At 39.8% G+C, this 121,896-nt stretch overlaps 2 protein-coding genes and 1 pseudogene across 9 annotated transcripts; 1 reads left to right on the top strand and 2 right to left on the bottom strand.

Moving 5' to 3' along the window:
• Window positions 1-17,911: 17,911 nt before the first annotated feature.
• Window positions 17,912-31,103, bottom strand: LOC784637 (bicaudal D homolog 1 (Drosophila) pseudogene; annotated as a pseudogene). 3 transcript variants are annotated; one of them, XR_009491946.1, is made up of 3 exons: window positions 31,027-31,103; window positions 30,466-30,781; window positions 26,079-26,279 (listed from the first exon to the last, which is right to left on the bottom strand). The product of XR_009491946.1 is annotated as a bicaudal D homolog 1 (Drosophila) pseudogene, transcript variant X1 (transcript). The 3 variants fall into 3 exon arrangements; XR_009491954.1 differs by lacking the exons at window positions 26,079-26,279; window positions 31,027-31,103 and adding an exon at window positions 17,912-18,116 and having other exon boundaries at window positions 30,483-30,983; XR_009491957.1 differs by lacking the exon at window positions 31,027-31,103 and having other exon boundaries at window positions 30,483-30,980.
• A 46-nt stretch (window positions 31,104-31,149) lies between these two features.
• On the top strand, window positions 31,150-113,017 carry METTL21A (methyltransferase 21A, HSPA lysine). Of its 5 annotated transcripts, none has more exons than XR_009491156.1 (5): window positions 31,150-31,231; window positions 32,083-32,261; window positions 33,704-33,815; window positions 79,744-79,897; window positions 82,342-113,017. XR_009491156.1 is itself a non-coding variant. In XM_024977957.2 (5 exons), exons 3-5 carry the CDS (start codon window positions 32,115-32,117, stop codon window positions 39,815-39,817), a joined length of 657 nt encoding a protein of 218 aa, XP_024833725.1. In that variant the 5' UTR covers window positions 31,161-31,424; window positions 31,576-31,666; window positions 32,083-32,114; the 3' UTR covers window positions 39,818-41,122.
• Window positions 52,859-85,211, bottom strand: CREB1 (cAMP responsive element binding protein 1; the record flags this gene model as incomplete). The annotated part of the gene is given in 7 exon segments (NM_174285.1): window positions 52,859-53,094; window positions 60,795-60,945; window positions 62,842-63,024; window positions 67,713-67,855; window positions 70,923-71,023; window positions 78,598-78,744; window positions 85,100-85,211. Coding segments are annotated over 7 exon segments (978 nt in total). The 5' UTR covers window positions 85,208-85,211.
• Window positions 113,018-121,896: the final 8,879 nt, after the last annotated feature.

Here is a 121,896-nt window from a genome sequence, read left to right as displayed (position 1 = left end):
TGTTTAGTCACTAAGTCATGTCTGACTCTGCGACCCCATGGACTGTAGCCAACCAGGCTCCTCTATCCATGGAATTTTTCAGGCAAGAATACTGAAATGGGTTGCCATTTCCTTCTCCAGGGGATCTTCCTGACCTGAGGATCAAATTTGCATCTCCTTTGTCTTCTGCATCTTCTGCATTGGCAGCTGGATTCTTTACTACTGAGCCACCTGGGATGATATAATCATGCTCTGTAAAGATTTTTTTTTTCCATTTGATTTTAAGGTTTTTTTTTTTTTTAATATGAAATCAATACAAGCTCAGGAAAATTAAAAATTAAATAAATTAAAAATAATCCATAATTCATATTCCAGTAATCCTAACACATTAATAAACATGGTTTTAGACTTAGTTCATTTGTACCCCGTTTTAGGCCTTAGAAAACAGATGAATTTATTCAGTGAATGGTTGTGTCACATGAGTGTATGTTCCTCGGTTCTTTGTTTCGTCACAACAAAGATTTGGAGTGATGGACATTAAAGCCCCCTCAGCATGTCACAGCTCTCAGGTCTTGGATAGACCGTGTTATAGCTCTCAGGTCTCGAATGGACCATGTTATAGCTCTTAGACAAATCAGTGTTACAGCTCAGTGTTACAGCTCTATTTTATTTAGGAGATAGCAGGGAAGTCCATCTTCGAGGCGTGAGAGCACGTGGATCCAAAGACAAGAGGAGAAGAGCGCCCCAGCGCGTGGGCGAGAGAAAGAGAGAGAGAGCGCGCACACGCACTAGCTTTGGCTCCTCTTTTTATATGTTTTCCTCTCCCTGGGCCTGTCCTATGTAAATTGGGCCAGCCAGGAGTGTTGTTTGTTTTACCTGAGGTCCTCACTCTGGTCCTCGGACCTTCTTTTGTTCTATTTTTGCGGGTTTTTCCCTTCCTTGTCTTTTAGCTATCGCCATTTTGGACTCCTTTTCCCTATTCTATCTACCTAACAGTTGTATATTTGTACATAAGCACACAAGTACATATAGAATTAGTTTATATTATATTCTTTATAAAATATGGTATTCTTGCTGACTACTATGAATAACTTATTTCATTAAAAATCTTTATAAATATTCTGTAATATGGAAAGGATTTTCACCACAATCATAAAAATAATACTTTTTCACTGGGGAGACATTTTTTTAAAATATGTAACTCCAAAGGAAAACTACCTATTATCACCAAGAGAAAACCTCCATTAAGACTTCGGGTTGTGTTTTTTTTTTTTTGAGAGGAGAATATATTTTTGCTGTTTATGAATGCGTATTTAACAGAAACAAATGGAATAGACATTTTCAACCCTTGATATATTTTTGCCAAATTACTTTCCAGAAAATTTGTTTTTATTAAAATGAACAGCATTGGTGAATGAAACTGCTCATCTCACAGTATCTTTTCCAACTTCAAATACTATCTTTTAAATTCTGGGGTTAATTTTATAGTGGGGAAAAATGGTTATGAATGTGGACTTTAAAAATACTGATGGTTATGAAAATAATTGTTCATAATTGTCTCATTTTATGACACAAAACAGATTAGGTATATACAACTAAACATATTTGAGAGCTTTGTACAGCTAAACTCTAGTTTATATCATACCTATTTAGACTGTTTTAAACCAAGATAACATTGGCTTTAAAACTGTTTTGAAAACTGCATTATATTAAATGAGAATGAAAGAGTAAGAAAGTACCTGGCAAGGCAGGTACAACGGCCTCAAATAAGACTTCTGTGGAAGAGACAAAGGCATCATCTCTCTTTAATCTGTTTGTCTCTTTCTTTCCTGCCTTAATCCCCAAAGGATAGACAACTAATACACTGATATACACAGCACAATTCAAACAGTCAGATCCTACCTGCAATCAGAATTTTTAAAATGTTCTACTTGGGTATATTTTAAAGTCACTGTTGTATTTGAAGGGCTGTACATCAAAGCCACAATTCAGAGAACACTAGGATCGGAAACCTAAGTACTTTCAGAAGAAGTTTAATTTCTAGTCCACTTCCTAAGGCTCCCCAATGCTGTTGTATGTCCCCCCTTGTCTCTTTGCCCCTGAATTTTTAAAAACAAATATTTATGCCCATTAAATGTTCAACAGATCCCTGGGTCAGGAAGATCCCCTGGAGAAGGAAATGGCAACCCACTCCAGTAGTCTTGCCTGAGAAATCCCATGGACGGAGGAGCCTGGCAAGCTACAGTCCACAGAGTTGCAGAGTCAGATATGACTTAGTGACTTCCATAGCAACAACAATAAATTAAACGCCATCGCTGACCTTAATATTGTGACTGCGTCATCGGTCAAAGGGGAAGGGAAATCATATTTTCGGAATGTGCAGTGTTTGGTGTTGGCATTCAGAGTTCACAGCCCCAGGAGGGTCCTCTGTGGTACCTGAGAGAAGGCACGCCTGCCATGTGCCATCTGTGTGTAAGGCTACTCCCTGCATCTCTAGACAACTATGTGAGATAATCCTGGGAGAAGGAGCAAGAGTGAGGTGTAAACGTTTGGGTTGTACTTCGTAAACACCGAGACACGTGGGAACAAAGGCAAAATGTTGGACTCTGTTACAGCCTGTGAATGCAATACGATGCTGTCCTTAGTGTTACTATCTGAAGAGATGAAATCCCTTCATACAGAATGTATTGTCTGGTCTGTGACTGTTATTCATCAGGGATTAATGCTCTCATTGTTCTGGGGCCCTGGTGTTAAAAATGCATGATAATCGTGATAATGGAAGCACAGGATTCAAACTCCCAACATTCAAGGCCTTAATGTTGACCTAAACAACCTTTTAATCTTGATCGCTCTCCTATGCAAAGCCTTGTTTCAGGAAAACTAGTTTCTCAACATTCTCTCCCCACCTCCACGCGGTGTTAGTGCCAGTCACTCCATCTGGAACACCTCTCTTACCAACACCGTCTGGCAGTTCTGTTTGTTAATCAAGAACCATCTTCTCAAAGTCACCTCCACAACGGCTCCCTTGTTGACCTTTCTCTCTACTCTGAGGAAGGTTCTAGAGACCTTTAGTTCGTTCTCATCCTTCCTGAGTATGAACTTGTTGCAGGAAGTGGCTACTCAGCCAGTGACTACATTGGTCAGTATTGTACAGCCAGGTGTGCCTGAATGGCTTGTTCTTACTAGTTGAATATAAGTGGACACTTACAGGTGTCACTTCTGGGCTGGGTGTTTTAAGAAATATGTCTGCATGAAAAGATGTTCAACATTGCTAATTATTAGAGAAATGCAAATCAAAGCTACCATCTCACACTAGTCAGAATGGCCATCGTTTAAAAATCTACAAATGACAAACGCTAGGGAGTGTGTGGAGGAAAGGGAACCTCCCTACACTGTTGGTGGGAATGTAAGCTGGTGCAGTCACTATGAAAACAACACAATGGGAGGGGCCTAGGAAAATGAAAAATGGGCCCACTGGGTGATTCAGCAATCCCACTCCTGGGGCTATGTCTGTAAAAAACTGTAATTCAAAATGATACATACACCCCTGTGTTCATAGCAGCACTATTCACAATAGTTAAGACAAACACCCATGAAATGAAACTGTTCCTCTCACAGATGAATGGATAAAGAAAATGTGGTATGTACATACAATGAAATACTACTTAGCCATTAAAAGTACAAAATAATGCCATTTGCAGCAACATGGATGCAACTAGAGATGATCATACTAGCAAGTGTGATAGAAGTAAGTCAGAAAGAGAAAGACAAATGCTGTCTGATATCACTTACATGTGGAATCTAAAATACTGCATAAATGAACCTATTATGAAAGAGAAACAGAATCACAGGACAGAGAACAGATTGGTAGTTGCCGAGAGGTTGGGGTTGGAGAAGGCAATGGCAACCCACTCCAGTACTCTTGCCTGGAAAATCCCATGGATGGAGGAGCCTGGTAGGCTGCAGTCCATGGGGTTTCGAAGAGTCGGACACAACTGAGCAACTTCACTTTCACTTTCCATTTTCATGCATTGGAGAAGGAAATGGCAACCCACTCCAGTGTTCTTGCCTGGAGAATCCCAGGGACAGCGGGGCCTGGTGGGCTGCCATCTATGGGGTCGCACAGAGTCGGACACAACTGAAGTGACTTAGCAGCAGCAGAGAGGTTGGGGTTGGCAGATGTAAGCTTTTATATACATATTTGTAATGGATAAACAACAAAGTCCTGCTGTATAGCACAGAGAACTGTATTCAATATCCTATAATAAACCATAATGAGAAAGAATCATTTATTTATTTATAGCTGTGCTGGGTCTTTGTTGCTGTGCATGGGCAGACTTTCTCTAGCTGCGTGGCGCTGGGGCTACTCTCTAGTTGCAGTGCACGGGCCTCTCACTGTGGCTGCTTCTCTTGCAGCAGAGCACGCAGGCTTCAGTCGTTGAGAAGTTCACTGGGCTTGGTTGCACTGAGGCATGTGGGATCTTCCCAGACTGGGGATGGAACCCGTGTCTCCAGCACTGGCAGGCAGATTTTTAACCACTGGACCACAAGTCCCAGTGGAAAATAATTTTTTAAGAATTGCAGAAAAAAAAAAAAAAAAAAGAAATGTGCCTGCCTTCTTCACTCTTCCTCCTCTTAGGCAGTTTGAAGCCAAAAATTCTGGAACCCTAGAGCATGGCACCCCACTCCAGTACTCTTGCCTGGAAAATTCCATGGATGGAGGAGCCTGGTGGGCTGCAGTCCATGGGGTCGCTAAGAGTCGGACACGACTGAGCGACTTCACTTTCACTTATCACTTCCCTGCATTGGAGAAGGAAATGGCAACCCACTCCACTATTCTTGCCTGGAGAATCCTAGGGACAGCGGAGCCTGGTGGGCTGCTGTCTATGGGGTCGCGCAGAGTCGGACACGACTGAAGTGGCTTAGCAGTAGCAGTAGAGCATGGCAGGGACTCAAGAGGTACAGCCTACGCCCCTGGATCATCAGCTGAAAGACAGTTGCCTGGAATACCATCGCTGAGTTATCAAGTGAGGGTAACATTAACTTTCAGGGGGTTAAGCCACTGAAACCCAGTGTTTTCTTTCTTACAGAGCTACAGCCATTTCCCTGACTAATACAACTTGGTATATTCATTTGTGCTTGGCTCATTTCATTTCATATAGCAGGTGCTCAAAAAGTATTTGTTAAGTTGAACTGAAAATTCAGACACAAACACAAAGAGATATAAATTAGATTATACTGTTAGAAGATAGTATGAGATATCCATTGACACCAAAATGCTCTTCCAGCCCTATTTTCTGAAAAAACAAAACAAAAATCCCTCACCCAAGTCTCTTGTTTTACATGATAAGTACTCATACTTTGAGATCAGTTGTCACTTATTCTCAGCAAAGAGAAAATAAGATGTTTTGAGAATTGACAGTCACTCTCATCAGATGAAAGTGCCAAGTTTTCTTCTGGTTATAAGAACCAGATGGAATAACTGTGAACAATAATGGCAAGATGTCATTTGATTGTCATCTTTTTGATTGTCAGATACTTGGGTCAGATTTTCAAATAAGATGTAATTAGTGGAAAAGGGCCCTTGGCCAGTAGCACTTTCATTCACATTCCAATTCAACTTTCATTGTAAAATGATACTGTTATTATTGCTGGTATAATTTTTTAGGCTGAGCTAAGTTAGACAAAAAAGAGTTCTCTATTAGCTCCAAGTTCAAAATGTCATCAAAACAAGACTGGATTATCAGTCCTCCAAATCAAGCTTCAGGCTAATGCAGTGTGATTGAATTATTGCATTAGAACATCAGCATATAAAGTTTGAAGAGTAAGAGGAAGGTGATAAGGTAATCAGAAACTTGGCATAGAGAATCAGAAACTGGCTTATGGCTCTTCCTGGAATTACTCTTTAACCTCTTCTCAGAGTGCTTCCCCCCAAACCTCTCCACACCCCTGCCCCGCACCTGGCTGTGTGGCTTGTGGGATGTGATTTCCCAGACCAGGGATCCAGGAACCACACACTTACACCCCCTGCAGTGAAAGCTTGGAGTCTCAACCACTGGGCCACCAGGAAATACTCCTCAAAGTGCTTCCTCCTTTTTAAACCTCCTTCAACAATTTTGGGTTTTCCTGGTGGCTCAGATAGTAAAGAATCTGCCTGCAATGCGGATTTGATCCCTGGGTTGGGAAGATCCCCTGGAGAAGTAAATGGCAACCCACTCCAGTATTGCCTGGAGAATCCCACGGACAAAGGAGCCTGGCAGGCTACGGTCCATGGGGTCTGAGCGACTAACACTTTCACTTTCACATTTTCCACCCATTTTATTTCTCATCTATCTCAGTAAGCAAGCATCCACATGGAGCCCTAATCCTGCCTCTGTGTTCAGATACATTTTTTTAAGACCCATCTGTATTCCTGGGCTTCCCTGGTGGGTCAGCAGTAAAGAATCCACATGCAATGCAGGAAAGGCAGGGGATATAGGTTTGATCCTTGGGTCGGAAAGATCCCCTGGAGGAGGGCATGGCAACCCACTCTAGTATTCTTGCCTGGAGAACCCCATAGGGTTGCAAAGAGTCAGACATGACTGAAGTGACTTCGAATGCATCTATATTCCTAGATCATTTAATTTGCCTGGCTGGCCTATTGTATCATCAGATTATTTTCCATGAAAACATTCATGAACATGTATACATTTGTTTTTGATAATTTTTTTCCAAATATTTTTTTTGCTTTTTCCTAAAACAAAAAGCTGAACCCATACTTTCTGATAGCAAGGGGACTAACTGACTCAGACCCACTTTCAGGGACCCATTGTGCTCAATTGTGTCTGACTCTTTGTGACCCCCTGGTCTGTAGCCTGCCAGGTTCCTCTGTCCACAAGATTCTACAGGCAAAAGTACTGGAGTGGGTTGCCATTTCCTACTCCAGGGAACCCATTTGTGGTTCATAAAAATAAATGTACTGTCATGACCAGCACTTCCAAAAATGAAATAGAACAGGAAAAATATTAGAGGGTGTTATACATCAGGGCTTCCTTCATAGCTCAGTCAGTAAAGAATCTGCCTGCAATGCAGAGACCTAGCTTCCATCCCTGGGTCAGGAAGGTCCTCTGGAGAAGGAAATGGCAATCCACTCCAGTATTCTTGCCTGGAAAATCCCATAGACAAAGGAGCCTGGTGGGCTACAATCCATGGGGCCGAAAGAGTTGGACACAACTTAGTGACTAAACCACCAAACCACACATCAGTTCAATTCAGTCACTCAGTCATGTCCCACTCTTTGCAATCCCATGGACTGCAGCATGCCAGGCCATCCTGTCCATCACCAACTCCTGGAGTTTACTCAAACTCATGTCCATCAAATCGGTGATACCATCCAACCATCTCATCCTCTGTCGTCCCCTTCTCCTCTCGCCTTCAATCTTTCCCTTGAATCACATCAGGTGGCCAAAGTATTGGAGTTTCAGCTTTAACATCAGTCTGTCCAATGAATATTCAGGACTGATTTCCTTTAGGATGGACTGGTTAGATCTCCTTGCAGTCCAAGGGACTCTCAAGAGTCTTCAACATCATAGTTCAAAAGCATCAATTATTCGGCACTCAGCTTTCTTTATAGTCTAACTCTCACATCCATACATGACTACTGGAAAAACCATAGTCTTGACTAGACAGATCTCTGTTGGAAAAGTAATTTCTCTACTTTTTAATACACTGTCTAGGTTGGTCATAACTTTCCTTCCAAGGAGTAAGCATCTTTTAATTTCGTGGCTGCAATCACCATCTGCAGTGATTTTGGAGCTCAAAAAATAAAGTCTGACACTGTTTCCCCATCTATTTGCCATGAAATGATGAGACCGGATGCCATGATCTTAGTTTTCTGAATGTTGAGCTTTCAGCCAACTTTTTCAATCTCTTCTTTCACTGTCATCAAGAGGCTCTTTAGTTCTTCTTCATCTTCTGCCATAAAGGTGGTGTCATCTGCATATCTGAGGTTATTGATATTTCTCCCGGCAATCTTGATTCCAGCTTGAGCTTCTTCCAGCCCAGCGTTTCTCATGATATACTCTGCATATAAGTTAAATAAGCAGGGTGACAATATACAGTCTTGACGTACTCCTTTTCCTATTTGGAACCAGTCTGTTGTTCCATGTCCAGTTCTACCTGTTGCTTCCTGACCTGCATACAGATTTCTCAAGAGGTAGGTCAAGTGGTCTGGTATTCCCATCTCTTGAAGAATTTTCCACAGTTTGGTGTGATCCACACAGTCAAAGGCTTTGGCATAGTTTATAAAGCAGAAATAGATGTTTTTCTGGAACTCTTTTACTTTTTTGATGATCCAGTGGATGTTGGCAATTTGATCTCTGGTTCTTCTGCCTTTTCTAAAACCAGCTTGAACATCTGGAAGTTCACGGTTCATGTATTGTTGAAGCCTGGCTTGGAGAATTTTGAGTATTACTTTACTAGTGTGTGAGATGAGTGCAATTGTGCGGTAGTTTGAGCATTCTTTGGCATTGCCTTTCTTTGGGTTTGAAATGAAAACCAACCTTTTCCAGTCCTGTGGCCACTGCTGAATTTTCCAAATTTGCTGGCATGTTGAGTGCAGCACTTTCACAGCATCATCTTTTAGGATTTGAAATAGCTCAACTGGAATTCCATCACCTCCACTAGCTTTGTTCATAGTGATGCTTTCTAAGGCCCACTTGACTTCACATTCCAGGATGTCTGGCTCTAGGTGAGTGATCTCACCATCATGATTGTCTGGGTCGTGAAGATCTTTTTTGTACAGTTCTTCTGTGTATTCTTGCCACCTCTTCTTAATATCTTCTGCTTCTGTTAGATTCATACATATATGTCCTTTATTGAGCCCATCTTTGCATGAAATGTTCCCTTGGTATCTCTAATTTTCTTGAAGAGATCTCTGCTGCTGCTGCTAAGTCGCTTCAGTCGTGTCCGACTCTTAGCGACCCCATGGACTGCAGCCTACCAGGCTCCTCCACCCATGGGATTTTCCAGGCAAGAGTACTGGAGTGGGGTGCCACTGCCTTCTTTCCTATTCTATTATTCTCCTCTATTTCTTTGCACTGATCACTGAGGAAGGCTTTCTTATCTCTCCTTACTATTCTTTGGGGAATATTGATTCATGAAAATTCTATTTAATTTGCTTATATATTAGTATGGGCTTTCCAGGTGGCACTAGTGGTAAAGAACTAGCCTGCCAATGCAGGAGATGTAAGAAATTCGGATTCAATCCCTAGGGCAGGAAGATCTCCTAGAGGAGGGCTTGACAACCCACTCCAGTATTCTTGCTTGGAGAATCCAATGGACAGAGTTGCCTGGCAGGCTAGTCCACGGGGTCACAAAGAATTGGACATGACTGAAGTGAGTTTAGCAAGCATGCATATGTTGGCATGTTCTAGTAGGCAAAAGAAAATATTTCTAGTGTGAGCTGAAGTAAAAAAGTCTGAATCCCACTGATCTAGCAGATATGTTTCTGGTTATTATTGCCTTAAAATTTTAGCTACCTATTATTAGGGCTTCTTAGTGTGGAGGGAATAGGGGAAAGATCAAGATTTTAATAATTACTATTGTTCCTTAAGGTAACAATGAAAGAGAGAAAATTCCTCAATGAAGAAACAGAATCCAAACTTCAGCAAATCTTTTTACAATGAAAAACTTGAGGCTTATTTCCTAAAATATCCATCAAATTCATAAGAAAATTATCACCTTGTCCTAAAATTATAGTAAAACATTAATTTGCTTAATTATTAGCTTTAAAGGCTAATTCACTTTTTAAAAACAGCTTCATTGAGATATAATTCACATACTATAAAATTTATTCAGTTAAAGTGTATAACCCAGTAGTTTTTAGTACATTCAAAGAATTGTGCAATCATTACGACAAACTAATTTTAGAATATTTTTATCTTCACTCAAAGAAGGCTCACACCCATAGCGCTGACTCCCAGTTCCCCACCTTCCCCAGCTCTAAGAAGACACTATTCTATTTTCTGTCTCTACAGATTTGCCCATTCTGGTCATTTCATATACAATTGACTCTTGAACCATGTGGAGGTTGGAGGCACCTATGTTCCTTGCAGCAGAAAATCTATATAACTTTGCAGTCAGCCCTCCCTATATCCAAGTTTCTTCAATATTGAATTCAATCAACTGCTAATTAGGTATTACTGTAGTATGGATTTATCCAAAAAAATTCATGTGTAAGTGGACCCACACAGTTTAACTCCCTCTTGTTCAAAGGTCCACTGTAGATAGTATCATATAATACATGGAGTCACATATACACAGATTCTTACTGTCTTTCATGTTTGGCTTCTTTCACCAAGCATGTTTTCAAGGCTCATCCATGTTGTAACATGTATAAATATTGCATTCCTTTTAATGGGTGAACAATATTCCAGGTGGGATATACACATTTTCTTTATTTATCAGCTGATGGACATTTGAATTGTTTCTACATTTTGGCCATTATTGATAATGCTACTACAAATATTTTTGTACAAATTTCTGTGTAGATATATATGTTTTCACTTCTCTTGAGCATATACCTAGGAGTGGAATGATAAGTCATATAGAAACTCTATCCTTAATATTTTAGGAACTGTCAAACTGTTTTCCAAAGTCCTGCACCATTTTACATTCGTACAGTAACTTATGAGGATTCCAGTTTCTCCACATCCTCTCCAACACTTGTCATTGTGTGTATTTTTATTATAGCCATCCTAGTAGGTATGAAGTGGCATCGTATTATGGTTTTGATTTGCAATTCTCTAATGACCAGTTATATTGAGCATAGTTTCTTCTACTTATCGGCCATTTGTAATTCTTTGAATAAACCTTTATTTAAAGACTTTGCATATTTTAAACTGGGGTATCTTTTTCATTGCTAAATTGTAAGTGCTCTTGATATATTTTGAATACAATTTTCTTATCACAAATGATTTGCAAATATTTTCTCCTATGATTGTCTTTTCGCTTCTTGATGGTGTCATTAGTACAAACATTTTTAATTTTGATGAAGTCCAATTTTCTATTTTTTCTTTTATTACTTGTGCTTTTGATGGTGTATCTAAAAAAGCCACTGCCTAACCCAAGTTTAAAAAGATGTATCCCTATGTTTTCTTCTAAAATTTTTATAGTTTTAGCTCCTAAATTTTGGTCTAGGATCTATTTTGAGCTAATTTTTGTATATGCTGTAAGATAAAGATACAACTTCATTCTTTGGCATGTGAATATCCAATGGTTCTGGCACCCTTTATTGAAAGATGCCAGAACCATTGATTTGGCCCTCGAATTATGTTGGCACCCTCGCCAACAGTCTGCTTACCATAATCACAAGTGTTCATTTCTGGAATTTCAGTTCTGTTCCACTGGTCTATATGTCTCTCTTCTTGTCAGTATGACAAAGTCTTGATTACTTTAGCTTTGTTGTAAGTTTTGATATTGAGGACTGTGAGTGCTCCAAAACTGTTCTTTTTCAAGGTTGTTTCATCTATTACGGGTATCTTTGATTTTCATTTAAGTTTAGAATCAACTTGCCAATTTCTCCAGAAAGCCCAGCTGGGACTTTTGATGCGTATTGCATTGACTCTGTAGATCAGTTTGAGGACCACTGTCATCTTAATAATATTTTCTAGGTCCATCTATGTCATACAGAGTGAAGTCAGAAAGAAAACAAATATTGCATTTTAATGCCTATGTGTGGAATTTAGGGACTTCCGTCTATGGGGTCTCACAGAGTCGGACACGACTAAAGCGGCTAAAGCGACTTAGCAGCAGCAGCAGCAGCTAGTAGCGCAGAGGTAAAGAATTTGCCTGCAAAGCAGAAAATAGTATAGATGATCTTACCTGCAAAGGAGAAGTAGAGACACAGATGCAAAGAACAAATGTATGGATAGCAAGCGGGAAGAAGGGGGTTGGAGGAGTTGGGAGATTGGGATTGACCCATACACACTATTGATACCATGTATAAAATAGATGACTAATGAGAACATAGTGTATAGCACAGGGAACTCTGCTTAATTCTCTGGGTGGTGACCTGAATGGGAAAAAAGTCAAGAGGGAGGGGGCATATGTATATGTATGGCTGATTCATTTTTCCTTGCAATAGAAGCTGACACAACATGGTAAAGCAACTATACTTCAATAAAAATTAATTAAAAAATAATATTGTCTTGTGAGCCTCAAAATGGGATGTCTTTCCGTTTATTAAAGTTTCAAATTTCTTTTTTTGGCTGCGTCCTGCAGTGCGTGGAATCTTAGTTCCCCAACCAGGGATTGAAACCACACCCCCTGTGGTGGAAGCCCGGAGTCTTAACCACTGGACTGCCAGGGAAGTCCACCAGGGGAGTCCTTGTTCTTTCCTCACCTTTTTTAGACCATGGGAATTTCTTTCATGCCTGCTTATGCCCTAACTTCAACGTTTGCCTTTTTTTATTTCAGCATTAATGATGTAGAATAATTTTCCTAGAGCTGCTTCAAGAACTTAAAAAAAATCTTAAATTTGAAACTTCTATTTTAAAAAATCTCTGTTCTATTTGACCACTTCTAAGTCTGTAAAATGCAGACACATGGATTTATTCTGATGGAAGTTAGTGCATCTGCCCTCAGCTACTTCCATAATGTGACTGGCATCAGAATTATTTTTGGCCTCATAAACTGTTTTTTTTTCCTTTCTTTTTTTAATTATAGGTAACTCTAATGCTCTAGAAATTCACATATACAGCAAAACACACACCCACATCCACTGAAAAAAACCTATTTTAGCAAAGAGCTTCTCCATCCAGCTCATTCTGTTCAGCTTCTCTTTGCTCCTTCTTCAGTTCTGCAAATTCAGGTTTATATTTAGCTCCCTTTTGATTCTCCATATGCTCCTTCTAAAAACATTTCCTATTAAGGACGTTTCAACGGCTGATTTCTTGGAGAAATACTGAGTGAATGTGACCCGGAATAGGTGTGACTGAGGTTTGTCTGCTGGGGGCTTCCGGATCAAACTGTAGTCAAGGAAGCCCCTCAGGGAGAGGTCTGGCCTGCACCTCTCCCGTTTTTCCAGAACACTTACTCCTGATGACCTGAGAGGGTTAAACAGTGTGTGCAGGGTTGGTGGGGCGGTGGTCAAAGTCACCTCTGTTTGCCCATGTTTTTCACTTCATGGGGAGGGGGAGTGGGCAGAAGATGGGAAAGGTGGGGTCCCAGCACCACAGACAAGAGCAAACAATCTCCTGGCAGGGAGAGGCCAGCATGCCTACCTGCCCAGGGTCAGGTCAGACGGGGGCTTCCCAACCCAGCCAGCTCCCTGACTCCTGATGGTGGTTCTCTGACGGAGCTGACCCTGGCCCCCTGCTTTCAGAGCAACTGCTTATGCTTGGCCTGAAGGACAGGAAGGAAGAGAGGAAGGATTTAGAAGCCAGTGAGACTAGCCTTGGAGTCCCTCCATTGGCCCTTTAAAACCACTCTGGGCCTTGGTTTCCTCATCTTTAAAGACTATATAGTGCATTATTCATATCTGCTTTACTGCGTTGGTCTGGAACTGAACCTATGATATCTCTGAGGTATGTGGGTACTGCAACAAAGCAACTCACATGAATTTTTTGGTTTCCTAGTGCATATAAAAGTTATGTTTACATGACACTGGAGTCTATTAATGTGCATTAACATCGTGTCTAAAAAAATACGTACCTTAATTTTAAAATACTTTATTGCTAAAAATGATAACCATGATCAGCCTTTAGTACATTATAATATTTTGCCGGTGGAAGGTCTTGGCTCATACTGATGGCTGCTGACTGATCAGGGTGGTGGTTGCTGAAGGCTGGGGTGGCTGTGGCAATTTCTTAAAATAAGACAATGATGACAGCTGCCTCATTGATTGACCCCTCCTCTCAGGAACAATTTCTCTGTATCCTGCAGTGATGTTTGATGGCATTTTAGCCACAGTAGAGCGTCTTCCAAAATTTGAATCAATCCTCTCAAGCCCTACCACTGCTTTATCAGTCAAGTTCATGTTATGTTCTATTTTTTGTTCTTGTTGCCATTTCGACACTCTTCACAGCATCTTCACAAGGAGTTGACTTCATGTCAAGAAATCACTTTCTTTGCTCATCTGTCAGAAGCAATGCCTCATCCATTAAAGTTTTATCATGAGATTTTATTGGGTCTTCCTGGTAGTCCAGTTGGTAAAGAATCTGCCTGCAATGCAGGAGACCAGGGTTCAATTCCTGGGTGGGGAAGATCCCCTGGAGAAGGAAATGGCAGCCCACTCCAGTATTCTCTGGAAAATCCCATGGACAGAGGAGCCTGGCAGGCTACAGTCCATGGGGTCACCAAGAGTTGGACACAACTTAGCGACTACACCACCACCATGAGATTCCAGCAACTCAGTCTCATCCTCAGGCTCCACGTTTAATTCTAGTTCTCTTGCTATTTCCACCATATCTGCAGCTACTTCCTCCAGTGAAGTCTTGAACCCCTCAAAGTCATCTAGGAGGGCTGGAGTCAACTTCTTCCAAACTCATGTTCATGTTGATATCTTGACCGCTTTCTATGAATCACTAATGTCCTTCATGACATCCTTCAGAGGAATCATTATCTCTGGCCACTATAGCCTTATGAAATGTATTTCTTAAGTAAGACTTGAAAGTTGAAATGACTCCTAGATCCATGGGCTGTGGAATGAATGCTGTGTTAGCTAGCATGAAAACATCAGTAATCCCACTGTACATCCCCATCAGAGCTCTTGGGTGACCAGGTACATAATCAATGCCAGTAATATTTTGAAAGGAATCTTTTTTACTGAACAATAGACCTCAACAGTGGTCTTAAAATATTTAGTAAACCATATTGTAGACAGATGTGCCGTCGTGCAGGCTTTATTGTTCCATTTATAGAGCACAGGCAGAGTAGATTTAGTATCATTCTTATAGACCCTAGGATTTTAGAAATGGTAAATGAGCATTGGCTTCAACTTCAAGTCATCAGCTGCATTAGTCCCTAATAGAGTGTTGTTGCTGTTGAGTTGTTAAGTTGTGTCTGTCTCTTTGTGACCCCATGAACAGTAGCATGCCAGGCTTCCCTGTCCTTCACTATCCCCAGAGTTTGTTCAAACTCATGTGTATTGTGTCAATGATGCCACCCAACCATCTCATCCTCTGTTATCCCCTTCTCCCTCTGCCTTCGATTTTCTCAGCATCAGGGTCTTTTCTAATGAGTCAGCTCTTCCCATCAGGTGGTCAAAGTATTGGAGCTTTAGCTTCAGCATCAGTCCTTTCAATGAATAGTCAGGGCTGATTTCCTTTAGGATTGACTTGATATCCTTGCTGTCCAAGGGACTCTCAAGAGTCTTATCCAGCACCACAGTTCAAAAGCATCAGTTCTTCAGTGCTCAGCCTTCTTTATGGTCCAACTCTCATATCCATACATGACTACTGGAAAAACCCTAGCTTTGACTCTACCAACATTTGTCGGCAAAGCATTGTCTCTGCTTTTTAATACGCTGTCTAGGTTTATCATAGCTTTTCTTCCAAGGAGCAAGCAACCTTTAATTTTGTGGCTATGGTCACCATCTACAGTGATTTTGGAGCCCAAGAAAATAAATGAGTGTTAGCCTGTTGTTCGAAGCTCTGAAGCCAGATACTGACTTCTCTCTAGAAATGAAACATCCAGATGGCGTCTTCTTCCAATATAAGACTGTTTCATGTACACTGAAGATGTTGTGTAGCACAGCCACCTTTATTAATTGTCTAAGCTAGGTCTTTCTGGATAACTTCGACACCAGCACTTGCTGCTTCACCTTCCACTTTCATGTTCTGGCGGTGGCTTCTTTCTTAAACCTCATGAACCAACCTCTGCTAGCTTCACACTTCTCTTCTGCAGCTTCCTCACTTCTCTCAGCCTTCATAGAACTGAAGGCCAGTTAGGGTCTCGTTCTGGATCAGGCTTTGGTTTAAGGCAATGTTGTGGCTGGTTTGATCCTCTAACCAGATCACTCAAACTCTCTCACATCAGCAATAAGACTGTTTTCCTTTCTTACCACCAACGTGCTCACTGAAGTAGCACTTTTCATTTCCTTCAAGAACTTTCCCTTCACACGCACAACTTGGCTAACTGGTGCAAGGTGCCTAGCTTTTTGTCCTCTCTCGGCTTTCGACATGTTTTTCTCACCAAGCTTGATGATTTCTAGCTTTTGGTTTAAGGTGACAGATGGTGACTCTTCTTTCACATGGACTCTTAGAGCCATTGTAGGATTTTTAACTGGCTTAATTTCAATATGGTTGTGTCTCAGGGAATAAGGAGGCCCCAGGAAAGGCAGAGAGATGGGGGAACAACTGGTCCGAGGAGCAGCGACACAATACTCATGAATTAAGTTCACTGTCTTGTATGATCAAGGTTCATGGTGCCCCAAAACAGTTATGATAGTAACATCAAAGATCACTGATCACAGATCACCCTAACAAATACAATAATAATGGAAAAATATGAAATATTGAAAGAATTACCAAAAACTGACACAGAAACACAAAGTGAGCAAATGCTGTCAGAAAAATGGTGCCTATAGACTTGCTCGAAGCAGGACTGCCACAAACCATCAATCTGTAAAAAACACAATTATCTGTGAAGTGCAGTAAAGTGGAGAGCAGTAAGGCGAGGCACGCCTGGGCTTTGTAGGGTCGTGAATGTGCTCGGCACCTGCTGCCCTCAATAAATATGATGATACTCCCTCAGCTGCTGCCCCTCCATCTCTGCTGGTTGCTGGTCTGTTCTCCTTCCCTCTCTGTCTCTCTCTCCCTTATTTTCCTAAATTTAGCCCCCATGTCCTCAGCACATCTTGGATTCCCTTTCAGCTCTTCATCTTTATTCCTTGGCCTTCATTTTCAGTGCTTTTCATTCCACTTGAATGGATGCCAGCTTGATCCTGTTGATTCATTCCAGTTTATCAGTGGGTTCGGCTTCTTTCTTTCTAGACTCTTTGTTTTCACTGTTGCTGAATGTTACCATATTTATTTGCCTTGAGCTAAAAGCCACTTGAAGAACTCACCACCACCATGGGAGGAGATGGTTTTTATCAGCCTGGCACATTCTGGAATCCTTTCTCCAGCCGTCCTCAGCCCAGTGCTCCCAGGGGCCAGGCCAGCAACCTGGGCTCCTTCCCTTTTCTGGGATCTTCAAGACCATCACTCCAGGCCTCTCTGCCTTTTGACACCTTTGGGGAAGGGTAAACTTCTGAGATGTGGCTCGGTTCTGTCCCTTTTCCTCCTGGAAGCAGGTCCATGCACAGAGCCCACACTCCCTGTACTGTGAGAGTCACTGCATGTCCTGCCCTCACCCAGCATCAGCTTGCTTTTGCCTGCAGATATAATCCACGCCTCCAGCCTCTTCTCTCTCAATAAGTAAAAAGGATATTTTTGTTTTCAGCTTTATTCACTGTTTTCTTTCTCCAGCTTCTTTAGAACCCAAAGAAGAAAGAGAGAGATGCCGTTTATTGAGGGCCCCTCAAAGACTCCCATGGTGTTGGCAATGCATGAAACTGGCTAAGGAGAAGACACTAAGGAATGGAGGGGACTGTGGCAAACTGGAGAGAAAGTGTACCATCCAGGGAGGAGAGTGCCAGCTCAGCTCTAACTCGTTGCTATCTTCTGGGCTTTTAGGCTCATTTTAGCCAGATACTTACAAAAATTTCAAAGAAAGCCAGAGACCTTGATTTTTACCTGACATTTCCTCTTTTTTTTCTTATAGTTTAATTTTTAAATCAAAAACATTTTTGGGGGCCACATGTGGGATTTTAGTTCCCTGACCAGGGATCAAACCCATGTCTTCTGCATTGGAAGCTCAGAGACTTAACCACTGGACTGCCAGGGAAGTCTCTATCTCCCCACTTCAAAATGTTGACAACAAAATTAAAATTAAAACCATGAGAGCCAAGTTGGTGTGGAATGAACAAAACTTATCTGTAAGTCAAGGCTGTCCAAAGGCTGTCAGTCAGGGACAGCTGCCCGCATCCTGTCCTGGACCCTCAGCACCGCATCCTCCCTGCTCACATTTGCATGTAATTCCACTTCCATCATCCCATCTGGAAAACTTCCTTACAGTCCATCAGCAAGACTTGAATTCCAAATACCATGTGACACCTGAAGAGGGACATTGCTGTAAGTGAATGAGTTCTTTTGGAACTACAAGCTAATCATTTTCATTTGATAACATTTGATTCTCCTTTTGATCTGACTTACTTAAAATGTATACACTTTTATACTAGTTACATATCAATTAACATGCCCAGTATGAAAAGCAAATGGCTCCATCCCTTTTCTTGGAATCAGGTTGATAAAACACTGCTAACTCTTCAGCATCATTGACTCCAAGGTGCCTAATAAGTGGAATTTGAACTTAAAAAACTCTTGCAGTGAGGTGGGCCATAATTTTGTGTGATGGTTCTGAATTGTAACATTGATTCAACAAATATTTACTTGGTGTATGCATGTGTGTGCGTGCTCAGTTGCGTCCGACTCTTTGTGAACCCATGGACTGTAGCCCACTGGGCTCCTCCATCCATGGGATTTCCCAAGCAAGAATATTTGAGTGGGTTGCCATTTCCTTCTCCAGGTGATCTTCCTGACCCAGGGACTGAACCTGAGTCTCTTGCATCTCCTGCCTCTGCAGGTGGATTCATTACCACTGCACCACCTGGGAAGCTGTGTTTACTCAGCAGTTCTCTAAAAACCACAGCTGTGATGGCAAAACCCACCAGAACACAAGCCTGGAAACTTCTCCTGAAGCTGCCTCTTGTGCTGTTAAACAAGAATGTCAGGCTCAGCTGCAGCTGCTATGCAGCTGTGAACCAGGGCAACCTCACCGGCAACATGAAATGTCCGAATGCGGCTACTGATGCTGCCCATCCCCTTGGGGTAGAGCTCCTGGCAGTCCTCCTTTTCTCTCTCGGTGAGGTCTTACAGAAACTTTGACATTCAGAAGCTGCAGAATAACTTCAGGAAGATGGTAATGAACATGGTCATGCCAGGGCTCTGAATGTGATTAACTTTCTGTAGCACCAACGTGAGCCTTGTTCCTTAGGCTTCTCGAATATCCTCGAGACTGCCTCTCTGGCTGTGTTCACGTCATCCAGGGCAGTCAGCCTCACCCCGGAGCCACCCAGGGCTCTGTGACTCACCCAGAGGAGCTGGGTGGTGGTGCCCCAGAACCACCTCTCCTGTGGGGTGAAAGCCCAGGGAGTCGGGTCCTTCAGTGGTTCAGTGCCAGGTCTGACTGCTCTTCAGGCTTATCTACTGCCCACCTCCTACCGCCCCCTCAGGCTCATCTCCTGGCGCCCCCCCCTCCTACCGCCCCCCTCAAGTTCAGCTCCTGCTGGCCCCCCTCAGGCTCATCTCCTATTGCCCCCCTCCTACCGACCCCCTCAGGCTCATCTTCTGGCGCCTCCCTCAGGCTCATCTCCTGCTGCCCCTCTCTGGCTCACAGCTGGTCTTCCTTCCCTCTAGGGGCTTTTGTATTTTCTACTCCCTTGCTTGGAAAGCCTCCCAGCCTTTTTAAGTAGTGGTTTCTCTTTAATCTTTAAAAATTTCCATTTAAATATCACCCCCTTAGAGTCCTCTCCTTCCAGTGAGTTCCCTTACGGATTAGTGAAGATGGGCCAGGCTATTCTGCATTTGTGAATAAGCTCCAAATCTCCGTGGCTTAATAAGATGAAGATTTACTTCTTGTTCCTGTCACAATCCAGCAGCTCAGGGCTCCAGCTCCTCCTCACGCCTCCAAGGGCGGGAGGATGGGCGAGAAAAGGCTTTCAGGCAGGGACGCTATGGCCCTCACCCTCATGGCCAAGCCTACCTTACCTGAAAGGTGACTGGGAAAGCAGTCTTCCTTTATAGGCATTATTTCAGTTAAACCCCACAGCAGGCCTCTGAGGTAATGGGGAATAGAGTGCTCATTTTCCAGGTAGGACACTGAGGCTGAGAGAGGCTATGTGACTCCTCACCCCTGACCCAAGGCCATGCAGCTAAGTGGTGGAGCCAGAATTCTACCCAGGGCATCAACCTCCTGAGTCCACTCAGAACCCAAACTCTGTATTGCCTATGTTGCTTCCCTGTTAAAGATAACAAGCAAATTGATAACCTATAACTATTTTCACAATAATGCTGAGATGTTATTCACCTTTTTCACTCTCATTCTCTCATGAATAGATTATGGGGCTTTCCAGAGGCTCCCTACATATGATGATGTCATTGCTGTAACAGTGACATATAATGGCGATGTGGATATAATATTAAAATGAATTAACAAATAGTTTGTTTTACTTTCTTAAAACGTATCCTTTCTAATATAACATTAATAGATCTTACCCACACAAAGGGCTTCCCCAGTGGCTCAGACAGTAAAGAATATGCCAGATCTGCAAGGCAGGAAACCCAGGGTTTCCTGGGTTCGATCTCTGGGTCAGGAAGATCCCCTGGAGAAGAGAATGGCTACCCACTCCAGTATTTTTGCCTGGAGAATTCCATGGATAGAGGAGCCTGGTGACCTACAATCCATGGGGTTGCATAGAGTTGGACATGACTGAACAACTAACATTTTCACTTTCAACCCACACAAAAGTTCTCTGGGGGTTCTTCAATGATTTCAGAAAGTGTAAAGGATCTTGAGACCAAAAAGTTTGAGAACTGCTGCTGGGTTAGAAGTTCAGGGCAATGTGTTTTCTAGTCACAGTTCAAACGCTAGCGTACAGCAATTAAGAGTCTCAATTTAAACTTTGCACTCAATTAAGAGTGCAAAGTTTAAAAAATACCTTTTAAAAATGCCCACATCTTGGGGGTTCCCTGGTGGTCCAGTGGTTAAGACTCTGTGCTTCCACTGCAGGAGTCTTGGGTTCAATCCCTGGTTGGGGAACTAAGAGCCTGCATGCTGCAAGGCATGGCCAAAAGGGGAGGAAAATGCCCACACATCTCAATTTCTATACCTTTAAAAAGAGGTTATGGTACAACTATATTACATGCTTCCCTGGTGGCCATTCCTTTCAAGAGTAGTGGGGAAGTGTGGCCAATTTGGTCTTACTATAATATTCAATCAGTGAGGCTTCGACTTTCCAGAGATTGATAGCCTAATCAGTTTACCTTGGCCCATATTAATGAAAAGTCACTACAGGTAAAATTTATAGTAGCAAAACCCATTTTACCTATGTACTGTGTAAATAGCTCTTGAACTTGGCTAATGGGTGGTTATGTTGTCCCAGGCTGCTGTCATTATGGGAAATTTCAGTTTAAATAAAATCAAGTAGGCACTGTCTTCCAGTTCACTGCAGTGGCTATATGATGTCACAATGGCTCAATTTTATAATCTGATTTACCTTCCCATAGAAGGTAGGCCATGCGAGCAGAATGTTCACCGTAATGGAATACAGTGTCTGAATAACTTGATATTTATAATCCCTGTTACTTAATAGAAGGTGAACTGTATGAGCATAGAGTAGCCCATTTACAAACGACAGCTAAGGATTGCACAAGTGCAAATAATGCTTGATTTAAGGTGCAATAACAATGGCTTTAAGATGTTCTACCTTTTTGAAAAATTAAGATTCTAAATGATAAATTAAAAAGGAGTAAATCAGAATAAGTGGTTAAATAGGTCGGTGTTATATATGGTAATTGACATGTTTATCATGTTAAATTGACATGCTCACCACCTCCCAACAGTTCAATGACATAGGCATTACTATTTTGTTGTTATTCAGTCACTAAGTCATGCCCAACTCTTTGCGATCCCATGGACTGCAGCACCCCGGGCCTCCCTGTCTCTCACTATCTCCTGCAGTTCGCTCAAGTTCATGTCCATTGAGTTTGTGATGCCATCCAACCATCTCACTACTATTAACCTATTTCTGAAAAAGGGAAGAAGTTTATCTTTTTAGAATTTAAACTCAGATGCTATGATTCATTGGGCCAAGCTCTCAACCACTGTCCATTACTGGTTTGTACTATAAAATTATGAATTTTAAGCAAATTTGGAGTATTTTAAAAAGCTATTTTTCATTAAAATTTTGTTCTCATTTGTTGTCCTCGATGCTTTGTTGTGGATTGAGTTGTGTCCCCATAAAAGAGATGTTAAGCTCGAACACCTGGCACCCGAGAATGTGACCTTATTTGGAAAGAGGGACTTTGCTAAGATGCCATTAAGAAGACATGCTAGATTAGAATGGGCCCTAAGTCCAATGACTGGTGACCTTATAAAGAGCGGGAAATCTGGACATATAGGGAGAAGACTGCCGTGTGAAGATGGAGGCAGAAATTAGGGTTGCGTTGTCACAGACCAGGGAACACTGAGGGCCCCCAGAAACTGCAAGAGGCAGGGAAGGAGTCTTCCCTGGGATCTTTGGAGGGAGTATAGCCCTGCCTGCCTACACCTTGATTTCGGACTCCCAGCCTCCAGCTCTGTGAGGAAGTATCAATACATTTCTGTTTTTATAAGCTACCCAGTTTTTGTACTTTGTTATGGCCGCTCCAGGAAATGGATACACTGACGCCATGGGCTGGAGCCCCAGCTGAACTCACGCTCCTGAGAGCGAGGCCTTGACTACTGATGCACAGCTGTGCCAGACACAGAGTAGATGGCCCCAGAGACAATGTCAGCAAATGAACGGATGATCTGAACAAATTAAGCTAATAATTTGGTCTGGATTCTGAGACTGTTGGAAGGTCTAGTTTTGCAGTGAGATCACTAAGAATCTCAAAAAAGTAAATAAGATACTATCCTAAATATCTTTTGGAACAGAGGAGGATACAAAAAAAAACTTAGGTTTTTTAATTTGATGCAATGAATTGATAGGCAATAGGAAGCTACTGAAATGCATGGCTAGAAAGATTGTGTGCAGGCAGAGTGGTCTCTTTAGAAGTGGGCTTTGAGAAGGGGACCAGAAAAGTGAAAGTATTAGTTGCTCAGTTGTGTCCAGCTCTTTGCGACTCCATAGACTGTAGTCCACCAGACTCCTCTGTCCATGGAAATTCCCAGGCAAGAATACTGGGGCTCCCCTGGTGGCTGCAATGCAGGAGATCTGGGTTCGATCCCTAGGTTGGGAAGATCCCCTTGAGAAGGGAATAACAATCCACTTCAGTATTCTTGCCTGGAGAATCCCATGGACAGAGGAGCCTGGCAGGCTACAGTCCACGGGGTCACAAAGAGTTAAACATGACTGAGCAACTAACACTTCACTTTGAGAATGGGAGGATGGTAGAGTGACAACCTGGCAGGACACTGACCCACAGGCATGGCAGCAGGTCAGCCAGCCAGGAGACCACTCTCAGGCAGCTCACTCTCAGCAGCTTAGGTTCAGCCAAGGCTCCAGCCCATGAAGTCAGTGTAACCATTTCCTAGAGCTGCCATAACAAAGTACACCAACTGGAATGTGGTACAGACAATCTTATTTTACAAAGCAGAACTAGAGACACAGAGGTAGAGAATAGATATATGGATACAAAGGAAACAAGGGCAAAACAGGGCTGGGATAAACTGGGAGACTGGGGTTGACACATACATACTTGCAGCCAGTATTGGAATGTTTCAACCACCAGCAGGGCTGCCCAGTGTGTTCTGATGTTGGTGGCAGACAGGAGACCAGGAGGCCAGTCTACAGACAAGGGGGTTTGTCTCAGAGAAGGAAAGTGTTTAGGAAGAAACAGTAAGAGCCTGTTACACATTAGACAAATAAACTGAAGGATGGCAAATCATGTAAAGACTTCACGGTGCCCTCAGGTCAGAGACAGACCCCAAGCAAGCAGCCTGGTTGGAGGAGGATGTCAGGATGAGATGAGGGAGACAGAAACCACAGGCTTCTTCCCTGGATGTGCACCACCAGGGCCAGTGCCTTGAACACACCTCGGTCACCGAAGCCACCTGGGATCACATGAGTACTGATGAAACAGACTGAAGGCGTGGGCACTGGAAGGCGGGAAGGTTACAGATCCTGTGAACTAGGGAAAAGTCGGGGTAGCAGATGAGGGTGATGAAATAAGTTACAGCAGATGTTTAATAAATACTTCCTGTGTGCAAGGTACTGGTCGAAGAACTGAGCGTGTGGTCACCACCTTCCTCTTCCTATCAAGCTGTCAGGGTCATGATAAGACGTCCCTTTTGCGGATGAGGAAAATTCACAAAATGCTAATTCATGAGTCAAGGTCCTACAGTTAGGAAAGGATATGACCAGCAGTAAAGTCCAGGCTTTGACTCTAAGTCTGTTTTCTTAATTTTTCACTCTAAAGATACTCAATGCTGCTGCTGCTGCTGCTAAGTTGCTTCAGTCGTGTCTGACTCTGTGCGACCCCGTAGATGGCAGCCCACCAGGCTCTGCCGTCCCTGGGATTCTCCAGGCAAGAACAATACCATGCATTAAAGTGTTCAATGAGCTCTTCCATACAGCATCCCTCTTGGTGCCTGTAGCAATCCTGTGAGGTGAGTATTATTATCAACCCCATCTACAGATGAGGAAACTGAAGCTCAAGGTGTGGTAGTAACTTGCCCAAGGTCGTGAGATTCGGGACCAGTGGAAGTGGGATTCAAGTCCGCATCCTGCAGTCCCAGCCCCCAACTCTTCCACTGCTCGGCCGAGCTGCTGAGCAGACCACTGTTTGTGCAGAAGTGGTGATTTTGAATACACTGAACCCTGAAATTGCAGTAAAGAGGCTAAGTAGGCAAGAGCATAAGAAGAAAGGCCAGCATTCTGAGAAGCTGCAGAGGCCTGGAGGACCCTGGTGGCAGAAGGGCTACACCAGAGACAGGTGCCCTGATGTCCTAGAGGAAAGAACCTTTTAAGGTTCAGAGGACCAATGTCCAGAGAAGGCTGGTGCCAGGACAGAGCCAAGACCTGGCGCTGGCCAGAGGCGCTCTGAGAGAACAGAACATGCCAGTTGGGCGCCAAGAAGAGTAGGCAGGTTACAGGCAGAGGCAAGCCTATAGCACTCTTAAAATCCTGAATTTTTAGATAATAGGGGACTCTTAGACTTGTTTGATGGAGAAGGCAATGGCATCCCATTCCAGTACTCTTGCCTGGAAAATCCCATGGATGGAGGAGCCTGGTAGGCTGCAATCCATGGGGTCGCTAAGAGTCGGACATGACTGAGCGGCTTCACTTTCACTTTCCACTTTCATGCATTGGAGAAGGCAATGGCAACCCACTCCAGTGTTCTTGCCTGGAGAATCCCAGGGATGGGGGAGCCTGGTGGGCTGCTGTCTATGGGGTTGCACAGGGTCGGACACGACTGAAGCGACTTAGCAGCAGCAGACTTGTTTGAAGGCAAAAAGGAGAAGCCATTGGTGGAAAAAGTTGGGGAGCAATCCTCTCCAGTTCTGGAGAGAAGACAGAAGACTTAGGGCTGTGTGAGGTGGGGGTGGGGGTGCCTTTTCATCCTAGAATGGACAAGAAAGATGCAACCAGAGATCACACTTCTGTTTTGTCAACATATTTATCAAGGTGGGAGGGGAGGCTTCCCAGGTGGTGCTAGTGGTAAAGAACCTGCATGCCAATGCAGGAGATGTAAGAGACATGGGTTCAATCCCTGAGTTGGGAAAACTCCTGGAGAAGGGCATGGCAACCTACTCCAGTATTCTTGCCTGGAGAATCCTATGGACAGAGGAGCCTGGCAGACTATAGTCCATGGGGTCACAAAAGGTTGGACATGACTGAAGCGACTTAGCACGCACATGTGGACTCCAGTCATCTGCTGACAGTGAGTGTAGAGAGGAGATTTTTTTGTCTTTCAAACACAAGTCCATCTATTAGGATCATATTTGTTGTTTGGAAAATACAATAGCAAGTTATTATACAGGTGAAAGTTGCTCAGTAGTGTCCGACTCGTTGTGACCCCATGGACTATACAGTCTATGGAATTCTCTAGGCCAGAATACTGGAGTGGGTAGCTGTTCCCTTCTCCAGGGGATCTTCCCAACTCAGGGATCGAACCCAGGTCTCCCACATTGCAGGCGGATTCTTTACCAGCTGAGCCAAAAGTGAAGCCCTATTATATACATGAGGACCTTATAGAATGTTCATTTTCTGTTTATGTTACTTCCTAAAAAAACACATCAGAAAATACAATAGCTAAAGCAAAAAAGGGAGCTTTATTATCAGGTTACACTGGCATCCTGTAGACCCTGGGAGCCCAGCTGCAGCAGGACCTGGAGGACCATCTGGAGGCCTGGCTTCTCCACACACAGCACACCGGGTGGCCCTGATGGGCATGGCTTTTTCTCCTTTGTTCAAGGAACCAGCCCAGACTGAAAATATCAGGATTGTTTTTCTTCTGCAGGGGACACAAAAGGGAAAAAGCAGCTCAAACTCGTTTAAGCTAATTAGGGAATTTAACAGCTCAAATAACCCAGCACTCTGGCCCACTGGATCCAGGTGGTCACTTGGCACCTCGGGAGGTACTTCTCCTTCCACAGGCACCTGCAGGGGCTCCAGTCGCTCCTGGTTCAGTCCTCTTGGGACCAGATGACTAACAGGACTCGGATTTCTCGTCCTCCTCAACCCTCTGGTTCTCTGAGAGTCCCAGCAAGTCTCACGATTGGCCACAGGAAAGCCCAGCTTTGGTCACATGCCTACTTCTGACCCACCAGATAGAAGGAAATACTCTTTGGCCAGGCTGGGGCCATGTGTCTGGTCCTGGAGTCAAGGCTGAGGTTAGTCCCATCCCAAACATAGACGAGTAAGAGCAAATGCTACATGAAGTTCACTGTTTGCTGGGCATGGTTTTAAGTACTTTAGATAACTCATTTGAACCTCACCTTGCGTGCTAAAATAGTTTCAGTCAGGTCTGACTCTTGCGACCCTGTGCACTGTAGCTTGCGAGGCTCCTCTGTCCACGGGGATTTTCCAGGCAAGAATACTGAGTGGGTTGCTGTGCCCTCCTCAAGGGGATCTTGCTGACCCAGGGATTGAACCTGCGTCTTTTATGTCTCCTGCATTGGCAGGCAGGTTCTTTACCGCTAGCATCACCTGGAAGCCCTTGTTTAGTAGTTTAATCAGCACATTACCCCCTCTTTATACTGGGGAACAGAGTGAACAGTTTATAGCTGGGGAACAGAGTGAGGCACAGGTGAACGCATCCTAGCTAAGGTCTCACAACTAATTGAAACTAAGTTGCAGAGCTGGGAGTTTCTTATAAAACAAAACATACTCTTCCATGTGACTCAGAAGTGAAGCTCCTTGGTCTCTACCCAAAGGAGGTGGAAACTTATGACCATAGAGAAGCCTGTACAGGAATGTTTATAGCTGTGAAATGAAGAGAAGCAGAAAGCAAAGGAGAAAAGGAAAGATATACCCATTTGAATGCAGAGTTCTAAAAGATAGCAAGGAGAGATAAGAAAGCCTTCCTCAGTGATCAGTGCAAAGAAATAGAGGAAAACAATAGAATGGGAAAGACTAGAGATCTCTTCAAGAAAATTAGAGATACCAAGGGAACATTTCATACAAAGATGGGCTTAATAAAGGACAGAAATGGTATGGACTTAATAGAAGCAGAAGATATTAAGAAGAGATGGCAAGAATACACAGAAGAACTGTACAAAAAAGATCTTCACGACCCAGATAATCATGATGGTGTGATCACTCACCTAGAGCCAGACATCCTGGAATGTGAAGTCAAGTGGGCCTTAGGAAGCATCATTACAAACAAAGCTAGTGGAGGTGATGGAATTCCAGTTGAGCTATTTCAAATCCTAAAAGATGCTGTACTCAATATGCCAGCACATTTGGAAAACCCAGCCACAGGACTGGAAAAGGTCGGTTTTCATTCTAATCCCAATGAAAGGCAATGCCAAAGAATGCTCAAACTACCGCACAATTGCACCCATCTCACATGCTAGTAAAGTAATGCTCAAAATTCTCCAAGCCAGGATTCAACAATACGTGAACCATGAACTTCCAGATGTTCAAGCTGGTTTTAGAAAAGGCAGAGGAACCAGAGATCAAATTGCCAACAACCGCTGGATCATTGAAAAAGCAAGAGAGTTCCAGAAAAAAACATCTATTTCTGCTTTATTGACTATGCCAAAGCCTTGACTGTGTGGATCACAATGAACTGTGGAAAATTCTAGAAGAGATGGGAGTACCAGATCACCTGACCTGCCTCTTGAGAAATCTGTAGGCAGGTCAGGAAGTAACAGTTAGAACTGGACATGGAACAACAGACTGGTTCCAAATGAGGACAGGAATACATCAAGGATGTATATTGTCACCCTGCTTATTTAACTTCTATGCAGAGTACATCATGAGAAACGCTGGGCTGATGAAGCACAAGCTGGAATCAAGATTGCCAGGAGAAATATCAATAACCTCAGATATGCAGATGACACCACCCTTATGGCAGAAAGTGAAGAACTAAAGAGTCTCTTGATGAAAGTGAAAGAGGAGAGTGAAAAAGTTGGCTTAAAACTCAACATTCAGAAAACAAAGATCATGGCATCCAGTCCCATCACTTCATTGCAAATAGATGGGGAAACAGTGTCAGACTTTATTTTTTTGGGCTCCGAAATCACTGCAGATGGTGATTGCAGCCATGCAATTAAAAGATGCTTACTCTTTGGAAGAAAAGTTATGACCTAGACACCACATTAAAAAGTAGAGACATTACTTTGCCAACAAAGGTCCATCTAGTTAAGGCTATTGTTTTTCTAGTAGTCAAGTATGGATGTGAGAGTTTTACTAAAAAGAAAGCTTAGTGCCAAACAATTGGTGCTTTTGAATTGCAGTATTGGAGAAGACTCTTGAGAGTCCCTTGGACTGCAAGGAGATCCAACCAGTCCATCCTAAAGGAAATCAATCCTGAATATTCATTGGACGGACTGATGTTGAAGCTGAAACTCCAATACTTTGGCCACCTGATGTGAAGAGCTGACTCATTTGAAAAGACCCTGATGCTGGGAAAGATTGAGGGCAGGAGGAGAAGGGGACGACAGAGGATGAGATGGTTGGGCGGCATCACCGACTCAATGGACATGAGTTTGAGTAAACTCCAGGAGTTGGTGATGGACAGGAAGGCCTGGCATGTTGCAGTCCATGGGGTCACAAAGAGTCAGACACGACTGAGCAACAAAACTGAACTGAACTGATACCAACAGTGAAGTCTAATGTGTAAACTCTGGTCTTGGGGTGATAATGATGTGTTACCGTAGGTTCATCAGTTGTAATAAATGTACCATTCTGGTGGGAGATGATAAACGGGGAGGCTAGGCACCGGGCAGGGAGTGTTTGGGGAATCGTTGCACTTTCTTGCCAGTTTTATGCCACTAACATAAAAAAGTTAATGATGAATAACTGAGCAAAGCAAAGAAAGGAAGGAAAAATGGAAAAGATTTTCACTGGTGGCTTTCAAAGTTCTTCAAGTCACTTTTGCAGCCGAGGGTCCCAGCTTTCTAAGGAAATCTGGACAGAGAGCAGAGCACGCCCCCTGCGGGATGCGAGAGGAATAGGAAGCGGGGACGCGGGGGTCGTGGGGAGGGGCATGGTCCAGTCTGCCGGCCGGAATCACCCGGGAAGCTCTGAAAAATAGGATTGCTCTGGCCCCACCGCTAACCAGCTGAGACTTTGCAGTGGCAGCATCCAGCTCTGCAGGGTTGAAAAGCGCTCCAGTTTATTCCAAAGTGCAGGCGGAGCTGAGACTCGCTGCGAGAGAGCGGCGGCGGGTGGGTTGCAGGGTCTGGGGGTCAAGATCCAAGAGGAAAAAGAAACCTTCCAGGGAGAAGGAGGGTAGCTCTCATCTCGTCATTTTTGCCCCCCTCCCTCCAGCCCCCAGCGCAGTCACATTCCTGGATGCTCTCTCCAACCGCGTCCCTCCCATGGGCCTGCGGCCAGACACCACACTCTGAGCAGTTTCGTCTCGAGAACGGGTGCCCCCAGGGCAGGTGCGCTGACCTTTTGGCCGGGGGAGGAAGGAGACAGGATCCCGGCTGACCGCGCTAGCAACAACCCCGCATTTTCCACTCCGCAGCCACGAGCGCGCGAATTCACTAATTCGGACTTCACTTTGGTGAGATGGTGAATGGGTGATGGGTGGTGGATGGGTGACCACGTATTCTTAGGGGCGAATTTTCTCCTACACCCGCTAACTGACCCGCAAGCGCACAAATTTTAAAACCACACACACACAAAAGCGCGAGCGCGAGAACTAGCACAGAGACTGGCAGGTGGACCCACCGCCTGTCCAGCGCCAGGCGGGTGGTTTCGCGGTCCCCGGCCGCGGTGGCACCCACGCCCTCCGCGCCCCCGCATCTCCAGCGGTGTATATCCAGTAGTGTAGTAGTGTTAGTTGTTCAGTCATGTCCGACTCTTTGTGACCCCATGGACTAATAGCCCGCCAGGCTCCTCTGTCCATGGAATTCTCCAGGCAAGAATACTGGAGTGGGTTGGCATTTCCTTCTCCCATCCTGATGGTAGTGGACAGTGAAAACATTTAGGCATAAACTAAAGTGTTGGCTAGCATAGCTCACCAGTAGAATGAGATCACCTGTTTGTTGGCTTTCAGCACCGCCCTCAGTGTGGCGGATCTGCTCCCGTTTGGTGCTCAGTAGCGACTTGAGGATCTTTTTCATTAGGGCTTCCTTGTCTTTATCGACCACGGGGGCCAGCTCCCGTGCTGCAGCTCCTTGACGAGACAGTTGCAAGGACCGGTCCACGGCTTTCTGCAGATGTTTGATTTGGTCCCGGATTATGGCATTAAGGTTGTAGATATTCATTGGTTCTTTGCGAATGTCACTTGTATCTAATACTGGAGATGACGGTGGGGCAGTAATAACAGAGGGTATCCTAAAGCGGGATAATCATACTGTTAATGCCGTTTAAGTTCAGGATCGAGTCCGCCCAGTTTAAGTTCAGGATCGAGTCTGCGGTGGTCGTTATAAAACGCCCCGATTTAGAGAGCGTGGATCCCCCACGAGCTCCACCCTCGGTGGCCAGAGAAACTGACTTGCGGACACACACAGCGGGAACCCCGCCCCGCCCCCGCCCCCGCCCCCGCCCCGCCATCCCCGCTCTGGGTCCCCACACTACACCCGCCGCTCCGCGTCGCTGAGGCTCGGGGATCGCTTGTTCTGGGAAGGCGGGGGACCGGAAACGGGTGGCCCAGCGCCGGCCGCCCGCCCCCGCCCGGCCCGGCGGTCTACCCGCTCTCTGGCCCTTTAAAGCCGGTCATTTCCGTCGGCGACCTTGGGGGCGGGGAAAGCGACGCGCGCGCCACGCGAGGCCGTCTCCGGAGCCGTAAGTAGAGGCAAGGCCGTGCCGCGGGCCCCAGTGTGTGGCCCGCCGGGCTCCCGGGGTGCTGGCTGTGCCATCGGCGGGGAGGTTCCGGCGCTCCCGGGGCGGGGTGAGGCCGCGCCGAGTGGGCGGCCCCTCTCCAGGCTCCAGCCCCTACCCCGCTGCTTCCCGTAGCCTCAGGGCCCGGCGGAAAGACGTGCGTCCCTGTCCGCTGCCCCTCTTTGGGGTTGGCGGGGCGGGCGACTCCGGGGAGGGCTCCCAGCCGCGGTGGGGGGCCACTCCATGCCGGACCCATGGTCCCGCTCCCCGCGAGTGATTCAGAATCCCCGAGGGTCTTTCACTTTCAGTCTCCAGGAAATGGATCTGCGTAGACCGTGTATATCCAACTGGTACCATAAAGCAGGATAATCACAACGTTAACCCCGGGTTGAAGTTCAGGTTCGAGTCCGTGGTGGTCCCCATTGAACTCACCGAGGGAGAGGGAGCGAGGGGAGACCAACACAAAACAATAGATGCCCCGCCGACCGCGGCGGGTTGCAAGCCGCAGTCCACGCGGGCCCAGGCGGTTTAGAAAGCGCTACTTTGTCCGCGCCCTGAGCTGACATCTCCACTTCGCTCACTCTTACCGAATTCACTGAGTGGTTACAGCTGAATGTATAGGGCATCCAGCACCTTTGGCGTGAATTCAGAGCGAAATCTCACTTCCCAGGAGGGCCGTGCAAAAGGGATTAGAGACTTCGCCTCAACTCTTTCTTCTTTTGAACTTGTAACAACTGGCTTTGAGCACTTGGAGCTACTAAAGAGGTCATGCATTTTCTGGCTAGAGCCTCACTCAGGATTCTTTTTCCCTACAGCTTGGAGGGAACAGAGAGTTGGCGGGGGCGAGATGGCCCTGGTGCCCTATACGGAGACCGCGGAGATGGGGCTGCAGAGATTCCACAAGCCTCTGGCCACCTTCTCTTTTGCAAACCACACGATACAGATCCGGCAGGACTGGAAGCAACTGGGAGTCGCAGCGGTGGTTTGGGACGCGGTAAGTGAGCCCCGGACGCCTCTGAAAATATCAGCAATTGATGATAAGACTGCTCTTATTTTTGAAAAGTTAACAGCTTTGTTGGCTTGTAATTCATATACTGTACCTTTCACTTCAAGTTTTTTTTTTTTTTTTTTTTTAAGTAAATTCACAAAGTGGTGCAAGTACCTCTATGCTGAGTTTTAAAACATTGCATCACCACACCCCATCCCCAGAAAACCTCTACCCACTAGAATCATTTTCCTGCCCGCCCCCCACCCCACTAAATAGATTGCATTTTAAGGGTGAGTAAAGAAAGCTGAGAGAAATTAAATGACTTGCCACTGGAGCCCCTAGCTGCTTTGGAGACTAAGTTTAACATTGCACAAAGAAAATGTAACTGACAAAGCCCCACAGGAGGATCATGTGTTTTCTTTAAGTTTTCCATAGTTGTCATGATCAAAAAAGGACACTGTAATTGCTACTTTTCCCTCTCCCCAGCCCTGTTCTTTCAACTGCTTGTGGCAGACTTGCCCTCAGCCTCTAGCCACACCTGGGATTCAGTGGGAAACTCAGGATTCAGTGAATGCTGGATAAATGATTGGCATAGATACAGTTTTACCATCTTAACATTGTATTAGGGGTGTCAGAAACATTCAGGGATACAAAATATTGATATATCTGTAACCCAGTGGTACTACTAGGAATCTAGTCCAAGGTAACTACAAGAAAAGTTTTCTCAGAGAGTAGTAAAGATACAGAATAGTGAGGAATGGGTGAGTCTCCTTCATTCTCCCCTAGAAGAGGAATTGCTCAGTATACTATGTGGCCATGAAAAATTAAAATTATGTTAAGAGCATACATTGATTTTTAGAGTTGTTTGCAAATGCTAACTCACATATCAAGTCCAACCCTTCATCTGAAACTTACCCCTTGATGTCGGGTCGCTGAGGGGTGATGAGTGTTAGGGGCTCAGGAGAGCAGGAGAGAGGGGTGCAGCTCCGAGAGGCTTAGTGGGGCTCTGCTTGTCCCCTTTGGTTTTGGCTTTGCTGATTTGAACTCGGTTTAGGAACTGGACTTTCCTTAAGCCAAATCACAGAGACCGTTCATGTCAGCTCTGCCAGAATGGGTTTGTAAACCTTGAGTGTCAGAGTGCTGTGACACAGAAGTTAACCACCTTCCCAGATTCAGCAGGACCCGGTCTTGGGTGGACAGAATCACTGACTGCTGCTGTCCCCCCAAGGGCCTCCGGTGGGGCTGGGGGCAGCTGGGCTGTGGGACTTGGTATCCATGTTTGCTCTAGGTGACCCTACCAGCAGCAGCTGAGTTCCCACGGGTGCTGTTAACCTGGGAGATGAGCCTCGCAGTGGGAGGGGGTGTGTGGTAACTTCCTGGAGCATGGAGCCTGCTGGAAATCCTGAAGCGCTTGTTGACCTTAACTGTCATACTGTGTTTTGACTCAGGCTGTCGTTCTTGCCACGTATCTGGAGATGGGCACTGTGGAGCTCAGGGGCTGCTCTGCTGTGGAGCTGGGTGCTGGCACAGGGCTGGTGGGCATAGTGGCTGCCCTGCTGGGTGAGTGTGACGCAGGGCTCCCTCCCGTGTGAGTGGAAGGGTCGCCTTTTCATGACGCAAACCCATTGTTAGTTTCCCTCTTACTGGGTTACTGTCCTTCTCCTTGTACTTATTATGAGTCACGGGCCACAACTGCTATGTTCACAACTTCAGGAAGGCTCATTCCTTCTCTTTCTGTCTCATCCTGTTATTTATATTCTCACTGGAGATGCTTTGCCCCCTTCAATTCTGTGATGATCTTAAGGAGACTGAATTCAAAGAGAATTATCCAATTCGTGTATTTTTTAATTTTTATTTTTATTTTACAGTTTTAGGTACCGACCTCCTGCAGTACAGGGGAAGCAGGTTTGATCTCTGGGTTGGGAAGTTCCCCTGGAGAAGGAAATGGCAACCCACTCCAGTATTCTTGCCTGGGAAATCCCATGGAGCCTGGCGGGCTACAGTCATGGGGTCTCAAGAGCTGGACATGACTTAGCAACTAAACCACTATCCCTGTCTCTATGTTTGGATTTACCCCAAGGAAGTAAGGAGAGCAGAAAATCTTTTACCTTTGTTGCTGAGGAATCTTTGGTGGTTTGTTCCTTTTAGGAAGGGCTGGGCCCCCTGCAGTTTGAACTGACATCTTCTATTAAACAGTACATAGTTCTGACTTGATGTCAAGGTTTATGTATGTGTGTTTTTTGCATACAGACATTAATTTAGGCCTCGAGCATTTTTAACCTTCATTTCTATTTCATAATTCATTGACTCTTTTTTGACAAAGAGTTGACTGTTGCAAAGAGTTGACTGTTGACAAATTTTTTGATTCTTTTCTACAACTTCTGGCTTGTGCAGTTCAAGCTATTTGATGATTGGGTAGACCTGCCTCTAAGATATAATATATACTATTCCTCACTTCAGTATTGTCAGCTGGGGCTCTTGTTTGTTCTTCCCTGGGTCTAGAGTGGGGCCCAAGAGCCTGCATTTCTTATGAGCTCCCAAGTGATGACAGTGATGCCCAAACTGCTGGTCCTCAGACCACACTGGGGTGGTCAGGATCTAGAATTCCATCTTGTGCGTACAAATACTTGAGGACCCACTAAAGCCCCACTTTTGTCCTGTTCTTTTTCTGGCAACATATCTTTTTCAGTATTACTTTCTCTGTTTAGATTTTGCCTTCCCATGGGGAGCATAGGCGGGGCGGTGGGTGGAATTACGTACCTAGAAGCTGATTTAGGTCCATCTGTCTGACATCACAGGTGGCACTAGTGGTAAAGAACCCACCGGCCAATGCAGGAGACGCAGGAGATGTGGGTTTCATCCCTTGGTTGGGAAGATCCCTTGGAGAAGGGAATGGCAACCCATTCCAGTACTCTTGCCCGGAGAACCCCGTGGACAGAGAGGCCTGGTAGGCTTCAGTTCCACGGGGTGGCAAAGAGTCGGACATGACTGAATCGACTTAGCCCACACGCGTATCTGGTGTCACAGCACTCTCAGTCACCAGGGAGGCCCTCAGTGATACCACCTTTTGTTCTCCTCACATTAACCTTGTATCATCCCTGTGTATGTTAGGTATGTTTTAAAATTTTCATTTTGCCAGTGAAGCTGGAAGTTCTGGGAAACTAACCCACTTTTTGAAGTCCTGATTAGTGTTGAGCTGAGACTCAAACCGGGCTTGTCGGATACAGCAGCCTGAGTTTTTTTCTTTCTGCAACACTAACCCTCGTCTTGGTGGCGTGAGAGGAGTTAACTGGATGGAAAGATGAGGTTTCTTCTGTCTCTTCCTGAGAACAAGGGCGTCCTCACTGCTGTCAAGACAGACTGTGGTGATGTGCACAGGGTTAGAGGCCCACTAGGCGCTGACCTCTTTTTTTTTTTTCAATTTAATTTTACTGAAGCATAGTTGATTCCCAATGTCATGCCAACTTCTGCTGCACAGCAACCCGACCCAGACATATATATACATACATACATTTCCCATTTTGCTCCGTCACAGCATACTGAATACAGTTCCCTGTGCTACACAGTAGGACTTTGCTGCCATTCATCCCACATACAATAGTTTGCACCTGCTGATCCCAAACTCCCAATATGCCCTCCTGCCCACTCCCTCACCACCCCCCAGCCGCAAGTAAGCACTCCACCACCTCTGACTTCTTTTACCTCTTACTAGCTGTGTTACTGGAGAAGGCAATGGCAACCCACTCCAGTACTCTTGCCTGGAAAATCCCATGGACAGAGGAGCCTGGTAGGCTGCAGTCCGTGGGGTCGCAAAGAGTTGAACACGACTGAGCGACTTGACTTTCACTTTTCACTTTCATGCAGTGGAGAAGGAAATGGCAACCCACTCCAGTGTTCTTGCCTGGAGAATCCCAGGGACGGGGGAGCCTGGTGGGCTGCCATCTATGGGGTCGCACAGAGTCGGACACGACTGAAGCGACTTAGCAGCAGCTGTGTTACCTTGGGCAAGTTGCTGAATCTCTAAACCTCAGTTTCCCAATAAAATGGGGATAATGACCGTATTCACTGCCCAGCGAGGATCAAATGAGATTACCTGTAGACATCTGTAGGTCATTGACTGGCACAAAGTAAATGCTCAGCAAGTGTTCATAGCCCCTCTGCGTGTTTGTTTCCGATCTGGAAATCTGCATTTGTGGGCTTGGGAAAGCCAGGTAAGGTTCTTCAAAGACCATCCCAGAGCGAGGGACTAGTTAGTTGTTGCCACAAAAGATGGGGTCTCTGGTAGGGGCCAGAATGCAGAAGGGCAGACGGCGTGCCTGTGGCTGCCCCGGCAGTAGCTGTGGCCTCGTTTCTCTGCCGCCCCAGGGCTCGGTGCCCGCTCTGCCCCTGGCTCTGCCACGTCTGACTCCAGGCGGTTGTTTCAGGTGTCCGTCTCTCCTGGCCGGCTGAGGCTCCCGAGGAGGGGGATGGTGTCTCATTCTGCGTGTCCTTGGCGCGAATACAGCAGCTGGCACACAGTGGATGCCCAAAGAGCTTTGGAATGAAGGATGAGCTAGAAAATCAGGAAAATTACTGTTTGTTATAAAAATGATATAACTCTATTACAAAAATAGCCCTAGAAGCAGTCTGAAAAAAAGGAAAAACCCACCAAAGATTCTGGTTGTTCATGACTTTACAACATAATTACCATTAGAATCTTGGTGTGTTTCCTTCTTTTCCTTTTCTCCATCCATATTTTTAAAAATTTATTTTTAATTGAAGAGTAATTTTATAATGTGTTGGTTTCTGGCGTACAACAATGTGAATCAGCCATAAATATACACATGTCCCTTCCTTCTTGAACCTCTCTCCCACCACCCACCCCATCCAACCCCTCTAGGTTGAGACACAGCAGTGGGTTGAGCTCCCTCTGTTTTCCGCAGCTTCCCACTGGCAGTACATATGGTAATGTGTATGTTTCAGGACAACTCTCTCTATTTAATCCCACCCCGTCCTTCCCCAGCTATGACCACAAGTCTGTTCTGCATGTCTGAGTCTCTATTCCTACCCTGCAAATAGGTTCATCAGTCCCATTTTTCTAGATTCCATTTATTTGTTAATATATGATATATTTTTCTCTTTCTGACTTACTTCACTCTTATAACAGGCTCTAGATTCATCCACCTTACTAGAACTAACTCAGATTTGCTCCTTTTTGTGGCTGAATAATATTCCATTGTATTTATGTACCACCACTTCTTTACCCATTCGTCTGTGGATGGATGTCTAGATTGCTTCTGTGTCCTAAGCTATTGTAGACAGTGCTACTATGAACACTGGGTACACGTGTCTTTTTCAGTTGTGGTTCCCTCAGGGTGTATGCCCAGTGGTGGGATTGCTGGGTCATATGGTAGTTTTACTACTAGTTTTTTAAAGGAATCTCCACTCATATTTTAATCATAGTTATAATCGTGATTCCATACATGTGTCTATGCATTTGGTTATTCCCCTACCTAAGTTACCTTCTCAGTGAGGCCCTTCCTTTCAAACCAACTCTTCTTACTTCCTGATGTTTTATCTCTCTTTCCTGCTTTATTTTTTTCCTTAGTGTGTACCTCCGACTAACATACTGGATACCCTACTTTTAAAAACACCCCTTGCTGCCTCTCTCCTCACTTGAATGTAGATTCTGTGAAGGTAGGGGTCTTTGTCCCATGGCTGATGGCAGCCACTTGGATATTTATGGAGCTGGTGGATGTTTTGGGGAATGGTCAACTGACAGTAAGATTCTACTGAAACTTGTGGCACACTTGGCAGGTCAGAGGTAGCCTCAGAAACCTCTGAGGCAGGCGTTCGAGGAGGTCTACATCTAAGAGCTATTAACGTGAACACTGCGGTGGCATATGGAAAACCACATCACTCCAGTGCTGACAGCAGAGTGCTCTGTAGACTGTTAGGAAGTCCAGAGGTAAAGTTCTAGGTCAAAGCAGGAAAGGCTTGTTACCAGGAGAGATGGAAAGTATCACTGAATTCTACTCACCAGGCAGCATTCTGTCTAGCAACAGTGATAGGTGCATGCATCTGTCAACTTGCACATTTTCACAGTATCACACTCAGGACTGAGTCACATGTCCAACGGAATTATATACTCTAATACGCTATATGTCAAGATAAGAAACCTTCAGTATAAACTGTACGGAAATGGTGCTGCCAGCAGCTGTGCTGGGATCCTCTGGGGGATTGCCCATGAAGACTGCAGACTGGAGGGTACAGATGAAAAGTAATTTATGAAAGAATGAAGTGTAATGTTTATGTTTTAGAAGTTACAGGGTTAAAACCAAGCAGGATTATGTGTATAATAGTGTTAATGCAGTGTAGATGAGGTGTTTCAGGGCTGACCTTATGTAGTTGCTTCACCTGAAGGCTAACTACCAGTTCAGACTTCTCTCCGCCATACTGGTTCAAAAAGTTGAATCTCTTAGTTCATTGTAAACAACCCACAAGAAACAGATTAATACAATACTGCCTCCTTTATTTTACACATTGCTTGTAGAAACTTAGCACACAGAGAACATTATTTCACCTACAGGACTGTGATACAATCTTGTGATTTTTAATGTTATCATTTTTCCGTAATTATATGTAAATTGAATGATTGCATATAGATTGGCTGCTTCCTGACAGCATAAGTAGAGGTAGATTGAAATTTCTTAGCAGCCAGTTAATCTTTTCCATGCTTCTTTTTAAAGCTTTAGCCCCAGAAAGGAGCCTTTCTGTGTTTAAAAGTATCTTGCTGTCTTCATAATCAATTGCGCCCAGATTTTTCATCTTTGGCTTCCATTCTGCCCTGAAGCCTACTGACTTGAAGATGGTACCCTAAGGAATGAAGTGTAATGGTAGACACCTATGGAGGGTGGGCCACTTCTGCCTGCAGAATTCAGAAGCATCAGCTAGCTTATCACTTGGGGACTTTGTATGTAATAGGCGTAACTTCTGCAAACAGTGAGAAGTCATAGAGGCGAACAGAAGGTTCATGTTTACCCGCAGGCACTAGAGGAGGAGCTTCTGGCCACTGTTCTGATGTATTAGGTGAAATGTGTAGAGTCGCTCACCCTGCTTTTTAACTTGACCCCTCTCCTTGTTAATGGTACTGATGTGCGCATTACTTTCTGTCCCACATTCTAGGTGCTCATGTGACTATCACGGATCGAAAAGTAGCATTAGAGTTTCTTAAATCAAACGTTCAAGCCAATTTACCACCCCATATCCAGCCTAAAGCTGTTGTTAAGGAGCTGACTTGGGGACAAAATTTGGGGCGTTTTTCACCTGGAGAATTTGACCTGATACTTGGAGCTGATATCATATATTTAGAAGAAACATTCACAGATCTTCTTCAAACATTGGAGCATCTCTGTAGCAACCACTCTGTGGTTCTTTTAGCTTGCCGAATTCGCTATGAACGGGATTACAACTTTTTAGCAATGCTGGAGAGGCAATTTACTGTGAGTAAGGTTCACTATGATTCTGAAAAAGACGTACATATTTACAAAGCACAGAGGAGATGCCTGAGAGAGGACTTATAATTGGTTCTAATTTATAAGAATGTTGTCACTGAGTGTATCAATTAAGGTCTTATATGGGGAATATAATCATATGTAATAAAGTAGCCCGCGGTACAAGTTTAACCAAAGGTTCTCAAAAGACAAAGCAAATGTGCAGTTGTAAAACAAAGCAGCACTTCGTCCCATAGCTGTGACTTCTTTAGTTATATATTACTAACTCTGAAATTCAGTTAACATGAAAGCAAAGTGTGAGATTTTGGTTTGTGTTTTTTCTGTATCCCATATACTGCCTCTCAATAAACAATTTTCATCGATGCTCTGATGAAGGGTTGGTATAAAGAACTTGTTTTGGTGAGGCTAGGTGATGCAAATCATTTAAAACACATTGTAAGACATATGTTTATCCCAGTTGTCTAATTTTATAAGACAAGAAGTTTAATGTACGTTCCTTGATCTGTTAATACTGTTGAAATCTTTTGTCTGATGTATTTAGGCCTTAAGTACTTTTGGTTACTAAAGATTAGGATGTGAGTTTTCTGAGGTCTCATATGCATTTTTGGTATAATTTCACATTTAGGTATATAAACAAAAGAGTAAATAAAAATAAAATTTTAGTTACTTTTTGGTAAGCTCCTAAAATCTTAGACCTCTATGTGCTGGGAATAGATTATCTTCTTCAAATCAAAAGCTGTAGTATCTCCCTTCAGCTTTACCCTTTCTCGAATGTTTTTGTATTTCTCAAATGTTGTTTTGTAGGCTTTCCCTGCCTCCTCATGATGCACAGGATGACAGTAAAAGAAAAAGTTTTAGACCTCATCCCTCCATGGGAGGTTAACTCCCCGTCTCAGCTCCTTCCACATTGCACTTATAATTGTTTATTCAATGTTTGTGTGCCCCAGAAGATTGTATGGTTCTTGGGGGGCCAGGAATGCCTCTGCCTCTTTCATTATGGTCTCCCCAGTATCTAGTATATTATAACCAAATATTTGTTGAATGAATTACAGTTAGAGGGTATTGATCTTTGGATTGATTGATTGCTACATTGTTTTATGATTACCTTTGATAGACGTTATGAAGTCACACACATACCCTGGCCTTTTGTTTTTTACCCCCACAATGTAAAAGCTTAAACAACAGCTTAAACATTTAGACCACAAGAATATTATAATTTCAGTATGATGTTTCGTACTAGAGATAGATTTCTTTGTAAAACATTACAAACAAGACCTCCTCCCTCTTAACTTTTAATGACTATTTTGGATGTGTCATATTTTAAATAGAGGTTTAGATAGAGGTTTTACTTTAATAAAGATGAATTTAAAGTTCTGAGGATTGTGATGTGCCAGTTCAACACAGTTCTGATAAATGCACATGAAATGGAAATGTCCACAGATAACCGAATCCATAAAATGCCAGTACTGTACCATGGGCCTGGAACATCTTTAAAAAGTAAAATAAAAGCCCTGCAATATTAACACTATAATGAAAGGCCAACCCCATCTAGGTTTGTTACTAGAAATGAATGTATTGATTGGAGTTCAGCTCCTTTGCTTGAACATCCCTGACTCTGGAGAGAGCTCTGAGAATGTCTGGGTATGGGTGGGGGGGGCACTAGAGTGCTTGGGTGCACCACCAAGTGAGGCTGTTATTGGGTTCTTTTATGTTTCTGTAAAACATTAAGAATCAGAAAAAGTGGAAGGTAATTTTTTCCCCTTGTCCTACAAATAGAAGAAAAGGTGAGAAAAATTCACCAGCAATAGCTCGGCTGTCTAAGTGAAAATCAAGTCATTTTTTTTTTTTTTTTTGGCTTTTGGTTCAAAATGGCACAGGTCCAGTTCCCTAGGGAAATAGACTCAGGGTTGAAGGTTAAGGTTTGGAAAGTTTAAATGAGAATGCTTTCAAGAACAACACCTCTGAGGGAATAAAAGTAGCAGGATTGGGAAAGAGGGAGAAATTGGGTTGGGATGCAGGTGGGAAAGCCCTCAGCAGAATTCAGAGCTGGGGTGGCCAGAAAATGGGTGTTGAGGTAAGGGGGTGGGACTTACATCCTTGTGTAGTCAGTCATTGGATCCAAGGGGCTTAACTTTGGGGTGGAGACAGTTCCTGAGAGACTCAGCTGAGCGCCATCAGCCACCGATGTTACCAGAAGCTGGGAAATGAGTGCTTCAGGGGTGTGTACAGAGGGAGGGGGTGTAAGAATATATCTGGTCCACTATAAATGTCAACAGAGTTGCGACTTTTTATTTCTGAGAAAAGGATTAATTTATTCTATAAATATGCATTTTAAAGTGTGCTTATTTTGTCCTCAAGGATAGAAATCTAGTCTCCTCTAGACCTACTGGCCGAAGCCTTGATTCTCACATTGCTCGGTTTCTTAAACTGTTATGTGGTTAACAGCCAAGTGGGTATCAGTAACTTTTTTTTTCCCAGTTAAAATCAAATGCCAATTCTAGTGAGGTGGATGAAACTGGAGCCTATTATACAGAGTGAAGTAAGCCACCAATACAGTATACTAATGCATATATATGGAATTTAGAATGATGGTAACGATAACCCTGTATGCGAGACAGCCAGAGACACAGATGTATAAAACAGTCTTTTGGACTCTGTGGGAGAGGGCGAGGGTGGGATGATATGGGAGAATGGCATTGAAACATGTATATTATCATATGTGAAACGAATCGCCAGTCCAGGTTCGATGCATGAGACAGGGTGCTCAGGGCTGGTGCACTGGGATGACCCAGAGGGATGGTATGGGGAGGGAGGTGGGAGGGAGGGTTCAGGATGGGGAACACGTGTACACCCGTGGCGGATTCATGTCGATGTATGGCAAAACCAATGCACTATTACAAAGTAATTAGCCTCCAATTAAAATAAATTTATATTAAAAAAAGAAAAAGAATCAAATGCCAAGATGCTCAGTTAAAATATACATCAGGTTTTTAGAACTAAAACTCTAAAGTCCACTTGATTTCTAAGATCCCTCTTAAGGATATCTTGCTTTAGTTCATGACAGAACCATCTGAAGCCATGGTTTCTAACAGCTTCTAATAGTACATTTATTCTTTGTACTCAAGGATCACAATTATAATTGATCAAAAAACTTTATCTAAGTGAACTGAACACTAGATTGAAAACCGAGGGCAGAGTAACGTTGTCTGAAATGTTTCATCATCTCTCCAAGTACAGTTTATGCTCCAGCAAGGCAAGGACTGTACCTCATATTTTATATTTCAAGTGTTAACAGTGTCCTCTTCATAAAAGTTGTTCAATAAATATATACTCATGAAAAATAAATATTCCTTTACGTATCAGTTACCTTACTAAATTACCTATTCTCAGCGATATCAAAATGTAAAGTGTATTCTCAGTAACAAAATTGTTATGCACTTATATAAAAGATTCAGTTCCAACATCATTTCTGGTTAATCTATGCCTTTAGTTTATGGTGGTTGATGGAAGCAAATGATTTTCAGTCATTTTTAAAATCAAGAAACAAAAATAACAATTTAAGATACTGTTCTTAAAATTCAAGCACTTTTTTAAATTTCTTATTTGACTGCACTATGTAGCTTGTGGGATCTTAGTTCCCTGACAAGGGACGGAACCCACACCTTTGACAATGAATGGGCAGAATCTTAACCACTGGACTTGCCAGGGAATTGAAACAATTTATTAATAAGATTCCTTTAAAAATCACTTTTAGTGCACTATTGGTAAGAGTCCCTTGGACTGCAAGGAGATCCAACCAGTCCATCCTAAAGGAAATCAGTCCTGAATATTCATTGGAAGGACTGATGTTGAAGCTGAAACTCCAATACCTTGGCCACCTGATGCAAAGAGCTGACTCACTGAAAAGACCCTGATGCTGGGAAAGATTGAGGGCAGGAGAAGGGGAGGACAGAGGATGAGATGGTTGGATGGCATCGCTGACTCAATGGACAGGAGTTTGAGTAAACTCTGGGAGTTGGTGATGGACAGGAAGGCCTGGCGTGCTGCAGTCAATGGGGTCGCAAAGAGTCAGACACGACTGAGGGACTGAACTGAGCTGATAAGAGGTCCTGGGTATAGTTGGTGAAATACACACGTGATTTAGTGTTAGAAAAAGTCATGTTATGGCTCCCACAACCTCTGCTGAGACAGGAGCAGCATTTTCAAGTGCTTTACAAGAATAAGGTGAGACGCTATAGTGAGTATATTTCCATGTTGTTCGAAACTGGAGATTTGGTTTCTCTCACCACTGACGTGAGCTGCCAGGAAAAAAGCAGGGCAGTCCTCAGGGCTCTCTCACTTCAAAAATCGAGGACTTCTTAGCTCAGAAGTTTCTGCTTTAAAATCACGTTATGCTCTTCTTCCAACCAGAGAAGGGTTAAAATCTAACACTAAAAAGATGGCATCACCACATGCTCCCTAGCTGAGGACAACTGTTGCTCAGGAAGATTAGAAGGGAAAACAGTAAAACAGAAATGAGGACTACTAACCTTAAGCTAGTCTGCTACTTTTAATTTTTCTCTGAATATTTATGAGAAGAGAGACTGTGAAGTTTGACATAAAAAATACTAATGAATACGACATTTTAAAATTAACTTAGCAGTTTCTTAATACTGCTTGGCAAACCACCTCGAAATATGAAGAAAACTATACTTAATAAGTTTCCACTTTTTGGTATCTATCCTGGAGATACACTAACTTGTATATACATCTATACTAACTTGTGTATATCTTAACAGTCAGCAGTTTCAAACAAACTAAATGTCCAGAAAGAGAGTACTAGTTCAATAAGCTGTGTTGTATCTATACAATGGGATACTTCACACCTGTTAGACTGAGGTAGATAGACATGTGGTGAAATACAACTATTGCCAAGACACATTCAGAGGAATAAAGCACCATCTATAAAAAAGAGGCAAGGAGAGAAAAGATTTACATGTGTGTGTACATTTAGTGACAGACTGTCACTAAAAGGATAAACTCACCCATTTGTACTGTTTTTTTCCAAATATACTATTACTTTAAAAAACTAAGTTAAAAAATTAGAATGAGGACATTATCAAGAAAATGAGAAGAAAAGTTACAGGAGAAAATATTTGCAAAATCCTATTATTTGATAAGGATGTAGTATCCAGAATATATAAAGAACTCGAAACTCAAGAAAAAGCCAAGCAATGAAATTGGACACTTCTCCAAAGATATACAAATGGCCAAGAAACACATGAATAGACGTTCAGTGTCATTAATCATTAAGGAATTACAAGTCAAAACCCCAGTAAGATACCACTTCCCCATCCATAAGAACGGCTTTACTATTTTTTTTTTTCCAAAAAGTAAACAAGTGTTGGCCAGGATGTAGAGAAACTGGAACACTTCTGCATCGCTGGTGGGAATGGAAAATGGTGCAGCCACTGAGGCAGTTCCTCAGAATTTAACTCACAGAATTATGTGACCCAGCAATTCCACTCCTAGATGTATATACCCTTCAAAAGTTGACAACAAGCACTCAAACACCAAACTTGCACACGAATGTTCACAGAAGCATCATTTACAATGGCTCCAAAGTGGGAACAAAACAGGCACAACAGATGAACAAACTGTGGCATATATATACATTGGAATATTACTGGGCCATAAAGAAATGAAGTACTGATAAATGCTACAATGTGGAGGAACTGCAAAAACAGCAGGCTAACTGAAAGCAGCCAGACATAAAATGTCACATATTGTATGATAATGTGAAATATCCAGAACAGGTAAATCTACAGAGATTGGTGGTTGTCAAGGGCTGAAGGGAGGGGAAAACTGAATGATTCTTATTTGAGTACAGCATTTCTTTGGAGTGATCAAAGTTTTGGAACTAGATATAGGTGGTGGTAATACATTATGAATGCACACTTCAAAATGATGTTTTATGAATTTGCACCTCAAGAACAAAAGTCACATTCAAACTCAAATTACCTTCTCTCTTGTTAGGCCCTCACTAGCATTCTAAGCCCTAGTATGGTCAATGTGCTTAAGTTGTGGAGAAATTAAAATGAAGAGGGAAGGACAACCCTGATTCAAGGCAGCTTAGTGGATAATGGTGTCACCTTCCAGATGGAGAAGAACCAGCTTAAGGGACAATAGATTTAGAGGAGAAATTAAAAGTTCAGTTTGGACCTCTATTTTGCAGTCGGAGTACAGATGACAAATATGAGTCTAGAGTTCAGGACTCAAATTGTATTAATGTGTTACAATTGTTTCCTTGGCTGTGTGTCTTAGTTTCTTGAAGACAGGAACTTTTCAGTGCCCTGAACTGTGTTCTCAACAAGTACGTGTTTGTGAAATAAGCAAGTGACAGCAAGTTGTGGATGGAGAGGATAGGCACTCTTCGTTTTTACTGGAGATCCAAGCACCTAAGCTCAGCTGACAAGGAAGGTCACCGTAAATCCCAGTTAGCTCATCATAGTCCTGGCTTACACCTCACCCTTTCCCTCGCAAAAATGTCTGTCTGTACATTATGTGGTCACTCTTTGTAGAAGAAGAAAGGAATAAAACTCATGTATTTCTTTCAATACAATGGCAGATATAACAGGCTTAAACAACATGGCAATTTTTAAAGGCCCTGTAGACTGCAACTGCTAATTTTCAGAAATTGAATCAATAGTACAGGAGAGAATCTTTTATTCTTGAGCTTTAAGTAAAGAGCAGATTAACCACATCTCCTCCCCTTTCCTTCCATTTTATGCAATCACAGAACTTTAGAATTACAAGCAGACCCAATAGATCCATCTGTTCTTATCCTTCCAATGCAAACATGCATTTTGAGACATTAAACACAGCTGGCCGTATGTCTCCCATCGGTTGTCTCAACAGGGCAGTAACATCTCTAAATCCTAAAAAAGGCACTGTTCATTAATTTTGCTGAAAAAAGAAATATTGTGCTAAAAACCAGGAATACAGTAAAATTAAGTAAAGATATGTTGTTTGAGTTAGTTTTCTGCTGCTGTGCAACATAAGCTTGTGATATATTCTAGCATAACTTTTGCCATTTAACAAAATAAACCAAGTCCACAAAATATTGCTTAACACACCTAGGAAAACCACAATGTAGATGATCCCATCCCAAAAAGAGAGACTTAGAGAGTTTTTAAAAGCATGTTTATGTGACAGCACATAAATGTTTGTGTAAAAAGGGCATTATGACAGTTGATACCACAAAGATTACAGTAAGAAAAAGCACTTTATGACAATATTTCACAAATTCACAAGGATTACTTTAATATACAAAGCAATTGCTACCATTCTGAACACAAAGCAGCTAATATGTACATAGTGTTAATAAAATGCATTATAACTCAGTACATTTTTTCTTTTTACACAAAGCACAAAAAGATTTAGGTAAAAAAAAAAAAAAATTAAAACAGGGATGCTTCTAGAATGTAGGGAATTTTATTAGAAATGTATTTTCCTCACTATAGTTACTTATTTAGTATTCAACTCCAATAGCAACATCAGAGTTAAAAGTCAATACCCTGTTTTGTGCTGACAGTTTTGGGGGGAGGTATTCTTGACCCCAATCCTCAAGGAAAAACAAAACAAAACCAAAAACCTGACACCTTTCTCTCTAGAAACTTCCCTGATTACTTTGTTTCTAAAGTTTCAAGTGATACAGCTAGGTTAGAAATAATTCCTTTTTTGGGTGGGGATGACAACTGACATGACAAACTAGTCAGGGACTTTACATGGAAAACTGCGAACGAGCACTCTTCTCTGCCATCCTCATCTATACTCACGGATTATTTCCCAATTTTAATATAAATAATTTTATTACATACACAGATTGGAGTGGCACCTGGATAAAAATACAATGTCTATAAAGCATATACCAATTCAATTTTAAAAACGTAAGAAAATAAAACCTCCCAAACACAATGACAGATCGTTTCACTTGGCCAGCTGACTAAGGTCATCATCTGCAGGGATTTTCTTCCTCCCTTACCAATTTTTGAACTATGTTAGATTTACTCTCACATCTGAGATGCTCCTCAGACACCAGCTTAGAAATGCCATACTTCTATAGGCAAGTATTAAATAATGCCTGTATAAAGCAGGTAAAATTTGCATTTCCTATAGTTTGACCCTTTCAAAAGACACTTACTGAAGAATATTCACTTTACTTTTACTTGCTGGTGAGAATAACTCAAAATGTATCGTGTTTTACCCAACTAGGACCTGTATGTACAGTACCAGAATGCAGACAGGTCAATATTTTCTCTCTGTGCTAAACAACTCAGCCTGTTTATAGTATCAAATTGCTTCACAGGCTTTGTTCTTTCTTTTTTTTTTTTCTATTTTTATTTTTTTAAAAAATAAATTTCAAGCTAAAACACCTGAAATATAATTCCTCCATTCAAATGTTATCTGGTCCCTCTTAAAGTTTGTCTGCCCCCTGAGGACACATACAAAGGCTTAAGCTACATTCACTCATCAATAAGAACTTATCATCAGCAGATGAGACAGATGGAACTGCAGCACCCTGTTTGATTGATTTGAAATTCTTCCATACTGACTCAGCTCCATGATATGTTCAACCCCTCAGGGATTAGTGCCTCTCTCAGCCGTTGATTCTAGACAGTCAAGGAAACCAGTTCCTAGTACAAACAGTGACTGTGCAGTCAACTTAAAAAAAGTCAACACATCAACATTAAAAGTATTCAAGATGTATGTAAGCCATCCAACAAAAAGTTCTAGTTGTGCTTTGTACAACTGAGTGAACAAATTTATCCCACAATTCTTCACCTATAGGCTTACTATAAGCACACCTCACTTTTCCTCTCATCTGAAACCAGTCAAATTTAGACAGTTATTTTTTATGTTAACAAAGACAATTTAAAGTGAAAAAGTTAATCAAATTATTACGTGTTCTCCATGACAACAATAATTAATTACCTTGAAGTCTTTCACTGTTCTGCACAAATTCAAGGATATCTTAGGATCCTATAGATAGTATTGTTGGGGTGAGGACAGAATCTCATTTAAAATTGGAAATAAGTATTTATTCACTTGAGTTGTATTTCCTACTATCTTTATTCATGATGAAAGAGAATTAGATAGGGTTTGAACCCATTTTTAAATTAATTGAGCTAGTCTAATTTCCTTATTTTCCTCTTTTTACAGCTATTTATAAGGCTAGCATTTAGGTGTTAAATAAAATATTTTAATCAATGAAAAGCTTCCATAAAAAAGACACATGATTTGAAGAGAGGAGAAAGACATAAAAAGTCAGATGACAATTGATGAGGGAATTTCTCAAGTTTGCTAATACCCCAAACAGGGTCGTTTTAAAAGTGCAAGTTACACCAAACATTTACAAAGAATATAACGTAAATATAATCCAAATAAATATACAACTTTTGTATTAAGTCAATGGGAAACAATATACCCACAGTTTTCAGGGTTACAAAGGCAACAAATAGAGCCTCTTGAAAAAAATGAAATGGTGTGTAACAAGTGTCTTTGGAACCTACTTTAATTCAAAATTTTAACTTTAAGATGTCAGCCTTATTTAATCCTGAAAAATGAAGCAGCCAACCTTCTGATCTTCAAAATAAAGAGACCAATTTATGCTGACAGCTGACTAAAGCTGATCACAGAATTAAAAATATTAGAAATGAAAATAAGAAATCTAGATTGAAGTCACTTAAAGTAAGTAAAAGCATCCTGGTTTAAACAAACTTGTATCTTCCTAATAAGCCTTTGTATGATTCCACATGTCACCCTAAATGGTCAAAAGGATCAGGGATTAGGCCTGAGAGACAGAGATAAACCTCAGCCAGATGACTTCTGATCGGACAGCCTGCCTGACTGGTATTGTGCTTTCAGATACTAGCACTGCTGCTGACTTACCATCTAAGTGTATTTTCTGACAAAAATCCCTGCTCAAATGAAAACACCAAAAATTTTCCCCCAGGATGATTTTTGAAAAAATCAGTGGTACCTTTTAGAAGCTATCTTCAAAATGTTCTCACCACTGTTATAGCTGCCAGAGACAAAGCATAAAAACCAAATACTTTTGGGGGTGGTGGTGGTTGTGGTGGTGGTTCAAGTGACTAGTAACATGTTTAAAAGTATCAAGTCAAATAAAATTAACAATTAAAAAAAAAGGAAATTAGCAGATAAAAAAATCCATCATGAGTGCTGGAGTAATGCAGTCCAAGAAACTACCAAAAGGGATGCAATAGATCACGCAAAAATGTAAAATTTCATCTGACCTCAATATACTATAATACTTAGCATTCCTGACTTAAGAGCTCTCAGAGCCTCAGATATATACTGTATGTATATATATATGTACACATGTATTATACAAATGCCATCCCCCCAAGAATATCTAAATGAATAGAGCACCTATGACAATATTATGGTTGCCAATATGGTACTTGAGTTTGAAAAAGAATGAACTTAAAAATTACACCTGGTATCAATTCTGTTTAATAATGTGAACACATTGGATCTAGCCCTTTCTAAACCACTTTTCAGTTAAACACTATCAAAGCCTAAAAACTCATAAGAGCAATATATCAAAAATAAACCCCTCCCACTTCATTTTTATTAGAATTAATCTGTCCTATAGATAAAAGTGCCACATGGCCCTATATTTGCAAAGTGAGCAATACCAAACTTGCTATTTTCTAGGCAAATCAGTAGCATATGTACAGATTCCTATGATGACAGTTTTATTCCCTTTTGGCCAATATGAAGACAAAAAACATTTATAATGTGGCCACATATATTCTTGGCTGTAAGATTTTTAAAAATTACGTTGTTAACAAAGATTCTCAAAGTTGCATGCTTAAAAACAAACACATTTTTCCCAATTCTCTTAAAAAAAAAAAAGTCTTCACAAAAGATGCTTAATTTCTATCTGTATAAACGAAAATCTTCAAGTCTCTCCAAGGTCTAAACAGATTTAGCAACAGAATATACTTCTTACCTCACCATTAACTGACTTCAAACCAGAGCAGTCATCCTCAAAGTAACTTATAAATCCAACCAGCTAATATGGATGTGATTGCCTTGATTTATCAGGGACTAAGAGACCACCAACTTGCTAATTAAACAGCCTTGATTTCTGAAAACATTTAATTTGCTAAATATTAAGCAATTTTCATTTCTAAAGCTTATGACTTTTAAAATGTTCAGTTTTGACATTCTGACTCATTTAAAAATTCTGGTTTGCAAACAGATTTGTGATTTTGCTTGGTTTCTATCAAACCAGTTTTGGAAAATGGTATATCTATGCTGGCATACAAATAATTTTTATGCTACAACTTTCACCGTTAGCTCAGCAGGATAAACAACAAAATTTACAGTCGTTTGAAAGCCTTCTTGAGAATCTGGTGAACTGTCCAAAGATAAGACTACATCACTCAATTCTTAGAATGATGCTGGCTTCATAAACTCTGTTCATCCTTAAAAAAAGACAATGGTTTGTTACAAACAAAAAATAATACCATTTACAAATATTAATTAAAAGTCTTACTTTTCAAAATGGACTCAATAATTAACACCCACATCTGCATATTTTGTTAACACATTAACAAACTTAAAAACAACCCATGACATAACTAAATATAAAACATTAAATCCTAGACTCTTAAAAAAAAGAACACCTTTTCAAATGAGAAATTATAATTTAACATTATGTCAATTTCAAATTTTTCAGATCTATCTCAGTCTTATTTTTTTAAAGGGCAACTTTTAAATTTATCAACTTAGTGAATAAAATGAGTATTAGTAATTAAAAGTCATATTGGAAACAATGTGTGATACATACAGACGGTTCTAGTCAGGTAAAACAGGTAGCTCCTTCACAGAATAACAAAGGATATACAGCATACTGGAAAGCTAAGCATCCCTATCCCTTTTGGAAGAAAACAACAAAAAAAGGTCTTGCAAGAATGACAATTCAAATATCGTAGTACAGCAGTCATTCAAATAAGTCTGAAGAAAATATTTTCCTTGTGTATATCTAATATTGTACTTTTAAACTATATCCTTATAACTTTTTTCATTAAAAAATTCACTAAACTGTTAAAGTATGTTAATATGGAAACAATTTAAAATCAGCATTTTTCTACAACACATAACATTTTATAAACAAATATATCACTTTGCTTCAACATCTTGAAGGCTTTCCTGTTGGTGGTATAAGTGCAAAGAGGAGCAGTTTAATTAGAAAAACCTTTTAAAGTAAATGTGTGACAATATAAATATTTTTGAAGGTGATGACAAAAACATTTATTTAAAAACCTTGTTATATAACTCAAGGAACTGGTTTACTAATGAGCATCTTTGTACTAAAAATTTAGTACTAAACTAAATGAAGCTTTGTAATTTTACTTACTTTGATTTAATTTAAAATCAAATACCATGCTTTTTCATTCAGTTGGTTACTTCTTTTAATGTATTCAAAAATGTTGAACACATACAGAACTGAATTAAGAAGCAACAACTGCCCTATTGAAGAGCTATAGTTAATACAGAATATTTTTAAGAACCAAGGACAAGTGTTCAGTATTGAAGAGAATATACATAGAAAGCACTCTGAATTCATTCTTAATTTCTTCAACACCATCCTAAAATTCTTTTCTCACAGGGTATGTCTCTTCAACGATTTTACATAATTCACAATGGAAATGTGAAAACATGTCAATTTGGCAATCAACACTTCTTCATTGCACCTTACTTACTTTAAGCATGCGGCCCAAACATTACGTCAACTCAAGGAGCTGGGGTAATTCTGTCCCTAAGGCAATCAAGGAGCTCAGCACAAACCTTGACATCATTTAAAAAAAGATTTTCTTTTCCTCATTTCCCCCATCAATTTACAAGTAAACAAATTATTACTTCTTGAAGAGGGCAGGGGATACAAAGCAGAAGTCTCTTCATGATTCCTGGTGCTGAAAATTTCTTGAGGGGAGAAGTGGAGGCAGGTGTTGGAGCATTCACAGTTTAATGCAAAAGCACAAATGAATGAAATTCTGTAGTTGCTTTCAGGCAGTTTTGCGCATAGAAAAAAAGAAATGTTTAGAAAATAAAATGTTTATTTTGTCTTTCTGGTTGTGGCCAAGCCAGTCCTTTTCCCACCATCATAGGTGAAAATTGAAATCCCAAATTAATCTGATTTGTGGCAGTAAAGGTCCTTAAGTGCTTTTAGCTCCTCAATCAGTGTCTTGTTTTGATTTTCAAGCACTGCCACTCTGTTTTCTAGACATTTCACATATTCTTTCTTCTTTCTACGACACTCTCGTGCTGCTTCCCTATAAGCAAAAGACAGGAAAGATTAGGCAACATTTCTGCAGCCTTTATTTTGGGTTAGATAGAATACATTAAAAAAAGAGATCTGGCTCAAAGCAACAAACATTTTAATATATTATAGATTAGGCATTTGAAAAAATAAAGAGAATGACTTGGAAATTGCCTAATGTAAAATTTTCAACATACCATAGAAAACTGATTAAAAAAAAAACTTTTCTGAAGCACCAATTTTAATTGATGGGGCAGAAGGGTAGCAAGCATTCTCACATGAAAATAAAAATTACTATATTTTGGAATAGAATACAAAAATTCAAATGAGCTTTAAATAAAAAATTTAAAGAACTCTTTAGCTTAGAGAGTGCCTCTTAAAGTGTCTCAAAAATTTCTATCTGAGTACTTTTAAGAAAAGAAGAGAATGAAAAGATTCTCCCAATGGACTGAATGGGCAAAAGGGCAGATACACAAAACAATGAAGCAAAAAAAAACAAGAAAAAAAAACAATGAAGCAAGCCAGACACCCCAGAAACAAGCCTATACAAATATGGTCAATTACATTTTGACAGAAGTACAAGGGCAATTCCACAAAGAAAGAATAATCTTTTTTACCAAATGGTGCTAGAATAAACAGTTGATACAGAAAGATAAACCTGAACACACTTCACACCTTACAAAAATTAATTCAAAAGGGATCAAAGACCTAAATATAAAATATAGTTATAACACTTGAGACAGAGCACTTGGAACTTTCACACATTGCTGGTAGAAAGGCAAATGGTATAGCCACTCTGAAGAACAGTGTGGCAGTCTCTTATTAAATATATACCTATCATTGCATCCATCCAGGCCACTCCTAGATATTTACTCAAGTGAACTGAAAGTTCATACAAAAACCTGTATCTAACTGTTCATTGTAACTTTATTCATAATACTTCAAAACTAGAAATGAAGATAAACTTTAAGGTGAATGGATAAACCACATCCATAGAATACCAGGGATAAAACCAACTACCTGATTCATACACCACTAACAATGAATCTTGAATGCATTGTGCTAAGTGAGAGAAGTCATATCCAAAAGGTTACAGTTATAGGAGATTCTGGAAAAGACAGAAGAAGATGGAAAACAGTTCAGTGGTTTCTAGGAGCTGAGGAAAGGGGTAGAGGCCAACCACCAAGAATCATCACTGGGAATGCTTTTTAGAATGGTATAAATGCACTGTACGGCACTGTGGTGGGAGATATGTCTGTCAGACGCCAGAGAACCACACAGCACAAAGAGTAAAGTAATGACAACTTAAAAACAGAGAACAAGATATCAGGTAATCCCAGAACTGAATGAACACGTTGACAAATCTAACTTTACTGTAAATGTATGCCATAAATTCACCGAGGGCGTCCCAGGTGGCTCAGGGGTAACGAGCCTGTGAAGCAGAGATACAAGTTTGATCCCTGCGTCGGGAAGATTCCCTGGAAGAGGAAATGACAACCTGCTCCAGTATTCTTGCCTGGGAAATTCCATGGACAGAGGATCCTGGCAGGCTACAGTCCATGGGGTCACAGAGTTGGACAGAATTTAGCAATTAAACCACCACCACCACCCACCTCACTGAAAGGAGTAGAGAAAAAAGAAGCACAGCTAAGTAAGTCTGAAAACAGTGCCTTTACTAGTACTTTAAGGTTATAAGCGGAAAAAAAAAAAAAAAGAATTGTACATAAATGTTGTATTGTAAATTTGTTTCTCACAGGGGTATAAGTTAGCAATTATAAAACTATTTTATATGATACTAGTGTTTAATAAATACATAAATAAACCATCTTTATTGGGAAGCCAAGTTTCTCTCAGAGAACGAAGTTACAAATAAGCAAAGGGGGAAGGTAAGGCTAAAATAAACCCTGTGGTTAGAGATTAGTCAGTGGGGTTAGTAAAACATACTTACAGTAATTACTACAGTATATAGTAATACACAGAACTATAGATGTGTGTATACATGAGCTAGTGTATATACACACGCACATATATATTTCCTAGCTCTGTCCTTTAAGAGGGCCTGTGAAACCGCAGTAGCAAAGAGCACTTTGAAAAATTTATAAAAAGAGAAAAATAACTGTAATGGGGGGCAGTTGGACAGCACTTTAACCAATTGGTCGAAGTAAACCATTTTCCAATGGAAGAAACTAGGGCTCACTGAAGAAATGGCTGATTTCAAAGCTAAGGCAGAGAAAACCGTAAGATGAGAAGTTGAACCTGGATAATGTAGTGTCAGAAAATAAAGATGAGCTTCAAGAAAATTAAGATGCCATCTAAAGGACACAGGAACCAACTTACAAGAACTCCTAATGGCCAAAGCTGGAATAATCTTAATATCATAATTAAGTAATATTGAATTACAGCCCAAAGAATAAGGTAAATATCTATAAATTCATACTGATATAAAAAATACACGGGGAAGGGAAAGATTTTCCTTAAAGAATTCCAGTTAATAATTGCAGAAGGGATGGGGAAACAAAATTCTCATTATAATATCATAGTAATAATCAGGAAAGATCTTCCTGTGAATACTAAAATTAGTGGGGAATACCTGAAAAAGAAATAAGATATTTGCATAGTCTCCAAGTATCTTTGTGAAATTACACCAATTACTGTGTTAGTTTTCACCTATAACCACAAATTCTTTGATACTGTCTGTTCCAGGAGGTGGTATTTAATAATCCTCCATTTCAGTGTGGGCTGAATGTAGTAACTTGCTTGTAGGGAAGAGGGTGTAAAAAGAGAAAAATAAATGTAGTGGAGCAGTTGGAGAGCACTTTAACCAAGTGATCAAAGTGAACATTGTCAGGAATGAATCATGCTAGTATGTGCTTCCTGGTAAGTGACAAGAAGGGGCAGACTACACCTCTGTGGGATTCTTCCCCCAAATTCATTACCTTTATCTAATCATAAGAAAACAGCACACAGGTCCAAAGTGAGGGATATTCTGAAAGAAAGTTTATTACTCTTCAAAAGAAAACAACTGTCACAGACTGGAGGAGATGAGGAGCCACAATGAATAAATGCAATGTAGTAACCCGGATTGGATTTTGGTAGAGAAAAGTGGAATAACTGAGGAAATTCAAATAAAATGGATAGTTCAGTTAATGGTATTATACCATGATAAAAAAGAAAGAAAGTGAAGTCGCTCAGTCGTGTCCGACTCTTTGCGACCCCACGGACTGTACCCTACCAAGTTCCTCTGTCCATGGGATTTTCCAGGCAAGAACACTGGAGTGGGTTGCCATTTCCTTCTCTAGGAGATCTTCCCGACCCAAGGACTGAATCCTGGTCTCCCGCATTGTAGGCAGACACTTTACAGTCTTAGCCACCAGGGAAGTCCAAAAATACTATGTTAATTACTATCCACAGTATATGACAGAATGTTAATTTCTTTAGTTTTAAGAAACACAGACTGGTTATATAATATGCTAAAATTGTAAGAAAGTTGAGAAGGTTGATAAGAGTATCTAGAACTCTGTACTAAAATGCTTTTAACTGTTCCCATAAGCTAAAATTTTTCCAAAATAAAAAATTAAAAACTATACTAAAAGTATGTTATTTATCATTGCACATATATACTAAGGGAAAAAAATTATACTCCAGAATGTTAACATTTTGGGTGGTACATTAGTGGTGAGTATATATTTTAGGTTATGTTTCCTAATATGCTTATAATGAGTATGTTTATCTTCTGTAATAAAAATAAATAAAAATGGGATTATAATATATATATTGGTAACCTGCTCTTTTCCACTATGAGCATCTTCCCATCTCAATAAAAACAAACCTTCATTATTAATGGTTGGTTTTATATAGTTGAATGAAAAAGTGAAAGTTGCTCAGTCGTGTCAGACTCTTTGCAACCCCATGGTCTACAGCCTGCCAGGCTCCTCTGTCCATGGAATATTCCAGGCAAGAATACTAGAATGAGTAGCTGTTCCCTTCTCCAGGGGATCTTCCAAACCCAGGGACTGAACCCAGGACTTCTGCATTGAGGATGGATTCTTTACGGTCTGAGCCATAAAGAATTTTCCCAGGGGAAAGCCCTAGGAAAGCCCAAGAATACTGGAGTGGGTAGTCTATCCCTTCTCCAAGGGATTTTCCTGACCCAGAAATCGAACCAGGGCCTCCTGCTTTGCAGGCAATTCTTTATCAGCTGAGCAACCTGGGAAGCTGAATGGATGTACCTTCACTGACATAGCATATACTTTACTTGCTTTGAATTTTTTATTTTTTTAAACCCTATTTCTAATTCATTGTCTTTAAATCTACCTATTACATACCCTTATTAGTCTCCTGATTTTATATGTTAAAAGGTTTCTAGTTTGTTTGCTTTGCTATTTTATCTTTTCCTTGGCTAATCATAGGTGTTGTCGTACCTACTTAACCTTTTCCTTTATGACGTCTACTTTTATGAAAACTGTTATATTCTTCCTGCATTCTAAAATTACAAGACAGGGGTTGCATTGCTTCCATAATTTTTTACTCCTCCCTCCCTGTGGGAAGAGTATACATCCCCATTTCACTGACGTTGGGCTTGTCCTCACCTGTGCTTTCGCCAGTGGTACTCGAGTGGACGTGATGTTCATCACAATCAAGCAGATGCTTCAAAAAGCATTGCCCCTTTCCCTTTGCTACAAGGACAGGCCTCAAAGAGATGCTCCTCCTTTGGCTGGGAGCACGTGGAGGAGAGCCATAGCATATGACTTGCAGCTGCCAAAATGTAAGTAAGTGAGGAAGAGATTTTTGTTTCTAAGACACTGATTTTTTGTTACTGTAGCAACACAATTAATGTAACCATCTATACTTTTAGAACATTTACCGCTTCATTTCTGAGTATATGGCAATTTGAATGTTACAGAATTTGAAGAATCACAACTTTTCCTTATCCAAGTTTAGAGGACAGCCTTTGTGTGGGGTACATAAGGGGTATCTATCCTAGTGAGTATGTTCAGAAGACTGATTCTCTAACTTTTCCACCTAAGTAACCATAATACCAGAGAAAACTAAGGATGGGGGCACAATCCAAAGCCAACTACCTTTGGTATGAATTTAGTTTTACCTTTAGTTTCGAATCTTTAGTTTTACCTTTAAAATGTTTGTTTCTGCCAAATTTTTGAGCAAAATAAATATTCAAGGGAAGCTCCCATGTTTGCTTCGTGACCCTACATACCTCCAGCACACTGCCACCATGTGTTCCAGTTTGCGCGGCAGAGCAGGCGATGACAATTGCATGCTCACACGAGAGGCAGCATGTGCACATGCTCTGGTGTCAGATCCAGGCTCATATCCCAGTTCTACCCATTTCTTAAAAGGTGTGACCTCTGCCAAAATATTTACTTGCTTACTGTAAAGTGGAGATAAGCTTCTTTCTTACTGTGGGCAGAACTAATGAAATATATAAAGAAACAAAGTACTGTGTCTAATATATACTGGTACCTAAATAAGTGATATCTCAAGGGAAAGGTCAAAACCAGTATATAATTAAGTTGTATCAACATAAAGGTGGTGCCTGAAATACAGGTAGGCATGAAAGTTTCAAGGGAAAACTTGAAAAGTAGGCAGAAAACCAGGTGAATAAGCCAAAGAAGAGCTTAGAGAAACGAGCAGTTAGAAGTGTCAAATACTCCCATAAAGGTAAAATGAAATGAGAACAGAATACTAGATGTGCCAAATTGGAGGGTATCTGTATGTTTTTGCAGACACAGGAGTGGTATGGTGGGCTCAGAAGGCAAATTCTAGTGAATGAAAGTTGAAAAAGTAGAAGCAGCAGGAATCTGGGAATAACGGGAAAAGGGAGCTATAGCAGTCAATGGGAAGTTTCCTTAGAGTGAAATTAAATCCAAGCCAAAGTATTTTATTAAAGAGTTCACAGTAAGTTAGGCTCTTCCCTGAATATCTCAGGCAAGCAGAGGTTGTTAGGAGCTGTAGCTCTGGGTGCCCTGTCCCCAACCTGGAGGTGTGTGTGTTTGTGGGTGGGTGGGTGTGTGTGTGGGAAATCATGAATCAAATGAATAGAGAAAAAGGAAAATTTGGTATGCCAGTCAAATTAATTTGCTTTTATAAATGGGCAGCTCTCTCTCTGTACACCAGAGTAGACAAGAAGCTATAGTGCTGCCTGCTCAGCTTATGCTTAAGTGTTTCTGTTCTACAGAGCCAGACTACATAGACATAATCTGAAGTCTTTCTGATGTTTTCACAATCAAGAGATTTATTTTTTACCTGACTGCTGTGTCTGTTGAGAAATGGTTTCTTCAGTAAATATTGTTATCTTACATTTTTTAGCCTAGCCTTTACTTGAGACTTCTAATCAACTTGCTTCTAATTTTAAAAAGGGTTAAAACATTTCCTTACAAACATTTAAAACTGAAAAAGTTTAAACGGAGTTTATATTTTTAAATACATTTAAATATGAACACAGCTTTTATGTTTCTGCTTATTATTCTAATTTAAATACTTACAGAAAATCACAGATTGATAGAGCACAAATAAGTTACTCAGCTTGTTTCCAACTCTTTTCCTAATAACCCGGAAAAAAACTGCCATTTCTCATAGTCTAGATCTAATTTACTAACATTCTGTAATAGCTAGGAATATTTTAGGAATCAAAGAGGCTGATCTGAGCTGAAAAATGAAATTGCAGAAAAACAAATGTTTCAATAGAGCACTGCAGTTACAAAGTGCTTTCAAAGGAATTATCTTATTTGACCCACAGAACCACCCTCTGGGTGCGTAGTGGGATTCTATTTTTACAACAGATTCTTTGTAAAAATGCCAGAAAACTGAGGTTTAAGAGGTTATGTTCTGAAGTCACAGCAAAAGGGGTAGACCCAGGATTTGAATCTAGATCCTCTAAATTCAACTTTCATGTTTCCTTCACTTCATCACAGCATGTGAAGATTCTTGGGGTGAAAGGCAGAGGAATATTTTCAATGTTTCAAACTTTTAATATCTTTATTTTCCTTTTCTTTGGTTTGTCTTAGGTAACTTCCATATCTTAAGGTAAATATTTAAATCCTAAGCTAAATACATACAAATACTAAGGTAAATACAAGTAAATAACATTTTTTATTCTGCTTTTGTTTTTTAATAACAAAGCTATTTACGGCTATGAATTTACTTTATGGAAATAACTTTCCCATGTTTAAGAAATTTTTGACATCTAGCATGTTCATTGTTGAAGACTAGCTCTATTTTAAAATTTTTGTCAATAATAAGATATTCTCAGAATTACTCTATTTTTTGAAAATCTTTATTTAGGTGTTTAATATGCATTAAAACTTGGACTGGCCATCATAGATTTATCTTATTACAAATACATTTAATGTAAATAAAACTTACCATTTATATACACACACAACTCCTAATTTTCTTAATGATACTACTTGTGACAAAAAACAATTTTTAAATAACTGAGTCAGCTGGCTGAAGCAATAGTTAAAATACAGCAAAGTTGTGCATTCTCTCTCTCATGGAGAAACTGCGTGAAAGAGAACTACTACTCATCAAAGACTGACCATCAGCCATCATTAAGTGCAGCTTATTAAATAAAGAAGTTTTAGCAGGATCCATCAATTTTACTAGAAAAAAAATCCCAATGCAAAGATGCTACTGACATAATCTGAAGTTATACTTGACCTACGACAATCTAAGGAAATGCAATGTATGTACCTGTTCTTCATGAGGCGAACCTCTCTCTTTCGCGCCGCTTCTTCAGCAGGCTGTGTAGGAAGTGCTGGGGAAGACGCCATAACAACTCCAGGGGCAATGGTGCTAGTGGGCGCTGTGCGAATCTGGTATGTCTGTACATCTCCAGAGGCAGCTGAAAAGAGAAACAGTGAGCATGGTGTGAGACACTGAAGCACTGTGACTTGGTAAAACTACGGGTCAATCATCAATCTGAACATACATGTTGAATTAAAAGGAAAAAAAGCAACAGATGATTCTGACTAAAATGTTGAGATCAGCAGCACTCTTTGGCTCATTCATTACTCAGAAATAATTCCCAATTTAGTGTATTTATTAGTATAGGCACTTGGATGAAAAAGGATCTTCATGACTTATATCTGCTGGATCTTACATTTATCTTTCATTGGAACATAGTTCTGTTCTGTTGTTAACATGTTTACCAGCCTTAAACCTAAAAGGTAAGTAGGGCACAGCTTGGATGATCTTCCTAGACAAAGTATAGTCCTCAATGTCTTCCTTTGATACTGGTAAATTCACATTAAAAAATTTCAAGTAAACTCTTGCCACGACATAAAAACGACCATGACTTTTCAAAAAATAGCAAAATCGAAGAGAAAATAAAGCATTATGGTCAACTATTATAAATTCCTGATTGTAACAAAACTGAAAGGACGAAAAAATGTATCACTTGATCAATTATATCACCTGTAAGCACTGCTTTAATGTAAATGATAATGGCTAAATAAATTGAAGTTTTATTTTTATAATTAAATGATCTATCATTTGTGAAATAAAAAAGTCTCTTTCTAAAAACAGCTTAATAATAAATATGCCCTCCTAGGAATAAGAAACCTAACATTATCTGAGAGAATTTGAAACTCTTTAAAAATCATCCATATTTGTTATTAATATCAATTAAAATGTGTAGTTTGAGTCAAAAAGATGTATATACTAAATGTGTTACCATCTTCAAACTGACGTTCAGAATTCAAATTCACTGACATCCTGCTTTACAATTTTTGAGTACCTGCGTGTAAAGTGAAAAGGTGTTTTACTCCCATTAATAAGCAAAATATTATCTTCTTCAAATATTATTTGTTTAGTAACAAAATATCCTGTAAGTACATTAGGGCCCTTTAAATATATTATGATTCTTTAGCTGGTTTTAGAATTATTGAAAATTAATCATCCATGGTGAAGGGGCATATCTGTCATTACCTAATAGAGACAAAACATACTATTAATGAAAATATCTTTAGAAACAGATGTATTATCTCCTTAATATGCAAATTTTAAATCTGGCATAAATCTTTCTTAAAATATGCAATGAATTCAAAGAAAAATGATCCACTATTGATAGAGATTTCTGAAACAAACAGGAAGAAAACAACAAGAAAAAAAAAGAAAAAATATTTGTAGTTTTTGAATTTTTGTAATTCATCATGGATTTAACTATTCTTGCTCATAGAGCAGTGGACTTGCACACTGGCAAAAGATTCTTCAGAATATAATGATTTCCTTTGAAATAAAAAATGATGACCATAGAAATGAAGATATAAATTACTTTTGACTAAAAGCAGAGAAACAGAATTTGAACCTCCGAAGATTCTTATCAGTGATTTAGCACAACTCTTCATGTGACACACTGAAAAAAAAAATGAGGTCAAGGGAGGCTGGCTCTTACTGAAGGTCACAAAGCAAATCTATATACTTAGATTTAGAAACTAGCTTTTTAAACTCCTAATTTTATTGTCTTTCCCTCTAGCCTACCCCATTTCTCCTACATCCAAATGTTAAAGGTGTTAAATATAGAAGTTATATTTTTAAAACTGAAAATAGTTGTTTTTATGCCATGACATTTTGGTCTAATTGGAATAACGGAAGAAGAGTTCATGGACAATATTATCTATGTTGCAGAAAATAAGCTGTATTTTAACAGTGCTTTGCATTACCATACTTACTTTTTTCTGAGTCTGTAAAATTTTAACCTTTTAAAGAATTTACACCTGTGAGTTCTAACTTCTCTTACCTTGAACAACAACTTGGTTGCTGGGCACTAGGATTTGCTGTCCATCAGTGGTCTGTGCATACTGCAGGATGGTAGTACCTGGCTGAGTGGCAGCTGCATTGGTCATGGTTAATGTCTGCAGGCCCTGTACCCCATCAGTACCATTGTTAGCCAGTTGTATTGCTCCTCCTTGGGTAATGGCAACTAAAATCCAACAGATTTTATTGTTACAAGTTTAATTAATACCATATAACACACACACACACTAAATTCAAAGAATAATTTGCAAGACATATTTAGGAGAAATTATTACAGCAGATAACATCACCAAGAAAGATTCTGTATAGTCAAGTAACTTTCTGCTCTGCTGCTGCTGCTAAGTCACTTCAGTCCTATCTGACTCTGTGCGACCCCAAAGACGGCAGCCCACCAGGCTCCCCAATCCCTGGGATTCTCCAGGCAAGAACACTGGAGTGGGTTGCCATTTCCTTCTCCAATGCATGAAAGTGAAAAGTGAAAGTGAAGTCGCTCAGTCGTGTCCGACTCCTAGAGACCCCACGGACTGCAGCCTACCAGGCTCCTCTGTCCATGGGATTTTCCAGGCAAGAGTATTGGAGTGGGGTGCCACTGCCTTCTCCGAACTTTCTGCTCAGGAAAACTTATATCCAATTTCTAGAATACAAGTATACTCTATGAACCACATTACAATTTATAATAATGTTAGTTAAAACAATTAAAAAAATAAAATGAGAAAATGTTAAATTCCATTTGAAGTTATTTGGTTGAGAACAGATACCACTCTGTGACCCACACTTCCTTTATTCTTGCATTAACTATGTACTATATTTCTTCTCTACATTCATGTATTTATTACCACAGACATGGGTATGCAATAGGCACCCAATAAATGATTATTTTAATGCATAATTAATAAAGCAGTTCAGTAGTGCATTCTGTTCTCTTACTCAGTTAGGAATACATAAAGTGTAACAGAAATCCACTCAATGAGACAACTGAAATGTCCTATGGAACTTAATTACCACAGACCTCTCATAGAGTTTAAAACTGGAGCCCAAGATGATCATTTAGGAAAAAGTATCTTATTGCTATTTCTAAGCTACATATTCAAGCCTTCTCACGTAGAATCCATTGATTATTCACATGTGTCATTCATCTGCTCCAAAGGAAATAAATTTTGGCTCATACAAGACATTTCACTTTATAAAAGAAACTGAATTAACCTTTGGTACATGGAAAAAGTTAGACACTTTCTCCTGTTAAGAGTTCAAGTATTCCAGAAAGAGAAGGACTAAAAAATCACAGTATTACATATAAAACTACATAATGGATTTTAACAAAGTCAACATGTCTGACTTGAGCATGTTACTTTGTGTCTCTTAGAAGGAAATTATTGATGGTTTGGGATCAACTGTCAGCTAGCTCTGCATGACTAATATCCCGAGTCATTTATGTATTAAAAATTATATTATTTACTGTTTAATAAAGAAATAATAACAGTTAATGGCTACAATTTAGTTTAGTAAATAATACCTGTGAAAATTCAGATACTGGAATATACAATCCATCCACTTTAGCTAACTCCATAAATTTTACTTATGTTAGACAAAGGGGAAAAAAGAAATATGTAAAAAGTATTCTGAGATTAACACTGCTGGGTAACTTGAAAGAATCAGAAGGTTAACAGAATCAAACCACAATTTCTCAATTAGAGTTAATGAGCAAATTCCACTGTATTCAACACACAGAGCTTTCTTCTTGACTATATACCAATGAAATCAAAGTGGAAGGAAAGAAGCAAACTAAAAAATCAGGAGATCTGGGTTCTAGTCCAAGTTCCATCACTAAACTATTATTTGAATCTGTTATCTCTTCTGTAAAAATAAAAATATATGGTTCTAGCCCGTAAGTATAATTGTTATAAAACTCAAATGAGACCATGTATATAGGAAAGTACTCTGAAAACTGAAGTCTGATCCTATCAAACATTGTTTTTCTCTTAATATTTATTTATACACGTTATATTTTAAAAGGATTTAAGATTGCTCTCAAAAAAACTAAATTAAAACAAGAAAGAAAAGAAGTCAAGTAACTAACGTGTATTTAGATGTATATAATGATTCTATCACAAAATAAGGAAAGTGTATAATTAAACAAACTTAGCTGAGAGTTTGAGTAGCCAAAATGAAGAGAAAAACGATTTAGTGAAACATGTTTTTCTACCTAAGAATAACATCTTTTCAACACTTATTATCAGGGATTGTGAACCAAGTAATGGACAAACTAATACTAGTGTTAATGAAAAAACACAACCACCAATTTATTGGCTATAAATTGATGTAGTCACTGGGAAGGGTAACTGGGCAGGCTGACTAGGATTCAACAATTCCACTCATTAGACGCTACCCCACTGACAGGATAGGGCACTATATACTAAAAGAATGTTTATGTAGCATTATTTGAAACAGTAGAAAAGTCCTAAATATTCAACAGTGTATGTGATTTTTAAACAAATGTTATATTTATACAGTGAAACACAATGTAGCTATTAAAATAAACCACTTACATAACTATATATGCATATATTTGTCTGTAGTATATAAATAATGTAGGTCTCACATGTACATTTTACATGTGTATGTATAAACAGAATGAAAAAGAATGAAGAATATATACCAAACTCTTACTACTGGGGAGGGATGGGAAGGGTCTTTAATTTTTATTAATACTAGAAACCTCTACCATTTGAATTTTCCCAACCATATACTTGTTTTATAATAAATATATAATATTGTTACATATGTAAGTGGTCATTATATTGATTGTTAATAATAATCAAGAACATAATGTTAAATCAGTTCCATCAAAATCATATATGCATATACAGAGAGAATAAGGCATAAACATTAATGCATAAAGCCTTTAAAATCTCAAAGTATTAACCTTAAAACAAGCAACTGTTAGCTGCTGAATGGAAGGGGTGTGCCAAATGAAACCTGTTTTTCTGAGCTTTACCTCCCTCAACTTCACTTCCCTATTTCAGATTCTGATATGCCTCTGTCTGGAGAGCATGCCTTCTATTTCTAATTCAAATGAGAACTGCTGTGGTAAATGAATCTCTGTTACTAACAGCACTATGCTATATTCCTCAAGTGTACTAAAGTTGGAGAAAAAGTTCATGTATCAATATGTTAGCACACGTACCTTGAATAGCTCAAATTATTTTGATAAAAAATACACAATACACCTCTTTCTGCCAATGAAGAAGGAAGAGGATGAGTGAACTCTAATAAACTTACAGAATGGACAAGAAGCTTAGTCAAAAATGCCTGCCTTCTACTTACTATTAAAAGTTTCAGCTTTGGTAGAGCTAAAAAGTCTGCTACTTGTTTTTAATATGGGTGGAATGCAAATTAGTTATGCAAACCAAGGCCAAGGTGTAACTGGAAAATTATGAACTGGCAGTCAAACTTTTATACATATTTCTGACACAGACTACCCCAGGACATTAGAAAACCAATGTAGTAAGAGTTTCGATGTGTACATTTGATGTGTTGTTATTAAGGAAGAGAGGGAGGGCAACTATAGAGCGGGCAGCATTGTATTTAATAAACAAATAAAAATGAAGACATCAGTGTGTGAGGCACTGTGGAAGGCAAAAAGATATTGGGAAAAAACAGAGGAAAAAGGTACCATTCACACAAATGCCTTTGATCAAACAAAGGGAGAACTCAAAAAGTACTTTTGTAATAGATTGAGATGAAAGATAAGAAGAGAGACCCAAGTATCAGAGACATCAGAGAAATGGGAACTTTGATAATTTTTCAAAAAAATCTTTGTTTTCTGTGAGACAAAAATTGGCCTTAAACATAATCAAAGAATAATTATCTGAAAACTCATGTTTTCTATTAACGTGTTATATGAGGACTGAAATACATTTTTAAGTAGTGGTTTAAAAAACTTCTTAGACTCTCCATGCACCTGAACAAAACAAAGGGCCACTTAGAGGTCTTACATACGTGGGTAATCCTAACTAAACCCTGAAGAAAAGCAAATGCTTCTGTTACAAAACTTTGCATATAAGTAAAGGAAATATATGAAAGTGAAAGTGGAGGATGAAAAAGTTGGCTTAAAGCTCAACATTCAGAAAACAAAGATCATGGCATCTGGTCCCATCACTTTATGGGAAATAGATGGGGAAAGAGTGGAAACAGTGTCAGACTTTATTTTTTGGGGGCTCCAAAATCACTGCAGATGGTGACTGCAGCCATGAAATTAAAAGACGCTTACTCCTTAGAAGGACAGTTATGACCAACCTAGATAGCATATTCAAAAGCAGAGACATTACTTTGCCAACAAAGGTTCATCTAGTCAAGGCTATGGTTTTTCCTGTGGTCATGCATGGATGTGAGAGTTGGACTGTGAAGAAGGCTGAGCGCCAAAGAATTGATGCTTTTGAACTGTGGTGTTGGAGAAGACTCTTGAGAGTCCCATGGACTGCAAGGAGATCCAACCAGTCCATTCTGAAGGAGATCAGCCCTGGGATTTCTTTGGAAGGAATGATGCTAAAGCTGAAACTACAGCACTTTGGCCACCTCATGCGAAGAGTTGACTCATTGGAAAAGACTCTGATGCTGGGAGGGATTGGGGGCAGGAGGAGAAGGGGAAGACAGAGGATGAGATGGCTGGATGGCATCACTGACTCGATGGAGAGTCGGACACGACTGAGTGACTGAACTGAACTGAACTGAAAGGAAATATAACAGTGACAATCAAGATCTAGCAAAGTGCCGACTGCTTTTATAAGATTACTTTGAGAACGCAGCCATTAGTTTTTCAACTCATTTTCCAAAACAGAAATATCAATTACTCACTATACTGTCCACTGCTAGTCTGATAAATCGGAGTTGGCACCGTGACAGTGGTGATGGCAGGTGCTGAAGTCTCCTCTTCAGATTTCTCTTCTTCAATCCTTGGCACTCCTGGTGCATCAGAAGATAAGTCATTCAAAATTTTCCTAGAAAAATAGAGAATTGTATCAGTTAAAATAAAAGTAACATTTTACTGGCCAAATACAAAGAAGAGGAAAAGATCAGAAAACTGACAGAAAGTTGAGTGTTTAGGATAGAATTTAAAAATGTTATAGTTTAAAATGTAAAAAGTTACAATAATAAACAATAAAATATGCAACATTAAACTAAAAATCAATCAGGGCATCTACATGTCAAAACCATATGAGGACTAGAAAAAACACAGATGAATTTCTCCTTTCAGTGAACATAAAAAAGATGGTGATTCAAAATCCAGGTGCAATTAAAGAAGAGATGAATAGAAAAACTGACTACAGGAAAAACAACCCTTTTGCATGGCAAAGAATGCTTCCCTGCTGGCTCAGCTGGAAAAGAATCCACCTGCAATATGGGAGACCTGGGCTCAATCACTGGTTTGGGAAGATCCCCTGGAGAAGGGAACAGCTACCCACTCCAGTAGTCTGGCCTGGAAAATTTCATGGACTTTATAGTCCATGGGGTAAAACACTTGGATACAACTGGGCAACTTTCACTTTAATCTAGACACTAGGTTATTTTTTTCTTTTAAACCAATACAATCTTATGGTGTATTGGCTTTTTTGGCAGCCACATTTAATCAATGATAATTAAAGAACATTATCTTTTTTAGATGAATTCTTAATCCAGAATCCTGTATGGGAATAACTGATTTTATTTTAAACTCAAGTTCAGAAATTTTACCATTATCCTCAACATTTTATCCTATAGTTTAGTTCAGTTCAGTTCAGTCACTCAGTCGTGTCTGACTCTTTGCGACCCCATGAACTGCAGCACGCCAGGACTCCCTGTCCATCATCAACTTCCGGAGTTCACTCAAACTCATGTTCATAGAGTCAGTGATGCCATCCAGCCATCTCATCCTCTGTCGTCCCCTTCTCCTCCTGCCCCCAATCCCTCCCAGCATCAGAGTCTTTTCCAATGAGTCAACTCTTTGCATGAGGTGGCCAAAGTATTGTAGTTTCAGCTTTAGCATCATTCCTTCCAAAGAAATCCCAGGGCTGATCTCCTTCAGAATGGACTGGTTGGATCTCCTTGCAGTCCAAGGGACTCTCAAGAGTCTTCTCCAACACCACAGTTCAAAAGCATCAATTCTTTGGTGCTAAGCTTTCTTCACAGTCCAACTCTCACATCCATACATGACCACTGGAAATACCATGGCCTTGACCAGACAGACCTTTGTTGGCAAAGTAATGTCTCTACTTTTGAATATGCTATCTAGGTTGGTCATAACTTTCCTTCCAAGGAGTAAAGCGTCTTTTAATTTCATGGCTGCAGTCACCATCTGCAGTGATTTGTAGCCCCCAAAAATAGAGTGTGACTATTCGTTTCACTCTATTTCCCTTGGCTGCTATGATCTTTCAAGGTTTTTATTCTACCATCTCTTAGGGTACTTTGCCCTTAAGTTTCTGTTATTTGTTGATCTGATAAACATGGCTTTTATGTTTTCAGCTCAATTACTGATAAAAACATCAAGCCAGATGAAATCCAGTGAGAACCCTTCAAGGACTTCCTCTGGGTAAAAACTGATCACTATAAAGCTGGGCTGTTCCAATAAAAACCCAGCATGTATTATTTAATTCCCATTTCTCCAACTTCACAAAAATAACCTAAGAATATTGATACAGATCTTGTTATAATCAAATTAAGACATACAGGCTAGGTTTTGAGAGTTCATAAACTAAAAGCAAAATAATGGCATACTCCATTATGGAGGTTTGATTATAAGGGAAGATACCCTTCTCTACACATGTGTGGTGCCAATTAAGGCAAAAAAAAAAAAAAAAGATTTTTTTCCAACATAAAACACATCATGTATCATAAGGTTACAGCTAGGGTTTACCTAGAACTTATATAGAGAAGCCATGTAGCTTGTTTCTTAGTATCAAGTTGAATTTGCTTCAGGATCAAATGTCTTACATAGTAACACTAGATATATTTCAAAGTTAAAAGATAAAACTAGCTATATTTTAAGAATTATGAGTATAAATAAATACAACACATACTTGGTAACACAGAATCCTCAAGACCTCAATTTACTGGTATTTCTTTAGGATCCCTAATTAAATTGTGAGGATAAAGAAAAGGGTTGGCTAACAGCCAAGAAAATGGAAAAGATATAACATTCCTTTGAAAAATAGAAATATATATAAATAGAAATAATGTAGGCTAAAGAAGGGAAGAATAAGCTTGAAGTTTATTAAACTATGAATTGAACTTAAAAGATTTGTGGAATTGCTCTTCCTGGAAATACTTAATATGGCTCCAATTTCTATGTAGTACTAAAAACAGTTTTGGTCCATCTTGGAAGCAAGGTATGGATTAGGCAACTTTTGTAGCTGAACATAAAACTGCAGTAAGGTGCCCCTAAAATTAGGGAATATCATCAAACATCACCCTAAGCAACTATTAAATTAACAAGCAGTTATCATGCTAAGTACCATGGAATAAGAAATGTGTTATGAAGTACATGGTACAGTCTCAGAACTGACTTATAACTAGAAAATGCTATAACCTTATCAAATGTATTCCAATCTTTTAAACAGAAAAGCAGCAGCCAGCACAGTCTACAAAAACAGAAGGAAAAAAAAAAAAAAAATCAGTCTTTTATCCAGGACTGTTCAGAGTAAGGCTTCTCTGGTGGCTCAGATGGTAAAGAATCTGCCTGCAATGCCTGGTTCGATCCCTGAGTCAGGAGGATCCTCTGGAGAAGGAAATGGCTATTCACTCGAGTATTCTTGCCTGGAAAATCCCATGGAGGGAGGAGACTGGTGGGCTGTAGTTGATGGGGTCACAAAGAGTCAGACACAACATGTTCAGATTAAGAAGTGCTCTTATTCTATATGAAAAGCTTCAACTTATTTGAGAGAAGCAACTCAAGAGGAAAAGACATGTTCTGTATGGTCCTGAATAGAGCATCTAACTGGCGTTCTGACATCTCTTCATCTGTAACTACATAGGGGTACACCTTTATACTTCTGATCCTAAATTCTTTTAACTATTCAACTACCTACATACCTGTAGGAAGGCCTCCTTGAAAGAATCTCTCTTCGTTTTTGGGAATCGGTTACACTATCCACTGACTCCTGTGAATCTTCACTTTCTGCAATAGTTGAAATCTGAAAATAAAGAAGAACTTTATCATGATAATCAAATTTAGTTCCCATAAAATTTTTATGAATTTTAAGAAAAGGTAAAATACAAAAGGGCATATATCAACCTTATACATGCTTCAGTAGAAAATTAGTTTTTATGGGAAATAATCATACCATCCCTTTCCTCTCCCCTTTTTTCCCCATCCTACAGAAGTCAGAGAACCTAAAATTTTTTTGTCAAAACCAAACTTTTGTGATATCCAAATTCAGCCTAATCTCTTTCAGGTCTTCTTATAATCAACACTGAACGTATCAGTATCACCTGTCAGTTGTTTTCTTATAGTTAGAACAAAACTACCAAGTAAAATAAAGTTCTGACACAAAGGAAAGAATAAATGACTAAATATCTAGCTGTCAGTCTACTGATTGTACAAATATTTTCCTTTAACTGATGTGTAAATACTTTTGAGTATATTTACAATTGTACAAGTAAGATCGGTGATCCTTCAACCATGTTCCAGATGGCTGTTTCTAGCAATTCTGGAAGAAGTCCTCTGCTACATTTAGACATGTGTCAAAGCTGGCAATCCACAATTTTTATTAAGCAAAACTTCAAGGTAAAGAACTGTGTATTCTGGCAAGTACGCTTGGATTGAGAAGGAATAAAGGTAAATGAATACAGATTTTATGTGGGATAATAATAATAGCAGCAACTAGCATTTACTGAGAACTTACTATGTGGCAGATGATATGTTAAAGCATATACATATATTACATTACTCACTTTAGGTACTAGATAAGTACCATTAGTATGTCCAGTTTATAGATGGAATAACTGAGGCACAAAGCGTTTAAGTAAATCACCCAAGTCACAAAGCTATGAAGTAGTGAAGCCACTGTCAACACCTGACATCTCAAATTTAGATGTCAACTAAATTTGATACTAGCATCAGTATCCTGCTGGTTCCAATCTCAAACCAATTTTGTCAGAAGCAGCAACCCAGAGCATTTTCAGACCATTTTTAGACTAGAACGTCAGTCATTTAGGTAAGCTAGTCTGTCAAATTTACACTACCAAGTTTCCCTAGGCTAAACAGCAGGAGCCTCTTGCTCTCTCCTAACCTAGGTGAGCATGCTGCTGTCGGAGTGAGAATTAAATTTAACCAAGGCAAAAGGGTCTATGTGGGATAGCGCCTTATCAAAATTTATGGCAAAGGCAGTAAGAACAAACACAGTTAAGAGAAACTTGAGAAATCAAGTATGTGGTCCGAGCCTAAGGGTTCTGGACAGCAGGCAGTTGTATTCGGAGGGCTTTGTGATACACACTCACTTTAAAATGAAGTTTGTTAAATCTAGTAATTTTTCACAAAATAGATCTATGTTAAAGTAATGTATGTGCCCCTTAAAACATTTTTAAAGTAAACCAAGTATAGTCCTATAGACCTGTGATTCATGGTAGAGTAACAACACTATGCTGCTGCTGCTAAGTCGCTTCAGTCGTGTCCGACTCTGTGCGACCCCATAGATGGCAACCTACCAGGCTCCCCCATCCCTGGGATTCTCCAGGCAAGAACACTGGAGTGGGTTGCCATGTCCTTCTCCAATGCATGAAAGTGAAAAGTGAAAGTGAAGTCGCTCAGTTGTTTCCGACTCTTTGGGACCCCACGGACTGCAGCCTACCAGGCACCTCCGTCCATGGGATTTTCCAGGCAAGAGTACTGGAGTGGGGTGCCATTGCCTTCTCCGAACAACACTATAGTTACTGCCAAACGAACACACAGAACACTTTCCCACTAATCTGTAGCTGCTGTTAACTAGCTCACTCAGCAGAGTCTCTACACAGACTTTCTCAAAGATGTAGAGCTGATGAGGAGTTGTAAAAAGGCCTTAGCAGAGAATCAGAATTTCAATGGATAACAAGATCGAACTCAAAGTGAATAACCTGACAAATGTTTATCCTCATTAATGTTTTTTAGAACCTTAGTTTCTCTACATTCTGTCTTTTTTTGCTTAACTCTCATTCTTACAACCTTCTTTCAAGGATATATAATGATGTAAGCACACTCATGTGAAGAGTTGACTCATTGGAAAAGACTCTGATGCTGGGAGGGATTGGGGGCAGAAGAAGGGGACGACAGAGGATGAGATGGCTGGATGGCATCACTGATTCGATAGGCGTGAGTTTGAGTGAGCTCCAGGAGTTGGTGATGGACAGGGAGGCCTGGCATGCTGCGATTCATGGGGTCGCAAAGAGTTGGACACGATTGAGCGACTGAACTGAACTAAAGCACACTCTTCCAAGTTGAAAGTCATTAAAATAACAACTTTAAAATATGCTACATAAACCACACATAGGACAATTTTGAAATGAAACAAATTAACACTGCTTTTTAAATATATGGCCTTTAATTTTTTCCCCCAAACTCAATGCATCTATTGCTCCCAGTAGAACAAAGTCTCCTATTCCTCTTACCTGAAATAACCTGTCAATTCACACAAAAGGAACTAACTTATACTCTACGATTGCAATTCAAAAAAAAAAAATTGAAGTATGACTGCTGTACAATGTAATTTATAAGTATACAGTATAGTGAGTCACAATCTTTAAAGGCGATGTCCCATTTACAGTTATAAAATATTGGCTATATTCCCTGTGTTGCACAATAAGTTCTTATAGCTTATTTTATACATAATAGTTTGTACCTCTTAGCCCCTACTCCTATATTGCCACTTTCCTCATCCCTATCCCCACAGGTAACCACTAGTTTGTTCTCTGTATCTGTGAGTCTGTTTCTTTTTTAATATATTGACTAGTTTGTCGTATTTTTAAAATTCCACATATAAGTGATACGTACTGCAATTTTTTAAATGTAAAGGGAATTCAGAACTATTCAATACTACTTAATGAATGTAGTATTTCCTCTTTGGTGGAATACTATCCAGAGAGAACTTAGAATTATGAATATGAAGCCAATTCCTATGGACTATCTACCAAAAAACAAACAAAACTCCCCCCACCCCCAACACCATACCCCACCTCAAACCAAAACCAAACAAAAAAACCAAACCTGCCCCCTAAACCACTAAATCCTCATTGCTAAGACCATTAAGCACCATTAAAATCCTTTTAAATAATAACAGTTCAACACGTTTAATAGGTTATTAAAAAAATAACATGAAAAACTCTATCCCACTTGTAAGTATCAAAGACTATCATCACATTCCAATGACAGAGCCCCTTCCTCTGGTCTTCACCTCCTCCTGCCTCTATTATTAATCCCTTCCTGAGTTCCTTAAATAGGACTTTAATCATGGCCACTTATAGGTCAAGAAATTTAAAAAAAGCCAAACCCATCACTGAACCTTTTAGATCTGTATTTCTCAATATTTTCTTTATTTGTTAAGACAAAGTTTGTTAAAAAACCATACCTCCTATTTATATAAGAAGGAAAAAAAAAATCCCTATTTCGATGTTATTTGAAATGTCAAAATAAAATATACAGTGACTAGCACGAAATTTTAAAAATGGTTGTATTAAATGTTTTCTCAAACTATACATGGTCCCCTGACAACTTAAGCACTTTCCTGGAGTACAGTTCAGGCTCAGGTTTAGGGCCAAAGTTTATTCACTGGATCAAGGAGTTTAATAGAAGTCTAGAGCAGTAATCTCCAGACTGTTTTGATCTGCAGATCTCCCTTATAAATAAGAAAATCTGATATAAGCACATACATTTATTTTCAAGTTTTAAGTATTATCTATATCATAAAACAAATTAATTTTTAAAGAGTCAATGTAAGTATTAAAATACACTTGTAAATTTCTTAATATTTCATAGCAACAAGAGTGATGTGCTTTAATATGGTTCATTAAGAAACCATTTAATATTTTATAACAGTGACGCAAAAATATGATTCTAAGCCTGGACTTTCTGAAATGTGATCTGACATCTGCAACTGCTGAAAAAAGGAGTTCATGACATGTGGATATAGGAATAAGTGCTTTGTGATTGGGCCTACTAAATAAAACAATCATTTTTTTTTTTCACTTTCATCTATCAATTGCACAAACTTTTGATGAAATTTACTAGTATACTTTCATCTCCCTGACTCTTGGTCAGTTATTACATGCTAATAAAAGCTTTTACATTTTAACAAATAAGTTCAACACCTCCTGAAACTCAAGAACACTTCTGAATAGTTTGGAAAACTCTATTTCCAGAGTTTTAAAAGTATATACATTTGAGTTTCTAGGTGACAAATCTATACTGTTTTCAGTTAAAAAAAAGTATGGGAACATTTCCAAACTTCTATATTCAAAATATTCTGTCCAAAGCATGATTTCTTTTCAAAATGGAGGTATTCTCTCATACATTGTTAAAATGTCACCTTCTCTCAGAAAGGATAGTTGAAAAGAATTTCTTTTTTTCAAAAATATCTGTTAGTTAACATATCCTTTATAGGTTATCTCTTGCTTGCCATTATAAAGATCAGCAACTTTGGAACACTTGTCATGTAAAAATAAACAAGTAACATCCTTTTGTTTGTTCAGCAACTCAAATATTTGCTATATGATAACCACTGGATACCTTGCACAGAAGACTTGTGTGTGCGTCCATCACAAAAGACATAATGTGTGTCTCCACCACATTATGAAGTATTGCAAAGGCTGTATCAAAAACTTCAGTGCCAACCACAATCCCTCTTGCTCACTCTATTCAGGCCATGTCATCTTGCTATACTTTCACTTTTGGGCCTCTGGACTTGCTTTTATTATTTGTATGGCTTAGCCTCCTTCACTGCTTTCTAGTTTTCTGCTCTTTGTGTTCCCTGACCACTCTACATAAAATAAAATACCCTTCCCTCCACATTATTCTCTATCCCTTTCCCCTGCTTTAATTATCTTCCCAGCACTTATCCTCACCTGACATAATTTATTTTTTCATTGTCTCTCTTCGCTCAAATGTGATCTTCATGAGAATAGAGAAGTATTATTTGCTCACTGCTGCTTTCACAGCACCTAGAACAGTGACTGGCACATAGCATGTGATCAATAAAAATTCGTTGAAGGAATGAATGTAATAATTTAAGGTAACATAATCCATAAATCCTATGCAATGTTTTAACTGCATTGTATTAAAAATGCATCCAAAAGTAACAAATGAAAAGTGAGGATGATACTGTTAACTTCTATACATTTGTGTAACTCCCATTATTTTTGTGGGAATTTTTACATAATCTGTGAGATCTGACTTACACGTATACCTAAGGGATAAGTTAGGGCACTGATGAATATGAAATATTAGTAAAGCTTAGTTTCTAATCCTCTGAGATGAAAAAAGATAAACAGAAATCTTAATATCTTATTCTCACATCAAGAGAAATGTACCTTATATATTTCAGAAATGCTGTTCTAGAATACTAATATTCTTCCATCAAGAAGTTTGAGGAATCAGTTCTCTCCTTGTTTGATCACCTCTTCTGTTATAAACCATTCTCTAATGATTAATTCTAATCACTGTGAACCAGCTGAAATACCACTGAAGTTTAATAGCTTCTCTATGGTTTAGGGCCTTTAAATTAAAAATACTGTTTGTGTTTCTGTTTCTGGAATTCAGGTTTCTAATTATAAGCACAGCTCACACATTTCTACAAGTTAATGGTCATTATTATTATTCTTACCACAGAGTAAAGATTAAAATTAAGAATATAATCAACAATTAAACATCATTTATTAAAACCAATATTTATAATGTTAGCAAATTTTGTGTTAATTTTTGTGTGTTCTTTATAGAAAGACCTCCTATCGTAAGTGAAAAAGAAAAAGTAAAGGTTAATGTGAGATCTGGAATCTAGGTCTCCTGACTAGAAGGTCAGGTTCTTTCCACTATTATCAAGAGGAAGATACAAGCAGGGAATTAGTAATGGCATACATCATATGAACAACAGTTAGGCAGCATTCAATGAAATAAAAACTGAGACAAAAGATAGGAGACTATTGTTCAGTCAGTGTGGTTCTATAGAAATAACAAATTCTTCAGTCTTTACCTGGACTATACCATCTATTTAGTAACAACAAATTCCTTTTCAATATTACAACTTGATGATTTTACTTATATAAAAACATTCATTCTTCTTTCTCCTTTTACCCCTGCCCTAAATGTCCAAGCAAACCAAAGCACAGAGATCAAATGAAGTAGAGGTGAGTTAACATCTATTATATCCTTTGATGACACTAATAGAAGACAAAGAAGGGACTTCTCCCCTCTACAAGTATCAATCAATCTGGCTACTGTACTCAAGGGGAAAAGAAAGAAAACAGCTCTCACCCACAAGATGACGACATGGATGGTAAAGAGGAAACAAAGCAATGTCGATTATAAATGGCTGAAGAAAAACAGGCATTTACTTGGTCTGGACATATTTTTAATGGGAAGGATGTGGGAGATAGGGAAAAGGAAGCAGTCCAATAGAAAAAGGAGTTAAATTTGCTTGTTTCTGAGGATAGAATTGGGACCACTAGGTAATACTTTTAGAAAGGTATTCTGGTTCACCTCAGGGAAGAATATTTTAGCAATCACCCGATTATAAACTGGTTACCTCTGGAGATTGCCTCCTTTCTCTGAAAGAGTCGAAGTAATGCCAGACTACCGTTTGGAGGAGGGGAGAAGGATGTAAATAGGGAAACTAAGTAACAGATTAAGGGCTGGATAGGTAACAAGTTTGGCCTACACCTAGAAGATACCTAAGATTTTTATTTAAACCTTGAGTTCCATGTTTAGAGAGAAGGGACAAAGATATAAAGAATAATTTCTCACCTTCCTTTCTAAAAATAGGACCTAGGACTCACCTGAGTTCCGGAGAAAAGTCTTTTTAAGTCCTTACAGGAAGACTGTGAAGCAAAAAATATGAAATGGGAGGCTGGGGTTATGGCCTACTTGAATGAACGTTCAAGTCTTTTTTTTTTCCTTCCCCAATAAGCTCATTGCAAAGATGTATACTGCCCTAGGTTCCCTACAGTTAAGTAGAGGTTTACATGCCTTTATTCCCCTTGGATCCAAATTAAAGGAACAATCTCTCCAAAGAATAAGATAACATGCATGGAAAAACACCTGATTCTTAAGGTACAATTTCTGAAGGTATCATTTCGAAGTTGTATATACTCTAACTTAAGACTTGTAAACATAGTTGTTTTTCTCTAAAATTCAAATAATACTTAGGTAAGGTTATTAATTTTTGACAAGGGCTGTTTTTTCCAATTGCATGCTTAGAAAATAATTACAAAGTTATTATTTTGCATCTTATTTCCCTGAGGTACCCTTATAGTCTCTCCCAACATTTCCACTTTATCCCGTATACTTTATGATTTTTCCCAATCAATTCTTTTTTTCCTCCAGTTTAAGAAACAGTTTTTTATTATGTCTGTTCTTGTGTATATATGTTCCTATACTTAGGGTGACTATACAGATGCAGCATATTCCATAATTACTATAAAATAAAACTCTAAACTAGACATGTTCCTATTTTCATAATGAGAGGAAGAGAAATATGGCTATCAACGACAGTTATGAAAGTAGATGCAGAACTTTTTATACACATACCTGAACTGTCTGGACTTGTGGAGACTGAATAACTGATGGCTGGGCCGCCTGAATAACTCCATGGACTTGAACTGTCTGCCCATTGGGCAGCTGTACTAAAGTTACGGTGGGAGCAGATGATGTTGCGTGAGCTGCTGGCATAGATACCTATGGTGTTGAACATGGAAAAAAATTACCATCACAGATACCTCCTTGGGAGTACTCATGTTTAATATGAAGCAACTTTTTAGCAGCAAAAGGATGACCCTTCTGCTAGGTTTAAGTATTCCAATGGTGTGAAAGGAACTAACATTAAGTTTAATATTCTTTTTGGAAAAGAAAAACAAAAAGAAACAAACACTGCAAATACTTCCCATGCCCCCCACTTTTAAACTCCTCCCAAATGACAAAAATCAAAAAACTGTTCTAATATAGTATCAAAATATGTAACACAGACTTTTTTGAACACTAAATACCACTTTATTTGTACGGTGCTTTAAAGTTTCCCACCTGCTTTCATATTCAATTTCTCATTTGCTCTTTGAAGAAATCAGACTGGGTTAGAATAAGAGTTATCCCCATATTCTCTCCCCACTGAGAGACAGAAACATTAAGTGCTCCAAGAGATTAAGCAACTTACCCAAGGTCAAGAGATAAGCTAGCTTTGAAGGAATGTAAAATTCTTCAGAATATCATGTGTTAAATTAAGCCATGTTCTAAAGTATAATTGTTCCCAAACTTGGGTGAAGCTTAGCTACTAAGTCTAAAACAAATACATATCTTACAGTATAAAGCATATTTTTCTCTTATAAACTTATTACAAGTATGCCTTTCATTCATGAGGAAGTACAAACTGAAAATGTCTATCTCCTCCCAGCACTGAACTGGTAATAGTTGATATTTTAAGGATTTATCTTCCTCTTGAAGAGATAAAGGGGCAGAATTGAGAGAATTTGAGAAACCAGTTTTCTCCTGAGGCACAAAGAAGGCAATCTTAATAAGTCAATACCCAGGTTAAAAGGGCTCTTAAGTCATATGTATCTATCAGATTGTACAGTATTTATGGTTCCTGCGCTTGAATGTGTTTGAGGGTAGCAATTTTATTTGTCCATTTGGTAATAAATTTGGGAATTTAATGAAGGTCGTGTGATCATACTCTTTCCTTAGACTGCAAGGAGATCCAACTAGTCAGTCCTAAAGGAAATCAGTCCTGAATATTCATTGGAAGGACTGATGCTGAAGCTGAAGCCCTAGTACTTTGGCCACCTGATGTGAAGAACCGATTCATTGGAAAAGACCCTGATGCTGGGAAAGATTGAAGGTAGGAGGAGAAGGGGACAACAGAGGATGAGATGGTCGGATGGCATCACTGACTTGATGGACATGTCTTGAGCAAGCTCCGGGAGTTGGTGATGGACAGGGAGGCCTGGTGTGCTACAGTCCATGAGGTCGACTCAAGTCCATGAGGTCGACTCAGTCCAGGAGTCATTCAACTGAGTGACTGAACTCACCTACTGGGGATATGTGTGCCAGAACAATGCTAGAATTGAAACTACAGAAATGAGAAAGACATAGGTTTTTGCCCTTAAAGAAATTATTGAGGCATGTGTATGAAGGAATGGGGAAAAGGCCACAAATAAATATAATTCAATGAAGTAATGTAGTCTGCAAAGAGAAAAATGGACACAGTGAGGAGAGTGATCCCACCCAAAGCAAGAGGAGGAGAGGCTACCAGGAAAGTATGTTAATTTGAAACAAAGCATACTAGTTAAAAAAAAAAAAGAAAGAACGAGTAAGGCATGTTCTTATGAGTTGCAGAGGGGAGGCACAGAACTTCACGAAGACGGTGACACTGGCAAAAGCAAAGAGAACAGCAATGTCTGTACATGGCAGAGAGGGATGACCAGCAGTTACTACTACTGGAACATATAAGTGTGTTACTATAGGCAGTAGGAAGTATGGAGAGATGGAATAATAGGGGCCAGATGGGCTAGTCATGAAATCTTATATAAGTTACATTAAAGAATCTGCATTTTATGCACTGAAGGGCTTTTGAACTCCTGAATACCATAGTGTGGTTTCCATTTTAGATAGATCACTTTACTTTAGTGGTAGGGTAAAAGATACTTATTTCAGAGGAAGAAGAAAGTAGAGGTGAGACCAACTGAGAAAGCCTATATATAGTAGTAAAAGTGAAGGCCAGCAATTAGGCACTAGGTGTATTAGGGATGGAAATAATATAAGTAATTTAATGAAAATTCAGGAGGCAGACCAGAAAGGGATTTATGAATGACTGATGGAAGGAAGTGAGAGAGAAATCAAAGACGACCCACATAGTTCACGTGTGGGTGAAAACGGGTAAACTATGCCAAACAGAGAACACAAGAAGCTGCTTATGGGTGGCTGGGGTAATGGTGGAAAACAATGGAATTGATACGACATCTGAATTTGCAGAGATGTTTACAAGGCAGTTAAATATCTGACTATAAAGCTTGGGGGGAAAGACACCTACTAAAGGCAGAGGCTTAAGTCCTGAGCTTCCCCTTTGGACAGTGAGGAAGTCCTTCCTTATCAATCACTTTTTTTCTGGCCACTACAAATCTTACTTAAGTTTTACTTGGTTCTCAAAATGTGATCCACGGATTACCTCCACTAGAGTTACATAGGGTACCTGTTTATAAATTAGTCACAACCTCTGATGGACCCAAGGACATGTTCCCCGACATCAAGGTTGGAGAACCAAAACTGTAAATTATTCAGAATATCTCATATCAATGGAAAGCTCTTCTAATATTTGAAGCAATTAGTATGTCCTCTGAGTATTCTATAAGGTAAATGTAACAAGCTAACTTAACAAATAATCCTCTTTCTATGCTAATCATTCCACATAATGGTTTCTCTCATTGTGAATTTAGAAAATTCAGATACACCAATATAGAAAAAAATCACTTATATTCCTACCACTCAGAGCTCATCATTTAATATTTTTGCTGTAGATACATGTGTTTATAAAGATGCATATATATATATATATATATATATACACACACACACTCAATTTTTTTGGCACTATCACAGAATCTTTCAAATCCATTTCAAATATCTCTTCATACCATTAATAGTATTCTTTAACGGTTTTAATGACTGTGTAATGGTAAAATTACATAATTTAATAAATTCCTTATTACTGTCCATTTAGGTTTTCAAATGTGCCTGTTATAAGAAAGGCGACAACAGTATTGCAGCAATCATCCTTTCACCCAACTCTTTACTTAAAGCCCTCCATAAAAATTAACATTCTTATAGTCAAAACCAATGTTTTTTCCACTTTAAAAGAAATACTTGTAAATTTCAAAAGTAACAGAAGACATTTCATTATTATTTTAGATTGATTTTCCTCCTTCACTAGTTAGGCTGAATTTGTTTTTTTACATCCAATGGTCAAATCACAATGGTCTTGACAATTTTATTACAAATTTACAGTTTACTACGAGACAACAAAAATAGGTATCAGAATTCTGAGAAATTACGTCAAAATATATGTTAAGGACTTGGATGAGCAAATGAAAAAAAACCCTCTGTAATCAGGTATTAAAAAGAACAACAACAAAACTTACAAAAGTGAACAGACACTACTTCTCCTAAAACTCTAGTATCATGTCATTCCACTTATCCGTGATTATATGCTAATTGAACATGTGCATATAATTTTGTTCCTTCCCGAATTTCCAATTAAGCTTCATAAAACTGATTTTGTTTTTACAGGCATAATCACACCAGCAGAGAAGAATGGGAAAGGAAGTAACAATAATGAGTTTTGGAGGCTAGAAACAGGTGGGTGAATGGTAACGAACTTGGAAGACCTCAGATGACCAACTCATGAGGTGGAGGCAGGGACAGCTTGATTTGTGCTACAAGGTCCTTAAGAGGCTCAGAATCTAGGGCCCCCTAGAAGGTAGAGTGAAAGGAGGGGCTGAAGATAAGGAAGGCTGACTGAAGGCTCTTTGAAAAGCAAGCAGATCCCCTCCTCAGCCTCTGTGAACGGACACTAATCTCCCCTATGAGGACAGAAAAACGTTGGTTTATTTTCTGATGGAGGGTTTCTTGACTGCTTGACACCAGGCATTGCTGAGGTGAGGTACTGAACTCCAATCTCCTTCCGTTGGTTGGCTCACAGGTCTTTACTTACATGCAGGAGATAGTAAAGCTTTTCTCTGGGGAACCTGACCAACAAACACCAAGTTAAGAAGACTTAACATAATGACACTGGGATGCCACCCTACCACGAACCTCACAACTCACAGACGTCAGGCCCCGAACGTATACACACAACATCAAACATAGGTTTTTGGTCACCTTACTTTTAAATGTAGGCCAACAACCACAAGTTATCAAATATGAAGAAAGCTTCTAATATGAAAGATGGTGACCAAAAAGATAGAAGAGGAAAACTGTATACAGAAGAAAATCTATGTAGAGAGAAGAAAACTTAAAACTTAATATTATAAAGGGAAAATACTGCCTGCATGAAACATTAAAAAAAAAAAAAAGTGTAAGTGTTAGTTGCTCTGTCATGTCTGACTCTGCGATCCCACGGACTGTAGCCCACCAGGCTCCTCTGTCCATGGAATTCTCCAGGCAAGAATACTGGAGTGGGTAGCCATTTCCTTCTCCTGGGTATCTTCCTGACCCAAGGATTGAACCTGGTCTCCTGCATGGCAGGCAGATTCTTTACTGTCTGAGCCACCAGGGAAACCTGAAACAAACAGGATACTATTAAAATACAAAAGGACTGTTCAGAAACAAAAGGAACTCTTGGAAACATGATAGCAGAAATAAAACAAATCCAACAGATGGGGTGAAGTGTGAAGTTGAAGAAATCTCTGAGGGCAGAGCAAAGACAGACTGAAACAGGAGAGAAAACTAGAGAAACAGTCCTAGAGGTATTAACATCTGGATCACAAGAATCCAAGAGATAAAAGAGAAAGAAGAGGGAGAGAAAAAAATCATCAACGAAATAACTTAAGAAAATTGCCCAGAAATGAAGACCCAAGTTTCCACTTAAAAAAAAGGGGGGGGGCACTGAAGACTACTGCACAATGGATGGTAACAATTCAAGACCTTGATAATGAAATGGTGAAGCACTGTGAACAGAGATTTTTACAAGATAACAAGAGATACAAAGTAAGAAATGGGTTTAGTCTTTTAAAACATCAATACTAGAAAATGACTGTGCCTTAAAAATTTGAAAAACATTTTCTTTACCAGGAATTCTTTACCCAGTCAAACTTGCTCAAGGAACCACTGGAAACAAAACTCCACAAGACAGTAGGAAGGCAACCTCCAGAATGACGTTACACAGCAGACGTGGAGGACATCCAGACCAGAAGAATGGTGTCCCGAGAGATAGGTATGTTGAGGACTGTCATCACCAAAATCCCTGCTGGTACTGTATCTTCTTTTTACTAGAGGGCTGAGTGCCTGGATGAGTCCCGATTAGGACCTGTACACATTTGCCTTGACATGTACTTAAGAGGCCCTGATGCTCTCACCTTTGTTCCTGCACCTGCTTCATCGTGAGTGTACGTTTACTTCATCCCTAAATATAATCTGCTTTGCCTTACTCCTCAGGGCTGGAGGTGGGCCCCAGTGATCTTGGGAGAAAACACAGAACATCCCACTGCTTCTGACTACCAGAAGACCTAGTATTCGGCCCTAGTATTCCTGCTAGAGACCTAGTATTTGACCCGTATTTTAGCTCAGTGTGGTGACCATATGTGATTAGTCCTCCATTTCCCAAGATCCATTCTTGCTCCAGACTCTCCTGTAGGAGAGCTTTTAAACTCTCTGGGAAGCGGAAGCTCCACATCCCACTCTTCTTACCTAGCAGGTTATTTGTTTGCTATTTGGTTTTTATATTAACCACTTTTCTCACTCATATATAACATAATGCCAATAAATGTTAATAAAACATTTGAGGAAAAATACATAAGAACAAAAAATAAAGATGAGAATATAACCTTAGAATGTTTAAGACAAAGACAAAATGAAAGAACTATGAATCATACTTTAAGAAATACAGGGACAAAAACTATCATCCTTGATATTTACTTGTGTGTCAATTTATTTGTTTATTCTATCTTTTTCGTTTAAGCACATGTAAAATTAGCCTTTCAGATTATGTGTCCCCATGCCCCCAAATAAATCTATGATATGAAAAAAAAAAAACCCCAGTTATCATAGTTTTATTCCTTTAAGAGACCATCTACCCATCAGTTTAAATGTAATTATCCTGAATCATGTCACTACTACAAATAGTGTGTTAGTATTTAGCAATACATTTTTCTGTTACTGAATACTGTCATTTCTAAAATTAGGCTGATACTAAATAAATAGGAATTTTGATATTCTAAGAATGTCACCACTCATTCTATGTATATCTCTAATAAAAACTAAGTTCTCTTGTATTTGAAACATATTCCTCTTAGAAGAGACAACTTGGAATCTCTCCATGTTTTTATACCTGGGCTAATGTGGCAATCTGTGGCTGGGCTTGAACTGTCATTTGCTGGCTTTCAGCTTCTGTTACAGCTGCATCTCCACTCTGCTGGTTCTCTGCTCCAGATTCCATGGTCATTTAGTTACCTACAATAATATGGAAGAGTGTTACAAGCACTACAGTGCTTTGTGCTTTTGTGGTTTTAAAGGCAATTTTCAAGTTATAAAAAGGTATATGTGGTGGTTAGGTTAGCAGATGCACTCAGAAATCTAGTTAAGCTACAATGTAGTTGGATTACTGTCAAGACTTGTCCAAATATGCTGAGCTGTAAAAGTTCTAGTTTTTTCAAAAAAGAAAAAAGCTTTTTCCTTTTACTTCCCAATATTACTCCATCTGTTATGGAAGATGGGATTCCCCTCTTCCATGAATCTGTCCTAAAAAGGAGAGGAAGGGCAGCAGCAAAGTTTTAATGTTTTCAAAATGTATCAATCAGGTAAGGAGGGAGGGCAGAGAGCAGAAGTGAGTTGATGACAGGGTCTATGAGATACAGGCTTCAAGGTACCTCCTATAAAGGTATTCCCTCTATGATAGGGAAGAAACAGAAAAATTATAACCTACTTCTTCAGGAAATTGCTGGTGGTTAAGACAAAATAGCCCAAGTTTCAGGAGCTCAACTTATGGCTCTTGACACAGAGTCAAATTAGAGACCTCAAACACGTAAAAGGTTCTTTTGCATTCTGACTCATTACCCTATATAATGTGCAACACTCCACACGTGCATGTATACCCACAAACAACACACACACAATAAAACACTTAAAAATTTTAACTAGATTCTGGATACATTAATCAAGGCTGATCCTTTTAGATCCTGCTTTGCTAAGAGTTTAGAGTGTTTGTTAGATCTGGCACTGGGTGACTGCAAAAGTGGAGGGCAATTCCCAGCAGCGGACACTACTTTGAGATTAGAAAAACTGATTATATATATATAGCAGATAAACTGGGGGAGGAACTGTGTCTCAAGGAGTCACAATAAAAGGGATTATTTCTTACTTGTGTACTACTGTTATCACTCAGTTCCTAACATATTACCTGTCAAAAATAAATTTAATAGTAAGGACTACCTATGGCGATTTGATAAACAACACAAAAACTCCAATGCTTTTCCAGAATTTATTACATTTATTTTATAACTCTGAAACTGATAATCAAAATAGTCATTAATCCTTATGTGATTATTACATGCCATCAAAACGTATCACATACTAACATTCTGCCACCATTCACAGGAGTCTATAGAATGTTTTTACAAGTGACAGTTAAAAATGAAAATATCTCTGTGGAAATGAATAATTTAGAAATAAAGAAGCCACAAAACAAATGACAAAGGAAAAGATCAACAGATTTGACTACATAATTATTTAAAATATTAACAAGACAAAAGCCACCAAGACAAGTACACAACGAGAAAATATCTCATACATACAATCAACACAATAACATCTAGAATACAGAGAAACTACTACTCAGTAAGAAACTCTTATTATTTATTGACTAGTTTACAAAGATAGAATTTTTTTTGGAATAGTAAAAAACTAGAAACAAGTATCCATCATTAGAAGGACCATTAAAATATTAAAGCAATGAAAAACAATGAAGTCTAACTATAATGGAATGACAAATAAAGCTTTCCAAGACAGTGAAATGGCAAGTTATAGAACTTTTTATAATGTAGAACCCCATTTACATTAAAAAAAAAATGTATAACAAATTGTTATAAAGGTATATGCATGGAAAAGGTGTAGAAATTTTAACTGAACCATAGTTAAGTGCTGGCTCTGAAGAGAGAAAGATTTGGTAGAACTGTAAATGATGATTTGCACCTTTTATATATTTCAGTACTTTTCTGTGAGCATGGATTCAGGATTACGTGTTCAAGTAAAGACATTTTAATACCAGAAACGATGGGTAACATTTTCAAAATACGAATCAAAAGCTTTACTTTAGTCATGATTTTGAGATATCCACGGATAAAAAGTTTTTAATCTGATACCTATAATATGAAATTAGTATTTGTTCAAAATTTACCTAAACTGTTTATCCCAATTTCCAAAGAGTAAAAATAACTAATTTTTTAAAAGAATTGTAAAATAACTTTACTACCCCCTGTGATAATTCATTTGAGTTGTACACTTAAAATCGATGTTCTTTTAAACTAAAAAATTTCACACAGACTTAAAAGTAACAGAAAGCAACATCAAAAAATAGTTTGTGAATACTAAATACGGTTCATACTGTTGCTCTGGAAGAAAACATGAAAGCAAAACAATCTAATCTTAATAATAACAATAAAGTAAGTAAATGATCCATCTGAGGACAGCACTGAGTCAAGGTAAATAACAGCAGAAACCCACAAACTTTTCTCTATCTTCTGCCCCACATAATCAACTTAATGAGAACAAAGATAAACAAAAATTTACCATCATAATACCTTTTCATAGAGAATACACAACCATTTTGAAAAGACTTCAGTCCAAGCCACATTTTGTTTTTAAATCTTCTGGCTGCACCACGCCACATGTGGAATCTCCCACCAAGGATCACACACCCTCCCCAGCACTGGAAACACGGAGTTCTAACCATTGGGCAACCAGGGACGTCCGCCGCATTTTTTTTTAACCTACGCTGTCATCCAAACAGTTTCACCCTACCATCTGATAAAAAGTAACTCAAAGCACAGATCATACTTCTTCTGTTTACTTTTCAATATGTTAGAGCCACTTAATTTTCTTTTAACATTTAAGGTGTGTGCTTGCTAAATTACTTCAGTCATGTCCAACTTTTTGCAACCCTGTGGACTGTAACCCACCAGGCTCCTCTGTCCATGGGATTCTCCAGGCAAGGATACTGGAATGGGTTGCTTTGCCCTTCCCCAGGGGATCTTCCTGACCCAGGGACTCCACGTCTCCTGTATCTCCTGCATTGGCAGGCTGGTTCTTTACCACTAGTGCCACCTGGGAAGGGTATCATTGCAACTTGCTTCAGAAAATAAGATATTTATGATTCTATAATAAAAGAATAAAACCATCAGTTAACATAAGTAATTATAGTTACAAGGTCACATTCAAAGAAAGAATGTGATTGATTTGCATCTTCTTCCTTCCCCAACTAGATGATGTTAAATTACTTTTCTTCTAAAGACAAAGTGTGGTATTTCCAATGGTTAGGATCCCCCATGTAAATAAACTGCCAGTGTTTCATTACCATTTCATTCTGGAAGACAACCAAACCTTTTTCAAAGTGGGGGACAGCCATATTAATTAGCTTCAGCAGATATCAACCATTTGAGCAACAGTACAATTGTCTTTTATCAGTTAATTCAGGCCTTTCTCAAAGCACAAGTGAGAATCATTTAAGGAAAAACAATTTGTTTCAGGTAAGAAATTCAGAAGAGTCAACTAAAACAGAAACTATTCTTCTGGTTTTCACCTTGAAGGTACTGAAACAGCAGTCTCCAACTAAACTAAATTAGCATTTAATGTGAGCACATTAATTATGACTTTGAAAGCTTTTACTCCTTTGTGTTTGTATCTTCAGGTGGAGAGAGAAGAAATAATAAGGTATGATGTATACAGTCTTCAATTTTTCTATTAACCCAGGAGCAATTTTAGTCAGCAGAGCAGTATTCAGACACAGGATCATTTAACAGAGCCAATATCTGGGTTTCCAAAATTACTTGAAGAAAGTAGATTCCTAATTGATTATACAAATGAAATGCATTTTGGGAGTGCAAAAACAAGCAAAAGACTGAATAAGCATAGATAAGGTACATATGAAGTCTGATAGAATGTTGTAACAATACTGGATCTGGAACATTAGAAACAATAAATCTTTAGAAATCATGGAAAATCTAGTATTAGCTTGACAATTTATCAAGAATTCTTGAGTTCTTCTAATAATTCTGAATTCCAAAATTTATTTGGGAATGATATTTAAGATTTAGGTATTTTCATGATTTAACCCTAAAAATAGAATGTAATTCTTTGAAAACTATGAACTTAAAAGTGAATTTCAAAATAGTGTTATGCCTAAAAAATTTTTTTTAAAAATTCATTCACAAAGACATGCCATTTTGCTCTAAGGGTCTTCAGAGTTCTATCTCTTAACATGAAAAACAAAAAGGGAATGATTCTGCAGTATTACGCACCTCACCTTGAGCGAAACAAAGAATGCTGTTCTGAAAAAAGAGCCTAGCATTTGATGGAAAGCTGGAGCTGTCATCAAGTGGTCACAGGACAAAATTAAGTTTTTTGTGTTCTAGTTTCCTCATCTGAAAACAAGAGATGGATAAAAAGATCTATCTCAATTTTAAATGCTTTGGTCTTAGGAAGTGACAACACAAGATGCATGCACACACACACAATTATGCAGGCCACTTAATATTTATTACCTCCTTTTACTATACGGTTCATAGCAAAGATGGACTAAAAATACGTCGCCTAGCCTCTTAATCTTGGGCAAATATAAAAATATTACCATTCAGATATGATACATAAAATTTATCAGTTTAACAGTCCTTTTCTTAATTTTCAAAGAGGATAGAGCAGCTTTTTTCTTTCCATCTTAGAAAGTATCAAGAAATTTATCTGACTAGGATTGTATTACTTTTGTACCTTTACATAGTCAAGACGATATTCAAAAATTTCAATATAGTTAGGATAAACATTCCAGTAAAGTGTCTATTTGAGAAGACAGTATGCTGCAATAGTCAAGAGTGGTGGAATGCCAAACACTGAGGATAAATACAGTATTAATAAATTTGGGCATTTATTTTCTGATAAGAAAAACGGTGTAAGCAAAGACTTTAATAACAGTAGGCCTTTAGAGAAATGAGTGAGTCAGTGGCTGGTGTATAAAGGATAAAAGATAAAGGATGGTCATTTCTAATCAATCTGCAGCTACTAGGGCAAAATGAGAATATGAGAATGATGTCTCAAAGTTAAGTTAATGGGTTTAGAATTTTTATGTTGCAATGTATTTTACTCTGTAAAGCAATATATCCCGAGGTAACTCACCAGAAGTCAATAATTCACTGTTCTTAAACTAACAGGATCTTCAATTTTAACAACTTACATTATATACAGTATACTTGTATTATAGCATTATATCCAAGTACTTACATGTTGGGCACTTGTTCAAGTTACTGGAGATGAAGAAATAAATTTTTTTTAAAACTTTGTGGAATTTATATTCTAGTGTGTGGAAATAGAAGAGAGAAAGTATAACAAGTAAAACATGTAACAAATCAGAACACAGTTAAGTGTTGGGTAAAATATAAGGGTGGGAAGGATGCTGAGGGATTTTCAATACTATAAAAGTGGATACCTCATGGATAAGGTAGCATTCAAATTCACCTACCCAGCACCTATACAGAACTATACCAAATCAGGGAGAAATATCTGGCAGTACCAAATTCTGTAATAAAGGTCACTGAACAAGAAAGCAAGCCTGTATCATCACTTTCACTAACAACCATTAAGTGAAAGCAAAGAATGCTGTAAATCTTCACCTTGTTCTTTATCCTAAAATACTTTGAACTCTAAGAAGTGCCCAGGTCCTTAAGATCCTAAACATTCTAGCTCAAGTTTATGAAAAATAAATCCATCTCCCTCACAAGTTTACTTTTTAATCCCTTAAATCTATGACAAATGTAATCCAGTTTAGAATGAAAGGTTCAGTATTCATAGAAATAACTACGAATTTTGACTCTGAATAAATAATACATTCATAACTAAGAGAACATATGAATATAGGCCATGGTTTTTAAAATGCAAATGACCTTTATTATAAACGAGGGGGGAAAAAAAAAAAAACCTGCTCTTGTATCTAGCAAGTGGGTGACTCCTGAACTCTTTCACCAAGTCTAGAGATTTAAGGAAATCACAAAAGCAGACTTTAAAGTCTCCAGAGTAATCACAGAAAAAAGTCACATTTGGGCACATGATTTTAAAACTAAATGACCAGTTTGTTGTCATAGTCAAATGTATTACTAAAAATATTTTGCAGAAAACCTAAAAACATCTAAGGCTCATGTACAATACTTTTTACATAGTTATTTTGTACTTGTTAATTTTTTAGTATACTACAGCTGTTTGAAAGCCTTGCTAGCATTACTTGTACACATTTAATATGTCTTGATTAAGAGTAATATTCTGAGTGTTATGATTAATTTGAGCTTCCCTTGTAGCTCAGTTGGTAAAGAATCTGCCTACAATTCAGGAGACCCAGGCTCGACTCCTGGTTTGGGAAGATCCCCCGGAGAAAGAAATGGAAACCCACTCCAGTATTCTTGCCTTGAGAATCCCATGGACAAAGGAGCCTGGTGGGCTACAGTCCATGCGGTCCCAAGAGCTGGACACGACTTAGCAACTAAACCACCACCACATGATTAATTTAATAAAGCAAATTAAAACTAAATGTTCAGCTGCTATATAAAGGACTCGCTTTCCAGGAGTCAACGATTATGGTGCACTGCTTCCTCTTTTTACCTCCTGTATGCTTTTTGGTTGTTAACCTTGAGATACTTCATTTATCTTCACTCTATGCCCTATTAAGCAGAACTGAGATGTATGCAATCAATACTGGAAATTTAATGCTTCAGGTTTCTGATGCTAATAACAGTCATTTGGTATTAAATACAGCATACTTTCACTGAAACCAGATAGGAAAATAGCATATTTGAATGTTGTAATGTATATGTATACACGTGTGTAGGTATGTACACACGTACACAAGTATACTCCACGCTCAACACACGTACCAACTCCAGCTGTAAGAACCTTATTAGATTAGAGACTGATTTAGTTCAGTTCAGTCGCTCAGTCGTGTCCGACTCTTTGAGACCCCATGAATCGCAGCACGCCAGGCCTCCCTGTCCATCACCAACTCCCGGAGTTCACTCAAACTCACGTCCATTGAGTCGGTGATGCCATCAAATTAATGTTATATATATATATATGTTTTTAGGGAAAGAACCAGAATAGGCAATGTGAAAAACTAAAATAACTTGGTAACTTTACCAAGCTACGTAAATTCTGACATAATTTTCAGAAAGTTTTCTCTATGATCCTACCAAGATCCTTCTCCCTTAACTGGAATACAAATCCATACTTTATTTAGCCTATAGTCTAGTATTAGAGGAAGGGAAGAAAAGCTGTATCTGAAATTAATTCTATATGATCTGAATCTGATGAAATTTAATCACTCATGAGACAAAAGTAAAAGCTTGAAAATGTGTTTATATGTTTTAATAAATTATTAATAGTAATTGCCAGTACTCAACTACCATTACCTAAAAACAAAACAAAACAAAAACACATACAACAAAAGGGAATCTTTTCAATGTTATTTATTAAAACTAATTCTCTAATTTTTTTGTTTATTGGGCTGAACTTAGAGAAAACCACCTTAAGTTCAAGATTTACATGTTATGATTTATTGCAGTTTTCGGATTACTACAGTATTTGAATGCTATTTTTAATAAGTTATTTTAAAATATGTAGTATGCTCTGTAAGAAACTGTCCTCAAAGGCAGTACTTAACTGAAATGAATTAGGAAAGTTATTATTTGATCTACATAAACCATCCTCATATTCTAGTGTGACTAATTCTATACTATCTTTTAATAAGAAAGCTTTAGTACTTTCTCACATCAGTTACTGTTATTTTTTTAAGTACTGGCAAAATGTATCTGTCTTGTTTTCCTTCAGGTAAGACTACTTGTGGCTCTAAAACAAGCCTTCACATATCTGGTCACCAAGAGACAAACAATGTTGCTTAGCAAAGCAGCAGCTATGACTATGCATTATTTTACATAATAACATTTTACTGAACTCTTCCCATTCTTTCTATCCAAACACCCATCTGATACCATTTTCACAACTTTTTCCACCTTTAGCCTTACAAAGAAGTGACCTTATATAAGGTTCTATATATGAAATTCTACTAGATTTTTGAAGCTGCTTTTTTTTTTTTAAAGGGAAAAAAGCATTATGCACCTCCTACATGTAATTACTTTTAGAAGAGCAATTTCCATGTTGAGTAAAGAGTGAAGCTGTCTTCAAATTTCAAGTTCTGCTTCATAAACTAGCTCAAGGCTAAAACTGTTAAGGACTTACAGAAGTTATACCTGGAGATTAAATATTTATAGCCCATTATTCCATTTACTCAACCTGAGTGACTATGTGAAAATCACTATATTGAAATGAAAAATGAATGTCCAAGTGTTTTAAAAAAAAAGTGTATAAAGTTAACATTTATTATTATAACAGTTTGTTTTGAACTAAATTTTAAATGCTAGTCTTGGTGAATTATTTACATACTAGACAACAAAGAGTGAAAATCAGTTTTCCCGAAGTAACACAGTACACGTTACATGGCAGGAGTCATAAGACAGGAATTCTGGCTTTAGCTCTGACTTCACAGATGGAGAACTAAAGATGTTAAGAGATTTCTAAGAACTTTATAAGACTGTTTAGGGCTATGCACATCTAGTTTCTGATATTATAAAAAGTGAAGAAATATACGGCAGCAGAACTGCATAAACTATTAAGCAACATGCTAATCATTTTAATTATATTTGGCTTACTAGAAGAATCTCGAGCACTCAAAGCACCAAGGATATATTGAACTATATCTTAAAAAATAGCCATAGTTAATCTACAAAGATGAAAAATGACATGTAGACCACAGTCGACTTTATGTAAAGTTTTGATAAGGACTCACTTCATATTTAGATATCTTTTATCTCTAATCCTGAAAAATCAAGTCCAGCATTTCATGTAAATGTACTTTATTATCAACCTGATAGTGACTTCTGGTAATCACTTTGATTAATAGTCTCATGCTATTTTTCCTGTTTCAGAGGTGAAAAGCGTTAGTAAACCATCGGAATTAATTTAGACTCCAGTGAAAAAAGTTTATTTTTAAGCTACGAAAAAACAAATCTAATTTCCTTGGCTTTTAAAAAATAAACCTGTAATCTGTCTAAGCAATTACAAGTGTCCGACTATTTGCGATCCCATGGACCGTGGCCCGCCAAGCTTCTTGTCCATGGAATTCTCCAGGCAAGAATACTGGAGTGGGTTGCCATTCCCTTCCTTCTCCAGGGGATCTTCTCTACCCAGGGATGGAACCCAGGTTCTCTGGCATTGCAGGCAGATTCTTTACCATCTGAGCCCCAGGGAAGCCCCTAATTGTCTAAGCATATGCATATACGTCAGCTTCCTCTAACCTCAGGGGGATTGGTTTTAGTCCCTTTCGTGCAAAACCTTAAGGGGGATTGGTTTTAATCCTGCTTTTCAAATCTGTGACCCTCCAAGAGGAATTCATTCATTGTAAGTTTTCATGCATATTACATAATAAGTGTTCTGCCAAAAACTATGGGGACTATAGAGTAAAGCAGCCAAGAACCCTTTCTCTCAAAGGGCTCACAAACTTACCAAAGAGCTAGGCAAGTATAAACTAATCCCTACCATCAGTTTACATATAAATTCCCTCCAAACAAGTATTTAGTTAATAATTATTTCAAACCATAAACTTTTTTGAAATGACAGAAAAACAATGAATTATGGAAAAAAGGAAAGCAAGAGCTGGCTATTTATGGTAACCTTTCTGTTGATGCAGACTTAATTAATAAGATAACGAAATCAATATTTTTACAAGACTTTGGCTACAATACTTCCTTCAAGTAAATGAACTTTTATAAACCAAAACTATTGATGAGGAACAACAAATTTTAACAATTGTCAATAAAGCTAAACCTTCAAAACTTTCTTCACAAAGAGATTATGCTATTAATATTCAGAGTGACGAAGACTATGCTTTACTGTTATTTCTTGCCCAGGGAAAATGTTCTACTAGTTTGTAAATTTAAATTCTCCAGAGGTCAGTTTAGTCAACTGCAAAAAATGAAGGAGTTAGTACCACCTCCATGGTGTGTGTGTGTTAGTCACTCAGTCGTGTCCAATTCTCTGCGACCCCATGGATTGTAGACTGCCAGGCTCCTCTGTCCATGGGATGATCCAGGCAACAGTACTGGAGTGGGTAGTCATTCTCTTCTCCAGGAGATCTTCCAGACCTAGGAATGGAACCCATGTCTCCTACACTGTAGGCAGACTGCTTATGCCCAAGATACCAGGGATGCCTCCATGGTAAAAGTCTGCTAAGTGTGAATTCCCCTAATACAGGAGAATTTTTACATTCACGAGTAATACACTACATTCACACAAACATAATAAATTCTCTAGTAACAAATAATTCACAAAAATTTGAATTAAACTTCGTTTCAAAGTTGCTATTTCTTGATATTTACCTTTGCTTCTTTTGGTCAGTACTCAAAACTAAGGAATCTGGACATAGGATAAAAGAGAAGATCAGAGCAAGTGGGGTGTAATTCCAAATATGTACTATATTTTTCATTAAATAGTCGTGGCTTTCAGAGATATTTAGAAAATGTCTATAATAATTAAGAATTTATAATGTCCAAGATATGACAACAAAAAGCACAAGCAATGAAAGGGAGAGAAAAAAAAAAGATAAGTTGGAAATTGTCAAAATTAAAAACTTTTGTGCCAAGGAAGTGAAGACAATCCATAGAAGAAAGTTTCATAAATCATATATATCTGGTAATAAACTTGTATCTAGAATAACAACTATTACAACTCAATAATAAGACAAATAACCCAATTTAAAAATGGGCAAAGGATCTGAACAGACACTTCTTCCAAGATATACAAATGGCCAATAAGTACACAAAAAGATGCTTGACAGCATTAGTCATTAGGGAAATGCAGATCTAAACCACAATGAGATACTACGTCTCACCCACTACAATGGCTACAATGAAAAATAAAAACAAGTGTTGAGGATACAGAGAAATTACTCTTATACACTACCAGTGGGAATGTAAAAGGGTACCACTCTAAGCCTGGCAGTTCCTCAAAATGGTTAACATAGTTACCATATAAGCCAGCAATTCCACTCCTAGGTATAAACCCAAGAGAAATGACAACATGTGTAATAAATGAATGTTCGTGGCAGCATTATTCACAATGGCCCAAAGGTTCAAATGTCCATGAATTCATGAATAAAATATTGCATGTCTATAAAACAATATTATTTAGCAACAGAAAGGAATGAAGTCCTGATAAACATGGATAAACCCTAACAGTTTTACTGTGTTAAGTAAAAGAAGCTCATCACAATGCAATCCATTTATATGCAATGTTCAGAATAGGCTTCCCCAGTGGCTTAGCAGGTAAAGAATCCACCTGCAATGCAAGAGACACAGGAAAGGTGAGTTCGATCCCTGGGTTGGGAAGATTCCCCTGGAAAAGGAAATGGCAACCCACTCTGGTATGTTTGCCTGGGAAATCCAAATCCCATGGACAGAGCACCCTGGCAGGCTAGTCCATGGGGCCACAAGGAGTCAGACACGACTAAGCACTAAAAGAACTCAGCACTGGAGACAAAAAGTGCCTAGGGAACTTTAGTAGTTGCCTAGAACTGGGGGTATGCAGCCCGGTTACCTACACTTTAGCTTGTCATATCACACCATTCCTCTGTTTATGTTGTTCCTCCTCTTAAATGGAATTTAAAGCTTCCTGCTTCACACTTAGGGCTCCTAGATACTGTGGATTTACATTTAATACGACACTTTCTTCACCTCAAGAAAGGTGAATGTATCAAGTTCATTCTGCTTCCATGTCTTCACTTTTGTTGTCCATGCCACTGCCCACAATACACTCGCCTTCGTTCTCACCTTCCAAGTTCTTCCGTATGCAATTTGAGTACTATCTTCTCATAAGTTTCCTCACTGAACACCTTTTCTTCTAAACTCAGTAGTCCTTCAAGACAGTGAGAACTGACATTCTGCCACATATAAACCGTTTTTTATTATACTTGTTTCTGTCATCTCCATTATACTGTAAGTACCTTAAGGGCAGTAAAGCCACATACTCAGGCTTCTATAGCAACTAGAACAATGGTTTATTTAATATCTCTAAAAATACTTGATTAAATTTTCTTATGACTATTTCACCAACTATGAAAAAGATGATGTTCAATAAATGTTCACAGAATGACTAGATGGATAAATGGCAGTAACAGCAAACAATAAATATTTTAAGAATGTGATGCCCTTTTAAGAGTAGAGAGTTCAGAAAAAGCAATAAATTTCAATTCAACGATGACAAGGTATTTATGAATCTCCTATTGCGAATTGCTTACACAAAAAGGGATAACCCCCCTCAAAATTGTTACTCAGCTCCGTTTAGATTACAAACATTTTTAGTTACATCTATACTGTCATATTCTTGCCTGAAGAATCCCATGGACAGAGGAGCCTGGGGGCTACAGTCTATAGGGTCACAAAGAGTTGGACACGACTGAAGCAACTTAACACAGATACTGTCATATAATAACAACCAGAAATTCAAACACAGATAACCACTTCATTAGAGAAAGACTTAAAATTAAAGAAAGAAATCTTAGTTTCCAAGATTTAGTAATCTTTGGTAGACATTTTCTAATACCACTGGTATAAACTCTCAGGCCCATCCTCCACTCAGACACCAAGGTCATTACTTAGTTATTTTAACTTCTCACTTAATTCTCTCTTCTCCAAACAAATGTATTTACTTTTCTCAAAAGGAGTAAAAAAAGTTAGCATCAATGCCTCAGACTTCTTACTCTCTAAACCTTGATGAGTGATAGAATATCCAGAGATTCTAGATAAATCCAACCAGGAAGAATTTGTTCAGACAGCCCATTTCACTTATGGTAAACTAAACTTTACTCATCTTACCTCAACCCTGAGGAAAAGCAACTCAGGTATTTAAAAGTTTAACGAGGGGTACTATTCTTAAACTGTGATTCATGTAATTGATTAAATACATAAAGGTAATTTTTCATCACTGGTTATGTAAAATACTGTCATCTACTTATCTGCTGTAATTAACACCAGAAATCTTTGCCCCATCTTCTTACTGGTAACAGAGGAGACAGGTAAGCAAAACTAGGTAAAATAATGAAACACATCTGTACAGGATCAGGACTGGCAGAGCTAAGCAAAGAGAAAAATGCAAAGCAAAACACAAGACAAAGAGTTTGTATATACTAAGGGAGCATACTGAGTCAGAAGAGAAACAAATGTGTTTCAAATATGTCTCAAAAATCTACATTTACAGATTTGATAGTATAAATTTAGAACCATACTTCTTGTAACTTCAAAAAGTTGACCAAGACTAAGCACTTATAATGACTGAGTTAGCACATTTATTAAATTGGCAGAGGAAAACAAGTAGCCATTTTCACAGCATCAGTTTGTTGTTTTAGTTCACGATCTTTACCTCCAATCCAAAAGGCAATTCACCGATACAACGAGACTGTGAGAAATCATTTAATTCCCTGGTAGCCCCCAGATATGTTCCAGAGGAAAACTTTCCTGTCTTTACAAATTTCAATTATCCACTCCCGACCCCTACCAATCTATAAGTGCTTTGTAAACATTTTAGTCATTGAGTGGGTAAAATTGGCATGTATTAGTATTTTATATAATACTAGTAAATCCTCAAAATAAGACAATATTCTTACATTAAAAGCTTTAATATGTCAAGTTAAGCATACAAAGAATGAGATCACCAAAACAGCTTCATTTAATGATTTGTTTTTTCAAAAGATAAGAGAGCTTTCTGCGTCCCTGCTGCTAGATTATTAGTTATCATTTTCTAAGTTTAATCAACTTAAAGACCTTATAGCATGTGTATTTTAAAGATAAATATACTAACAGATGTATATTTAAAATGTACAAATAGTTAAATGCTGCTTAGAAGGTCGAAAAAAAGAAAAAGAGAGCATTGAAACTTTTCTTTTGTGCTTTTGTTGAAAGGAGTTATTACTTGGGCCAAGTAATAACTTGGCCAAGGATTTCCACAGTAAAAGAAAAAAAAATTCATCTAAGAAGAAAAATCTCAGTAGAAAATCATATAGGTGAAACTGTTTATTTAGGTATCAAATATAAAACTCACTGATAACTACACCAAGAAATATTAGAAAATCATCAAAAAAAATAAGTTAATGAGTGTGTAAAAAATTAACTCAGAGAAAGCTAGTACAGTAATCAAGATTACTGGGTAATCGCATCCCATGAGAATGGTCTACTTAAAAAAAGATCTAGACTATGTAAGATGTTCTTTCTCATTTAAAGAGAAAACTATAGACTTTTATTGGCGGAAATAATAAAAGGAAGAGTCTGTTTAGGGCTCTAAGGACCACAACAAAGACGTTAAATACAGACTAAATTTACTTTGAGAGTTAATTCTTATACAGCTTGCTTCCCTATTCATGTACATCTCAAATATTTTAATAAAACTTAAAAAAAAACCCCGAAACTGAAGATAATCGAGGGAGTTTAAATAACTTGCTATCTCTCATTCAAATGAAATCTTTCATTTAAAGAAATAAAGGCGTAATAACAGATTTCCTTTAAAAAGCCATGAGAGTTAAAAATAAAATCAACACACTAACTGGTCAATAAACAAAGGTATATCCAGATGATAAAGTGCCTGATAATGAAAAGAATGAAGGTCTTTATGTACTGACACAACCCCAATGCTAAGCCGTGTTAAGTGAAAACTGCCGAGATATAGGAGTGTACACAGCATACTACCATTCAAATAAAAAGGGGGATGTGCCAGGAGAGTACATACATACTGGTTTGTACATGGATAGAGTACCTCTGAAAGGACAAAAGAGAAACTGCTAACACCTGGGTGATTGGAGGGTGGGGGCAAAAAACATGACCTTCTGCTGTATGACATTTTATGTGTTCTGAATTATGGACTATCTAAAAGAATTACTTATTAAAAAATAAAAACTGGAAATACAAAAGTATAATCCTCTTTTCTTCCATCTTCATCAAGTGTGATCTCTCTTTCCTTTTGACTGCTTTCTTATGGCATATATTCTGCCTTATTAGTCATCATGTCCCCAATAGTTCCTTGAGGGTAGAGAGATATGACAGTGTAATCCATCTTTGGATTTGCTGCAGCTTCTGGCCTAGTGAATTAAAACACAGTAACAATAATGATGAAGGATAATTTAAAACATAAAGGAAACATTTGTTGACCACTTGTGACATGCCTAGAGTTTAATATGTATTAACTCATTTAATTCCCACGTGTCTGAGTTAGATAACTGTTTACTTAAGATCAAGGAAAATGAGAAGTACAGAGAAGAAATCTGCCCAAGGTTCCACAGCTAGGAAGTTAAAATAAAACTTAAAAATAAATTTAATCCCCAAGGAAGTACTTTATAATTACCTGACAACACTAAAAGTAGCTGGCATTATTCTAACAGATAAAGAAACAAAGACTGAGAAAGATCAAGAAACTTCATGTTGGTCACAAAATTCCTTGAGGGTAGGCACAGGATAATAGTGGCAACAGCAGGATTCAAACTGGCCTGTGATTCCCAAACCCAGTGCTTTTTCCACTACCTTCCTTCTCTATCACAGTAAATACTACTGTTTGCTGCTACTGCTGCTAAGTCACTTCAGTCTCGTCCGACTCAGCGCCATAAACTGTGTTTCAAGTGATAATGTAGAAATGTGTTCATACTTGAGTAAGAAGAAAAAAAATCCTTTCATTTTCTTTTTCTCATTCTCTGACTACTATCCTTAAACTCAGATTTGAGCTCTAACTAGTCAATAAAGAAGCCATCACTTGAAGTGACACTATGTATCAAGAAAGATACGCTTGTAAGATTGTATCACAGGCTGGCTATAAACAAGTCCACATAACCATGTCTGATAAGACATTTACAGAATAAATGAAATTACAAATTTCACTGATACACTGTATGAATAAGAGTACAAGAATTTTTTTCTGTGTAAATAAAGGAAAAGAATTTTTAAAATGAGGTGAAGTGAGGGCTATATACCTGCTTTTACTGTAGCCATATTATATCCCCCCAAATAAAACTCAGTGTCTTAGAATGAAAAATAAAAGTACGTCTCTATAAAGAAACAAAAATGTCTATTAATCAGATCTAATCATGAAAATGAATTTCAGAAAGCAGAAAAAGGTGCCATTTTATGAATAAGTTTCCTTAGGCTCTTCTTTGGGGGAGGAAAAAAAATGATTCAAAAGGAGTTACACTGGAGTTTTATATTCCATAAGAAATGCCCTTTTAATAGTTTTCAGTTAATTTCTATCAAAGACTCACTGGCTTTCTGAATACACGTCCATTAAAAAAAGGTTCAAGCAGATTTAACTGTAATTTCTGCTGATCCCTGGGAGGGGGTAGAGTATAACTTAGTAACATGTTACAAAAAAATATCCAAATATTAATGATTACAAAAGTTTACGAAGTTTCACCTGAGACTGGTAAGAATTAGATTATGAATTTATAATTAAAAAATTTTAAAGATCTTTTGGATGAAACAAAAGAAAAAACTATCATAACTTAAAAAAAAAATTCAACAAAGGAAGCGTCATTGTCAGATAGTATCTGTAAGGGCAAAGAACTTCTGTTCAACTTATGCTGGTTTGCAGAAAATCCTTAAGGAAAACCAGTAATCTATGGCATCATCAAGACCATAATTTCCTCAGTGTTTGGAAATAAAATCATCTTCCCAACCCTTAACGGAAAAATACTGTTTATTTCATCTTAATTAAATTTCTTGGCAATGAAAAACGGCCAATGTGTTTTTTTTTTTTAATACTAGTAATACAGCAAGGAGGTTTTGGAAAAGTGACTTGGATAAAGAATATCAGAAGACAATGCTCCTACTAACAGTATTTATTCCTAACAAGAAACCTTGTATCAATTACCATTCTATCATACCATGAGACAGGGAAGTATTTTAAAAAGAACCTTTTGCATCACCTAAAATAACCGTTTTGGCTTTATATTTAAATCAGGAAATGAATGTAAAAGATTTCAACAACTGGCAACCAAAAGTATTTTATATTAAACCTTTAGAAGGCAGAACTGATGAAAGCTAACGCTAGCATGAAATTTTAACTTCTGAAGAAGGTAAGAGAAACTTAAATAGGTCACATCCCATGGTCCTTTAAAAACTGTCTTTTAATTTTTGATGTGTCAATGATTTTTCTGCTGTCCGTTTTCCCCAATAGGGCAAGAAAAAAATAAACCTTGTGGCTTAAATTATTGTGGGTCTGGGGCTAGGGTTACCTACTACGGGCGAGGCAAATAATGGATACTTTTAAATGGCTATTTTTAGAATTAGGGTTAACCAATCTCGTATTTAAGAAAGATGTGAGAAATATGGTCGGGGTGCGAGGGGAGATCCAAAGGAACCAACACCACGGCTGCCCCCCGCCAAGGTGATGTGAAACAAAAGTACATCGCTAATACTCCTTTCAACGAAGTGTTTCAGAATGATAGCTCTCAAAGTGATTACCTTATTGAAAAGGGTTAAAACCGAAACTGTTTTCAAACATCAGCTTCCCTTTTACAAGATCCCAATAGGTTTTTAATTACAAATGTATTTTTCTTAGCACCCCTTCCTCCTCCAAAGAATGCATTTCCATGACTACTGATTTAAAAAAAAAAAAAAAGAGGGTGAGGGAAAGAGTCAAAAATTATTTTAAAAAGCGCGAGTTCTCATTACCTCATGTAAGCAGAAAAGCACAGAAAACAGCATTTTCCCAATGGGGCGGGAGCGGGGGGAAAGGGCGTGAATAAAATACAGGACGAGAGGAAAACCTTGGGTTTCGAACTTTATTGCACAAAGAGAGAAGAGGAGAGTAGGTCAGACTGAGCACCGCTTCCCCTCGCTAGGCGGGCATGGCAGACACGGAGGCTACCGGGAAGGCAGGCACCTTCACCTCCTCTGCTCTTAACTGTCGCCTTCTTCCTCCTCCACCCCCCGCGGGCACCTCGGCGGCGCTGCCCCGGCGGACTGCGGGCCGGGTCGGGGGGCGAGACTGTCGGCGGGGGCCGGGCAGGCGGCACAGTGGGCAGCGCCGGCCGGGCCGGCGGGCGGCCTCCCCCGGGGCGGCTCCGGGCTCCCGGCTCCGCGCCCGGCCCGGCGGCGGCGGGAACGCGGGCGCCAGCTCGCCGCGGCCGGCCGCCCGCCCGCACACACCCCCGGCCGCCGGCTCCCACCCCGCCCGCCGCCCGCCGCCCCCCGCCATGAGCGCCGCCGCTGGCTGCAGGCAGAGTCGCTGCCGCCCCGGCCGCCGCTGGCTCCAGTCCGCCGCCATTATTCTTTGTTCGCTGCGAGCGGCGGCGATGGTGTGGGGCTCGGGCGGAGGCTCCATCTTTACCGCGGCCCCTCCTGCGAGGGGAAGGCCCCGAGCGCGGGTGTCCGGCGCCTCCCCGTCCCCCCTCCGTCCCCCCGGCTCTCTCCGGCTCCTGCCTCCTCCTCCTGCTCCTCTTACCGGTGGTACAAGCTCCTCCGTCACTGCTTTCGTTCGCGGCCCGGATCTCGCTGGAGTTTTATTCTCTCCCCCACGTAACACACCGCGTCAAACTACACCTCCGCCGCGTCACTCACCAACACTCCGCTTCTCCCAGCCGCCCGGGCCACAGGCAGCAGCAGCCGCCGCCGACTGAGGACTCGCAGCCAGGGAGCCAGCCAGCGCCGCCCAGTGCCGAGTGCGCAGCGGCCGCGCACGGAAAAAGCCGAGCTCGGCCCGGAGGAGCTCGAGCGGCCCCGCCCTCCGCGCTGGAGGCGGAAGTTGCCGAAGACCTTCGAGTTCCTTCGGGCGCGGCGGAGGGGTTCCTCCGGGAGAGGGAAAGAGGCGGTGGGCTGGGACCCAGGGGTGGGGAAGAGGGGGTCTGTCTACGCACCCCCGCTGCCCTCGCCGCGTATCGACGGTTTCAAACCGGCGGCGGAAATTTGCAGGAAGAATTGGGGTTTGTGTGTGGCGTGGTGGGGAATTCCCGAAGGGTGTGGACGGTTCGATGGAAACCCCCGCGCGGGCTGCCCTTGCGGCTGTAAGCGGCGGGCTCTAGGGCGGCTGCAGCGTCACGGGCCTGGGCCCCAGAGCGCCGCCGGCCCCGGGAACTTTCAAAAGCTGCAGGGACCAGAAAGACGCGCCACCGGGTCGGGGCCGCGGCTGAGCGCGGAAGCCGTGCGGAGCCGGGGAGGAAGGCCTGCTGCAGCTCTGCGGTTCCCCGAGGCCTGGGCCGGACGCTGGGATGCTAGGCCTCGGCGCGGCCCGGGGGCGTCGTGGGCCCCTGTGGGAAGGGTTTTCCGCCTTTCTGGGCAGGCCGGGAGGCTCCGCTCTGAGAATCCGCAGAGAAACCTGGCGAGCGCCGGCGGGACCGTTCAATTTCGGGGCACGGAGGCCCTGGGACTCCGGGCAGCTGGCGGAGTTTAGCCGGGCAGCGAGGAAGGCCAGGCCCGTGGGGCACACCTTCGGCCTCCGAGCCATGACCTGCCCTGACCGAGGTTGCTCTTTTGCACTTTCGAAGTGTCTTCCCCTAACCCCCCTTACTTGCCCTCCTTTTTTGGGGGGGGGGGCGGTGGAGGGGGAACCATCCTGTATTACTTTCTTTTTCACAGTTTCCTACTGCAGCCGCTGCCCCCTTTTCTTCACCGCCCACTCCCCCATCCGAACCCTCAGTACGACTTCCGTTGCTTGGAAGCTGCTGATCTTGCCCCTTGAGAGGTCACCCGAGACTCGATGCTGACTTTATCATTATTCTTTTTATTTAACTCGGCAATGCTCTCTCCCGGTCTTTCAGGTCTGTTGTAATTCACTTTCAGTCGCTTAAAGCTCTGGAGAAGGAAATGGCAACCCACTCCAATATTCTTGCCTGGAGAATCCCATGACAGAGGAGCCTGGAGGGCAAGAGCCCATGGGGTTGCAAAGAGTCAGACACGAGTGAAGCAACTTAGCAGGCACGCTTAAAGCAAATGTGTCTTAGGAAGCGGAGAGGGTCCAAGTCAGAGCTCCGCCCCATACTGACTTGCTGTTGAAAGAGTTCCCTAGCCCGGTACTGTAGCCTAGTACTGTAGATCTCCTCCTGCTTTCTCCTTGGGCTGAAGAATAACCTCCTTTCCTTCCGTTATTTTCAACCTTTCTTCCTCTACTGGCGTTTCTGTCTAGTATTTGAACAGCCTTAAGTCTCTCTCCCCTGGAGAAGGAAATGGCAGCCCGCTTCAGTATTCTTGCCTTGATAATCCCACGGACAGAGAAACCTGGCAGGCTACAGTCCATGGGGTCACAAGAGTCGGACGCGACTTAGCAACTAAACCACCACCAAATCTCTCACGCCTAGATTTCTGTCTTTAAGTCCCTCTCCATGTCTTACCACATGGACATTCTCTCATGACTCATTCCTCAGCCCTCTCTAGTCTAGTTTCTGTTCTTACCACACACCTGGAGCAGCTCTGAATTGTCACAGACAAGCTTCAGGCCTTTGCTTACAAGACCTTGTTCTGGCATCTTACTATTGCCCACACCCTCATCCACATATGCTCTTGTCTTAAACTCTTGTTTTCCTCTTAACTCTCTGGTTCTTTAACAACCCGCTTCTCCTCTAGCCAACTGTTAAATACTGGAATCCTGTTGAGCTTCACCTGCTTCTGGAGTCCCACCGTGTATGCTTTCCTAGGTGGTCTCCTCCTCTTCTGTTCCCTTCAGATACCAGATGCAAAAGACTCCAGCTCAGAGCTCAAGCCTAGATCTTGCTCTTGAACTCTAGATTCATATTTCCAAGTGCTTTTGCTACACTTTCATCTGGATGACTTGGGTGTGCCAAACCCCTCTTCCTAATAGCCCTTGGTTCAGTAAAGGAAATCCTATCCATCTACTTAGTTCAGAAACCTAAGAAACCTCTAACACACATCAGAATCACCTAGACCTACCTTGAAAGAATAGGATTTGTGGCTTCTCTCTGTTCTTATGACCACATTTCCATCCCACTCTAAGCTAACTTCACCTCTTGCTGGAAGTTCTGAGCAACTAGCATCTAGGTCCTACAAAACTGGTCTTGGCTCATTCCAATCCATTTGCCATACTGCAGCCAGAGTAATTTTTAACAAATACAAATCTGATCAAGTCACTACCCTGATTGAATTCCTTCAGTCCTTCCCTTTGTTTACTGAACACAATCTGAGTCCTTATCGTGAAGGCCAGGCCCTCCGTTATCCAGGCTTGTGTTCTCAGCCTCCCCAATGATTTCTCTAGCTATCTGCACTCCAGCCATGTCTTTTATTTTTCCAGACTCTTTTCTCTTGTTCTCTACTGTAGGCTCTCACCTCAAGGTATTTATACATGCTATTCCCTTTCCTTGAAAATTCTTTTCTGTCACCCACTCCTCCTACCTAATTGTAACTTAGCACTTTCCTGATTCATCATTCTTGGAATTGTTTGTTTACTGTCCATGTAATTCTGTGCAGGTAGTGACCAAGTGTGCCTCGTTTGCCACCAGAGTTTCTCTCCTCCCACCCTCAGCACAATGCAGTGGTGTTCATCAAGTATTTATTGAACAAATAATATCTCTGTGGTCATGGCAAAATTTCTTAATATTTTAGGATTCAAATCCTGGTTCAGCTGTGTGACTTTGGGCATGGTCTTCCCTCCTGCACCTCAGTTTTCCCATCAGTGAAATGGTGGCTCAGGCGGTTAACTGTCTGTTTACAATGCAGGAGACCCGGGTTCGATCCCTGGGTCGGGAAGATCCCGCAGAGAAGGAAATGGCAATCCACTCCAGTACTATTGCCTGGAAAATCCCATGGACAGAGGAGCCTGGTAGGCTGCAGTCCATGGGGTCCCTAAGAGTCAGACATGACTGACTTATGGTAATTAAATGAGATCATTCATGGAAAGTGTACTTGGCACAATGACATGTAACAAGTGTCAATTAAAATGTTGCCCATTATTAGATTTATTTATATATCTCATCTTTGTGTCAAATACACTTTCAAAATGTAGCTTACCTTCTTGTTCTTCTTACCCTGGCACTATACATGATACCAAAATATTGGGATTATTTGGGGCTTCCCAGGTGGCTCAGATGGTAAAGTATCTGCCTGCAATGTGGGAGAACCTGGGTTTGGATCCCTGGGTCCAGAAGATCCCTTGGAGAAAGGAATGGCAACCCACTCCAGTATTCTTGCCTGGAGAATCCCATGGACAGAGGAGCCTGGCAGGCTACAGTCCATGGGGTCATAAAGTTACTCATAGCCTATACTTACGACTCAACAAATATGGTAATTTTTAATTTTAAAATTTCCCTGCATTCTCCTTTTCTGTTCACACTGTGAACTCACTTAGGCCCTACCTCTTCATGTCTTGGTTGCTTTGCTAACTTCCTAGGTGCTTTTTAACTGCAGCCCCACTTCCCTGATTCACCTCTGCCCTATGGTCAGATCGGTGAGCCTCCAACAGTCATTCAGTTGTATTTTGTCCTTGATGTCAGCTCCCCTGACCTCTGTTCTTACCTGACCTCGTTAATTCACTTATTCATTCAGTCATCCAGTCATTCAAGTGCATGTTATTTTACTAAACACTTTGGATATACTTCAGATTTGAAATGTAGTCTTCTAATTTCATGTATTTGCATATCCATAAACCATAGAAATGAACTAGAATCATCCAACTTTAGCATCCATTTTTATCTCTGGGACTTGAAAGCTACTCCCATTCATGACTTAATTTTTCAATTGGAAAACAGGGTTAATGAAAGAGAAGAGCACATGGGTGCAAGTGGACTTAGAATAAGGCAGATGAGATGATTGTAAAAGGCTTCAAGGAGAAAGTGGTATCTGAGCACTTTTTTTCTAACCACCACTTCCTTTTCCTGTTATTTTTCTCTCTTGCTTCCGCTGTTGAACCTAATTTTTACCCTCACTGTGAACTCAAGTTCCATGAATCCTGCTTGTTTTAGTTCATCACCTCTCGTGACTTAGTTTGTTTTTCTATCTAACCCGAGGGCCATGATGACCTATTTTGTTTATTCTAAAAATAACTGTTGAGCACCTACTTTGTGCCCTGTACTATAAAACTGGAGCTATAGCAATGAATAAAAGGTTGTTTCTGCTCTCAAAAGTACTGCTTTCAAAGATACTAGAATAAAATCGTCAACTTCTCCAGTATCTGATATTTATCTTTTTTGTTCACTCGTTTATGCCCTCATCCTGTCTTGTGATTGCAAATACAACACCCATGCTGATTAACTCTCAAAATTATATCTTTTCCCCAAATCACTCTCCCAAACTCCAGACTCCATACTCCCAACAGCTATCCACTCATGCCTTCGCTGTTGTCTTAGGATGTTGTCTTAGCCTTGGTTCTTCCAGAAAACAGAATCTGAGGCAGAGGCTTCTGTGCTCCTATCTTATTAGGGAGTACCGTCCTGGGGAAATGAGGGTAGGGAAAAGAAGTGAGTCAGGAGAGAAGGTTAAGATTCAATCAGAAAATGCTAACACTATCCTCCTCTGGAACATATACCCAGTTATGTTTTGTGTGGGCACCAAGCAGACCTTTGTGTGAGACGTGGGGCCTGAGCATGAGGCAAAGCACTATTGGGTGGTTACTGCCTGAGATTGGGTGGCCATGGCAATAGGGACAAAATAAGTTGCAAATCGTCCCACAGGCAAGAAGGCCAAGAGGATCTTAGGTGCTACAGAGGTGTCTAATAGACATCTAAAGCTCAATATGTCCAACACTGAGCTGATTTCCCCCTCACATCTGCACCTGCAGCATTTTCCATCTTAGTTGCTGAGGTTAGAAATCTTGGAATGATTCTTAATACCTTCTTTTCTCTCTTATTCCACATCTATTCTTGCAGATAATTCTATTGGCTGTGCCTTCAAAATATATCCAAAAACTGACTACTACCTCCAGTGCAGGTACAGGTGACCTGGATCTGCAGCACCTTCATCTCTTGCCTGGATTACTGCAATTACTTCTTAAGAAGTTTCCCTACTTCTCCCCCTGCCACACACCAGCTACGCTTCTACCTTAGCACCTTGGGTCTGTTTCAGTGCTTAAAATGTGTTTTCTAAATTTGAAGATAGCTGACTCCCTCACCTCCTTCAGGTCTTCGCCCCAATGGCCACTTTCTCACTGAGGCCTTGCTCATACTGTTTAAAATTACAATTTGACACCTACCTCAGCCACCCCTATTTTTCCCTATAGCAGTCATTATCTTCAGATACACTGTCTGTTTTACTACTTTTTATGTTCATTGTGTATTGGTTCCCCTGCTGATATACACATTCTAAATAGGAGTGTCTTTGTTTTGTTCACTGATGGATGTCAAACACTTGAACCATTGTTGTTGTTTAGTCTGACTCTTTTGTCATCACATGAACAGAGGACAGGCTCCTCTGTCCATGGAATTTCCCAGGCAAGAATACTGGAGCGAGTTGCCATTGCCTTCTCCAGAAGATCTTCCTGACCCAGAGATTGAACCCATGTCTCCTGCATTGGTAGGTGGATTTGTAAGCCCCCAGGGAAGGCAAATGGCACCCCACTCCAGTACTCTTGCCTGGAAAATCCCATGAATGGAGGAGCCTGGTAGGCTGTAGTCCATGGGGTCGCTAAGAGTCGGACACGACTGAGCGACTTCACTTTCACTTTTCACTTTCATGCACTGGAGAAGGAAATAGCAACCCACTCCAGTGTTCTTGCCTGGAGAATCCCAGGGACACGGGAGCCTGGTGGGCTTCTGTCTATGGGGTTGCACAGAGTGAACACGACTGAAGTGACTTAGCAGGGAAGCTTATCTATAAAGAAATGACCTAGATGTCCCCATACTAAGCAGTTAACTATTTAATTCAAAGTTTGTCTCTTACATGTACACATACCTCTTTTACCATTAAATGAGAACTATTTATTTAGTTGTGGTTCAGTCACTAAATAGTTCTAACATATCTAAACATCTAACATTACATATCTAACCATCTCATCCTCTTCCCACTCCCTTCTCCTTTGGCCTTCAGTCTTTCCAGGCATCAGGGTGTTTTCCAGTGAGTTGACTCTTCGAATCAGGTGCCAAAGTATTGGAGCTTCAGCATCAATCCTTCCAATGAATATTCAGAGTTGATTTCCTTCAGGATTGACTGGTTTGATTTCCTTGCTTGTCTACATCCTTTATTGAACCATGAACTTCCTAAAGGCGATGTTACGTTTTGTTGGACTTGTATCCCTAGTAATTGGCGTATAACAGGCGCTCAGTAATGTTTCTTGAATGAAGGAATGATTAGAATGGTTAGAGTTTCTCCAGCACTGGTCACAGGAGAGGTACCCTGCCCAGCTGATTAAAGCATCTGATGTACTTAGCAGTACTTTTCCTGCAGTGTAGATGGATGCTGGAGAGTCTTAATAATTGGAAACAGTGGTAAGGTAGAACTATTGTCTATGCCCATGAATTAGTCTTGTGACTTTAATTGGACTTTCCCAATAGTTTTCCAATAGAGAGGAGAAAGCACTGATCAGTTACATCTGTTTGTGTTCTGTTTACCAGTTATAGTTCCCTACATAAGTTAGATAAGGTAGATTGGAAGGACTGATGCTGAAGCTGAAGCTCCAATACTTTGGCCACCTAATTCGAAGAGCTGACTCATTCATTGATAAAGACCCTGATGCTGGGAAAAATTGAGGGCAAGTGGAGAAGGGGGTGACAGAGGATGAGGTGGTTGGATGGCATCACTGACTCAATGGGCATGAGTTTGAAGAAACTCAGGGAAATAATGATGGACAGAGAAGCCTGGCATGCTGCAGTTCATGGGGTCACAAAAAGTCAGACATGGCTTAGCAACTGAAAAACAATGTAAATTAATATTTTGCGTCTTAAAATTAATCTTCAACAATAACAATAACAAAACTCTCTATTTCTACTTTCTCCTCTAGCTACTGTCCCCCTTTTTTTTTTCTTTTCTCTTTACAGTGAGTATCCCTGAAAGAGTTCTGTATTTACCATCCCAGTTCCTTTCTCACATTTTCTGTTAAATTCACTCCAACTAGCTCTTGCCTTCAGAATTCCACCAAAACTGCTCTCCATGTTACTTAATCCAATGGCCTGTTCTCAGTCTTTTCAGTTGACTTATCAACAGCATTTGACACAGTTAATCACAACCGCCCATGTAACGTCACTTGTTACACTTGTTTCTTCAGTATTACAGGGCACTTTACTCTCCTCTGATATTCACGATGCATTACTAGTCATTGTTCTCAATCTCTTTTGCTCACTGACCTCTTACTATTGGAGTGTCTCAGGTCTCTGACCTTGCACCTCTTCTGGTTCATGCTCTCTCCCTCAGTACCTCATTAAGTGTTATGGCATCAGATATAAATATGCTCACAACTCCCCAGTCTCAGAGTAGGACTTGTGTATCCAAGGATATTTAATAGACCTCTGAAAAGTGAGAGTCGCTCAGTCGTGTCTGACTCTGCAACCCCATGGATTGTCTATACAGTCCATGGAATTCTCCATGTCAGAATACTGGAATGTGTAGCCTATCCCTTCTCCAGTGGATCTTCCTGACCCAGGAATCGAACCGGGGTCTCCTGCATTGCAGGTGGATTCTTTACCAGTTGAACTACCAAGGAAGCCTTGGATGTTTAATAGACCTTTCCACTTTATTATACTAAAACTAAACTCCTGATCTGATCTCTCCTTTGCTCAAAAACCTTCTATACTTAAAACCTTCTCTGTCCCGGTTAATGGTAACTCCATCATTTCCACTGCTGAGGCTTACTCAGCAACTCTTTTACACCCCACATCCAATCTGTCATCAAATCCTGCTGCTGTTTCTTCAAAATATGTGACTAATTCTCCCATCTTCACTGATAGCGCCTTGGTCCAAGCTGCCGTTACCTTCAATCAGGATTTCATATCAGCCTCCATTAGCCTTCATTCTCTTCTCAGCCCAGCAGCCAGGGTGATCCTTTTAAACTATGATTCTGTTCAAAGCTATCTAGTAGCTCCCACCTCACTCTGAAAAGGCTGTGATTCTTACAGTTAGGCTTACAAGACCCCATTTCCTTTCTGATCCACTTCCTGCTCTTCTCACCCGACCTTTCAGTGCTCAGGCCCATTGACCACCTTGCTGTTCCTCAACACTTTGGACACATTCTCCTCAGGGACTCAAATTTGCTGTTCTTTCTGGTCAGGATGCTCCTTTGAGACGTTTCCGTGTCCTTCTCACGTCCTCAGGTCTTTGCTTAAACGTCCCCATTTCCGTGAGGCCTTCCCTTATTACCCTGATGAAAATTGTTCACCCCACACCCCACCTTTGCTCTTTTGCTCTCTCTGTCTCCTTTTGGTACTTTATTATTCTCCATGGCACCTGTGACTTTCTGGTATGATATGTACTTAGCTCATTTAATATGTTTGCAGGGACATTCGTCTCTTTTTTGACTGCTATATTCTTAACATTTAGAACAGTATTTTATACACAGCTGCCATTCAAATGTTTCATGAGTGAATGCAGTTGAAATTTTGGACTTAATCTCCTGGCATTGGTTTGCATAAACAGGTCTCCCTTAGCTTGATAGTCTCTAAATGCATCTATAAATATTGTTTCTGTTTTACAGCCTGAATCATAAGAGTCCACCAAAGTACTGCCTTCTTATGGGACCTGATTTCAGCATGGTCACACTCTCTGCCATCTCTGTCTTAGTTCTATATAACCTGAAAGAGACGAAGACCTCTTTGAAGCTTTCTGATCTTCCCACGTTCAGAGTCAGAACCGAAGAACTGATCAGCAAGATTCTGGTTGCGTCTTATTTCTATTTTGAGGACCAGTTGGTAAGCTAGTAGTCTTGCTGCATTCTTGTCTTCCTTGTGACTGAAAGCAATGCCATGTAAACAAAATCAACTGACCTCTTATCCTCCTGGAAATTACAAAAGGCCAGTGGTTGGCAAATAAAACTGGTAGCAGCAATAAGTGAAGATTTATTGAGTTCTTACTTTGGCCTGGGCACTGTTTTAAACACTTTTGACTTGTTAACTAACTTAATCCTCATAATAACTTAATGAGGAAAATAGTAACATTAGGAACATTTTGTACATAAGTAAGCTGAAGCCTAAAGGGATGAAGAAAATAACCTCTCCAAGGTCTTAGAGCTAGCAAGTGGCAAGAGTGAGAATGTGAACCCAAAGCTGGCAACCTGATTCCGGAGCCTGATTTCCAGATCTGGCAAACGGATCCCACAGTGGCACTCTTAGCCACTGTGCTCCACTGCCTGGTTGTAGAGTGAGAAGTAGGCGAGGGAATTTACTTTGAGAAGAAAGCAAAGTAATTATTATTTCATTAGTGTGAGTCTGATAGCATCATAGTAATACAAGCACTTTACTCTCATAGTGGTCCTGTCACCATTTCATACATGACACAAGAATTAGGCTAAAAAGTTTCCAAAATACCTTGTCAGTCTTCCTAGGTGAAGGAGTAGGCTCCTTGGCACCCTCTGTCTAACCATCCCCTTTCATTTTTGCTTTGCTAGTTCCTGCTGTGTGGCTGAGCTCTGAAGGGTATGTCATGAACTCTGAGCACGGTACTTAACCCCCTACCTCAGACTTGCACCCTAGTCTGATTTCACTGCCTGAAGTCCATGTTTTGGTTCCCATGATGCTGGGAGGGATTGGGGGCAAGAGGAGAAGGGAAAGATAGAGGATGAGATGGCTGGATGGCATCACTGACTCGATGGACGTGAGTCTGAGTGAACTCCAGGAGTTGGTGATGGACAGGCAGTCCTGGCGTGCTGCGATTCATGGGGTTGCAAAGAGTCGGACACGACTGAGCGACTGAACTGAACTGAACTGAAATCACCTATCACACTTACTTGCCATTTTTTGCTTAATTTTCTGGTTCCCTACTAGACTAACCTCTGTGAGGGCAGCGATTGCATCTGCCTTATTCACTGCTATAACCTTAATACCTAGCATGGGGTGTTTGGCACACTGAAGGAGTTCAGTAAAAAATAGTAATAATAATGAGTAAAAGTGGTATTTCTATAGAATATCTGCAATCGTGACCATGCATTAAGGTGAATTTTCTTATGGTTAGTCCATCTTTTTCTTTGTTTGTTTATTTTTTTAAGTCCATTGTTTTAGAAATAGGAAAGAAAATTTTCTTTTAGTCTGCCTTCCAGCTGTTGGGTTCTTATGTTATCATTACTTTGCCATAATGCTAGTTTTCAATTAGTGCCGATTTCTGCTTTAGATTCAACTAACATCCAACTGCAATGTGATTGATGGCTCCCTGAAGTCTTTCATATATGTTTGCTGATTTAAATTGAGATAACTTTTTTTGATGGTTTCGGCTTCAGCTGTACAACCAAGACACCTGATTGACTTGCACAAGATCAGACTGTAAGTTTGAGAATTGGGGTTTGAATTTAGAAATTCCAATTCTAAATTTAGCTTTTTTTCATATGTGATGTGACCTTTCTGTTCTCATCTTTGATTCTTGTCTGTCAGTCTGTGGTTAGCACCCATATTACTGAGTGTCAGGTATATTTCATAATCTTATAAGCACCTCCTTCAAAAAATTTTTTTCCCACTCATTTGTTCTGTTTTCCACTTTTATTCATTTTCTTCCCATTTCTACTCTGCCAGATTCTCTTCCAAACAGTGACACTTATGATTCATGAAAAATTTCTGAAGGTTGTTCTAATCTCATGTATAGATTAAAGGCTTCAGTGATATTTGGTTATTTCTATTATTATTCCTATCTGTTATTTTTATCTACTTGAAAAAAGATTTGAGAAGAATCCCAGGGACTGGAAACAGTACACATACTATTTGGGCTCCTGATCAAACAAGGTGATTGAACACATATTTTTTGCTTTGCTCATTTCTGACACTCCACACTAAAGGAGTAAGAAAAGTGTAAACCCTTACGATAGACAGAATAACAGTCCCTTCATAAGTACTCCTATCTTAATTTCTGGGACCTGGGATTGTCTTATTTGAAAAAAAAAAGGACTTTGCAGATGTGATTAAGTTAAGAATTTTGAGATATGGTGATTATCTTAGATTGTTTGAGTGGGCCCAGTGTAATCCCCGAGGGCTTCCAGGGTGGATCAGATGGTAGAGAATCCTCCTGCAATGCGGGAGACCTGAGTTCAACCCCTGGGTCAGGAAGATCCCCTAGAGAAGGAAATGGCTGCCCCCTCTAGTATTTTTGCCTGAAGAATTCCATGGACAGAGGAGCCTGGCAGGCTATAGTTCATGGGGTTGCAAAGAGTTGGACGTGATTTCACAAAGCTTTTTATAAGGGAAAGAAGGAGGCAGGAGAGTTAGAGAGAGAGAGAGAGAAAGAATGGAAGATGCTTAGCAGCTGGCTTTGAGGATAGAGGATGAGGTCACTAGCCAACAAATGCAGACATCCTGTAGGAACTTGAAAAGGCAAAGAAACAGATTCTCCCTTAGTTTCCTAACGGGATGCCACCTGCCAACACCTTGATTTTAGCGGACTGAGACTGATTACGGACTTCAGACCTCCAGCATTTTAAGATAATAAACTTGTGTTGTTTGAAGACATTTCGTTTGTGATAATTGGTCACAGCAGCAATAGGATACTTCTACGACCCCTCAAGGACAAAGGAACAGAAAAGCTGATAACAGCAGTTGAGAGAATTCAATGCATGCTTAGAAGATAGGATGAATGGAGGAAGGGCAACTGACTTAGCAGAGTTGGGAAGCTGATACCTAAGCCTGCAGAAGGGGTATTGATGAAAAGGAAGCAAATTTGCCCGACAGGAAGCCAGAGTTCAGGGGTTAGTGGCCGTGTCTGCTTTATGCCATTTGTAGAGCCTGGGAAAAGAGCATAAAAAGAGGCCTATGGAACATTTGTCCAAATATTTAAAAGTTATAAACCCAGCTAACAAACTGCTAACTAAAGTATATTCAATCCTTCTTTCTTGAGAAATGAGGAGAAAGGACCTCCATTTGGGAGTGCTCCAGTGAACTTGAGGGAATTGTCCAGCATGAAAGAGAGAGACCAACAAACTATCCAACCAACTAACCAACAAACTAGAAAGTCTGACATGTAAAAATGTACTGAGATGAAATTTAAATGAGTCGTAGAGAGTTTTGAATTGCCAATATATGCTTAGGAAACTAAATGAAAAGAACAATACAATTATTAACTCCAGGGAAAACAAAAAGTTTGGTAGGAGAGGAAAAGTAATCATAGTTATTACATGACTCAAATCTAACTGGTATACAAGGTCCCAATAATGTAAATACTCATGATTAATCTAATTAAAGTTATGATATATAGTGAAAGGAGCATGTATGTTGTGGATGTGCAGAGAAGGAGGAGAATAAATCCTCATTTCCATAATGAAAATAAATAATGCCTAAAACAGAAATATCATGTTACCACAATTAAATATATGTGTAGAGATATGGAGGTCAATACCAAAGAACTAGCTAAAAAAAAAAATCAGAGTAGCTGTCCCTGGGGAACAGTAAATATTCAGTGAGAAGGTTGTTGACTCTGCAGACTTAGAGCATATTTAACTTTGATGAAACTAAAATTTTTATTTAAAAAAGAAAAAGATGATTTTAAGATAAATATTGAAGATTCCGTCCGAGATTTCAAAAACATGAGCATTAAGATTGAAAGATACTCAGGTCTCTTGAAAAAGGCCCGTAACAAAGCACATAACCACGAAATTTTAGAGCAGCCATTAAAAGCCTCTGGGAGTGGGTGAAGATACACACAAAGGACTAGAAATAAAAATAACAGTGGTCTTCCCAACAGCATCATTGGGAACTAGAAGGCAATGTCTCCGTGCTTTCTGATTCAGAGAGAAAATTATTTCAAATGCAGTATTCTATTATTTTCAGACATATTAGATCTTTGCCTGTTATAGACACTTTCTCAGGAAGCTACTGGAAGATAAATTGTCAAAATTAGAGCATAAAACAAAGGAGATCTAGGAAATACAGATATATTCATCAACTCAGGCTCTGATGCAGTCACAAACAGTGCCAAACTCTCAATGGTTTACAGTGTAGGTTTATTTCTTTTCACCCATTGTGCCCGTTGTGTAGTTCTGCTCCTTTTCATCATCATAATTGGACTCAGGCTGGCGGAGCATTCTTTATCTGTGAAATTGCCAGACTTGTGGCAGAACGAAAAGAGATGATAGAACTCTCTCTTAAGTTTCCACCTTGGAATGTCACATGTCATTGGCCAAAGCAAGTCACATGGTCACTTCTGAGTTTAACAAGGCAGAGATGGAAAATCCTCCCATCGGATGGGACGTCACAACTCATAACCAAGCCTGACATCAATGGGGTGAGTATAATCAACCCCAAGGCAGGAGCAGCAAATATTTTGAACAGCATTATAGTGTTTCTCAAAGGGTATCCCTGCATAGAAGAGAGGCAGAGGGAATACCCAGGTCAGCAACTGTGAGAAGAAGAGAGCCCCAGGAGGAAAGTCAGGCTGGGGGGACGGGAGGTTGGCAATGACAGCTCCCCTGATAGGTGTGATTGTTAGACAGCTGCCACTTTGGGTAGGTACTGAAGGGGAGAGGTGGGGTAGGAGATGGCTGCTTTCTCATCAACTTTTTTGGTATAAAGTGAATTTTAAAGAAATACATAGAACAATTATTTTATATATATATTTAAATTATTTTTTAAATGGATAGAAATTTATCTTTACTTTGATGTGCTTGTGTGTGCTTCTGTGATGTATATGTGTCCCATGTTTGTGAATAGGTGTGTGGTTAAGACAATTCTTTTCAGACTGTAGTTCAGAATAGTTTGTTATCCATCTGCCACAAGGTAAGTACAGAAGCTGAGAATAAGCTTTTATAAACTTTAATAGCAATTTGACATAGTATTTTATGCCTGTTGAAATCACTAATACAAAATTTGGGGGCTTATATTTTGTATATTTTTAAAAATTTACTTTTCTAGTAACTCATTTCTACTGTAATTTATAAAAGCTTGCAGTAGACTGGAAATTTTAAAATTTGGTCCTTTACCATAGAGTGTTTTAGAAGCTCTGATTTAGACTATAAAGGATGAATATATTTGAGAATTATTGTGCTAGAACAATCAGCAAATGACCAATGCCATATTTTCTGATTATCCTTCTTCCTCTGCAATTATGCATATGAGAATTTTATACAGAAAGAACAGAAGCAGATTGAGGTCAGCATTTCCCATCCTTCCACAGTGAAGTTGTTTATGGTATTTTCCTCTTCCTCCATTTTGCTCTCTCAGTAAAGCACCTGGAAAGAGCCCAGAGAAAACAGCGATATTTTTCCAAGAAGCTGTGGGAAAACAGCATTAGTAACCCTGAGAAGGTGGAAACATTTGACTTTCTAAGGATAACAGCTTTCTTTTTTGCAGTCCTGTCCAAATACTGCATTTTTGGCTACACTACTCTTTTACTAGTTGTAGCAGTCACATATCTACAGCATTCACTTCAGTTCAGTTCCGTCACTCAGTCGTGTCTGACTCTTTGCAACCCCATGGACCGAAGCACTCCAGGCCTCCCTGTCCATCACCAACTCCAGGAGTACACTCAAACTTATGTCCATTGAGTCGGTGATGCCATCCAACCATCTCATCCTCTGTCATCCCCTTCTCCTCCCGCCTTCAATCTTTCCCAGCATCAGGGTCTCTTCAAATGAATCAGGTCTTCACATCAGGTGGCCAAAGTATTGGAGTTTCAGCTTTAACATCAGTCCAAAAAGATAGGTTTCTCTTAACTTTATAACTCTCTTACTGGATTCTTAATTCCTTCCCCTTTAGGTTTTATGCCTTTGCTCCCTAATGCTTATTCAAAGAAAGCAAAGCATCCACACAAGATGTCTTTTGGGGCTTAAAAACTGATGCTTTACTGTGCTGAAGTGAAATATAATTTATCATAGGATGTACTTCAGAAGTATCAGAGCACATTTCTTCTCTAGAAGAGTTAACATTTCTTTCAATATATGAATAAAAAGGGTGAAGTGGTCGTTAACTGCATCAGTCTTCATGCTGATGTTCACGTGCATCTTGATAAAACTTTTCTGATCTCTGTGATAATTGTGGTTTAGTCATGTATGTAGTCTTGGTGACACTGGAAAGCAACGCAGCTGACTCACGCCCTCACAGGAGTTGTTATTACCTAAACTCAGGTACTTCCCTGGAGGCTCAGATGGTAAAGCGTCTGTCTACAATGTGAGAGACCTGGATTCAAGCCCTGGGTTGGGAAGATGCCCTGGAGAAGGAAATGGCAATCCACTCCAGTACTCTTGCCTGGAAAATCCCATGGACAGAGGAGCCTGGAAGGCTACAGTCTATGGGGTCCCAAACAGTCGGACATGATTGAGCGACTTCACTCTCACTTTTCACTTTCACTTAAACTCAGGTACAGGATACAGCGGTTCAAGCCACACCCTAGGAGGCATCCCCTCTCTATATAGTGGAATTGTACTGGAGGTGAGCTTAATGGTAGCAGTTCCCGTATCTCCTGAAACTATCTGTATCATCTGGTTGTGTGTTCAGATATTTCAGATGAGTGGTTCTCAGGTTTTCTTTTTCACACATAGACCATTTCCATCAGTAACATCAAAAGATGGAGTGGGGAAGAGACACTATTTTCAAAAGTTCCTCCCACCTAGGCTTTTACCCCTTCCCTCTACAAGGAATTTAGATGAAGTTACTTGTTTGAGTTTGTAAGGATGATGGAGGAGAGAATAAATCTTTTCATCTGTACACATCCTAAGGCTACAGATGAGAATAAGAACCCTTAAAAATTTCAGTGTCATGATTGTCAATGTTGCTTCTGTGTAGACAGCTTTTAGCAAGGAATCTAATCCAGTCAGCTAAAATCTAATGTTTTAGTATTTGACCCACTTTTTTTTTTTTTTTCCTAAGGGACCTGTCAAAAATGACAGTGATTTGGTATAGGTTTCTGTAAATTGCATTAACAACAGTGTTGCTTCTTCTAGGAAATATCTTATTGCCAGCTGAACTTAGAGCACATTCTTGCTCATCCCTCCCCTGCACAAGCAGATTTTATACCATTAGGGTCTTGTAGTTGCAGATCAGGAAAAAAAAACTTCATATCATCCTAATCCATTGGTTTGAGCAGATATTGTCACAGTTCTGAGATGCTGTTAATATAAGAGGTCCCTTAGTGCACATAGTCTCAAACTATGAATGAGGGTTATGCTGCTGCTGCTAAGTCACTTCAGTCGAGTCCGACTCTGTGTGACCCCATAGACGGCAGCCCATCAGCCTCCCCCGTCCCTGGGATTCTCCAGGCAAGAACACTGGAGTGGGTTGCCATTTCCTTCTGCAACCCATGAAAGTGAAAAGTGAAAATGAAGTCACTCAGTCGTATCCGACTCGTTGCGACCCCATGGACTGCAGCCTATGAGGGTTATAAACATCAGTAAAATGGGATTGAATTTACTAGAATTTGGTGTGTTTATAACTCTGGTTTTTATTCTAGGTTCACAGAGGCTCCCTAACTAGACTGATCCTTTTCCAAAATGAACTACGTCCTTTTTTTCCCCCACTCCCTAACCCCAGTACAAGTACCCTGTGTAGATTCATGTAATAAATCTGTAAATGTTATTGTTTAATATATTATTGACTAATACTCTGTAAATGTCAATGAACATTTATTCTACAGTATGTTGCTAAATAGTTTTTGTAACTGTGGTTTTTGAGCGCAGCCAGTACCATGCTTTGGTAATTGTGTGTCAGAATTTGTTTTTTTTTTTTTTTTTCCTGGGAAGCCGGAACTGAATCATCTTCAGGACTTACATAGAACCTAGTCTGTCATCTTTAGTCCAAGATTAAACAAACAGTGTATGCTCTTGTGGCCTATGTGATACAAGGTATCAAAGAGTTATCAAAACACCCTCTGAGTGGCTCACTGCAGCCCAAGAATGTTTACCAGAATGACCCGTAATCCAGCATGAAGCTGAAGGAGTTGAGAAAACACCCACTTTTTCTTTCCATCAGGGCCTGCCCTGAGTTGTTGCTGCATTGTCAGAGCTTGCTGCACACACAGAAAACCTGGCATGTGAGAGGGAGTAGATTACCCATTTGTGTGTTGTTTCACCAATTAGACTGTAAGTGCCTCAAGGCAGGGACAGTTACTCATCCCTTTAGCCCTGCACCTCCTTCTGTGCTTGTTTTTTTGTTTTTTGTTGAAAAAAAATTTATTTATTTATTTGGCTGTGTTAGGTCCCAGTTGTGGCACATGGGATCTTTAGTTGTAGCACTTGAGATCCAATTCCCTGAGAGCTCAGTTCCTAAAGAATCCGCCTGTAATGCAGGAGACCCCGTTTCAATTCCTGGGTTGGGAAGATCCTCTGAAGAAGGGATAGGCTACCCATTCCAGTTTTCTTGGGCTTCCCTGTGGCTCACCTGGTAAAGAATCTACCCACAATGTGGGAGACCTGGATTTGATCCTGGGTTGCGAAGATCCCCTGGAGGAGGGAAAGGCTACCCACTCAAGTATTCTGGCCTACAGAATTCCATGGACTGTATGTCCATGGGGTCAACAAGGGTTGGACATGACTGAGTGACTTTCACTTTCACTTTCCCGACCCAGGATCAAACTGGAACTCCCTGCATTGGGATCACAGAGTCCCAGACACTGCGAAGTCTCCCATGCCTATTTTTTGACTTGAAAAAGGGAACCAAACAAAACCCCAAACCCACACAAAAGACTGGAATTAGAAGTCTATGTGTAGCAGAGAGAGCAGCTGGACTTGGGATAATAAATGCAGCAGGCATCTAAGACCCATGCTAAAGATTTCCTTCTTAAAATTCTTAAAGGTGAGGAATTATTAAATAGG

This window comes from Bos taurus, chromosome 2, assembly GCF_002263795.3.
Source record: "Bos taurus isolate L1 Dominette 01449 registration number 42190680 breed Hereford chromosome 2, ARS-UCD2.0, whole genome shotgun sequence".
Lineage (NCBI taxonomy): Eukaryota > Metazoa > Chordata > Mammalia > Artiodactyla > Bovidae > Bos > Bos taurus.
Note: the sequence above shows the minus strand (reverse complement) of the source record. Positions and strands in the feature narration are given on the sequence as shown.

What these genes read in the sequence shown, in the direction of transcription:
- METTL21A (XM_005202759.5), top strand. Translation starts at nt 32,115, where the DNA reads ATGGCCCTGGTGCCCTATACGGAGACCGCGGAGATGGGGCTGCAGAGA. An exon ending in CAGCGGTGGTTTGGGACGCG is followed by an intron (nt 32,262 to 33,703) that starts GTAAGTGAGCCC and finishes GTTTTGACTCAG; the next exon opens with GCTGTCGTTCTTGCCACGTA. An exon ending in CATAGTGGCTGCCCTGCTGG is followed by an intron (nt 33,816 to 39,419) that starts GTGAGTGTGACG and finishes CCCACATTCTAG; the next exon opens with GTGCTCATGTGACTATCACG.